The sequence below is a fragment of the Taudactylus pleione genome, unplaced genomic scaffold (genome assembly GCF_031769625.1).
Source record: "Taudactylus pleione unplaced genomic scaffold, aTauple2 ptg001594l, whole genome shotgun sequence".
NCBI classification, from domain to species: Eukaryota; Metazoa; Chordata; class Amphibia; order Anura; family Myobatrachidae; genus Taudactylus; species Taudactylus pleione.
Genome location: NW_028285991.1, coordinates 3,198 through 147,376, shown reverse-complemented (window position 1 = coordinate 147,376; position 144,179 = coordinate 3,198). Strand labels below are relative to the sequence as shown.

Here is a 144,179-nt window from a genome sequence, read left to right as displayed (position 1 = left end):
GCTGGAGAACCTTGCACAACACGGAAATCATTCTCCACTGCGCTTGAGTCAGGTGCATACCCCCTCCTTTGCCTATGTCATAGGTGGATGTATAGGCTTGTATGGCCTTTTGCTGCTCCTCCATCCTCTGAAGCATATAGAGGGTTGAGTTCCACCGCGTCACAACCTCTTGCTTCAGGTGATGGCGGGGCAGGTTCAAGAGTGTTTGCTGGCGCTCCAGTCTTCGGCACGCAGTCGCTGAATGGCGAAAGTGGCCAGAAATTTTTCGGGCCACCCAAAGCGTCTCCTGCACGCCCCTGTCGCTTTTCAGAAAATTCTGCACCACCAAGTTTATTGTGTGAGCAAAACATGGGACGTGCTGGAATTTGCCCAGATGTAATGCCCGCACAATATTGGTGGCGTTGTCAGATATCACAAATCCCCAGGAGAGTCTAAGTGGGGTAAGCCACTGGGCGATGATTTCCCTCAGTTTCTCTAAGAGGTTGTCGGCGGTGTGCCTCTTACTGAAACCGGTGATACACAGCGTAGCCTGCCTTGTAACGAGCTGGCATTTCTGAGATGCTGCTACTGGTGACGCTGCTGCTGTTGCTGCGTAAGGTGATACATCTACCCAGTGGGCTGTCACAGTCATATAGTCCTTAGTCTGCCCTGTTCCACTTGTCCACATGTCCGTGGTTAAGTGGACATTGTGTACAACGGCATTTTTCAGGACACTGAGGACACTTTTTCTGACGTTTCTGTACAGTCTCGGTATCGCCTGCCTAGTGAAGTGGAATCTAGACGGGATTTGGAACCGGGGACACACTACCTCCATCAATTGTCTAAATCCCACTGCACTAATGGCGGATACCGGACGCACGTCTAACACCAACATAGCAGTCAAGGCCTCAGTTATACGTTTTGCTTCAGGATGACTGCTGTCGTACTTCATCCTCCTCGCTAAGGACTGTTGGAGGGTCAAGTTGTTTAGTAAAAGTAGTGGTGTTCCTACTTCCTCTCTGGGATGATGAACGACTCCCAGCAGCAGCAACAGCAGCAGCGGCAGCAGTAGGCGTAGCAATGCAGGATCCTCCAGAGGAATCCCGGATAGGAGAGTCAGTCATGCCAGTGACATGGCCTGCAGGACTACTTCCGATCCTGACTAAGGATGAAATTGACGAGGAGGGAGTTGACGGTGTGGTTTGCAGGCGCTTGGATACAACAGGACAACGGGATTTAGGTGTCCCTGGACTGCTTACGGTCTTAGCCAAAGTTTCTGAACTTGACAGTAACTTTTTATGAACGCGCTGCAGGTGCCGTATAAGGGAGGATGTTCCTAGGTGGTTGACGTCCCTACCCCTACTTATTTCACCTTTACATATGGTACATATGGCAAGACAGTTGTTGTCTGGATTTGGATAGAAATATTGCCAGACCAAAGAGGTGGAATGTTTGGTCTTCTGCCCAGGCATGACCGTGATGGGCTTTTTCATCCCACGGACAACAACTGTCTCCCCCGGAGCCTGATTTAAACAAACCACATCACCATCAGAATCCTCCTCGCCAACTTCCTCCTCAGCGCCAGCTACACCAGTATCCTCATCCTGTTGTACTTCAACAGTGACATCTTCAATTTGCATATCAGCAAGTGGACTGTGGGTGCTCCTTTCAGCACTTGCAGGGGGCGTGCAAATGGTGGAAAGAGCCACCTCTTCCCGTCCAGTGCTGGGAAGGTCAGGCATCGCAACCACCACCACACTTGGACTCTCCTTGGGGATTTGTGATATCTTCTTAGAAAGCACAGTTCTTCGCTGTGCTTTTGCCAGCTTAACTCTTTTGATTTTTTTAGTGGGAGGAGGGCTTCCATCGTCATGTGAAGCTGAACCACTAGTCATCAACATACTAGGGATCGACCTTAGCCGTTCCTTGCCACTCCGTGTCGTAAATGGCATATTGGCAAGTTTACGTTTCTCTTCAGCTGATTTAAATGTCTTTTTCAAGGTCATTTTCCTGAACTTTGCCATTTGGGATTGTATGTGCCCTCTACTATGACATTGGGCATCGGCCTTGGCAGACGACGTTGATGGCATGTTATCGTCTATGTCATGACTAGTGGCAGCAGCTTCAGCACTAGGAGGAAGTGGTTCTTGATCTTTCTCTATTTTATTTTTATCGGAGAAAGTTTGGTCCTCCATTTATGTTATATCGATTTGATATATACGTGCGGCTAAACACAGAAAATAATTTTTTTTTTGGTTTGGACTGGAGTGTACTTTCGGGGGTTACAGCACCCTTTAACGGTCAAGCCAGCCGGCCCTTTACTTATGACACAGGCGCATGCTTGGCACTACTTTGTTGATGCACGTGCGGCTACTGCGCACACAATTCACAAACACAGAAAATAATTTTTTTTTTGGTTTGGACTGGAGTGTACTTTGGGGGTTACAGCACCCTTTAACGGTCAAGCCAGCCGGCCCTTTACTTATGACACAGGCGCACGCTTGGCACTACTTTGTTGATGCACGTGCGGCTACTGCGCACACAATTCACAAACACAGAAAATTATTTTTTTTTTGGTTTGGACTGGAGTGTACTTTCGGGGGTTACAGCACCCTTAACGGTCAAGCCAGCCGGCCCTTTACTTATGACACAGGTGCACGCTTGGCACTACTTTGTTGATGCACGTGCGGCTACTGCGCACACAATTCACAAACACAGAAAATAATTTTTTTTTGGTTTGGACTGGAGTGTACTTTCGGGGGTTACAGCACCCTTTAACGGTCAAGCCAGCCGGCCCTTTACTTATGACACAGGCGCACGCTTGGCACTACTTTGTTGATGCACGTGCGGCTACTGCGCACACAATTCACAAACACAGAAAATAATTTTTTTTTTGGTTTGGACTGGAGTGTACTTTGGGGGTTACAGCACCCTTTAACGGTCAAGCCAGCCGGCCCTTTACTTATGACACAGGCGCACGCTTGGCACTACTTTGTTGATGCACGTGCGGCTACTGCGCACACAATTCACAAACACAGAAAATAATTTTTTTTTTGGTTTGGACTGGAGTGTACTTTCGGGGGTTACAGCACCCTTAACGGTCAAGCCAGCCGGCCCTTTACTTATGACACAGGTGCACGCTTGGCACTTCTTTGTTGATGCATGTGCGGCTACTGCGCACACAATTCACAAACACAGAAAATAATTTTTTTTTTGGTTTGGACTGGAGTGTACTTTCGGGGGTTACAGCACCCTTAACGGTCAAGCCAGCCGGCCCTTTACTTATGACACAGGCGCACGCTTGGCACTACTTTGTTGATGCACGTGCGGCTACTGCGCACACAATTCACAAACACAGAAAATAATTTTTTTTTTGGTTTGGACTGGAGTGTACTTTCGGGGGTTACAGCACCCTTAACGGTCAAGCCAGCCGGCCCTTTACTTATGACACAGGCGCACGCTTGGCACTACTTTGTTGATGCACGTGCGGCTACTGCGCACACAATTCACAAACACAGAAAATAATTTTTTTTTGGTTTGGACTGGAGTGTACTTTCAGGGGTTACAGCACCCTTTAACGGTCAAGCCAGCCGGCCCTTTACTTATGACACAGGCGCACGCTTGGCACTACTTTGTTGATGCACGTGCGGCTACTGCGCACACAATTCACAAACACAGAAAATATATTATTTTTTTAGCACTTGGGGGGAGCACCCCTGATGGACAGAGCACCCCCTGGACAACACTACAGCACTCCTTTAGGACTGGGACACTGCACAGGACTTTGGAGTGGACACAGCCCCTATGGAGAACTGACTGCACAACACAGTCCAGCCAGCCCCTATGGACTTTGAAGTAGTGGACACAGCCCCTATTAACAACAGCAGCACAGCACAACACAGCCAGCCCCTATGGACTTTGAAGTAGTGGACAACAGCAGCACTACACTACACTACACTACACAGCCCTAACTCCCACCCTCCCTCTTCACTGTCCACAGCCAAGTGAGAAAATGGCGCCGACGCGGGTACCTTATATAGGATCCAAAACCCGCGAGACTCGGAAGGCGGGATGATGACGTTTTGCCTCGATTTCAGATCCGAGTCAGGCGGGAAAAGTCGAGCCTGACTCGGATCGGACTCGGATCGGGGGGGCTCGGGGGGGTTCGGATTTCAGAAATCCGAACCCGCTCACCCCTAGTATACGGTGTCCTACTTTAAAACATATCAAGATACCCTCTTGCCACTGTTATTACAGGCATGTAATGCTGTATCAGAGCATAGCCCCTTTTCTGATCAGTCGCTTGGGGCACACATCACAGTAATTCCCAAAGAGGGCAAGGATCCATCCCTGCCAGCGAGCTATCGCTCGATCTCTCTCCTTAATGTAGATGTCAAGCTATACGCCAAGCTTATAGCCAATCACCTCAAACCATTTCTCCCGACTGTCATTCACTCTGACCAGGTGGGCTTTGTCCCAGGTAGAGAGGCTAAGGACAACACCACCAAAGTCATTGATTTGATACACCATGCACTAGCCTCTGATCTCCCCATGATACTCCTCTCCAACGATGCTGAAAAAGCTTTTGATCGGGTGGATTGGAGTTTCATGACATCAATACTAAGGCGGTTAGGCCTGGGCGTTAATTTTCTATCAAAAATCTTGGCCTTATATAGAGCCCCTTCAGCCCAGATATGTGTAAACAGGACTTTATCAGATCCAGTGCATATAGCCAATGGTTCTTGCCAGGGCTGCCCTCTCTCTCCACTGGTTTTTGGTCTATGCATGGAGGCCCTGGCGAGGGCAATCAGGGCCAATCCGAACATTACAGGTCTCATGGTGGGTTCGCGGGATTATCGCCTTGCCCTCTTTGCGGATGATCTATTAGCAATAGTCACTAACCCTCTCTTTCCAACTTAATGAAAGAATTTCAGCGATTTGGCAATTTCTCGAACTTTAAAATTAATTACAGTAAATCTGTGGCATTTAAATGTCACCGCTTCAGTTGAGACTATATCTGCCCTTGGAGCTTCTTTCCCATTTAAATTCCAGACTTCCTATCTTAAATACTTAGGTATACTCATACCTAGACGTTTACAGGATTTGTTTACTCTTAATCATGCACCTTTGTTAAGTTCCATTCGTAAGGAATTAGATGAGTGGCTCTTAAAAAAGTTCTCATGGTTGGGTCATCTAAATATTGTTAAGATGAATATCCTTCCACGTCTTCTATATCTATTACAGACAACTCCAATAGGTCTCCCTCCAGGCTTTTGTCTGAAACACATAATCTAATACGAAACTTTATTTGGGGGGGGCAGAAAACCCAGATTTAAACATGATGTGTTATTTAGACAGAAGTGTCGGGGAGGGCAGCAATTGCCCATGATATCCACTTATTATCAAGCCATAGTGCTTAGTAGAGTCTTGGATTGGACCCGGGGTAGCTTGGGTAAGCAGTGGGTTGAATTAGAGTTGGATTCATCCAGACTCCATTTGCGCACACTGCCGTGGTGCTCCAAAATTGCCTGCTCTTCACATCCAACAGTGGGCCCTACTTTGGAGACATGGAAACGACTGCGTACTAAACCTGGGATATCTTCTGTGATATCTCCCCTCACCCCTATCCTACATAATCCCCTTTTTCCCCCTGGGACTTCAGGACCTTTCATTTCTAAATGGTCGAGGGCTGGGATTGTTAGAATGAGTCACCTGCTGGCCGATGGTAAATTTATGTAATTTCCAAACCTATGTGCTAATACCTCCCTTACTGAGGAATGTTCTTGGGCCAACATTCAGGTACAATACTTTGCTTCATCTCTTGGGGGCCCTTCAGTATTTGCCAGAGATATGACGCCCTTTGAATCTATGTGTTCCCATCGTATTCCTCCCACACATATTATCTCAGGTATTTATAAGATCTTGTTACACGACATGTTTACTTCTGATCCTCTTTTTGTTGAGGCCTGGAATAGGGATTTTACATATAAGGGTATTCAAATTAATTGGGATAAAGTCTTCCAAATCACCAAGGTGTGCTCAGATAGTCTGGAGGTCCAGGAAACACAATACAAAGTGTTGACAAGATGGTATCGCTGTCCTCCTACATAGATGCTTCCCATTGGTGTCCCCTCTCTGCTGGAGATGTCTTCAGGAAACAAGTACAATGATACATATTTGGTGGGACTGTACATTAATTTCTCCCTTTTGGTGTAAGATAATAGCCTTGGCTTCTGAGATATTAGGATTTACTGTACCAACTGGACCTGATTTTTGGTTGCTATCTCATACGTCTTTCTCTGTCTCTATATATAAAAAATCATTACTTAGACATATCAACAACGCCGCAAGGGCAGTGCTCCCAGTTTGCTAGCACTCTCAGGTTCCCCCCTCGGTGTGGCAATGGTGTCAACGTCTTGATTTCTACATGACCATGGATGATATTCTTTACTCAGCCCCTGAAAAACACTCGGAGTTTATGACTCTGTGGTGTAATTGGATTGAATTTAAATCATCCGCTTCTTACGCAGCCCTCATCCCACGACCCTAGTTTATCTACTGATTTTACTGATGCCTGGTCTCGGAAGGTGTATGCTTAGCATTGGTTGTCTGCCTCTCCTCCTTCCCCCTCCTCTCCCCCTCTTTCCAAAAATTATTATTTAATTATTATTTATTTATATATATATATTTTTTTTTTTCCTTTTCCTCTTTCTCTCTTTTTCCTTCTTTTTTATTTTTCCGGTCTAATTTGTTGTATTTGTGTTTTACTTGAGAAATTGTGGGTTTTTGCTGTCCATACAGTTATCTGCAGAAGATTTAATTGTTTGGATACAGTTCTCTTATCTTTCCTTGCTGATATTCAATGTTTGTTTTATTGTTCCTGATTTTTATCTGCAAGGTTTATATACACTAATGTTGAGAAAAAAGGAAAACGTATAGATTTTGTACAACTGTTACTTGATATAACAAGATGTTTTCTCTGAAAATAAAGAATTTATAAAAAAATAAAGTAAAAACAAGAAAAAATAGTAAAAATAAAAACGCTTATCTTTGACAAAGGTATAGCAGATAGTAGTCCACTTTTTAAAAGGTATAAGAGAACCAGTCCCAATGCGTTTTGTCCTTCAGGACTACCTCAGGGGTTGAATGGACATGAAGCCTACCTGTGGAAACAGGAAGTTGGAGTCTGCTACAAGCTTTTTCATGTTACACAAACATTTAATTGTAGCTTTTCTGTAGTGACCTGTAAAATAAAATAAGTTTAACACCTGAAAAGGCATCAACATATTATGTGACTTCAACTTGGCCTTATTAGAAGATACTTTAGCAATAGTTCCTTACTGATAGCATGGGCCATAACGACAGTCTCTCAACTTATGAATTTGGAACTGCTGTCACTATCATAATTTTTGATGCTTTTCATATTTGTGGTTTTTAAATCATGCAAAGTCTCTTTGTCTATCTTGAATATCCATTCACACCAACCAGACTTTAGTTTTGGCTTTTGGATATCTTAAGAATTACTGAATGCAAGGTTTGTGAATTCCTCATCATACCTCTTAGTTGGTTTTCCGATATTTGATCTTGTGGAAGACCTTCTCTGGGGTTGAACTTCCATGCTGATAGTCTTTGACTCTGTATATCAACTTCTAGCCTTTCTTTAATTTGTGTTGTTTCTTTAAAGATAACACACCTGAACTTAACAAGCTTTCTGGTATTTGGATTAGACAATCTGTAACCTTTGTTCTCGTGGCAATAGCCAAGCATGATAATTTACTGATTTTGAATCCAGCTTTTGTCTTTTCTACATTGGTATATGCACATAGGCTGTACTTCCAAAGGTTCTGGGATGTCTTACACTTGGTTTTCTTTTTGACCATGATTCAACAGGTGTTATATCATTTAGGGCAACTGTAACAGAAAGGTTCATGTGGACATGGCTACTGGACATGTGGACATGACTACTGCCCCAAACTGCTTGTCTAGGCTGCGTCCTCTTACATGTATCTTTCTCTATATACTAGTGTAGGGTTTGCTCCTTCAATAATATTGTTTTGCTCAGGAGTATAAGCAGTGGTCAATTAATGCTCTTTTTCTTAAGAATTGTTGTGCCTCTCTGTTGAGATATTCTCCACCACTATCAGATCTTATGACCTTGATTGTGTAACCTGTTTGTTTTTTTATAAGTCTCTTTTATTTTGAAATATTTTTTGCCACTTCAGATCTCTCTCTGATGAAGTACACGTGTCATCCTTGGGAAGTAATTTATAAATGTCACAAAGTATCTGTATACACTCACAGACTTTACTTACATTGGACTACACACATCAGAATGTACTATTTCAAGTGATTATGTAGCTCAGTTTGTTTATTTTGGAAACGGCTGGTGACTATTTCTTCACAGTATACAGGTTTCTCTGCATTATCCCACTCTGTAGATTCTGAACACTGTCATAACCAAGGTGACCAAATCTTCTATGCTACAGTTCTAGTGATTATGACTCATCATGGCATAACAGTGCTGTGTATCAAGGATGTACAATTGAGGTATGCGTTAAGGGTTTACATTTTCACAGCATTTTGAGGGAATATTTGTGATTTATTTTTACTTTCACTTGCAGCATTAAGAGGTTTCAGATTTCCTACAACATTTCCCACTATTTAATCACCCAGGGACTCATTGATTATTGAAGGTATTACACTATTTTTTGTCTCTTTTTCTATTTCCTTGTATGACTGATCAGACGACAAAACAAGAAGCAGAATTTTCTGTTTGGACATTGACTATCTATTGAGACTCTGTTAAACATTCTTTAGAGCAAGCAAGCCTTATGTACCCTATGTGTCTGTGAATGACATAATTCACAGACATATTGAGTGTACACCGATGCACTCTTTATATATCGTTCGTTGATCAAATGAAAGATATATCCACAAGTGTGAACCCAGCATAATTATCACCTTCAATGTAGTAGTATGTTAGTAGTTCCAGATTGTATGTAACACTTCTTTGTATTGTTGATGTTAAACCATATTGACACTTTAGTATTTAAAGATCTTTACAAGCAAACATATTAGGATACCAATTCACTATCTTGCCACTTGTGTGCTGGACAGCAGTGAACCTGCTATTATGTGATGATCATTAGATTAAATCAGCATACTAGACTTACAGTACCATCACTGTATTAATAATATTGCATGTATCTGTTTGTATTGGATGAAAACAAGTCTATTAACACCATACTCTTTGAGTTGGTTGCACCAGCCTGTCTAAACCACTATGTGTCTACTATGTTACAGCTGTATTGCTGCTATTCATACCGTTTATACAGAGGACATCCAACCTTGCGGTCTGCAGGATAATCACAAGACAATGGGGTAGATGTATTATAGCAGCACTTAACGTGCCGCTATAATGCTTCCCGCTTCGCCTCTTAACCAAGGCAAAGCAGAAAACTCTACCGATGAGATGTATGAACATCTCATCGGCCGGAGAGGGGGAGCGTTAATACCCCCTCCGGCACTACCCGTTAGAGATAGCAGCGCGTCAGCCTAGTGCTGATGTGCTGTCTCTGTCCCGGCTGGCTCCACTGAGCATGCGCGGGATCTCGCAAGTATCGCGAGATCCCCGCTTGGAGCCCTGGAGCCGGCAGCCGCCGCAGCAGGGACAGCACTGTCCCTACTGTGGGGACAGGCTAGCGCCAGGCTGAAGCTGTTGATAACAACAGCTACAGCTGGCTGAACGGTCAGACGATCTGACCGTTCATACATAGCCCAGGCTATCGGCGCTGCTATCTTGTAGATAGCAGCGCCGATAATGACAGGGGCGCATAGCCGCTTCTGGGCTTCGTACATCTCCCCCAATGTATCCTTGCACATACTGTATGTGTCTGAGCTGCATTTTGAGTTGCACAAATATTAAGATACTGGATAGCGGAATGTACAGTATATTAATCCTTGTTTGCAAAATAAATACATACAAGAGTGTATTGCACATAAAAAGCAGGTTTGCCCAGGCTGTAGAACAACTGTATAAAGAACATAGCTAGTGACTGGTTGTATAATTCTGTTAATGGTGTTACCAGCACCACTTAAAGCTCTTTTAGTATCCTTGGATGTATCCCATCTGGCCCCACTGACTTCTACAATTTCAGTTAGGACTTTCTCCTCTGTAAATGTACTTTCATCTACCTGATTTTTATGTATGTCCTTGCAACTAAACTGTGGCCCTCTCTCCTTTTGTAGTGAATACTGAGCAAAAATAATCCTTTAGATGATCTGCTATTGCCTTGTCCCCCTCCACCAGACTCTCATACACTGTCTTAAATTGTATTATTCCCCCATTTGATTTTCTCCTTTCACTTATATACTTACAAAGAGTGTTGCCCTCTTTGCCTACTGATTGGGCCATTTTCTCTCCAGCTTGTGCCTTTTCCCATCTGATTACCTTCTTAGCCTCCTTCTAAATGCCATCTTTTTTGCTTTCACACTAGTTGATACTTCTTTTGTGAACCATACTGGCTTCCTTTTCTATGTGCTTTTCCTAACCCTTTTGTTTCCAATGTCTGTTTTTTCTAGAATTGCACTTTTTAATTTTCCCACCTTTCCTGCACCGCTTCCTCCAATCTGCCAATAAATCGCTTACACTCTCACCATCTCTGCAAAGTCACCCTTCCTAATATCTAACACCTTTGTTGTGGCATGAGTCGGACCCTGTCTTTATACTAAACCATACTGCTTGATGATCACTGGATCCTAGGTTCTCTTTTACATTTACATCTGGGATTCTGTCACCATTCGTGAGTATTATGCCTAATATAGCATCTTTGTGAGTGGGCATTTAGCAAGTTCCACTTCTAGTTTACATCATGTAGATTAAAGTATCCCATAATTATTACCTCTCCTTTTAAAGTAATTTTAGTGATGTCCTGCAATAGGTTCCTGTCCAGTTCCTTCCCCAGGCCTGGTGCTCTATAGATCACCCTAGTGCGAAGAATGTCCTCCCCCCTGTTTCTATGGTCACCCAAAGGGTATCAGTTATTTCTTAAATATTTTGTATTGAAGTAGTATTTGTTTTGTTTCTCACATACATTGCTACCCCTCCACCAATTTTTCCCATTCTGTCCTTTCTAAATAAAGTATAGTCTGAGTAACTATGTCCTAGTCATGATTTTTATTGCACCATAACTCCGTAATTGCCACAATATCAAGATCATCCCTTGTTATTATTGCTATTAGTTCTAGAACTTTGGCCCTCATTCAGAGCCGCTCGCTAGCGGCCATACGCTCGTTCCGAGCGATGTTCGCACATCTGCGCATGCGTACGGTTTTTAGTACGCATGCGCGAACCAGTCAGTGCGGCCGAAAATCGTTTGTACGCTATATAGCGAGTGCCTGCTATTTTGAGTGACAGAATGAGGCGTATGTGGGTGGTAACAGGGGAAGATGCTTGAAAACCGGGGAGTGGAATTCGAACGCAGGCGTGCTTAAAGGTCAAAACGGGCGTTTTAAGGGAGTGCATAATTAATACAGCAGCGTCATTGACCACGTCACTTGTTTTTTTTTAACTCAGAACTGCTCGCAAAATAGCGGTTGAAAAAACCAACCACAAGAATAGCGAGCAGTTCATACGCTGTACGATGTACTCGATTAATCTAATAAATAGCGGACATGACGTATGGTGCGAGCGGCCAGGGGGCGTTTTTATCAAATAAACGAGCATATGTTTTGCTCGCTCGTTCAGACTTAGAGGTGTGAACAGACTGCAATTTGCGAATGGATCATTTGAATAGCCAACCCTTGTTTTTGAACGAACGACCGCAAATAGCGAACGGCTCTGAATGAGGGCCTTTATCTACTAAGCTCCTAGCATACAGTATATAGCTCTAAGGCCCTAATTCAGACCCACTCGCAAGTGGCTGTCCGCTCGCAAGTGGGTCGATGGTCTGCACTGAGCATGCGCACGACGGAGGGAGTTCTTTCGCTCGTTGTGTCTGATCAAAGGGGGCGTGCTGTCATTGTTGATTGACAGCACGCCCCCTTTGGTGGGCGTGCCGGGGGCGTGCCACCCTGCCGGGGGCGTTCCCACGGGAACGCCTCCCGTCAGAAGCCGGCCCACTGACATCACTAGTGATGTCAGTGGGAGTGATTTTGGCTCTGATAGAGCCAAAATCACTCCGGGGCTTGCGGTTGAAAACCTCAACCGCAGGCTCCGGCTCGCAGTTTCGATGGTCGCGATGGTCACGACCATCGTGGCCATCAAACTGCACGCTCGTATAGGCTGTGGGTGGTGACCCACAGCTATACGAGCGTCCAGGAGGACGCTCCATTTTTATGGAGGGCGGCCCTCATTCAGAGCGTGCGCTCTGCTCAGAGTGTACGGCTCTGAATGAGGGCCTAAGAGTTTTGTTTGTGCCTGTCTTATTCCTAGCCATGTTCAGACAGTACATTTGCAAATCAATGTTTTTTTTTATTTTAACTACTTGTAGATGTTGTTTAATGTTGTTATTTTAACTGTTTCGTAAATTACACCTTGTGGTATAAACACTTAGGCCCTCATTCAGAGGCAGTCGCAAGAAGCGATCGCTCTCTCTGAATGAGGGCAGCTGCTTCTTATTTTTAGTGCGGCCACCTGGTCACTAGCTAAGCTGTGGGTTACCACCCACAGCTTAGCGACCGACCAGGGTGATGGTCGCGATGGTCAAGACCATCGCGACCATCAGGGCTTGCGACGGGACCCTAAGGTTGGGTCTCGGCAAGCGCAAGCCCCAGGGAGCTTTCTGCTCTGATCGAGCAGGAAGCTCCCCACTGACATCATTGCTGATGTCAGTGGGGCCGCTCCCAAACGGCAAGCGTTCCATCAGGAACGCCTCCGTTTGGCCGGCCTCCCCCCTGTCCGCCTCCCAAATGGGGTGAGCTGACAATCGCCATCGACAGCTCGCCCCCTTTGGTGCGAGACCCGTGTGCTAGCCGAGTCTCACGCATGCGCACATCGGAGCCGGCTACGATGTGCGCATGCCCAGTGGGCAAACATCAACCCAGTTGCGGGCGCTCAGCGCTTGCGACCGGGTCTGAATAAGGCCCTTAGTGCATTTAAACACAGCTGCGCCCCTCGGCCAAGTCTGCCCCTTAACTGCAGGATTAGATTTATTATAAACATGAAGTATTTGTACCGGGATTGTAAGTGTTTTATATTGAGTTAACCTAAACAAACAAATTTCATACAATAACATGAAACAGAAAGTAATGTTGAACCCGACCAATGAACATACAATCTAGAGATTGTGGGTAACAGGAAGGAAATATCTGTACTTAGGATTCCGCTTTCCTCACCTTCTGGGCCTAATTCAGACCCGCTCGTGAGCGCTGAGCACTCGCAAGCGGGTCGATGTTGCCCAAGTGCGCATGCGCACGATGGAGGCGGCTCCGTCGTGCGCATGCGCGAGACCCGAATAATGACTGCCAAGCCGTCGTTATGGGTCTCGCACCAAAGAGGGCGTGCTGTCGATGGTGATTGACAGCACGCCCCCTTTGGTGGGCGTGCCGGGGGCATGGCTGCCCAGACGGAGGCGTTCCCATGGAAACGCCTACCGTCTGGGCCCGGCCCCACTGACATCACTAGTGATGTCAGTGGGAGTGCTTTTGGCCAAAAGCACTCCAGGGCTTGCAGCAGCAAGGGTCTCGTCAAAAGCCCGATGGTCGCGATGGTCTTGACCATCGCGACCATCATTTTGGCCGCTCACTATAGCTGTGGGTGGTCACCCACAGCTATGCGAGGGGCCAGGAGGCCGCTCCAAACAGTAAGAGGGACGGCCCTGATTCAGAGCGAGCGCTCTGTCAGAGCGTCCGGCTCTGAATCAGGGCCTCTGTGTGGTGACCAATAAACAGCTGATGAGCTGCTCAGCAAGGGCATATCTATAATGGGTGAAGGGAATACTGAGCACACGGGCCCCTGGGTCCAAGGAGCTCACACCACACACCCTGCACCCAGGCTATGGCTCCCCATCTTCCAGTACAGAAATGTGCCTGGGGACTGGGAATGGCAGCACCCACTATGTGTTTAGTGTTTGTCCTGGATACTGTATGCCTTTGGGGCTGGGGGCCAGAGCAGGTGATTCATGTCCCTTTGGCTTAGGGGGTAAGTAGTGTATGTTCCAGAGGTAGGTGGGATAGTGTGGTTAGTGTATATCCCCAGACCGCGGGGTGTACTATATGCCTTGGAGTCTGGGGGAAGGATTTATGTCACTGGGAGCATGTCCCCTGAGCTGTGGGTAGGGCGGGCAGTGTATGTCCCTGGGGCCAGGGGAAGGGGAGTAAAGTGAAAAAGGGTTTATGCAACACCTCCCTTTTGCCCTATAAAATGAATAACAAAGAGTACTAGGTTATTAATATCATCTTGCCTTTGACCCCATAACATGGATAGTGGATAGTGTATGTCCCTGGGTTGGTAGGATTGGTCTGGGATTTTATGTCTCTGGGGCTGGGGAAGTAATGTAAAGTATGTCCTTGAGGTCAGGGTGGTGGGGGTGATAGAGTGCATAGTGTATGTCCCTGGGTTTGGGGGGTAGGGTGGGGAGAGTATGTCTCTGGGGCTGGGGGCTGGTGGGATCAGTGTGGGGTTTGATGGGCAGTGTATGTCCCTGGGGCTGGGGGGTGGTGGACAATGTATGTCCGTCAATTTGGGGGGGTGTTGTGGGGAGTGCATGTTGCTGGGCCAAGGGTATATTCCAGATGCCAGAGGGTGATGGCTAGGGTGGATACTGTACCTATCGACTCTCACTGGAGCCAGTGCCTGGAGCATTCACTGACTCCACCAATGCTATGCCGCTGTTCCCGATGAATGACACCCCAAAGTGCCCGCTAGCCAGTGCAGATGATAGTTTCTGGGGGAATGCAAATGAACAAAGTGTGGTGGCTGGCAGCAGGAAACCACGGTGCTACCGTCGCATTAATTGCAAAACCTGTAGATACAGGTAATTCCTTTGTACATCTCCATTCTGGGAAATGATTTCTCATCCAACATGTACTAACCTGCTCCAGCAGATATGTGGAGTACTTCATCCGATGTCCCTGCAGCCTACTGTACATACTGTAGTTAAAACTACAAGTCAATTTAAAGAAAGGATGGCTCTACATCAGTCTACCATTAGGATGGGCTCCCTTTAGCAAAGACCAGGATCAACCAGTAGCATGGCATTTTTAAAAATTCTGTCATGGGTTTGCAGCACTGCAGTACAAGGTTATTGACTGTTTGTCACCATCTGCCAAAGACAGGGATAGAGTGAAATCTTTCCTTTGCCTGGAGGCACAATGGATCCACAGGCTGAACACCATGGTCCCATTTGGCGTGAATGAGTTACTATCTCTCAATTGTTGCTTATAGTATTTGTTTATGCTGCTGATATGTCTGGCACCCTTTCATTCATATGATATGCATTTAAGGTCCTAGTCTGCAGTGGTGATGTCTAATGGTGCGTACACACGGGACAATTAAAATGCTCGATATGAACGATAATGATATTGATCATATCATTATCGTTCATATCATACATTTATTGGCCCCTAAAAACCCACCAATGACCTCCGATGCGTGGGCACGTATGGACGATAACGATATAGTCCATCACTCGTGCATGCAGGTCAACTTGGTCGATACCAACCAGGTTACTACAGGGACCCGCGATCGTTGGCCGTCGTTGATGGGTTGGTGGTGTGCTGGATGATCGATATCGATCATCCAGCACACCCAGGATATCGTTCAATGATATCATTATCGTTGATGATCGTCCCGTGTGTATGCACCATAATACTGTACAGTCAGGTAGGCACGGGATGCCAAGTCCTTATTTCTCACATAAGATTACTTTATTCTTGATGGAGATGTGATATTGTGCCATTGGGCCTGATTCAGACCTGCTCGCTAGCAAGTGGCCGCTCATTGCAGACGATGTTCGCTAATGTGCGCATGCGTGTAGTTTGCAGTGTGCATGGGCAAACTAGTACGAGCGATCAGAATGTGCTCGCTCGCCCTGCAAAGACAGCCCAGTGGAACCAGTGACAGGAGAGGCCGTTTGTGGGTGGTAACAGTGACAGGCCAGTAGTAACGGGGGAGTGGAATTGCGGATGCAGGCATGCCAGAGTGTTTTCCCACCGTTTCTGGGGCGTGCATAATTGACAGGCAGCATCATAGTACACGTCACCTCTTTGAATTATACACTGAAGTGCTTGCAGTAGGGTACAGTCAACTGCAAGCGCTGTGGTCAGATCCGGTGGAACCTGATGTACCGATGGTTGTATATACTGCCTGGAGATGACGTACACTAGTGGGCGGCTAAAGACAGGCTGGTGGGCATCTGTAAAAACAAAGTGATCGCTAGCCAAGACATAGTGGGCGTGCTTATGTCTTGCCGTGTAAGCGTCTGCCTTGACGTCACTTAGCTGAATTTCCATACACTGGGAGCGAGCTGCCGCATCTAGCGAGTGGCTCTAAATAAGGCCTATAGTCTTACAATATATCTTTATTTATTTACATACAGAATTTTCAATGCCACTCCCACTCTCTTTATTTCCCTTTATCTTCTATCCCCACAGTTTGCTTTGGTACACTATCCTTGCTTGATGTTTTGATTTCTCTGTACATTTATATTTTTTTCATATCATGCTTTGTGTCAATATCCTTTTTCTGTGTGTTTATTTTCTTGCTTATTGTTTATTTTTCTCAAAGTATTCACGCTTAATGTTCCAGCATTATTTCATTCATTTTTATTGTATGTGTATTTATATGTGTTTCTCAGCCTCATGTTGTCATTTGATGTTAGTATTCATGCACTGGTTACCTTGGCGGTGACCTAACCCCCTGGATGCAATTGGCAGGGGCTGCTGTGTGTCTGAGAGCACAGAGACATTGTATTTTCTACTGGGGAACTGTGCACCTCCGGGGTGATGGAGCCGTACCACGTGATATCATAGAGAGGCACTGTCCCCCACAGCTTGGAGCTTGCCTGTTTGAGTGCACTTTGGATATAGTGGAGGGTATATAACATAGGATTTGCTCATTTATATTTTTGGATTCCTGAAGGTTAATAAAACCAAACGTTGGATTGATATCTTATAGGACTTATGGAGCATACACACGGTCAGATTTGTCAGACTTGTCAGATTTGTCAGATGAACGATTGAACGATTAAACGATTTGAACGATTTGAACGATTTTACCAAAGTTTTGAACGATTTGAACGATTTGAACGATTGAACGATTTTTGACTGCATTAAAATGAATGGAATCGTCCAAGTCTGACTCCAAACCCATCAGATGTCAGATATCGTTATCTGACAAACGGGAACGCGCATCGTTGATCGTCCATCGTTCAGGCATGTCAGATATGAACGATTTTTCATCAGATATGAACGACTGAACGATTTTTAAATCGTTATCGTCCATATCTGAAGAAAAAATCTGATCGTGTGTATGCACCATTAGTCTTGTTATTATATGCTGCTGAACAGTCCCCGAGTGCCACCTGCTGCTGTTTCTCTATCAAATTTGCTTTAAGGGAGGCACCGGGCTTTGGACAAAGCATGTAGGGTGGCCTCCCACGTGTTTGATCAAATTGCTTCCAGTTTGGAGTCACAGTGATAAAGACCCATATCTTCCTAGGAACAGTGCTGCTCTGAGCTGTGGGCATGATTCAGAGATTGTCGGAATTGCAGAGCCGCACAGAAGCTGTGCACTTCCGTCCATTTAAAACCCCTCCTTGCTGCATCTGCGTGATCCCAGCGCTGTGACTGAGGTCGCAGCCTGGGATCACCATGGGAACAATCACGACCATCAGTCACGACTGTTGTCCCTCCGGCCAGGCTGCGGTAGATGAAGCTTACCACAGCCTGACCAGGTCCTGGCAGCTTGCGAGGCTAGGAAGTTTGCATGCTGCAGACCCTGGCCTCGTCCCTTCCGGAAAATGAGGATGACGCGCCCCGTTTCCGGGAACACTGCCCAGGAACGCCCCCGCTCCACCTCCCAAACTCCGCAGCCTGTCAATCAGGCTGCATCTGGGAGGCTTTGCGAGCAAACTTGCAGACAGGGGGCTGCGCATGAGAAGTACACACCCTATGCATACGCAGTCCTCCCACCATTGGAGATGTGCGCTAACCACCGGGTTAGCGTACATCTCTGAATCAGGCCCTGTGTTTTCAGGAACCCTGAATCCTATGTTTGCGATAAGCCTGTTACACTTCACTTCTATGTGAGCACATTTTAATTGTGTTAAAAAATAAATTGATTTCGGTTTTAGGCTACGGAAGTCTCTTAAGTTTACTTACAGCAATACCAGATCCTCTATCAAAGGTGTTTAGAGATCGCTGGGTTTGAGATAAGCTTTTTTACATTTACTGTATTACACAGTATGGGTTAATTTGGCTCTGATTTATTCTTTAATCTATTGTGGCTAATTTAATATACTATGGGCTCTCCCTTTTGTTTATTTATCATATATATATATATATATATATATATATATATATTCCCCCAAAAAATAGCAGTGAACAGGTGCAAACATTTTATTCGTAACAACTACAGTTTAATGATAAATGTTGACATTTTGGTCTGATAACAGACCTTCGTCTAGACTCTCAACATCCACACAGGACAACACCAACATGAAGTGGACACATAAATAAACACTATAAGTAGCCACCCCACTTATTGTATGTAAAGCACATGAGGTCTCCACCGGAACTGACATGGATACAATGTAAACAAAACTAAAGCAGTGGTCCTAACACAAGTTAAATGAGGTGTACTAGAAACTCAACCAAACAGAACAACCATCACTCTAATGAACTCAATCTACTCCCATGGGTAACTATTTCATGCTGATATTTTAGAGGACACCCTTCTGGTTTTGGAGTGGAACACACAAGCCAGAAGTAATGTATGCACTTGGTGATCCTCTGATGAAACCACATTAATGTGGGGAAACGCATTAGGAGTTGTGGTTTCATGCCTCTAATAACAGCTCCAGTGCTGCATCAAATTGGGTAAACCACACCAGCGGTGATTGTCATCTTGCTATAATAGATTGGAGGTACACGGGCTCCTTGAAAATTAGCTGCCTGTCAAGTGCAAGGCAAGCAGCAGCTACTCCTTACCTGGAGTGGATCTCAGGGGTGTAGGTAATACATTGGATTTGCATGTGACCTAGAAGCCTGCCGATAAATTCGGAGCTGCTGCTGGATTCATCCTGGAAGCAGCACTGTGGCTCTAACTTGGAACAGGTCTGTACCAGCGCAAGTGACCTGGGAGCCTGCCTGGCAATTTTCAAGCCCCTGCTAGATTCATATTAAAAGTGGCACAGTGGCTCCAGTCTGCATCAGGTCTACATAAGTGGCCTGGGAGCCTGCCTGACAATGTATGAGCTCCAATTTTTAGCTAATTTATACTAATGAATAATAATAACTCCTTGCTCTATTAGGTCATATTAGATACTTGCAGTTTTAAATCACTCTGATGAGATAAGTACTTTTGGATTTGTTAGTTCCTGCTTACAAACAAATATTATTGTGTGGATAGATATTTGATACATTTATAACATATGGTTGTTACACTATTGCAGGATTCATGTTTTTGTTACATTAATGTAATGCGCCAACTGAAACAAGTTAAACATAATTACCTAGGCTTTCTGGGCCTGATTGAGTGCCGCTCGTAAGCGGCCGCTCGTTCGCTCCGAGCGATGTTCGCACATCTGCGCATGCGTTGTAATGCGCATGCGCCAACCAGTCAGTGCGGTCGGAAATCGTGTGCTCACAAAATAGCGAATGCCTGCTAATTTGAGTGATAGGATGAGGCATTTGTGGGTGGTACAGGGGAAGGTGCTTGAAAACGGGGAGTGGAGATCCGAACGCAGGCGTTCCAAACGGTCAAAACGGGCGTTTAATGGGAGCGCATAATTAAAAAAACAGCGTCATCGACCACATCACTTGGTTGTCTTTTAGCCTGAACTGTTCGCATGATTGCGGTAGGAAAATCCAACCACAAGCACTGCGAGCAGTTCAGACGCCTTTCGATGTACTCGATTAATCTAATAAATAGCGGAGATGACGTATGATGTGAACGGCCAGGGGGCGTCTTTACAAAATAGCGAGCGCTTATTTCATTCACTCGCTCAGACATAGAGACGTCAACAGACCGCAAAGAGCGAGCGCTATATTTAAATATCCGGCCCCTTTTTCTGAACGAGCGAGCGCAAATAGCGTCCGGCTCTGAATCAGGCCCTCTGTTCTAAAGAGGATTCCTATTTTTACAAGGACTTATTTTAGAATGAACACATAATGTGATGTTAGAATTTAATTTATCTATGTCTTATTATTTTTTCTTACCTGCAAGCACAAATGACAGCCGTGAGATCATGAGGCCCATTTATCATTGATCGCTTTTGCAACATGATCAGGGCATGTCAGTAACGCCCCTGATCACATTGCAAAAAGCGATCTCTTCAGCCAGATGTATAATCCGGGACATGCAGGGACACGGGCTCCGAAAGGAGCCTGTCCCTGAGCTGTCTCCGGAGGGCGGCTGGCACTACAGGGGGTGGAGCGCATGTGTAGTCCCGTGGACTGCACATGCACATCGAATAGCCAGGGTGGGTTCCGGAAGATCCCTCTGCCGGCTAATAGTGTGTGGTGTAGCCCATAGGCTACAGCGGCTAACGCCAAGTTCAGATGGCATTAGCTGTGGGGGCCAATATCTGGAATGCATTGCATTCCAGATATTGGTACATTTTGCAGCATCACTTTCTCCATAGAAACCTATGCGGGAGGCAGCTGCCAGGGGTGTATCTAGGGATCCAAGCAGCCCTGGCAATGTAATGGACTGGCACCCCCCCCTTAGCAAGTGTCCTCTGGCGGCTGTGTGTTTGTAAACTGTGTAGGGCAGACCACTCTCACTGTAGTCTGCCCTACACTTGTGGGGCCAGGGGACTAATGGGGGTAGTCCACCCCTTGGCTGCTTGTGGCACTGCGGGAAGGCGCCCCCCTTTGGTTGGCACCCCTGGCGAGTGCCATCCTGGCCAATGGGTAGATACGCCGCTGGCAGCTGCCAGCAGTAATGGAGGGATAGCAGCCGGTATCGGAGATTCCTGCTGTGGTCCCTCCTTAATATATCTGGGTACTTAGTATTTGAGGAAAATGGGTGTTTTCAGTGATTTTACCTCAAACACATTTTGATAAATGGGCCCCCATATCTTGCACCAGATTATGCAAACATCTACATGGATGGGATGTAGTTATGAGACCTGCGGCCGTCGGTCTCAATACCAAAAGAGGAATCCCGACAAGATAGGCATTGAAATACTGATGCCTATCTTAATCCCGACGCCAGAACGCCGGAGCACGCCAGCCCGAATGAGGTAAGTCCGGGGCGCCCTTAGCGTTAGCTGTGAGGGGAAGGGTTAGGTTTAGGGAGTGTAGCAGGGTTAGGTTTTTTGGGGGGATATTCGGGTTAGGCACTCCTAGGAGGGAGGGTTAGACACCACTGGGGGGGGGGTAAGGGTTAGGCACTAAGGGGGTAGACTTAGGTTTAGGCACTAACAGGGAGGGTTAGGGTTAGGCTACAAAAAGGGAGAGTTAGGGGGGGAAGTGGGGAGTGTAAGTATACTTAGCCAACCCCTGTCGGGATACCAACCATCGGGATGCTGCTGTTGGTATTCTGACAGGAGGCACCCCGCCATTACATACCCATTCCACATTGATAACTATGAGAGGGAGTACATATTGAACCACTGCCATGAGAGTATCGTCTGCTATGAGGGGATTATTGAAAATGTCTTTATTATCTGAAACAGTAGTGAGGCTTTCAATCAAATGATCCTCTCCTTCAGTTCGTTTGTCAGTTCTTTGTAAATTACAGCACCTATCAATGATCATCAATTGAATTTTCATGATGTGTCAGTTTTCAAGAAGGGCTCAGGTCTGGCTAATACTCTATACCACAAACTCACTGACTGCAACACTCTTCTGCAGAGCTTCCCACACTCCACCATTACAGTTCAGATAGTTAAATAAAATTCACTGAGGTGCTAAATAAGTCACCTGTGCTCAAGCATGGATATCTATCTGTTAACCACCACTAGCCACACCTAGAAGCTCTTAAATTCAATTTACCACTGTTGCAGTTTTTGAGGGTAGGCCACCACAAATCAGACCCCGATCTGCCTGAAAGCCAATTGCTGGATACTAAGGAGTATTTCCTTAGTCAAGGTTACAGGCACTGTATCATCAACAGATGTCTCACCAGGGCACATTCGCTACATGCTAAAGGTCGAGTAGCTAGACAGAATGCAACACAGGAGTGACCAGCCAGTTATCAGGCACTTTGTAGAACCCTATAAAGAAATATATATGAGGTGAATCAGAACACTTCACCTCTGGGAGCACTTGCATAGACTTCAGGATCAGATTCATACAATAACTCAATTTATTTAAATCATGCATACAGAAAACTTGTAAAGAATAACATATAAATAAGCAACTATATAGCTATACTTTTGTATCCCACACAGATTGTTTATATATTATATGTGAAAGTTCAAGAAGCAATTCACTTAATTGAATAATTAGAATGACTCCTTGGGTTGATTGTTGTTATCCTGAAAGTAGGATTTATTGCCTCTCACTCCTTCAGTAATTAATGATAATAAAAAGTCATAATAGCTCCTTATCACATGCAGACGTATTCGGATATCCAATCCAGTAGACCTCTCAAGCCAGACTACAATAGCCAGTCAAATAATATTGCAATTGCTTAGTCCCGGTATAATTACCCAGCTCTCCTTATGCTGGAATCTGTAGGAGAGATGCCGGTCTGGAAACAGTGCTGGTCACACTCGTAGAGTAGCACCCCTGTGTGTTTGCATACTCCAGGGGAATCTGTGTTCTGTGTAGTCTCACTACACGCTGCAGGAGCTCTTTACTATAGCCGGAGGTTAGGTGTGCAATGAAGGCAGTAGTGCGATCTGGATATAGGCAATCAAATTTCCCTCTACAAAGAAGTCAGTGGTGCAGTCTGGTTTCCCTTTTTATTTATTTATTACCAGTTATTTATATAGTGCACACATATTCCGCAGCACTGTACAGAGAATATTCGTACATTCGCATCTTCTCCGTCACGTGACAGGGCCAGTCATTAAGGATTCTAGTGGTCAGACCGGTTGGTATAGGTAAGTATGTGTGAGTGGGTAGGTGTATGCAATAAAGCTTTACTAGGCATGTTGTGTGTGTTTTGTCTTTATTTAACTATTTATTTTACAGTGGGTGTACAGGTGCTGCCCATCTGTTGGCACTTGTAGTTCCACAAGTGCCAAAGGGCAGGCATGCTGGCACCTGTAGTCCCACTGTAAAATACAATAGTTTACTTGTATTTCCCACTTTATTATCCCCGTATCCAAGGCAGCAGGGGTGCGGGGAAGAGCCCTGGGCTTCAGTCCAAGCCTGGGGTTAAGGAAGAGGGGGGACCCCTTCTTGGGGGCGTCCCCACTTCCCATGAGATTCCGGCTTGTCCTGAGCAGCTTGGGATAATAATAGCTATGGCCACAGAGCCTGGGTAATAGGGTCTCCAGGCTGTGGCATTACAGTCCAGCCGTTTTGGGTCCGGTGCTGGTTTTAAATATAGGGGATACCCTACACATTTTTTTTCCCCTTATATTTAAAACCAGGACTGGCCCTGCAGCCTAGGTGTTGGTTTGCAAATTACGATGGAACCCTACACATTTTGTTCCCCATAATTTTAGAAACCAGGACTGGCTGGCAAGTCCGGTGCTGGTTAGGCTTTGGGGGGGCCCTATTAACCCACTTTTAACCCATTTTTGACAGGCTAGAACACAAGCAGCCTTCACATAGCTCACTGATATGTGCGGACTGCTTGCTTGGGAGAGTTTTGCAGATAGAAGACAATGAAATCTCGGGTGAGTAATCTCCTGCAAAACCTGCTACTCGGGGGAGAAATCTCGTCCTGCTTCACCATCGGACATCTCACTCTCAGCTAAACTCACTTCTTGGTAAATTTGATAGTTTCAGGAGCCTCAAATCTCCTGAGTTTCGGCATAGCTAATCAAATTTAAAAAAAGCAAACTCTCACAGACTCGATTCTTAGTAAATGTATCCCTAGATATGCACTTTCTATAATAGATGTTAGCTATGTCATTGTTCAGCATCATATTTATGGTGGTGACGGAGTATCATTTTGTGTTTTGCATTGCCAAGGACACCAGGGTGGGGAGTGCTTCCGCTGTTACCAGAACCGTTACCTGCCGTGAGACCCTGGGATGCAATGCAACATTCACTCTGGGTGTATTTCATGTAAGATAATGTGATGTGTGTGCTTACTTGGAAGTCTCATGAGTGCAACTGTTTGCTGTACACCTTATGGCCATGTCAGTGAGCACTAGGACCAGTTATCTTTACATCTATTTACTATATATATATACTGTGTGTATATGTGTGTGTGTGTGTGTGTATATATATATATATATATATATATATAGCTAAATACAAAGTCACATTTTCAGCAACATGCAATATCATTTATTTATGAGGTAGGCAAAAAATGACATGCAGGAAATGAAGGAAAAAACAGGAAAGTCTGGACTGATAGCATCTTGGATAATATTGTTACAGTAGAATCTTATCAGAGTCTGTAATATATATCTGGTTGTTTTTTTAACATTTTTGTATTGCAAAACTGTTTTAACATGCATTACATAAAGCAATACAGTGTATGCATGCAACTGCTTAACTGATCATTTTAACAATCATACAGTACTTGGTAGTAGTCATCTTTTTGCTGGAAGACAAAATAGGAAAACCTTAGGTTACACATTAATTGACACTGTTCCCCAAATATTGCAGCTCTATATGTAATGAGAACTGATTATGGTTGGTATAGCATTACTGCCAGCTTACTTCAGGAAATTGCGTAAAAGGACATCAAATTATGGGGTGGAGATCTATTAACAGTTTAACAGCCATTGCTATAGTTACCGATCAATTTACCCACATTTTATTATATTTGTCAGTCATTAGTTACATTAGTTTGCCGGAATCGAATAGTGTGTTGTACCTGTAGTTGTAATGCCACTGGTTTGCAGTCGTGCCCACTGTCTTTTTTTCAATGAAAACATAACATATGGCAGAATAGGTGGTAAATACAGTGGTGCTTGAACGTTTGTGAACCCATCAGAATTTTCTATATTTCTGCTTAAATTTGGACTAAAACTACCTCAGATTTTCACAAGTCATAAAGGTAGATAAAGACAACCAAATCTAACAAATGAGACCAAAAAATTAGACATGGTCATTTTTTTATTGAGGAAAATGATCCAATATCACATGTGAGTGACAAAAGTATGTGAACCTTTGCTTTCAGTATCTGGTATGACCCCCTTGTGCAGCAATAACTGCTTCTCAACGTTTCAGGTAATTCTTGATTAGTCCTGAACATCAGCTTGGAGGAATTTTACCCCATTCATTTGTACAAAACAGCTTCAACTCTGTTATGTTGGTGGGTTTCCTCCTATTGAAAAAGAGTTCCTTGCACAGGCAAGTCAAGAAGACTCCTTTTTGGGGCACTCTTGTGTACTGTGTTATATATGACGTATGAAAAATATGTGGAAAAATTTGTTCTTTCTAAGACATACATTTTATTAGCATACTCATTAAAATAAAGGCTCAAAAACAATTTTTATAAAATATATATGATCAAATATGATATATAATCTCAATTCTGTTTGAAAATTTTAAATTAACCCTCTATGCCAGAACTCATTGGGCAAAAGTATTTGTTAGGTAATCCTTTTGTGTTTAAAACGTTTTTTCAAAAGGATAATATTAAGCAATCACAGGCAGATAATAACTACTGAGTTTGTTGAATATAATCAACATTGGTGTGGAATTCAACAAGAAAATTGTAGGCTTGTTATGGAATATCAGCACATAATATGCCAGACAGATTCAGTGCATAGCCTCCTTATTGAGGCAATTCACATCAATCACAAGCTAAAAACTCAGCAACCAATAAATTGGAACAAAACCCCTAACTCATATGGTATCAGTCCTATTTGTATTACTTTCATCTTTCATTTTTCCCAATTTATTGGTTGCTCAGTTTTTAGCTTGTGATTGATTTGAATTGCCTCAATAAGGAGGCTATGCACTGAATCTATCTGGTATATTAAGAGCTGATATTCCATGACAAACCTGCAATTTTAGTAGTAGTTATTATCTGCCTGTGATTGCTTAATATTATCCTTTTAAAAAAACCTTTTAAACACAAAAGGATTACCTAACAAATACTTTCACCCAATGAGTTCTGGTATAGAGGGTTAATTTAAACTTTCTCAAACAGAACTGATATTATTATATATCATATGTGATCATACATATTGTTATAAATATTGCTTTTGTGCCTTTTATTTTAATGAGTATGCTAATAAAATTTGTTTTAGAAAGAACAAATTTTTCCACATATTTTTCTTACGTCATATATAACACAGTACACAAGAGTGCCCCAAAAAGGAGTCTTCTTGACTTGCATGTGCAAGGAACTCTTTTTCTATTGGACTATTTGGACTCCAGGGAGCACCACCAACATTTTTAAACCTAGAGGGGAGGGTCCACTCCCTATAACATTCACTTACAGTTGGTATGTAGAAATATACTAGTTTTTTCTTGTGCAGAATCTTTCCCATGTACCCTTTTTCCCCATTTTTCTTGGGTTTCCTCCTATTAATTGCTCGCCTCAGGTCCTTCCACAACATTTCGATTGGATTAAGGTCAGGACTTTGACTTGGCCATTCCAAAACTTTACATTTATTCTTCTTTAACCATTCTTTGATTGAATGACTTGTATGCTTTGGGTCGTGGTCTTGCTGCATGACCCACATTCTCTTGAGATGCAGCTCATGGACAGATGTCCTGACATTTTCCTATAGAATATTCTGGCATAATTCAGAATTCATTGTCCCATCAATGACGGAAAGTCGTCCTGGGCCAGATGGAGCAAAACAGGCCCAAACCATGATACTACCACCACTGCTCTATTTTGGACTCATCTGTCCACAAAACCTTGTTCCAATAGTCTTCTGGTTTATCCAGGTGATCTATAGCAAACTGCAGATGGATAGCAATGTTCTTTTTGGAGAGCAGTGGCTTTCTCCTTGCAATCCTGCCATGCACACCATTGTTCAGTGTCCTCCTGATGGTGGACTCATGAACATTAACATTAGCTAATGTGAGAAAGTCCTTCAGTTGCTTAGAGATTACCTTGGGTACCTTTTTTGATCTTGCAAACTATTAGATGCCTTACTCTTTGCGTTATCTTTGTTGGTCGACCACTCATGGGGAGGGTATTAATGGTCTAGAATTTCCTCCATTTGTACACAATCTGTCTGACTGTTGATTGGTGGAGTCCAAACTCTTTATAGATGGTTTTGTAATCTTTTACAACCTGATGAGCATCAACAACTCTTCTTATGAGGTCCTCAGAAATCTTCTTTGTTCGAGGCATGATACACTTCCACAAACATGTGTTGTGAATATCAGACTCTGATAGATCCCTTTTCTTTTAAAAAGACAGACCTGATTGTCATCCCATAGACTGAAAATACAGGACTCTAATGTTGTCTACAAAATATCTGCTAAGCCTAAAGGTTCACATACTTTTGTCACTCATTGAAATGTAATATTGGATAATTTTCTTCAAAAAAAAAACCGAGCACATCTATATATTGTCTCATTTGTTTGATTTGGCTCTCTTTATCTACTTTTAGGACTTGTGTGAAAATCTGAGGTAGTTTTAGGCCAAATTTCAGCAGAAATATAGAAAATTCTAAAGGGTTCACAAACTTTCAAGAACCACTGTAAAGGGTTTTAAGTGACGTTATTGATGGGCAGAGTTTGTGGGCACCATTATTCAGGGACAATTGCTGCTAGTAAAGTTTGCATTTCATAGGTCCTAATTTTTTTTCATTACCTAGTCCCCCAGGTGGAGGTAGAAAATAGTGCTATTTATAGAGGGTTATCCATAAATAGTATATAACTAATCCATGAAATAAGAGCCCAGCTAAATTTGTGAACATTATCCAATAATTTCACATAACTAATCAAAGATTAGAAGACCTAGGATAATTGGATGCAATAAGACTTGTTGCATTAAATCTAGCAGCTAAATCACCGAAATCTACTAGCTGCCGGCAACTGGAAGGACATTATATTTACCACTAATACCCCTTTCAGATCTAAACCCCGCTTTAACCCAGCTCTGACCATGGGTTGAAGCCAGGGTTATTTTGTACTTATTTCGTTCACATCTGGGTGAGGACCCAGGTTATTCCCAGGTAATTACCCTTTACACTAGTCCCGGGTCTTCCAGTGACCCGTGTCTTCCATCTCTCAGTGGGCAGATGGAGATGATGTCATCTCCAAGCATCCACTGTATCCTCTAATTTAGTCACTTTTAGGCATGAACCAGGGTCATCAAGACCCGGGTTATACCTTTCAGACATGAACTGTGACACTGACCTGGGAAACAAGTCCTGGGAAAAACCCTGGTCAGTGGAAGGGTTGCGGTTCAAGCCCAGGTTATTTCTTTCAGACACAAGCAGGACACGGGTTGATGGGCATGCACAGAAAAAAAAATGGGTTTTTGGCTTATGTCTGAAAGGAGTATAACAGTTTTTAGAATTCTATACACAAATTTGGAAGACAATAAAAGTATTAGTGAATATGGAGGGCTGGTTAACATACTAATCAACATACTTAAGAGGGACACTTATAAGGGTTTTCAAAAACAGGGAACACTTATATTACTGTCATACAAAAGGTCACTATGAGAATAATATTAAACCCAATACCCATATATCACGTTTACGCTACATTGCTTTAGACTCGTATTGTTCTCACCTGTCTAGAAACATTTCGGATACTTCAGAACTCCTTTAAAGCATTTGCTTCTTAACATTTTTGGATCTGGTATTTTATATCCAGGCATACAAGTGAACTCGATGTAATTATCATGTACAACATAGCACTTTTTAGCAAGTTGTTTATGCAACTCATTTCTGGTACAGAGCTTAAAGTTTCCTTTCCATCTCAGCATAACATGGTTTTCATTCATGTAGTTCTCGTTGGTTGTGCATGGCTCTGAGATACAAACACAATCTTTTTAGAATTTTAATTTCTACTAAATATTCGGCATACAATTAGAGAGCTAACATAGCAATATAAGTAAATAATGTACATTAATATACAGACCATTATGTTTACTCCATCAGGGATGTATGATGCTATAGTTTGGTGTTACCTTAGCTAACTCTAGAATGAAAAAATATAGACTCTGTGAACTTCTTGATGTACTTTGGCAGAGACATTGTGCTCATTATCACTAACAAGATTTAGGGCCTGATTAATCATGGATTGCAAATGCAACAGCATACACTAATGGGTCGATGGTTCGTACTGCGCATGCGTTTGCATCGGTGCGTGTGCGTGAGTTAGCATTGTGATTGCTCTGCGATGACTTATGCTGGGCATACACTATGCAATTATCTGTCAGATATCTGTCCAATCTGGCTGGTTGAAATGAAAACCTGGTAATGTATGGGAGCAAATAACATTAGAAATTTGCTCCCAAACACTAGAAAACAGACCAGATTTTCCAAACGCAGCTTGAATACTTACTGCATGCGACGAGAATAGCAATTTCTGAATAAGGTCAGATCTGCTGTAAATGTGCGTGAGAGGCCGATGTCACTCGATGTTACCGATGTATATGCAGGACTGCAAGGTATTACAGATATGAGATAGTGGTAGTGGACGTCTCTATGCTGGTTGTGCGACGGCTTTGCGATTGTGTTTATTAGCATATTTTCGCTACAGACCTGCGTGCGTAATCTCAGCTGCGATTGCAATAGTGGCCCATAGTGAATCAGGCCCTTAGGTCTTTATTTTGCAGTTGCACTTACATTTTCTTCCTTTTTATATTTGCATCCATCATAGGGCCAGGTTGCCAGCTAGGTGACCTAAATAAATCTCTTGCCATGCCCACTAGTACTGTAAAGAGTTGCAGTTGAGTCCAGCCCTTTGAAAACTCTAAAGCCCAAAAGTGACATCCCAGTGAAGCTTCATTTTACTTCTAGAGATGACCACCTGTAACCTAATCTAAAGATTATCTGCCAACACAGTAGCTATTCTGGGCCTGATTCAGAGTTGCATGTAAGTCCGTCTATGGTCGCGATTTTTAACAACTGTGCATATGTCACAACTTTTAGCAATTACAGGTGGTTCATATCTCAGCAGCTTCTCCACTTGTGGTTGAGTGGGTGTATCTGGGCTGCAACTTGGCATTTGCACACAGTATAAGTGTACTGTGGACATGTAATGGGCATGGAGGTGGCATTGCGGACTATTCAGAGTCATGTGTATGCAGAGATACGTCTGATTTCAGACTGGTCTCTTGCACCAGAGCCTGGGGTAATGCAGATGCGTGCTGATGGTGATAATGGCTACTTTCTGAAATGGATGGGTGGGGGCAGTGGCTATGGTGTCGCTATGGGGGTGCAGGCCGCACCGTGTATCACCCTTGGAGGGAGTGACATAAAAATGCCAGCTCCTCCTCAGTGAAAGAGCCGGGTGCTGCAGTGTGGCATTCTCCTGCAGCACTCAGCTCCTGTCACAGAGGAGGAGCCGACAGTGTAGACACTATCCTCCGGGGCAGCCCAGCTTCACCAGGGACACTGGGCATGTCCCCAGAGGCATTTCTTGCAAGGACACACCCCCTTTATGTTAGACCACACCCCCTTTTTAGATGCGCACGGCTCCGCGAGGGGGATATGGAGTGCGCTCTGGGTGTCAACAGACCCGGTGATGACTATGGACAGTGGGTCGCGTAGAGGCAGCCAACTCTGATTATGGATGGAAGTCTGAATTTATTTGTGGGCATGGAAAGTGGCCACAGTTGTGGCCTCTTTACCTGTATGGTATCTCTAAAATTGGATGTTTGTGTATAAACTGCATGGAGATAATTGCCAATGTGAATGATAAACATGCATGACATGTCCCTGTGCATATGCCTAGTGTGTCTTCTGTCACAACAATCACAAATTAATGGAGATTATCAAAACTTTAGAGAGCACAGAGAAATAGATATTTAGCAAAAAGTCCAAAAATAGTTTGAAATATACCACTTGTTTTCGCAGCATAGCTCCCAAACTATTTTCACCCTATTTAATTGAAAGATGATGCCATGAGTCAGTACAGACCTACACTAGTGGGACATCCAGGTAGACCTATTATTTCTGCCAGAGAATTACTACTTCAGCCTTTGGCCTTTTATGTTGATAGCTTTTTGTAATGGGTGGTATGAAAGAGTGGCAGTTATATTCATGATACAGGGGATTTTCTATCACAGCCCAGGGAGATTGGTACTCTACCAGATGGAGGCTTTCTTGACACATTGGATATATGTTCACTATATACAGTTATTCCACATGATGAAGGCCTGGAAAATCTGATAACAGTTCTAGCCTGTATCCCAGGCAATGGCCCACTAGTTGAATACACAGTGGGCCATTGCAGAAATAGTTTTATGGAATAACCATTTTGTATATAGAGATATGTATTACATGCAGAGAGGTAAAATTTAGCCCCCTCCTAAGCTTATCTATACATGACTACCTATGAAACTACATATATATTCCCTCTTTATGGTCCAATTATAAAGTTGTACTGGCCAGGGGCAAAACTACGGCAGTGAAGGGGCCTGCCATCCGCAGCTGGCTGCATTATTAGCAGTACTGTGACGAGTCAGACTGACTCATTACAGCATGTCGTGGCTGGCTGGGGGCCCTAACAAGAAGGAGGACACCGCTGCGGTCCGGCCAGAGGTGAGAGGCGGGTAGTGGGCCGTCTGGTTGGAGGAGAGAGGAGGGTAGCGGGTAGCTCCTCCCTTCCCGAAGATGGACTACTGGCATTGCTACGGTGATTTCCTTCCACCCTGCAATCCAGGGAAGCATGTGAGTGTGCTGGCACTGCCTGGGGGGACGTGCCTGTGAGTACTGTGATTGGGGCAATGAGTGCTGCAAGAGGGGGTTAGTGAGCTATGAGGGTAAGCTGTGAAAGGGATCAGTGTGTGGTATTAGGGGGCTATAATCTGTGACAGGGGACTGTGAGCTATGAGGGGTAAGCGAGCTGTGATGGGGTCAGTGTATGCTATTAAGGTGGTTATAAACTGCAAGGAGGGATAACGGGCTATGAGGATTAAGTAAGATATGATGGGGTTAGTGTGTGCTATAAGGGGTTTATAAACTGCATGGGGGGACAGGGGGCTATGAGGGGTAAGTGAACTATGATGGAGTCAGTGTGTGCTATGATTGGGGTCATAAGCTGTGGGGGGCAGAGAGTGCTGCAAGGGGGGGACAGTGAACTAAGGAGGATAGTGAGTGCTGCAAGGGGTAAGTAAGCTGTGAGGGACAGTAAGTGCTGCAAGAGGTTAGTAAGCTGTGAGGGGTGAAGTGTTGTGAAGGTGGGCAGTGAGTTCTGCAAAGGGGCAGTGAGAGCTGCTAGAGGGCAGTGAGCTATGAAGGGGCAGTGAGAGCTGCGATGGGGCAGTGAGCTCAGAGGGAGCAGGGCTGTAACTAGGGTAGTGCGACCAGTGCCATGGCACAGGGCACCGCAGGACAGGGGGCGCTGTTTGGGCCTGTCAATTTTCCTGTTTATTATCATTTTCAATTGTAGCTTCCTCTTCTTTTATCCCCAGCATCTCCTGGCCTCCTCTATCTCTTCCCTGGCCCTTCCCCATGAGGCCATGGCCCTTTTTCAGGTGAACTATCTTATGTCCCTATTTAGAAAATGTGTGTGTGTGTGTGTGGGGGGGAGGGGCGCCAATGTTATCTCTGGCACAGGGTACCAAAAAGTCTAACTACGGCTCTGAGAGGGAGTAAGATTGTACTGCAAGGGGGTCAGTGTGAATTTTGGGGAACTAAAATGGCAGAAAATAATACAGTGCTAATTAAAATATGGATAATTAAAATTTTTAATCTCCTCTGTTCACAGTTTTTCTTTTGCTTGGTGGGGGTGGGAGGCCCAAAGCATATTTTTGCACCTGGGCCCACCACTCTCCTGTTCCGCCACTGGAACTGGCATTTTCTAGATGACATTTTTATGCTCTGGGAAGGACCTAGAGAAAAGTTTGAGGACATTGTGACTAATTTAAATGAAAAGACCCTTAACTTTCTGGTTATTGCCATCACCAATATAGGTGGGAAACTTGAGACCACATTGTTCCATAAGCTAACTGATAGAAATAGGTTTCTGTCACCACCCAAGAACCCTAAAGAACAGCCTGCCCATCTCCCAATTTCTGAGGGTCATGTGCAATAATTCCAATATTAACAATCGGGAACAACAATTGACTGAGATGTGGTTGAGAGATTCCCTGAAAGGAGCTATACAAACAAGGTTCTCAACAGATGTCTCAGAAAAGTGAGGAACAAATTAGAATTAAAAAATTATAATCAGATAACCAAGAAAACCAAAGAGATGGGACACCTGATTTTTACGACAGAGTATGACAACATGTCTCTGGTGACCCAAAAATATCTGCTGTGCAATTGGCTTATTATTTCATCTGATACAATATTGCCATTCTTGGAAACCAGGGCTCCTATGATGGCCTACAATTGGGGACCAATGCTAACACAACTACTGCTTAGGCCTACTATCCATCTGGACAAAAATGATATTAATGTCTGGCTAATGAAACAGAAACCAGGTTGTTATCACTGAAGCGAATGTCAGCTGTTGTGCTATGTTGACAGGAATTACTTTCTCACACCCACATTTGCACAGGACTATCAAGATACAATATAGATTACACTGTACATTAGATCATGCGATCTACATTCTGATATGTCCATGTGGATTGTATTATGTTGGACTTACGAATAGAAACTTCAGGGAACTTAAGGTGAACCATTGAGCATCTATCCTCCTGGCTCTAACAGGAATGACTGATAAGCCTGTTGGCAGGCAATTTTTGGAAAAAGGACACCAAGTGGCTAGCCTAAAATGTACTTTAATAAAATGGTTTCATCTGCCTGCCCTAGGAGGTCATCGAGCCCTACAATTGTGTAGATGTAAAAGTCGGTGGATACGTGACCGGATACCGTCGCCTCCCGAGGACTAAATGAAAACAATCCACTAAATAGGTTTCTTTGAGAATAGATATATTCCATTGTGTTCGGGACTTCTAAATTAATTCCTCTAAGTATAAGTATATTAATACTTCTGCAAGTTTCCTAATTTATATTTCATATTATATTATCTTTTCTTTCTATAATTAGTAGGTGACTGTAAGTAGTAGTATATTTGTGAGTGCTTTGTACCTCACCAGGTCTCTCCATTTATTTATTTACTTATAACCTTTAGAGATTTTATACATAACTTGTACATAGTATGGATTATGGGCATTTTTTATTATTATACATTTTTTTTAGAATGTATGCTCTTAAGGGCAGGGCCCTCTACCCTCTTGTGCTTCTCCCTACTTTAGTTTCATCTACTTCTTACTCACCACTAGGGCACCTAACACTTGGTTGCTTATGCTCTGTTGCTTATCTGGGTGTTATGGTCGCTAATGTAGCAATGTATATGTATATTATCCATGTCCTGGTCCTGTATTATATTGTTCTGTAAGTCGCTTGTCTACAATTTGTTTATGTACTTTGTAAGGCGTTGCAGAACACTTGAGGCACCACATAAATGACGATGATAATAATAATAATGGGAATTGCTGCCGTTTACTTGCATCATTTTTGGTGTGCATTCCAGCCTGACATGCAGGGCACTTGCTGTTAGTGCTCAGGAGATATTCACAGAGCACTTCCGGTTTTATGTGTATAGACAGTGCAGCTGGCTGCGATTGCGGGATATACCTAGAATATATATAATACTGGTAGCTATAGACCCAGCATCCGCTATGTCAACCTCAGCCACTGCCTGCTCTATGGCCAAGCCTTCCCAGCCCGCTCTCCTCCCCTTCTCACTCTCTCTCACTGCCCTTCCTCCATCCCGTTTCTAATACTTACCCTCCTCAATTCCTGATGGTCTTCCTAGTCATCTTAATGTGCACGGAACGCGCAGTCATAGCTAGGGCAATTGCAGTGCACATTAGGTTTGCCACATGCCGCAAATCAGGAACGAAATGAGTTTACCACGTCTGCTTGATGACCTAATTTTGATCAGGGAGTGATATATATGTGTAACACTTGAAGAAAACACTTAGGGAGCTGCAGGGAGGCCCTGCCCCCTCCCCGCAGCTCTCACTGGCTGGTACAGTCACAGTCTCACTTCTAGTGCTGTCTGAGCCTGAAGCCACAGCCACCATCCCTATTGAATCCCTACTCTTGTCCTTCCCCTTGATCATCCTTCCACCGGCAGCCTTCACTGCCCATCCAGAGGCAAGGTTTAGAGAATGAGGGAAATGGGGGAAGGAGGACAGATATGAGACAGAAGAGGGGTGAATGAAAGACAGAGACATGTGTGGCATAAGTCTTGAAAGGCACAGAGAGTGACATAAAATTGGAGAAACAGGGGGTATGAGGCTGGAGAGACACAGGGCATGAGGTGGAGAGACACAGGGGAAAAAAGATTGAGACACCGGTGGTTAGATTGGAGAGACAGGGGGGCATGAGGCTTGAGAGACACAGGGTGATGATGATGGAAAGACACAGGATGGGCTTGAGGCTGCAGAGAAAATTGAGGGATGGGGTAGGTTGAAACCTGGCAAATGACAGGTCAAAAGTGCTAGTTGTGTGCTATATAATTTACTGTTTTCAATATATATATATAAGGTCAATAAAATTAAAAGAATAGTAGGTTACAATAACAACAGTTAAGCAAGAACTAAAAATCAAGTACTGTATGCATATACCATGACAAACAGGTGGATTATTCCAAACTCCATTCCGGCATTTGATACGTTGATGACCTGCCAGTTTATATAACTGTGGACACTGATATTTCACAAATGACCCTGAAGGAAATGCATATGATGTATATGTTGTATTTCTTATGAATTCTCCATACTTTATTGCGGGTGGATGGCCACAATGTTTTCTATCTGAAAAAAAAATACAAATAATTTCATATCAAACAGATTTCATGAATATAGTAATCAACACCTCTCTCAGCTATAAATAAAAACTTGCGGATATGAAGAGGTCACTGAACACTGCATAAGTAATATTAAGGTAGCATTCAATTCTTGGTTGCACATAGCCCATCCAATTGGACATGCAAATTTGTGGTACTGGGAGATAGACAATTGCTATTTTTGTCTTAAATGAGCTACTCAACATTGTGGTAGACAGCTGCTTTAGTTTCTCAATTGTCAGACTAAATGAACTAAGAAACTCTGGCCACCTTTATCACTCACTATACATTATGTATAGCTCTCTATGGGAGAGGAGGAGCTGCACAGACACAGAGGGATCAGACAATATCACTCTCTACTGCTACAAAACTGCAACATCTAACACAAGCTGAACATGGTATTAACAAACTCCAAAACAAAAATGCTTACGGGTCGGGATTCAATATATTCTGAAAATATTGCCATTACTGTGGGTTTATGTGATTCATCTGGGTTGTTTCCAACACAGGAGATATATATTCCATAGACAAAAAAACTTACGGTTTCACATGTCCCATTAAGGCTCCTTAGGCATGATCTGAAATTTCACAAAACCTACTGAATTTCTTACATTCAAGCTTCAAAAAGCAATGAAATTACGATAATTAAGTCTGATGCCTTAATGGACGTGTTCCTTGCGTAATACCTATATGGTATGCCATGACACCATGCAGTAAACTGCAGATTCAGCACTCTCAGATTGCTGTCACTCACAAAAAATTAGGGAGCTCAATGTGTATAATGAATGAGATGGATGTATTGAGTGAGAAGGATGTTGGAACCCAGTGGGGATTATTGTGGTGACTGAATGAGAACATTGTGGGCACTGAATGAGATGTGTGTGCCACATAAGTGCTCACACCTCAGGTGCATAGACTGCATGTGTGTATTCCAATGAGCACACAATTCTGTGAATTAGCAGCTCCACCATTTTGTGAGTGACAGCAATCTCACTCTGTGAAAGTGCTGAATCTGCAGTTAACCAGTAGTGTCATGGCATACCATATCTGTATTACACAAGGAACACATACATTAAGGCTTCAGCCTTAATGATCATAATTTCATTGCTTTTTGAAGTTTGAGTGGCAGAAATTCAATAGGTTTTGTGAAATTTCAGATCATGTCTAAGAAGCCTTAATGGGACATGTGAAACCGTAAGGTGTTTTATCTATGGAATTTCATTGCTTTTTTAAAATTTATAAACTATCAAGGTTTGGAGTTGCAAACCGGGCCACCTGCAGGGGAGAAGGGCAACAAAATGGTACATTAGCACAAGTGGAGGAAGGCCGGAACACAGGAGGTGTTTTGGGGATGCACAGGGAGAGACGGCTGTGGGGCAGGTTGCAGAAGTGCGGGGCAGTGGCAGCAGCAGGGTGCAGACCAGTGGCAGCAGTAGAACAGTGCACAGGGGCATCAGCAGGTGACAGAGGTGCTCACTGGTGCTGGGCATGCATCTGAGAAAATAAGACACAGATGCATGGATGAATCAGTGAGATCCATCTATGAATCTGTGTTAAATTTAAATTTGTGTAAAATAAAGATTGAAAAAGGGACATGCCCCCCCCCAAAAAAAACAACCAGCCTCAGGCTTTCCACTGCCGGTCCTGGTTGTGAAAATATTAAGCACAAAAAGCACCAGGCTAATCAGAACTAGTCCTGGTTGCCAAAATACGGGGTACAAATGATGTAAGGGCGCAATTTGCATGGTGCAATACAATGTGATTTTGTATGCAATTACCCTTGAACTCTCTCCGGCAGCTGAAGTGAATGATGTGCAGCAAAAACTGCATAACTGCAGAATCTATTGTGCATGATCGAATATTCGCATGATCATTAGATCGAGTGCGATATGACATAGATGCATGTAGCATGGACCAGGGAGATCTGTGCTACATGCATCTGTGTCATTGACACAGAAGCACGGACGGGTCAGTGAGACCCATCTGTGCTGCTGTGTATTTCAAGACACAGATGCATGCATGGACCAGGAGATCCATGCTACATGCATCTGTGTCATTGACACAGAGCATGGACGTGATAAGAGAGACCCATCAGTGCTGCTGCGTTAAAATATAAAAAAAAACCTGTGTAAAAAAAGAAAAAATGGCACTCCTCCCAAAAGAGCAACCAGCCCCGGGCTTTTAGTAACCCAGTGCTGGTTGTGATTAAATACAGGGGACAAATGACATAGGGGTCCCCTGTACTTAAGCACAACGAGCACCGGGCTAGTCAGAACCAGTCCTGGTTGCCAAAATATGGGGGACAAATGATGTAGGGGTACCCCGTACTTTTCGCAACCAGCACTGGGCTCTAAACCAGTCCTGGTTCTGGAAATTCAGGGGAAATAAAAAAGTATGGTTCCCCTGTATTTTTCAGAACCAGTACCAGACTTATTCTAGTGGGGGCTAATGCCACAGCCAGGGGAGCCCTTTCACCGGGCCCCCCAGCCAAAACATTAACCCTGGCCACTAGTCAGCCCAGGCCAGGGATCCCTGGGGAGCTGGGGACCCCCCCAAAAAAAGAATCCCCCTCTCCAGGGCACCACAGGCCCAGGCTGATAGCCTGGGACTATCCCTGGTACCCCTGGGCTGTGGGTGCCAGGTTGATTGTCTAATGTGATGCATTTTAAGTAATATTGTCTGTTGCAGGTAAACTATAGGTCCCAGCAAGCCTCTACCGCATACTGGTACTTGGAAAACCACAAGTACCAGCAACCAGGGCATTTAGGGCCCACTGGTACCTGTAGTACACCTGTAAAAGAAATATTAAAATGAACAGACTACACCGATATTTTACATAAAATTTATTTTGTCTGCACCTTCACCTGGTTGGCGGTGGCCTTTAAGCTCTTTTTCATGGATGCCACCACCCCAGGACTTCGTCATCTTCGCCTGACGGGTACCAACCCACCAGGGCTTCGGCAACTTTGCCTGGCGGGCGCCAACCCTCCAGGGCTTTGGTGTCTTCACCTGGTGGGAGCTAACCCACCAGGGCTTAGGCGTCTTCACCTAGTGGGCGGCAACCTGTGTTAGCTCTTTTTCATGGCAGCTGCCCACTAGGACTTCAGGCGTCTTCACCTGGTGGGTGACAACCCGCCAGGGCTTCATCAGCTTTGCCCGGTGGGGGACAACCCGCCAGGGCTTCAACATCTCTGCCTGGTGGGCGCCAACCTAATAGGGCTTCAGCGTCTTCACCTAAATGGCAGCAGCCTGTGAAGCCCCCTAGGACTTCCGGCATCTTCCAGGAGCTCCTCATTGTTCCCTCTTGGCCGTTGGACGGCCATGCCGCATCCTCATGCTGGCTTATAAAAGCAAGCTGAGGGGGGCGGGGTGATGATATCACAAGCCATGATTGGCTCGCTGAAACATCTTTGAATTTCAAAAATGTGGTTGAGGCACCATTTTTTAAAATGGCTCCGCTGCCAAACTCTGCAGAACGGCAGGCAAGGAATGGATCCTCTCAGATTCAAGCCCACCACCAATGCACACACCGCTGCCGCTGGGTCCCGCTGACGCCCTCACCACCACCGCTCACACCTGAATTGCTTTTGCCACTGACACCCACACCGCCATCCGCTGAAGTCAGCACAGCCGCCGCTGATGTCCACACTGCAGCTGGGTCCCTGCTTCTGCTACCGCCTGCTGCCATTGCCAGGCCATTCTAGAGAAATTCCTAGAAAGGCTTTTAAAACTCTATTCAGTCCAATGAAGTGTATGTCTCCCTCTGTTATCAGACTGCTAACAGAGGGAGACATACACTTCATTGGACTGAATAGAGTTTTACCACTTGCTTGGCACTGGGTCTCATTATTTTTACACATTGGGGGTATATGATGCATCTTCAAATTTAAATTGCTATTAAGGAATCTGGTACAATACTGTCCATTATACACAGATTACATTTATTGGTTGAGAAACATCCATCTGATCGTTCCAGTAAAATTGTTATAAGAACTACTTGGCTTTTAAAAGCCTTTCTAGGAATTTCTCCCTATCAAGGGACAGAAAAAAAGTTTATACCACTGAGTGTTCTAACCAGTTCCATATCATCAAGTGTTTGTTCAGACCAGTTCCATTTTTGTGTTTACCCCTGATGAAGTCCCGTAGGTGGACGAAATGCGTAGGGTCATCACTTTGAAAAACCTGCACCTACCACATAAGAAGTCCACCTAAGCTCACACCTGTAAAGGTGTAGGTGGCAGATAACATCTATCCTTCTGCACTGGGGCAGGTTTACTAAAAGTTGTTTTATGCTATTTATGTATTGATTTGTATTGTAAATTGTTTATATTGTTACCTCTGTTGATATACCAAGAATAAAATATTCTGGTATAAGAATTGTGGGCTACCATAGGGCTTTTATTTTATGAACAATATCCAAAACATAAACTTATGGTGATTTGAAGACTAACTAGAAGGTTGTGTTTGACCAACAGCTCATATTGCAATAAATCCCCCTAAGTGGTGGAAAAATTTATTTTATTCAATTAATACTCAAAGTTGTAGTGCACCAAAGGTACCCCTTCTCTTCCATTTCTATTTTTAGGTCCTCTACTAGTAGAGGTCCACCTAATTGGTGCAGCTGAACCAGTGTACGTGTGATATAAGGGTTCATTTTGTGTGTGTGTGTGTGTGTGTATGTATATGTATGTGTGTGTGTGTGTGTATGTATATATTTTATATATATATATATATATATATATTTATTAGGGATGTGCAGGCTCGGATAGGTTCAAGTTTTCATGCCGAGTTCAGATTTTTCCCTCCAAAAATCGGGTCTCAGAAAGAGGCAAAACATCATCTTTCATGGACAAACATCATCTTCCATGGACTTTTGCAAACTGTAGCAGTTTCTTTCATGCGTAGAGTCTCACAATTAGTATATGGATACACAGTGCACAGAAGGAAAAGTAATATGACGTACCCCACTCACTTAAAATTGAGCTGGATAAAGCACATAATGGTATCTTTACATATCAAATAGTTGCATACCCAATTTACATGAAGCGATTGCAGCTTAAACACTTCAAGGTTTTTTTATCCGGCCTTTTCAAAAATATCCAGAATTTTCCAGATTCGATTTTCAGTATTTATTAAATACACATATAACACACCTTATATAAATGAATAAAAATTACAGTCTAAAAAAAGCATGGAGTCCAGGATTGTTGTAGTGGTATATAATCGTCCGGATCAGTCTCTTTAGTCATAAACCCAGTACCTTTAGTAAAGTGCGATGTTATTATAGTCCAAGTTCCTCCTAGTAGTGCAAATAACTCTCCTAACTAACGTGTTTCGATTTCGAATCTTTATCAAGGTATAATGATAGATGCCTCTTACCTTCCTTATATACCAGGAGTATTCTAAGATACCCCGATCACTTGAATAGGACCAGATATGACGTTAGCTCAGCACACACGCAGACACCTCTCTTGCTATCCTTGTTAAATATAGAGACCTGATGGTCACTAATAGAGTGGGGGTCTATCTGATAACATTATCCCAAAAGGTTTGAGAATTAAAAAGTATCTCACTTTTCAAGATTCCAGTGAGAACTTCAAAGCAGAATGGAGAGATATTTTAAGTACATGCTCGTTCTCGCTAATCAATTTGATTTTAAAGAGAGAAGAGAGAAATTAAGATCCATAAATGAAAGAATATTAGTCCTACAGACACTAGTACAACCTTTTGAGAGTCTACCTGAATTCACAATCCTTGAGAAAGAGGTACAAATCCATATAGAATAAAACACCAAAGAGCTCATTGCTAAAAAGCAAAAAAAAAACTAAGAAGAGATCATGATTTCTGTAGGAAAGGTGGACAAGAATTTGAGAAGTTTAACAAAGTAGATAGCAAAAGAAAGAAAAAACTTAGACACAAGAAATCCACAAGACAAACAAGTAGATTTCTGTACCCCACAAAAAACTGAGGAGGATTGTAAAATATGGATGGTAGACAAAAGAGTTCTTTCAAATCAAAAGCCTCCTAGATATTCCATTGAAGATTACCATACTTTCGATAATAATTGGAAACCACATACATACTATCCGAGAAATAGAAACCACAAGAAATCCGAATGGACGTACCCCAGAAGACCATACAGAAGAGACAGTTGGTGGTATGAAAGAGATTCCAGACTTATTTTTTATCAATCTAATTGATTTGATGTAGTAAGAAAGAAATACTATCTATCTAAGTGATACTTTGAATCAATCACCTTTTTAGAAAATAATTTTCAAACAATATATTAGAAGATAATAGATTAAGAAAAAGGGGCACATGGGGCGGGAAGAAAAAGAAGAGAGTAAGAAGAAAAATGAAGAATCCAATATCAAAAGAAAATGAAAAAGAAGGGGAATACCTTATAGAGGAAGATGTCCTCTAAAAGGGACTTAAATTCACCCCTAGTAATAATAGTAATCATTTTGACACCTTTGTGGATATACATAAATTTTCCCAAAAATTAACAGTAAATTTTTTTTTAAAGATGAAGGAAAGTGGAGGCGAAGAATGTAAAGAAATAGAACAAACCCCATTTTAAAAGAAATCCACTTTCAATCCCACCCATGTGAGGGGCAGTATGATAGACTACTTCACTAAATCAGTCTTAAATTATTTAAAACAGCTAAAGAGTATGAAACGTAAGAGAAAACCTGGGAATTTAATGAAGAAGGAAAAACAAGCTTTGAAAAATAATTTTCCTAGACAAAGGAATGATTAGTATGAAATAATTTGATTACCTTAATATCAAAAATCTCAAAACTCCAGGAATCTACACTTGCCAAAAGTACATAAAATCCCACTGCATCCCCTGGATGACCAATCATTGCGGGGACAAGAAGCTTGACCAGCAACATCTTCAACCTCTAGTACAGAAAAGTAGATCTTACTTCAAAGATGCATTAGATACGATCAAGAAATTAGAAGATTTAGAGGTTTTTGAGGAAATGTACCTGGTGACATCACTGTACACCATTAACCATGACAAAGATGGTATAGAAGCTGTGGAATGGTTTACTACAAAAAGAGATGTCTGCAGATAAAATTGATTTTATTTTGGAAGGCATTGATTTTAGTTTTTCTTTGAAGGAGATTACTATCTCCAATGGATTGGAACAGCCATGGGTGCCAAATTCGCATCCACCTATGCTAATATATTCTTGTCCCATTGGGAGCATGATGCAGCATGGGGGATGAGCGTGAGTTTGATTCCTTGGTTTAGATTTATCGATGACATCATGTTTGTGTGGAAGGAGACTGAATCAGATCTTAAATCCTTCTGTTAGAAACTTAATCAGAATGACAAGAACATTCATTTAGATTTTGACATTAGTAAAACTAATTGAATATTTTGGATCTTACTATATATCTAAAAAATAGAAGAATGCACACATAAGGTTATATCAAACCAACCGAATAAAATAGATACATTCCCCAAACCAGCAATCATCATCCTAATTGGCTAAAGGGAATGCAGAAGGGCCAATTTCTGAGGTTAAAAAGGAACTGTAGTGAAGTAGAGCACCTTAGAACACAAATGTCAGCCATGGGTGATAGATTTATTAAGAAAGGATATAGACCAGAATCCATCAAAGACATAGACGATGAAGTATTATCCATGGATAAAAAGAGAATATTAGGAAAAATGGAAAAAAAGAAAGTAATAAACAGAGAAACACAGAATGGGCATTTATCACAGGTTTTACCTTTGATTATAAAAGTATGGAGAAAATTATTAATAAACATTGGGTTATCCTTTTAAAAGATCTGGTCCTGAAAGATACCATTCCATCTAAACCAATGTTTCTTTACTGTAAGGCCCCAAATTTGTGAAGTACCTAATGCTATATGTACAAAAGGTTTCCATAGATGTGGAGACTGTGTGGCATGTAGGACTATCCCCTCATCAGAAACTAAGGTTACAAATTTTATAATAAAAGGAAAAGAATACAAGATAGAGGGGTTCATTACCTTCCACACAACAAACGTAATTTACCTTTTGGAATGCAAATGTGGCTTTATTTATATAGGACGGATGTCAAAGGCACTAAAAACAAGACTTTCAGTGCACCTAAGAAACATTAAAAAAGGTTTAAGTACACATACACCGTCGGACCATTTTAGAACTATCCATAAGTGTTCTAACAAAGATCTTGTGAAATTTATTAGTATACAGAATATCATATCCAACTGGAAAGATAAAGGTTTGGAAGGAAACCTCACAAGAGCAGAGATGAGGTGGATTTTTAAACTCGATACATTAATACCAGAGGGCCTGAATGCCGATATTGAATTTTAATGGTTTTAAGTGAAATTTGAATGTTAGCTTTTATATTTTACAAATTACATTATTTATATTAATTGCACATTGCCTTTTGTATCTACAATATTCTTATTAATTATCTGCATTATTCGTGCCCTTATATTAAGGTTGCGTGTAAAAAACTGCAATTCTCCCATAGAGAATTCCGGAGGGGGGGACATGGTGTTTAAGGGGCTACACCTCAAAAGTTATTGAAGGTACTGAGCTGAAGTTTGGCATGGGCGGGTAGAATTGTCGCTCGGTGTTGCATGCCAAATTTCAGGGCATAAAAATAAACATAAAAAAATGAGGACTTGGGAGTAATCTAAAGTTCCAACTGTCACATTTTTCTGACCTTCTCTATTAGGACCACTTTTCTGCTGTAGTCTATGGGTTTTTTTTGGGAAGGCATAACTAAAGGTAGGGGCCAAATTTAGACTTGGGGTTTGTTTTATTAGGTAGCTATTGTGCCAGGGTACGTGCTTTTGTGAGTGACAGCAATCTCACTCTGTGAGAGTACTGAATCTGCAGTTAACCACATGGTGTCATGGCATTCCATATCTGTATTACGCAAGGAACACGTCCATTAAGGTGTCTGCCTTAATGATCGTAATTTCATTGCTTTTTGGAGTTTGAGTGGCAGAAATTCAATAGGTTTTGCGAATTTTCAGATCATGTCTAAGCAGCCTTAATGGGACATGTGAAACCGTAAGGTTTTTTGTCTATGGAATTTATATATGTTTCAATAGGATGAAATAAATGTGGATTTTTTTATGGTCTATTTTATGTGCCATATATTGCTTTTTATGAAGATATGCCGCTGTACACCTCTTTTAATGCTTTTGATTGTAATTTTGTATGTATTGTGTGAAAAAATATGGGAAGTGTCTGCACCATGATATGGGTTGCTTTTGTACCACTTGTATACACCTGTGATATGGGCGACTTATATGCAACTTGTATCTATAGCATCTGCGATATGGGCATCTTGTGTTACATTTGTATTTAAATCATCTGCAATATGGATGGTTTGTGCTCCATTTGTATTCATAGTAACATCCTGTGTTCCACCCAGGTGTAACGCGGACCGGAACTTCGAGACATTCAGGGGAATCCACGGGTTAGCATCTAGCTACTATTACCAGCAGCTGGCTTTCTTACCTGGAGAGACCCCCACTCTATTAGTGACCATCGGGTCTGTATATTTAACAAGGATAGTCAGAGAGGTGTATGTGTGTGTGCGATGCTGATGTCATATCCGGTCCTATTCACGGCACCGGGCTATCTTAGAATACTCCTGGTATATAAGGCAGGTAAGATGCATCTCTCATTATACCTTGATAAAGATTCAACATCGAAATGCATTGGTTAGGAGAGTTATTTGCACCACTAGGAGAAACACGGACTGTGATTACCGCACTTTACTAAAGGTACTGGGTTTATAACAAAAGAGACTGATCAGGATGATTATATACCACTACAACATCTGTGCCTGGTTTCTGCAGTGTGTTCCTATTCCGGACTCCATGCTTTTTTTAGACTGTGATTTTTATTCATTTATATCCTCTGTATTATATGTGTATTTAATAAATACTGAAAATAGAAACTGGAAAATTCTGGATATTTTTGTAAAGACTGGATAAAGAAACCATGATGTGTTTAAGCTGCAACCGCTTCATGTGTGTTGGGTAGGCAACTATTTGATGTGTAAAGATACCATTAGGTGCTTTATCCCGCTCTATTTTGTGAGTGGGGTACGTTATATTACTTTTTCTTCTGTGCACTGTGTATCCATATACTAATTGTGAGAATCTACGCATGAAAGAAACTGCTAAATTTTTATAACCATACAAACTATAAGTGAGTATGGTACGTCGTCATATTATATAATTTGGGAAAGAAGAACTTATGATGATCTTGTATAGACCTATTGAAAAAGGACTTGAATGTGTGCAATTTTTGAAGCATTTCTACACATATGTGGCTCTCTCCTTCTTTTCCCCTTTTTATATGTCCTTTGGATGAGGACATTTCCAAGAAAGTGACAAGCTGCACAACATTTATCTCTAAGGGGTCTATTTACTAAGCAGTGTTTGGAGACAGAGTGAAAAGTGATAAGAAGTGATAAGGTGCTAACCAATCAGCTCCTAAATGTCATTTTTCAAACACAGCCTGTGAGATAACATTTGGGAGCGGATTGGCTGGCACCTTATCACTTTTCACTCTGTATCCTAACACTGCTTAGTAAATAGACCCCTAAGTATATCTTATGATATAAGCATTAGACAGCGCTCCAGAGACACTATCTTCGTTTATGTTATTTTATTCTTAGCAGTTTAGGATCCAATATCTCATACTCTGGTAAACACTCAAACTCCAATTACTCACCATGCTTTGGAAACCCTCTAGTTGCAGAATTCATTGTTAGTCTCATAAGTTGATTATTATTGTTAACATATGTCTCTGAAATATCAATGAAAACTTGTGTCATATAATTATTAACATAGTACAAACACTATTTATCTGTAAGATACACTGGGTTAAGAAAAATAAGATAATTATAGACAAGTACAAAATATCATCAGACCCTAGTTCTATTTTAATAATGTTGCATTTAGGTGCATGAAAAAAAATCACAATCAGTCAAATGCTTTCATTGTCTATCCTATTCTAAACAATGTCATGTTAGTTTATGAGCTCTTCTTAGTAGATCTGTAATTGACTAGAAAGGCCCCACAATAGTATTTTTCTGTTCAAATTTTATTTGGTGGCTGCTTCTAACCTGGATGACTAGTGTGTCTCATTTAAAAATATGCAAATCCAATGTTAGAGCACATGTATCCTTGAAAATGAAAAATACTCATGCATCCAAGATCGCACATGCTGAGAAGAGCAGAATGTGGACCTTGGAAGGGGGTGGACAATGCTATAGTCCATACACACTGGATGATGTGGATAATTTGTCATTCCGATTCGCCTCTAAACAACAAATTGTCCAATACATCGTCTAGTGTGCACCTAGCTTTAGAAATTCCACTGAAAGCATCTCACATCTGCCGCTAACGCACAAAACTGGAAACATTCAATGCAGATCAGGTGGCCATCAGCCTAGGCTTAGCTGTCGCAGACGTAGCGGGTCTCCAGACATGGAGAGGGTTCTCCTGCTGCAGTGGGTAATTTATGGTCACCCAGAAAACAGTATTTAAATGGTCCGATGTGCCTATGTTTTTCTAACCACCCCCTTTAACTCCTCCAAATGCTGACTACCTGTCACTCATGTTATGATTGACCTCTGTGTGAGCGTAATCGCAATTCGACTTACACGCATACACAATGACTAACAATCGCTAAATCTGAGTAAATATCTGCATTGCATCCGCATCTGAAGCAGTCCCATGGTCAGATGAGCAGTTCAGGGATCTTGAAAAGTGAGAAATAATGATGGCAAGAGTTTTAGTAGCTTTCAAGGTAAGCAAAGGCCTAATTCTGGAAACACTGCAGAGATGGAAATTGAAGGATTGAAAAAGCATGGGGAGAAGGAAAAACAGAGTCAAGGGTGACATCCAGACATTAGACTTGGGGAACAAAAGAGAGAGACGTTATCAATATTAAGGGAGAGGGTGGGAGAGGAATTTGCCTTAGCTGGGGTAAAGATGATGAGTTTCATTTTTGAAATCTTGAATTGCAGAAAGGGCTGTATCACCCGGCAGGAGATGGCTGACAAACTGAAGCGGCCATAGGTAGAAAAATTAGGAGAAGAAGAGAGGTAAGTTTGAATATGCTGAAAATAATTCAGCAGGGTCCCTGGAAAGAAGATGGATCAGCATTGCATATGCTTAGAACAGCAGAGTAGGGGTCTTGGAAGGGATTAGGCCAGAGACCTGTGTGCTAAGAAGAACATAGTGGGGGTCTCAGAAGAAGATGCACCAGCAAGATATATACCTATAAAAGCAGAGTGGGAACCTTGGAAGGATATGGTCTGGCATCACTGGTCCCTTTTACCTCATCACCATCCACCATTCACAAAATGATGCCCAAGAGAAACAGAGAAAAGTTTACAACTAGTCCGGTGTTCTTCTTTACACCACCAATGGACGTCAAATCCTGCTGGTGGCATTTACTGCTACTTTGTGTTTGTTTGTAATCAAATGACTTGAATATAGGGCTCCCTTTGCTCATCAAAACATCTGTCCATATTGGAACAGTTGTGTTCACTATAAAATGAGCTATAATAAGTATGAAATGATACATAAATTATCATTATTATTAGCAGATACTGTATATACATTGGAGTGTATCTTACTTACCCATTCTGACACATATGGGGTAAAGCAAAACTCCTTTAGCACATGTAATTCTTAGCAGTTTGGGATTTGATATTTCATACTCCGGTAAACACTCAAATTCCAATATATCGCCATGCTTTACATACACTTTTCCTTCATATTTCTTTGTTAGTGTTACATTGTTTCTTCCAAGTTGTTCATTATTTATAAAACATGGAGTATCTGTGGAAAATATTGTATTCTATTTATTTGTTTTATAAAGGTTTCAACGATCCCTATGCAGAATAGCACATTCCCATAGTACAATTCTACTAAGCATTTATTGAATAACATAATAGACATAAACACTACTTATCTGCTGCAATATAACTGTTTCTTCCTTCCTCGCAATGTCATGCGCCTATATTAGTGCAAGTAGCTGGTATCATTTGCAGGTGGAGCCAATGTTTGGTCCTTAGGATATGAGAAACTGTCTGGACATGAGAGAATGAGGGCATTCATCAGAGCTCCAGGAATGCAGCTGGCTTTATGCACATGCAAATATAAACATGGGACTTTGGGCCTGATTCAGAGCCACTCGTAAGCGGCCGCTCGTTCGTTCGGAGCGATGTTTTCACATCTGCGCATGCGTACGGTTTTTAATACGCATGCGCGAACCAGTCAGTGCGGCCATAAATCGTTTGTTCGCTATATAGCGAGTGCCTGCTATTTTGAGTGACAGGATGAGGCGTTAGTGGGTGGTAACAGGGGAAAGTGCTTGAAAACGGGGAGTGGAGATCCGAACGCAGGCGTGCTTAAAGGTCAAAACGGGCGTTTTATGGGTGTGCATAATTAAAACAGCAGCGTCATTGACCACGGCACCTGGTTGTTTTATAGTCAAAACTGCCCGCAATATAGTGGTAGGAAAAACCAGCCACAATTATAGCGAGCAGTTCATACGCTGTTCGATGTACTCGATTAATCTATTAAATAGCGGACATGACGTATGATGCGAGCGGCCAGGGGGCGTTTTTTACAAAATAGCGGCCGCAGGTTTTGTTTGCTCGTTCAGACATGGAGGCGTCAACAGACCGCAAAGAGCGAACGGTTCATTTGAATAGCCACCCCCTTTTCCTGAACAAACGTCCGCAAATTGCGAACGGCTCTGAATCAGGCCCTTTGTCTTGTGGGATGAGATATTATCTAGTGAATGTTAAGGGGTGATGAATGTATATTTTAGAGGTATTTTCATTTTAGCAGCTACTCAGCTTCTTTTGAAAATTGTATATTTTTATATAACCCTAGAGGTTGTGATGATGATAATCAATTTTATCTGTTGTTAATTAACTGTGCAATATTATGTGCACAAAAAACAGTAACATATAAATGGAAAAATAGTAGCATTTATCAGAGCCGTAACTAGACTTTTTGGTGCCCTGTGCCAGAAAGAGCATTGGCGCCTCCTTATTTTTCAAAGGGACATAGGACCTCATTCAGAGTCGGTCAAAGCGGCCGCACGGTCGTACGCCACCGATGTTCGCTAAACTGCGCATGCGTTAAGTTCGCAATGTGCGTGCGCAAACTAGCCGCTACGATCAGAAATTTCTCTCTCCTTGAACACAGCCAGGTCGGTAGTTTGAGTGACAGGATGAGGCGTTTGTGGGTGGTAACAGGGGACGGTGCTTGAAAACGGGGTAGTGGAGATCCGAACGCAGGCGTGCCTAATTATGCGAACAGCGTTTTATGGGAGTGCATAATTAACAAAGTAGTGTCATGGCACACGTGACATGGGAGGTTTTTACACTTAGTCATTATGCAAGGATTACATAGGGTTAATGGTAGAGTAGGTTATTAGTTTTATTTACTTTAGTCAGTAACTCGCATATATTCATCAATTTGATTTATCTGTCATTCATTAATTATTTATACTAAGCAATGGTCACATCAGTGGGCTGATAATTTGCTGTATTCAGAACTCTATGACAGGTGTAACGTCAAATCCAGATCATAGGAGGTCCAGGCTGAATCTCTTTATCCTCTTTGATTATTTCGGCCTGGCATAGATGCTTACAGGCCGGATCACATGTCAATCACGTCTCAACGACGTATGAGACGCTACCGCACAGGATATCAGCCCGGGCAGTCCAGAGATTTTCAAACAGTGCTCTCACCTCCGTGAACAAGCCTGGTCAGTGAAACGCGCATTGGACGGGATGGACGGGTGCCTGTGTCTGCGCAGCACAGGACACCCCCCCTACTAGTTTGTATATCTATCTTTACTATCTATCGCATGTCGGTCCGGACGCTATACTGTATAGGCGGACCACTCGGCACTACTGCACACTGTTGTTTGACTAGTGCTTTCATTTACCCTTTTTAGTGGCCCATATATGTTAGCATATATTTACTTACATATCCATTTCTATATGATCCGCTATCATTCCGGACGCTACAATACATAGGCGGACCACTCGGCGCGACAGCACACTGTTGTCTGACAGGTGCTTTCATTTTGTCTAGTGGCCTATATATATCAGCCTACATTTTACAATTAGGTAGCACATTTATCTTTATTTACCCGGTATCATACATATCATATAGAATGTATTACTGACAGGCTTTATGACTTGTGTTCAGTAATTGTCTATAATACCATTACATTCTCTCAATTTTCTACTTGGCTATTTTTTAGACTATAATAACAATCACACTTGCACTTATTTTGTTATAAATGTACCAGCAGATATTTGCCTTTACATATTATTGCAAAAGTATGATTATATCTCTTGTTGTTTTAGTCAAACCATTTAATGTGGATTAATTATTTGAAGATAAACCATTGGATTACCAGTGTAGTCTACCAATTATCTCTAACCACGGACCAGTTGTATTTATACAGCAGGGTTAGATGGATGTTTTGCAACAGCATTCACACTTGCACTTTATCTTGTTATAATATATAACCAGCAAATTGTTCTAATATACTGTTGCAGATGCATGATTATATCTCTTGCTGTTCTAATCAAATTAATTAAACTAGATTGATTATTTGAGAGTGAAGATATCTTTATCCGTAATGACAAACTATTTGGCTCATTAGCATGGGCTAAAATAAACTGCTATAAAATAAGATTGCTATATGAGTATATATTCAGAACTTACTGATACCTGTTGTCTATATATTTTCTATTCACTCTATTAACTGACGACTACCTCAATCAGAGTAACTCTCTCATTAAGGGTCCTATGCTTTATGTAAGACCCATAACAGCAGAAGTGAAATATTGAGTAACGTTGCGGTTACTCTGTTGTTTCTAAGGGGCAACTGCTCCCGAACAATCTCTCACTCCCCATTGATGGCTATATGCTAAGTGAGGAGCAGCAGAATTTAGTGTAACAGTGTCTCTACCCCTGACTTTCCTGATATTCCTAGGTGTTATTTATACCGTTAGGCATTATTGGATATTCGGCCGACACAGTGATATATGTTGTTTATCTTATATGATGTCATTATACAAACTAGTACTAGCTCAATTTAGCTGTTATAGCTGTATATGATAGTTATGAATGATTGTCATATTTCGCCACTATTAGGAGCATATCTTGCTCTTATCTTTATCTGAGATCATTTCTATTATTTCACAGAAGCATATCAAAAAGAGGCACCTGTTTTCTTTACTGTGAGTTATATAGGCATTACTATGCCAATTAAAGCTATGTTTTAAGTAATAATATCTTATGTAAGAGTGCTCACAAAATAGAGTTTCCTTTTTTCTTTATTTTGATAGGTTTTTACACTGACATGATCGTAAAGCTTAAGAGAGGGTATGGTCAACCTTAAGCTCTAAGACCAGTTCCGATGGTGCCCGATGGTCTCGATTAATCCTTATATGCCCGGAGATGACGTGTAATGCGTACGAGAAGGGGGCGTATTTTTTGTCTTATGGCCGCATCCTCCCCTTGGTCGGCCAGCTGCCGATCCGATCATAGGGACGCAACATGCGAGTGCATCATTTGCATATCCGGACCCTTTTCCCAAACGACCGTGCGGCCACTTCGACCGACTCTGAATGAGGTCCATAATGCACCCAAAAAAGGGCCATGCTTCATGGGGAAGGGCCAGGGATGAGATAGGAGAGGTCAGGAGATGCTGGGGATGAAATAAGAGGAAGCTACAAGCAAGAATGATAATAAACAGAAATTTGACAGGCCCAAACAGCGCCCCCTGACCTGTGGTGCCCTGTGCGATGGCACAGGCCGCATTACCCTAGCTACGGCCTTGGTATTTATATTCTTCAATAATCCCAGTGCAGAACTGCACATTCCCATAAACCTATAGTACTAAACATTTACAATAGTGCAACAAAATAGCTGTTTGCTCTATCATAATTCCATGCACCTATATTTGTGCATTTATGTTGGTTTGAATGGATTGGGTACGGGACCATCGCGACCATCGGGCAGAGCCAAAAGCACTCCCACTGACATCACTGGTGATGTCAGTGGGGCCGGCCCCAGACGGTAGGCGTCTGTCTGGGCAGCCAAGCCCCTGGCACGCCCACCAAAGGGGGCATGCTGTCACTCACCATCGGCAGCACGCCCCCTTTGGTGCGAGACCCATAACGACGGCTTGGCCGTCGTTATTCGGGTCTCGCGCATGCGCACGACGGAGCCGCCTCCGTTGTGCGCATGTGCACTTGGGCCACATCGACCCGCTTGCGAGCACTCAGCGCTCGTGAGCGGGTCTGAATCAGGCCCTTGGTCCTCAGGACCCCAAACAGTTTTATAGGTCTCCTCAAAGAATCCTCCTGTGGATCTTTTAAAATGTGTCAGTGAGTAATGAATACTCTTCTGGCTATTTATTAAGGCTAAAACCATGCATAAGTAAGTTTATAAGCGGTAGATAATTAAGTTGTGGCAGTGGATACTTAAATACTTAAATATCGGAGCAGCTGTCCCAACAATCCCTAATACTGCTACTGAAGTAGCAGTATAACTTACCCCTGCTGGGTCTGCACAGTGTGCATGCGTATCTTGGCACATGGTTGTAGGACCTGGCACACAGACCTCCATCCCATAAGAAGGAGCAGAGCTTCAGGACCTGGCACACAGACCTCCATCCCATAAGAAGGAGCAGAGCTTCAGGAATCAACGTTATCTGAAGATGGCATTGGTTCATGCAGGCAAACTCCGAAAACGGAAAGTTTTCAGAATTAGCTGAATAGTAGCGGCTCCATTGAGACCCTAATAATGAACACTCTAGCATTTTCGCATGTGTAACAAGCTCATATCAGATAATGAATAGGCCCCTAAGTCATTTTTAAGTAGAGATGAGCAGGTCCGGTTCTCAGAGAACCGGACCCGCCCGAACATCGATATTCTGAGTCGGATCTGAGTCCAGCTCAGGTTTTCCCTGCCAGTTCTGAAAAAGAGGCAAAACATCATCAATCCCGCATCGGATTCTCGTGGGTTTTGGATTGTATATAAGTCCCTCCTGGGCTGTGCTGTGCTCCGTCCTGGGGTCTGTGTTGTCCAATTCAGGGGTGTGCAGTGCTCCATCCAGGGGGCTGTGTTGTCCAATCCAGGGGTGTGCAGGGGTGTGCTGCGCTCCATCCAGGTCCCTGTGCTGCCCATCCAGGGGTGTGCTGTGCTCTGTCCAGGGGGCTGTGTTGTCCAATCCAAAATTGTGCAGGGGTGTGCTGTGCTCCGTCCAAGTCGCTATGTTGCCCATCCAGGGTTGTGCTGTGCTCCATCCAGGGGGGCTGCGTTGTCCACCCAGGGGTGTGCAGGGATGTACTGTGCTGTCCATCAAGGGGTGTGCTGTCCAGGGGTGTGCTGTCCATCCAATTAAAGTTAAAATAAATAAATAAAACGTTAAAATAAAAGTTAAAAAGTATATTGTTTTTGTGCTGTACCCCAGTGTATCCATATAAGCACTGTGACGCTGCAGGCTGTACCCTCCCAATGTATCCATATAAGCACTGTGATGCTGCAGTCTGTACCCCAGTGTATGCTTTCGTACCCCAGTGTATCCATATAAGCACTGGAAAGCTGCAGTCCGTACCCTAGTGTATGCTTCTGTACCCCAGTGCATCCGTATAAGCCTTGTGACGCTGCAGGCCGTACCCCAGTGTATGCTTCCGTACCCCAATGTATTTATATAAGCACTGTGATGCTGCAGGCCGCACTCCAGTGTAATATCCATACAAGTACTGTGATGCTGCCGGCTGTACGATGCTGTAGATCATACCCCAGTGTAATATTCAATTTCATACAAGTTTTGTGACTCTGTAGGTCATATCGCAGTGTAATATTCATAGGCATACAAGCATTGTGACACTGTAGGTTGTACCGCAGTGTAATATTCATACAAGTATTGTGATGCCTTAGGTTGTACCACAGTGTAATATTCATACAAGTATTGTGACGCTGTAGGTCATACCACAGTGTAATATTCAATTTCAAACAAGTATTGTGACTCTGTAGGTCGTACCTCAGTGTAATATTCATAGGCACAGGGGTGCTGAGAGGGGGGAGGCGGGTACACTTTACCCAAGCCCGGGCTTCCTGAGGGGCCCTGCAGGGGCCCGGGTATGGCTCCGCCCCCCCCTCCCTCACAGCAGGCCAGCACACAGTGTGTGCTGAGCTGCAGTGGGAGACTGCTCGTGGCCACTGAGCAGGGCCATAGCAGTCTCCTATGCCTGTGGGGGGGTGCGATCACACTGATTGTGCCCCCCCCCGACTTTGCGCCGGGCTGAGGGGCTCACAGCACCCCACCACCAGCATGCAGCGCCGCTGCAAATGTGTATTTTTTTTGCACGAGGGCCCGGCAGGGCTCTCTACGCCCCTGCATAGGCATACAAGTATTGTGACTCTGTAGGTCATACCACAGTGTAATATTCATAGGCATACAAGTATTGTGATGCTGTAGGTTGCACCACAGTGTAATATTCATACAAGTATTATAACTAGGGATGTGCGCCGGACCATTTTTGCCGGATTTGGATTTGGTTCTAATTCGTCGTCCGGCTTTGGATTTGGATTTGCCAAACTGCGGTGACTGGCTTTGGATTTGGATTTGGATTTTTTTACAAAAATTGACAAAAAAAGCTAAAATCACATAAATTGGTCTTTTTTTTCTTCCTAGAGTATTATTAAGCTCAATAACATTAATTTCCAGTCAATTTAGACCATATCACAGCTTATAATATTGTTTTCAACATTATTGGCCAAAGGTTGCAGTGAGCTGACTGGTTACTAAGCGACAAAGCAGCGGCACAACGACACAGACACCACAGTATAAAGCACATCTATGACACATTGCCACACAGCAGTGGCAGAAATGAAAAGTAGTGCACCCACCCAGTGGGTACGGCCAGCAGAGTCACAGTACTTGTTTACATAGTGGGCTACGGCCCAAGGAGTCACAGTGCACAATCTTATTCACATTACACCGCACATAGGGCCTGATTCACATTACACCATAAAGTAGTGTCTCTTATTTATGTTACGACACACAGTAGTGCCCCTTTTACACAATGCCCGCAGTAGTGCCCCTTTTACACAATGCCCACAGTAGCGGTGTCCCTTACACAATGCCCCCAGCAGTGGTGCCCCCTATGCAGTCCCCTTAGTAGTAGGGTCCCCTATGCAGTGCCCCCAGTAGAATGCCCCCCAGTAGTATGCCCCCCATTAGCAGGCCCCCCCAGTAGTATGCCCCCCATTAGCATGCCACCCAGTAGTATGCCCCCCATTAGCAGGCCCCCCCAGTAGTATGCCCATTAGCATGCCACCCAGTAGTATGCCCCCCCAGTAGTATGCCCCCCAGTAGTATGGCCCCCCAGTAGTTTGCCCCCCCAGTAGTAGGCTGCCCCAGTAGCAGGCCCCCCCAGTAGTAGGCTGCCCCAGTATTAGCCCTCCCTGTAGTATGGCCCCCCCTGTAGTATGGCCCCCCCCAGTAGTATGCCCCCCCCAGTAGTAGTAAGCCCCCCAGTAGTATGCCCCCCCCAGTATGGCGCCCCCAGTAGTATGGCCCCTCAGTAGTATGGCCCCCCCAGTAGCAGACCCCCCCAGTAGCAGACCACCCCCCAGTAGTAAGCCCCCCCAGTAGTATAGCCGCTCAGTAGTATGGACCCCCAGTAGCAGACCCCCCCTAGTAGCAGACCCCCCCCAGTAGTATAGCCCCCTCCAATAGTATAGCCATCCCAAGTAGCAGACCCCCCCAGTAGTATAGCCCCCCCCCCAGTAGCAGGCCCCCCCAGCAGTATGGACCCCCAGTATCAGACACCCCAGGCCCTTGCACAAGTAAAAAAACAAAAAACAAAAAAAACTTACCTGTATCCTCGCTCCCACGCTGTCCGCTCTGCTGTCACACGCTGAGGAGGGAGCCGGAAGACGGAGCTCATGTGTGAGCTCCAGCCGGCTCCCTCCATGCAGCAGCCAATGAGAGTCTGTGTGACTCTCATTGGCTGCTGTAACAAACACACAGCTGCCGCTGGCGGCTGTGTGTTTGTATCTGTGTAGGGCAGAGCGCTATCACAGCGCTCTGCCCTACACAATAGGAGCCCTGATGTCGGATTCTCTAGTGAGAATCCGACATCAGGCGGCCGCCGTTCGGCCCCGAACGGGGATCCGAGTCAGGCGGGGAACACCCGAACAGGGTTCGGGTGGACTCGGATCCCCAATGTTCGGAGCGGTTCGGATTCCACAGAATCCGAACCGCTCATCTCTAATTATAACGCTGCTGGCTGTACCGCAGTGTAATATTCAAACAAGTATTGTGACTCTGCTGGTCGTACCGTAGTGTAATATTCATACAAGTATTATGACACTGCTGGCTGTACCGCAGTGTAATATTCAATTTCAGGACAGGCTGCAGTCTAATGTGTTCCAGAACTCAGACAGAGAGCATGTCAGACAGGAAACCTACCCAGGATCATAAAACAGGATACACACTGGGAGTTCACAGTCACTAGGAAATTGCACGTCTACTGAAGACATGAAATAGTAGCAGAAAACACTTGGTAAATACCCTTGAAATATGCAGATATGCTAAATGCTGTGGAGAAAAGCTGAGCAAGAGTTCAGGAAAGCACTGGTTGAAATATGCAGGTATGCTGTGGAACAATGCTGAGCAAGAGTTCAGGATAACACTGGAAACAGACATGAAGTGGAAACAGAAATTTTAGGTTTAGGGAAAGGGGTTAGGGTTAGGCTCTAGGGGGAGTGTAAGGGTTAGGTTGTGTGTGGGGGGGGTTAGGTTTAGAGTACGGGGAGGGAGAGTTAGGTTTAGGCACTAGGGGGAGGTTCGGTTTAGGCACCGGGGAGGGAGGGTCAGGGATAAGGGTAGTGTTAGACTAGGAGTACTTACCTTTAGGCGACGGCATTATAACCTGGTTGGGATGCTGGCATTGGGATTCTGACCGCCGGGATACCGAGCGACTGCATCCCGTAGCCATCCCTTCCTATGTTAGGCGTAAACTGCTTGTAAAGGAGTGTGAATATGGCATACTGTAATCACAGATTACCTCATAAGGGACAGGATTGTCCGTGGTATCTGTAATGACACAGCACGCACACAAACTGCTGTGTAGAAAAGAGCTGACACTCAAAACCATCATGAAATTTGTATGTTACATAAACAATACAAAAAGAGTGCACAGGAGTTCAAAAGGTACACTGATGTATACTAGTTCCAGTATCACCGCCAGCAATTACACGTTACATAATCCGACATTCCTAAAAGCATCAGAAATATCCTCATTTAACAAATGCTGTATTACCTATGGTAAACTCAACCAGAATGCAAAGTGGTGCAATAAACATGTATATGTGACACAGTCCAGCAACCAGCCACACAAAGTTAATGCTGTAGAGACCAAGCCAAGTAATAATGTTTTCAGTAGATTTAAGTCTGAAAGTGCTGTTCTGAGGACAGAGAAGGATAAAATATATTCACCACCCTCACAGACAAAGACACGAATAATACTATCAAGACGAAAATCAACACTGGCGCCAAATGCAATGTTATGTTAAGAAACCTCCTCTACCACACCAACGAACATGCAAGCATTGATCACTCTCACACAGTGAATTTAGTTGCCCATTGCAGTCAGGTATCAAGGTCACAGGAGCTGCTATGCGTAACTCTACAATTGCACTACTGTAGTTTCACATAGTGGACAGTGAAGTCAAATCGCTTATAAGATTACCAGACCACGGAACATTTGGTCTCATCACACTGTGCGCTGAGGTACATTTAGTTAAACATGACATTCCAGAGATCAGAGACTTTGCAGAGCTCTATGATCGCAATACCATTGTCAGACTCTTGATCACACAACACGTGTCTGGATGAGTCTATTGCACCAACCATATGTGCTCCCAGACACATTCCCCTAGTAATAGAAGACAAGGTAACAGAATCCAAACACATGACATTGACAGGTGTAATTACTCCTGTAAAAAATACCACCCAATGAGTGTCACCTATGGTGGCTGCAGTAAAAAGGATAATTTTTATACAGTGGTGTGCAAAAGTTTTAGGCAGGTGTGGAAAAAATGCTGCAAATAAAATTGCTTTTAAAAAATAGAAGTGTTTAGTAATAAAAGATATGGTAAGAACTTACCCTCGTTATCTCTATTTCTACGAGGTCCATAGGGTCCACAGGTAACCTTGGGGTATAAGTGATGCAGGGTCATCTGGGCACCATGCAGTTAAATTATTCTCCCAGCATGCATCGGGGGCTTTCCCTATACCCCGCCCCCAGGCCGGGAGCTCCTCAGTTACGTAACAAGCCATAGGCCAGAGGAGGAGAGAGAGGGAAGGAAGTCTGGAACACTCAGGAATTACATTCTCACACAGGAGACGGAAAACCAGAGCGAAGCCCATGTGAATCACAGGTGCGTCAGGGCGGGCGTCCTGTGGACCTCGTAGAAATAGAGATAACGAGGGTAAGTTCTTAACCAAATCTCTTATTTTCTACTTCGGGTTCCATAGGAGGTCCACAGGTAACCTTGGGGATTTCCCAAAGCAGTTATCCACAGGGGTGGGGGACGCTACTATACATAAAGGAGAATACGCTGCCCGAGGGGAGCATCCTGAGTGGCAAACTAGAGGTCTGAATAACAAACCACGTGGCCATCCTACCAAAGAGTATGGCTTAAATGTAGCTTAACTGGCCATTCTCTGATACGATCCCCATAAATCTTGGGGGTACATCTTAAAACAAATGAGTCTGTCACAATAATTTCTGCATTAAAGTGAAAAATTAAAGACTACCTTAGAAAGGAACCCAAGGCAAGTTTACAACACTGCCCTGTCCCTGCGGACAGTAAACCATTTGAAATCCACTAATCCTGTGGTTCAAATGGAGAGCCCTAAAGGGCCCTAATGATCCTGGACACATGAGGTCCACCACTGACCCCACCTGTCCACTAGGAGCTGAAACACTACCAGGAGAAGAGACTATTCACCTGAATGTATTTTCTGATGGCTGAAGAATCCGTCTAACCATTCAGCCTCCTAGTATGAACTCCACCCCAATTTCCTGGTGGATGATCCTATGTCAGAGTGGAAGACACCTCTGCCATTGCTACTTGACTTTGGGTTACTAGCTAACTAAGCTACTGTTGTGGCCTTGTCTGACTATGACTTCACAGACCCTCCGTGAAGTATCAGCCTCTTAAGTCTTTATACAAAGAATATGATGAGGAACCATCTTTATGGAAAGAAAGGGCATTCCCCAGAGAGACTACCACTCTCACCCAGGCATGCATGGTAGCCCTGAGTGAACTGAAAAGGTCGGTCTCCCGCCCTGGGACCCCCCAGGATGAGGCCTGACCCATCAGGCAGAGGGCTTGTCTTCAGGCTTGGGAGCCGGATGCCTGGTACTCCAAGACTGCCTACCAGGCCCGGCCGCCCTTCTGGTATTAGATGGCCTGGGAAAGGTCTGAGGCCTGGCTCTGTCCAAAGTCCAATAGTTTCTAACAGATGGAGTCAAAGTTCCTGAAGTGGTTGGAGCTCAAGGCAAACAAGATGTTGTGGCTGTAGACAAGTTACTGACAATTTTGTCTAACTCGGAGCCAAACAAGAGCTTCCCATCATAAGGTAAACCCACCAATCCCTTCTTGGATTCAGCATCCGTTGTACAAGAAAGGAGCCACAGGGATCGTCGAGCTAATATGGCTGCTGTAGAAACTGTGGCCTGTAGCATACCAATGTCTAAGGCTGCCTTATTTATATATTTAGTGGAATCTCGAAGAGAAGGTAGCATTAGAGGCTAAGGATTCTTCCAGACCATTAGCCCAAACCTCCATGGCTCGAGCCATCCAGAAAATAGCCATAGCTGGTCTGCATGCAGCCCCCGAAAGGGAATAAGCAGATTTAATGCTGCTCTCTATTCTCTTATCTGTAGAATCCTTTAGAGACGACATGGAAGGCATCGGAAGAGAACCGCTCTTTACTAAGTGTGTAATATGCGAATCCACAACCGGTGGAGTTTCCAGTTTGGAGAAATAATTGTCAGCAAATGGGTAAGTTGAGGCCAGATACCTCTGCGGCTGATAATGCTTCCCTGGCGTCTTCCAGGCATTCTCTAAGTGATTCACTAGTTGATCAGACAACGGGAATACATGTTCAACCGTCTTTTCTTCCATATGTCTAGATTTAAGTGCGGGAGGCTCATCCTTCTCAGTAATCAGGACTACTTTAACAGCCTGTATTAGCCCAGTAATATTTAAACTTGACTTGTTCTCCACTTCCTGAAGAGGGAACTCAATGTCGGACTCATCAGGGAGTAGACCCTCATCTGATGTTACATCCTCATATAGATTGGCCTGTGAGGACCACCTTACCCTTTTCCTAGGTCTAGTGCTAGGTGCGTTAACCTGCCACACCTCGGTCGTACCTTGTAATGCCGCAGGAACTGTATTAATCCACTGTGGGTGTTGTACCTGTGTGGGTACATATATCTGCGGCAAGACCTGGGCTGGCAAAAGATGTTCTGCCATCTTTGTCAGTACCCCTGAAACATAGTCCCCTGGCAGCGGCTGTTTTGCTGCAAGAGTCGCAGAGGAAGCTGGTGGGGTATAACATTGTATACATAACTGTTCAGAGGTTATGTCTCCTATTCTTAAAACTGCTGTACATTTCTTGCAATGCAGTCTATTAGTTGTCTGTCCCCCTGAAACATAGTTTCCTGGCTGCCGCTGCTGTGCGTCAGAGGCCACAGACAAAACCGGGGGTGCATAACAACGCAGACATACCTCCTCTGTGAGATTCTGTCTCCTATCTTTAAAACTGCTGCATAGTTCCTGCAAAGCAGTCTAGTAGTTGTTAGTCCCTCATAGTTCTCTGGCTGCGGCTGCTGTGCTTCAGAAGCCACAGACAAGGAATCGGTATGAAATACCACCGGCCACCTAACCCTAAACCTCCTTAGGGGTGCCTAACCCTAACCTCCCCCCAAGTGCCTAACCCTAATCCCCCCTCTAAGTGCCTAACCCTAACCCCCCCCTTCCCCGCTGCCTAAACCTAAGTCCCCCCGGGTGGGTGCCTAACCCTAAGTCTCCCCGGGTGTGTGCCTAACCCTAAGTCCCCCCGGGGGTGCCTAACCCTAACCCTCCCTTCCCCTAACCTAACCCTCCCGGGGAGGTGCGTAACCCTAAGTCCCCCCGGGTGCCCTAAACCTCACCCTCCCCCCCCACGGCTGTCCACTCGCGGCGCCCGGCATCCCTTCGATCGGGATGCTGGGCACCGGTCTCCCGGCATCGGGGAAATGTCAGGCATCTACATCTAGACGCCTGGCATTTCATCCCTCACCGGGATATGACAGTCGGGAAGCCGGCTGCCGGTATTAAGGCAGCTGGCTTCCCGATTGTATACCAAAGACAAAGCTGGAGGGGCATAACGCCGCAGACATAATTTTTTAGAAACTATGGCCCTCATTCAGAGCCGCTCGTTAGCGGCAGTACGCTCGTTCCGAGCGATGTTTGCACATCTGCGCATGCGTACGGTTTTTAGTACGCATGCGCGAACCAGTCAGTGCGGCCGAAAATCGTTTGTACGCTATATAGCGAGTGCCTGCTATTTTGAGTGACAGAATGAGGCGTATGTGGGTGGTAACAGGGGAAGGTGCTTGAAAATGGGGAGTGGAGATCCGAACGCAGGCGTGCTTAAAGGTCAAAACGGGCGTTTTATGGGTGTGTATATTTAAAACAGCAGCGTCATTGTCCACGTCACTGGGTTATTTTATAGCCAGAACTGCTCGCAAATTTGTGGTAGCAAATACCAACCACAAGAATAGCGAGCAGTTCATACGCTGGTCGATGTACTCGATTAATCTAATAAATAGCGGACATGACGTATGGTGTGAGCGGCCAGGGGGCGTTTTTAACAAATAAACGAGCGTATGTTTTGCTCGCTCGTTCAGACTTAGAGGTGTGAACAGACTGCAATGTGCGTACGGATCATTTGAATAGCCACCCCTTGTTTTTAAACGAACGACCGCAAATAGCGAACGGCTCTGAATGAGGGCCTATGTCTCCTTCCTTTAAACTGGCTGTACATTTCCTGCAAAGCAGTCTATTAGTAAGTAGAATTGATATATCACTCTCACTACCAGACATAGTGAATAGGATTACCACTCAATAGCTGTGATTGAAAAAGGGCCACACCCTTGTGATTAACCACACCCGCACAACACCAGTCCTTATAGCTCAAAATAGGACAAAGTACAGGGATAGCAGAAAAATCAATGGCAGTTGAAAGGATAAATTTTAGACAGACAGTGCTAGCATACAGTCACAGGCAAATGCAGAATACATAACAATAGCTGCATTTAAATGGCACTTACTGGTCAACTATAAAGACCTTTTTATGCATCTAATAGGACAAAAGTGCTACATACACTAACCACCCGCAGGAGGAGAGGTACTGTATGTAGGGGGACCCGTGCTACACACTGCCCTCTGAGATCTGCAACACGAGGAGAAGCACTCGTTGGGAGTGGAGCCGGAAGGAGGAAGCTGTCACAGTTTTAGGCAGACCACAATGGAAAGACTTTCTGTACAATGGGGAGAAGCAGCATGTAAGACAGGGAAAGCATCCTCCCCTGGCCAGTGTTTAACCCCCAGGACGCTGGAGTATAACCACAAACTCCAGCCCGCTGTCCCAGGCAGCTTAGTGTGTGCCTGGCCACACTTACTGTCAACCACAGGGAGTCCCCAGCACTGGAGTAAAAAGACTGCGCATCTGCACACACCACCACGGCACGTGTCACTTACCTGCGTCCCCGTTGTCCAGCCGCAGTCTAGGGAAACTCTGAGGTCTCTGCCAGCTAAAACCTCAGAGGCCCGCTGCGAAGCATGGATCAGTACTGGCGACGCAGCACCGCCAGGGTGAAGATGCAGTAGTGCGAACTTCCACTGGACTGTCTGCACTACTGCATATAATGAAGAACTTCAGGGCAGTTTGCACCAAACAGCCCCACTGCATGTTCAGTGACCGACTCTGGTCGGGCACCTAACAAAACTGAGGAGCTCCCAGCCTGGGGGCGGGGTATAGGGGAAGGCCCCGATGCATCCTGGGAGAAGAATTTAACTGCGTGGTGCCCAGATGACCCTGCATCACCTATACCCCAAGGTTACCTGTGGACCTCCCATGGAACCCGAAGTAGAAAGTTTATTTTTTATCAATTGACAAAATGGAAATTGAATGAACAGAAGAGAAATCTAAATCAAATCAATATCTGATTGTTCCAAACATCTTGGAGAACTAACCACAGATCTTCTGTAGATGTAGGCTTGCTCAAATCCTTCTGTCTCTTCATGTAATCCCAGACCCACTTGATGATGTGGAGATCAGGCTCTGTGGGGGCCATATCATCATGTTTATGCTGAAGATAGTTCTTAATGACATTGGCTGTATGTTTGGGGTCGTTGTCCTGCTGCAGAATACATTTGGAGTCAATCAGATGCCTCCCTGATGGTATTGCATGATGGATAAGTACCTGCCTTATTTTCTCAGCATTGAGGACACCAGTGATGTGAAGTGAGGTAAATGGCTGGGGAGGCACTGACTAGTGTAGGAGCCAGATTTACAGATACATATATGAACCCGAGGGTTTATGTGGGTATTATACAAAGGTGCAGCAGTATATAGGGCTGAAAATTTGGTGTGTTTTGATCAGAGATGTGCAGAAAAGGTAGATAGGGGAGGCAGTGCGTCACCTGCCATACACTTTTTACTCCAGAGTTTTGACTCTAAAAATTATTAGAATAATATAAATAACATATTTATAATATTTTCTTTAACTTTTTCTTATTTTTATAGTCAAAACTCTGGAGTATACTCTGCCTCACCTGCCCTGACTGCACGTCACTGGAGGACACCATTTATCCTGACCAATTCATTTGCTGAAATGCAGCCCCAAACTTGCAAGGAACCTCCACCATGCTTCACTGCTGCCTGCAGACATTCATTATTGTACCGCTCTATACAGAAGGTGTCACGACTCTAGGAAAGTTGGCCTCCTGAGATGAATCAGACTCTGTGGGCTGAGACCGTGGTAGCAAGAACTGAGGAAATTTCAGATAGCTTTCCCTCATAGGAGAATTAAGACTTGAATATTAGTAGCTTTTGAAAGAACACAAGGTTTTATTGAACAAACAGCGGAGAATTGGGAATGATGGGTAGAATCAGAACAAAAGTCCAGAACGATAAGAACATGAACCTGTGACAAGAATGCAGCATCGAAGTAGGAGTGGGATGACTGGCATTAGTGCATGAACTCCACAAGCAGGACACTAGTCATATGATGCCGAGTTATCCTCAATAGACGAAGGCAGGAAACCTAAGTCCGAGTCCCGGGGTTCACCCAGTAAGACGAGACTGGAATCCTGGGTCAAAGGTGTAGAGGTAAATCCAGCTAGACTGTGACGTCTTATGCTTGCGATGAGTGTGAGTCTTGTATACACAATGTTGCGTCGAACTCCAGATATAGTGTACTGAGATGTGTCACGGTGATATGGACAAAGTACACAGATATGCATCAATGGGTGCTGCAGATTTTGTACCCAAAGTGGAGTCTTTATGTGCTGTGGGCTTTGTATCCAAAGTGGAGTGTTAGGTGCTGCGTGCTTTGTATCCAAAGTGGCATCTTACGACACGGAGCAGGACACGAGGATAACAGGAAGTCCAAGGTCAAATGATATTAGGAGCTAAATACTAGAACTTGAGAAGACATTGTACAGGCACTGAATGATCATCCAGGAAGTGTTTTTATATGCAGTGCCTGTTGCTGGTTGGTGACTGAGTCCCAGCTGACTTGAGAACCAGGAAACACAGGTAGATTCTGGCTACAACAAGATGGCCACGCCCATGAACTGGAGACTCCATGGGCAATTTTGGAGGAAGACATCATACAGCTCTAGGGATGCTAGTCAGTATGGAGGAGAAGGCCTGCGACCTGCTGCTGTAGTGCTGTTGCGAAGATGAACAGTGGATGACCAGACCCAAGAACCGGAGACTGCAGGTAAGTTATGCTGCTGGCTGGGCTCTGCGTCGGGACCTGGTAAAGGAGTTCCTGACAGAAGGATTGTGGTTAGTTTTCCAAGATGTTTGGAACAACATCCCTGCCTTGTTCCTTCAAAAACGGTGTGCAAGTGTACCTAGAAGAATTGATGCTGTTTTGAAGGCAAAGGGTGGTCACACCAAATATTGATTTGATTTAGATTTCTCTTCTGCTCATTCACTTTGCATTTTGTCAATTGATAAAAATAAACTACTATCACTTCTGTTTTTGAAAGAATTCTTACTTTGCAGCGGTTTTTCCACACCTGCCTAAAACTTTTGCACAGTATTGTATATCATGTCCTTCTGAACAAAGCCCTAATGAGACCACATCACCCATCACAGACTGTGTAATTGCAGATATGCCAAATGCCAGAAATCTTAATCACCCTGGATGCCAAGTGTGGATTCTGCCAAATTCCCCTAGACAAGGAGTCATCTATGCTAACTACCATTATGACATCAGTAGGTCATTATGCCTTCCTGAGAAGGCCATATGGTATTTTCATTGGAAATGAAGTGTTGAACATTTATTTGAGAGGTATCCCTGTAAGATCATTGTGCATGATAACCTTGTATGAGGTCCCACTATGCAAGAACATGATAAATGCCGTCTGAAAGTTGTGACTATCTGTCCAAATTGCTGGCCCTCTACAGTGAACTGACTGCTTCACTCTGATAGCCCTTACATATGGATACTGAATGGTGCTGGACAAAGCATCATGATTCTGCAGTCTCCTGACTGAAATTCACAGTGACAAGTAGCCCTGTGCTCCAGTTTTTTAAAGTACATCTTCCCGTGTTACTTTCTGCAGATGCTTCCCAGCATGGTCTTGGTGCTGTTTGCATGCAATGCAATAAATCTGTTACTTTTGCCTCCAGAACCTCAACTGAAACTAAATCTCAATATGCTCAGATTGAGAAGGAATTACTGGCACTGGTTTAAAAATGCAGGATATTCCATCAATTCATCTATGGCTTAACTGTGAGATCTTCAATCAATCATGACTATCCTGCGAAAGCATCTGCACACTACATCTTTATGCATATATTTCATGCTCAATTTGTAAAGGTATCAGATGTGGTGTACAAGCATGGGAAAGGTCTCCATGTGGCTGATGTACTCTCCAAAACTCATTGACATGAATCTGATGTTGCCGATGATGATATTGGATTGGATGTCATGTAATTTGATGTGGTGTCCTGAAGGCATTTGGTGGAGGTTTGAGAGACCAATAGGATGACAGACTTGGGACAGACTATGACAAATATAGTCTGTCCCAAGTTGTACTCTCCTCCAGAGAGTTGCCATGTAACATTCATTCCTTCTTCGCCTTTTGTGATGAAGGCATGCTCCTGCTTGGTCATTGGTTTATCATTTCTCATTCACTCAATGGCTTCCATGCCCAAAAGATCCATAAAGGACACCCTGGTTGTGAGGCAATGAAAGGCAGGGCTACGGATGCTACAGTATGTATTGTCCCTCCATGTCTAGTGACATTGAACGTGTGGTCTCTGCTTGTATCCCCTGTATTATACAATGGGTTCATCACGCCAAAAAGCCCCTGACTTTTCATGAGATTCTTGACCTTGTCTGGTCTATTGTTGCATCTAATACCTTTGATTGGAGGGAGAAGGAGCACGTAGTGCTGGTTGATCTGTACTCTTTGGTGTTTTGAAATTGATGACTTGCCTAACATGACCAGCTCAGCAATCAATGGGCCTCTTCGATGTGCATGGCATCCCGCAACAACTCCTATGAATAATACCATTCAGTTCAAGAGCTGTGCTGGTTTCATTTATATTCAGTATTGCATGCTTAGAACCAGATTTTGAGTCCAATGCATCCATGGCCACGTTTCTGTTTGGCCGTGGCAGCCTACTTACTGTATTATGCGAATGCGAGAATCGAGCCATGTATGCATGAGACTGCATGTGGAGGCCTAACCCACCCACTATTTTTCCGTTCTCAGCCACAGCCATTATCATTAGTATCTGGGCTTGAGACCACCCCATGCTGGGAGCAATATGTCCAATTGAAGCAGGTGTCCCATCACTGTCTACATGCTATGACCAGGCAAGGAAGTTGGCCTACATGCCCATGACACTCCCATAACAGGGCCATGAGATGGAACAGTTCCATACAATTGCATGGTCGCCTCCCAGTTACCACCCATTCAACAGAAAGTATAGTCCATTGATGGATGGATAAATCTATAGGCAATAGCGATCTCCGTTTGTGTGTGTATGCTTGCTGCAGCTCATACACAGTTGCAGAGTAATATCTTTGGTGCACGTGCAGTTTGCTGAAATCAAGAGACCCATGCTTATGCTTTTCAGCATTTCTTAGGTACTGTGCAACATCTGATATCCAGATAAGCATTCACTAGTTCTTGTAGGTTGTACATATTTATGTATGTATGCAGAGCTGCAGGTACTGAATCTTATAAGATACAGTATGTGTAACACAGCATACTATGGGAAATGTGTGTAGTATAGCACATGTGTGTATCATAGCACATTGTAGTATAGCACATTGGTGTAGGATGTACTGTGCACACAGGCCCCTAAGTCGATGGGAGTGCACACCACATACCACACACTTTGCAACTATAGAATAGACTCACTTTGAGCCCCACTCAGAAGAAATATCTGGGAAAATGGTGCTGGAGTCTTTTTCCAGGAGATATGCACATGTACGATTGAGAAATCACGGGATAAATGGTGCTGTTGCCATTTTCCCAGAGATAAGCACATGCACAGTAGACTCTAGTGCAGGGCCAGAGTCTATACTGCACAAGCATTGGCACGAGGCAGGGGGACCATTCGGAGATTGCATGAAGGCCCCCTCGGTGGGAAAGAAATGAGTCGTCATAAATTTGATGATAACAGTGGCATTTTAATGTGTAAAACAATTAACTATGCAAATAATAAATAAAATTGTGCCACCCATGTTCTACCAGCACTAACACTCATAGCCTTGGTTAATAGTAGCAATATCAGGAGGATAGTCAGCATGCAGAACCCCTGAAAATGTTTCTACCAGAACTACAGCAGGGAAAACTTCAGCTTGCCATGATATCAACCATCCTTAGGGCCAGATTCAATTAGCGGCGACAAATCGTTGCACTTATCCCCCATTTTTGCGTGATATTGTCGCCTATTACGGGAAAGCACGCTCCCATTTTTCACCAAATCCTATTGTAAAACAAGCGAAAACACAAACGTGCCATAATTTTTCATGGTGAAGCAGGCGAAAATATCTCCACATTTAGGGAAATCAGTCTGTACCCTTCAAAAAAGGGCTAACTAACATAGGAAATCAATATAGAAGTGTATTAATGGCTGTAATAAAAGTATTTTGGATTATTAAGTTGGGTCAATTGGCTGTTATCTGCATATTTGCATAAGTGTTGTAAAATTATAAAAAGCAATATTTTTTTGAGAAAATAACTGCTGGACGTAAATTGGGGGTGCATTAAAATGGGTGCAAGTAAATTTTTGTGTCTATAAAATGCACTTTTAAAAAGGAAAAAAATACACCTGCTGCAGCCACCTGCAATGTTTAAAACACCTGCACATCCACACAGCGACCCAAAATACCAGGCCCACTACTTTAAACCCACTTTCCACTCATTTTTTTTTTTTTTTCAACCTAATATTGACATGTAATTTTTGCACAAATTACACAAATTAAACACAACTTTTTGGCTAATTTATCATTAGGGGGTGTCCAAAGGGTTCTGAAACATATCCCCCCATTTTTAGCCACTTGCTATGAGATGGTGAAAACTTATCGCCGGTTTCTATCTATGCAATTATCGCACATATGATAATTGAATTGCACGATCACGGAATTATCGCGAATGCAATAATTTATTACGAAAACTGGGCTTATGGCGTCTAATTGAATCTGCCCCTTAGCTTGTTCAGTACTGAATTCCCTAGGGCAATGGAGCTCATAAGAAGATGCAGGCCGCTAAGGAAAAATCAGCCCTTTGCTAAATTTGCTAAATATTTTAGTCCCAGTAAGCCCCGACTTGCCTCAAGCATTAGTGTATACTTGTGAAGTAGGGAAATGCATATATTATGCATTACTGTACTTGTATTCCTCTCTACATGAACCCTTCAAAGTCAATTAATATTTCATGTTTATGTTCTTGAGAAGCAAGCCGCGCTACCATTCTTCTGATGTGGCTCCCCTGACTTACACTGACTGCCTCCACTGATAGGCACACAGCTGTTCATAGGAGGCTCATCCATTGTTGCAGCAGTCTGCTCCACTCTGGAAGCATGTATGGGCGACGTTATGACGTCACGCCGCAATCAGGAGGTGGAGTTTAACTTGTGACTGAACCTGCAGTCACAAGGAGGATGCAGTCACAGATGCCAAAGCCTACCTACATGATGCAGACAGTCCACAGCAAGGTAAGAGCTGTGGTTTTTTAAAATTTATTTCCATTTTATTTGTTACATGTGGGGGGGGGGGCTGGAGTGGCCCGTGAAGTGGGAGGGAGGGTGGGGGGGGGTGGACTGGAGTGGCCCATTGAGATAGAGGGGGGGCTGGAGTGTCACATGAGGGTCTGCTGTTGTGACACATGAGGGGCTGCTGGAGTGACAAATGGGGGGCTGGAGTGACAAAGGGGCTGTTCAAGTGACACATGGGGGGTTGATGGAGTGACGCATGGAAAGGCTGCTGTTGTGACACATGAGGGTGGAGTGACAAATGGGGGGCTGCTGGAGTGACAAATGGAGTTCTGGAGTGACACATGAGGGGCTGCTGAAGTTGCACATGGAGGGCTGGAGTGACACATTGGGGGGTTGGAGTGACACATGAGGGGAACTAGAATGACACATAGAGGGCTGAAGTGACACATGGGGAGGATGGAGTGACACATGGGGGATCTGGATTGTATTATGTGAATCTGTTTATTTTTCAATGTATTATTTGTGGATGTGGCTTGTTCAGTGTAGTGTTAGAGAAGTCAAAATTGTACTTCTATATCAGGATAAATAGGGCGAAAGTCTTAAAAAGGCAATCCCTATATTTCTAAAAAAGAGAAACAAGGAACATTTTTTCCTTCTGCCTGTGAGTGTTAGCAATTTTTCCTTGTTTCTCTTTGTTTTTACTTCTTCAGACAGGATTTACAGGTATGACTTATTGTTTGTATTTACCATTTGAATTTATCAGAGTGTTTTTGCACCAATATTTTAATGAGTATTAATAATAAAAATTGATGTTTTATAACTACCCAATCATATCTTACACATTTCATACATTAAACTATCTAAGAGTGCCCCAAATAAGAGTCCTATGGGCCTGCATGTGCAGGAAACCTTTTTTTTTTTCTCTTTGACATATCTACAGATATTTTTGGGCTCTTTGCCTCTGACTGGTTGGCCACCCCTGATCTAGTATGTACCCAGCTTAAGTTTCCTTTACAAATATAAACAAACAATTTGCTGCATTAACACACAGTACCAGAAAACCCCCACAGGGATTAGCTCTTTATGCTATAGAGACTTTGCCATGCGTTTATTAATGAGAATTGCTAACAGAAAAAATCTTATATTTAAAACAATTATTGTCTTGCTCATTTGGATTTTGTGCAAAAATAAGCTAAACATTTTTTGTCTTCCCTACATATAGCATCTAGCATCCAACTAATAAGAAACCGCTAACCACTTCACTAGACTACGGAGATGTATCAAACCTCTTATAATTTTATAGAATGCTGATTGGTTGCTATTGCCAACTTCTGCTCTTGTCCACTTCTCTACTCTTTTTAAGGTTTGATACATCTCCCCCTAAGAGTACTAAGATAAAGACCTTTTCATTTATATTAAAAAAGATATATATTACATGCCCAATCTCATCTAACACATATTAAAAAGAGTATAAAAAGACTAATAAAAATATAAATAGTCATTGGTTTTTATATTGATCTGCATTGGTATTGACCACTATTTTAAAAAAATCAGAGTGCTTAGTCCATAGAAATAAAAATAATAATTATTATTATTATCCTTTATTTATATGGTGCCACAAGTGTTCCGCAGCACCTTACATAGTACATAAGCATATAAGTGAACAAGAAACCAGTGACAATACAAGGACAAGGTTTATATACATTGCTGCATTAGTGATCATAACACTCAAATAAGCAACAGGGCGTTAGCAACCAAGTGATAGGTGCCCTAGTGGGGAGTAAGGAGTAGAAGAAAGTATAAGTAAAGAGAAGCACAAGAGGGTAGAGGGCCCTACTCTTGAGAGCTTACAGTACATTCTAATGGGGATAATAATTGCCCATATTGGTTGAGACTACAAACCAGTTTAAAGTAAATGAATGGTTCTACTGTCCCTGTAAATATTTATTTTACAATTTATATACAGTAGAACAGTATGTTTTGACTCTCCATTTTTTATCTGTCCTATGCCTAGTGGCCTCCTCTCTCCACAATATGAGATCAGCCTTTTTATATCCACCCAGAGCAGATAATATTCATAGCCAGCATTGTACAGCCCTTTAAATGTCCAGAATACAGTACACAATTTACACCAATCACTGCAAAGGTTGTCTCAGTGCTGACTTGTCTTTACAAAATTATAGCCACTAAGGGAGCAATTGCCCCTGCTCTCCTTGATAGTCTTTCTTCGGTGGAAAATAATGTTTACTTCTTCCTAAAATAAAATGATCTGTTATATGTTATTTGGGACCGCTAAAACATAAGTTATCTAAATAATATAGATTTGACCATTCCAACAAACTGATTCTAAAATTCAAAATTTCAACAGAATTTTTCAAATTGTAGATCAGTTTAAAATTTTAATTTTTATTTTAATGTTTTGAAAATAAAAAGTTGAGAAAGTTTTAGAGACTTGATGAGGTTTGAACTGGTCCACACATGATTGAGCTGGATTGCACACATTCAAGCAACATTTGTTACAGTTTAATGAATTTGTTGTTAATGTCTAACCTCAGAAAGTAAATTTCAAACGCAATGTTTAAAAATATTCAAATAGTTTTTTTTTATTAATGAACAATAATATTTAAATAATGTTAGAATTATTATACATTAATTTTACACAGAACATGATCATTGCAAATTTGGGATGTATTGGTAATTGAATTTGAACCAGTTTGAAATTTTCATGTGTTTTTCTCTGCTCAGGATAAATAAGACATCCAGGTGGAGCACATATAGCATTCTAAAAACTAGGACTGTAGAGGGGCACAAATATTAGTCACTGGTTGTGGAAATTGTTAAATGAATGTCACCTCACCTTTACAAGTTGGAGGATCAATATTCCATGTTCCATTTGAGGTGCAGAAAATTTCAGATGGCCCATTAAGCTGATTCATTGGATTTTTGCATTGCAAATGTATTACATGACCTACAGAAAATTCATCATCAGACACAGTTGTCAAAACTCTTACGCTGTCATCCATCACTGGGGGACATAGACGAACTGTTATAAAATAAGAAAAATAATATGAATTAAGAGCAAAAGTAATGTTAAAGAAAAATGCATCGGAAGCTCATTTAGTTTAACATAACGTTGCATAAGTGAGATGCAAGTCTGAAGAAATAAACTTTCTGGAGAAAATTATTTAAGTTGTGTTAAGCAAGTGAGGAAAAGTGAGGTGGAAAAGAGACCACTGTAAATGGAGGAGGTGTCTAGTTGGGGTGGTGTTACACCTTTCTTGACCAGGAGGGGATGTACTAAGCCTTGGAAATGATAAACTGGAGAAAGATAAAGTTCCAACTTATCATCTCCTAACTGCCATTTTTCAAACATAGCTTGTAACATGGCAGTTAGAGAGATATAAAGTACCATCCAATCAGCTCCTATCATTTTCCAAGGCTTAGTACATCCCCCCCTAGTGTGAAATGTCACTCAGACAACCCCTCTTATAAATACTTCAAAATAATTGGATACAATAGTATACACTATTTCGAATCATGCACTTTATAAATCATTAGATATCTGCCAAAGTGTCTGGATTTGTGGAGTGAAAGGATTGCATTTGTGGAGGAGCATAAGGTAGCCCCTGGCTGATGGGATGTATTGGGTGGAGTGAGGGTATTTTGCTGACTACAGAAAAGGTGCATAGGTTTGCCTCATTTTGTAGATCAGTGCAACAACAAGATTTTATTTCACAGACTAACATTGTTAAAATGACATAAAGGAGTGGAATGGTTACTTTGCTAAGAGTAAAGCCGCACATCAACTAGCAGACCAAAAAACGGCTGTACGATTACGACATTGTAATCATGCAGTCGTTTCACAGTCTGTGCTGTGCCTACACTGAACAATCAGTCATTCACTGTAGGCACATCAGTCATCCCCTAACATGCTCAACCTGACGTTATCATCAGCTTGGCCAGCATGTTCGAGCGATGATTGATGTTGGAAACGACCAGCAGTAGCGCGCATCACTGGTCGTTTCCGACATTAATGTGCCCAATTCATGCACGAATCATGAGTGATTGAACGATAATGATATCGTTATCGTTCAATCGCTTATATAAATAGGTAAGTGGATGTGCGCCCTAAGATTGCACAGCTATATGCATTCTATAGAAACTCACCAATTCAGGACAGGTAGAATTTAAGTCTTGTCCCTGTATTTATAATGAAACAAATGCTGTACCATAATTTGGAACTCTGGGCCTGATTCAGACCCAGTCGCAATCGCTGAGCGCTCGCAACCGGGTCGATGTTTGCCCACTGGGCATGCGCACGACGGAGCCGGCTCCGTCGTGCGCATGCGCGAGACCTGGGTAGCGACGGGTGCTCCGTCGCTCCGGGTCTCGTACCAAAGGGGGCGAGCTGTAGATGGTGATTGACAGCTCGCCCCATTTGGTAAGCGTGGCCGGGGGGTGGCTTCACAAACTGAGGCGTTCCCAAGCGAACGCCTGCCGTTTGTGGGCGGCCCCACTGACATCACAAGTGATGTCAGTGGGAGAGCTTCTGGCTCTATTAGAGCCAGAAGCTCTCTGGGGCTTGCGGCCACGAGACCCTACCACTAGGGTCTCATCGCAAGCCCGATGGTCGCGATGGTCTTGACCATCGCGACCATCATCCTGGCCGCTCGCATTAGCTGTGGTTGTTCACCCACAGCTATGCGAGCGGCCAGGAGGCCGCACAAAAAGAAAAAACACCCAGATTCAGAGCGAGCGCTCTTTCAGAGCATCCAGCTCTGAATCAGGGCCTCTGTAAGAAGCACATCTCTAAATGTACTTCAAGCAATGTTAAAAAAAATCTTGTTACTCAGAATAGGTCCTTGTGTAATAGGCAGTCAGATATTCCTTCAAGCTCATGATTAAATGAGACCATACATAAGGTAATCCAAGTAGTATTGTAGGAGACAGAAGACAGACAAAATTATTTTATTTACAGAGGTGTCTGTACAGTGGTACAAGATTGGACTTTGATGTGATGGTACCACTTTGCACAGTGTACTTTTGAAGAGTTTTGCTTTTCCCCTCATACTTAGGTACAGTACATTTCCAGTTTGTGTAGGCACATCCAAAAAATAGAAAACAAAATTGCATTGGTATAAACATTTAGGACACTAGTGTAAAATCTAATGCAGGTAAGAAGAATCGCTGTGGAAGCATGTGTTTGCGTATGTGTGTTCTGTTGGTTTGCTTCAGAGTTCTTGTTTTCAGGGCTGTACTGCAATTTTATTATTTGAAATGCTGATTCCTTAGGCTCCTACATTTACTTCCTCTTCCTGTTAACCATTAAACTGACGAATGTTTATTCCAAAAATGTCCCCAATATTTTAATTTTTTTACTGTCAAATTATGTAAATAACAGCTATTTAAACCTGAGACAATATATATTTTTTTAAGAACTAGTTTAAATAGCTATAATTTACATATTGTGACATTTCAATTTTTGTTAGTTTAAAAAATATTTTTTTTTATTGTGTCAGCAGTGAGGATGGGCAGAACATCTATCTATCTATCTATCTATCTATCTATCTATCTATCTATCTATCTATCTATCTATATAAAATCTAAATATAGATGTGTATCTGTATATATACACAAATAAATAATATATCTATCTAGATGTATAGATGCATATTTTTTGTGTTTTAGTTTTAGGTCTAATTTGTCATCTGGTTTTGCCAAAACTGCCATCATGTGTTTTGGTTTTGGATCTGTATTTTTTTTTTAATTTATAAAAACAACTCAAATCATATAATTAGGGCTTGTTTTTGTTCCTACAGTATTATTAACCTCAATAATATTAATTTTCAGTCATGCACAGTCAATTCTGACCACTTCACAGCTCACAATATTATTTTCATCCAGTTTAGGTCAAAAGGTTGCACTGAGCAAGCTGGCTGACTAAGCTAAGCAACAGCAGTGGGTGGCTCAAACACGTGGCAGTTCAACTTCAAACATGGCACATCTAGGAAACAGAGCGGCACTGCAGTGGCAGACAGGATGGCAGTTTAAGCTATATGATGCTATAAAATGTTTTCATTAATTAAGAACTAGATCAGAGGCCCGAAGACAGCACAGGGAAATAGAGGTGGAGTATGTAGTGGAAGAGAGATTGATCGATTAATCATTATTTTATTACTGCTTTAAAAAAACAAACAAAGCAGAGGTGTTGAAAAGGCTTTTAAAAAACAAGCAACCAAAATGGTTGAAAGTGGTGCATTAATTAATTGATTGATTCATTGATTAAGTAAATTGATTAATTTATTTTTTAATTATAATTTATTGATTCAGAAAATTAAATGTAAGACCATAAGAGATCACATTGCCAATAGCCAAGGATTCCTCACAAGGGTTGAAAGATAAGCCAAGAAAATAATAGTTGCACTGCAGAACAGCTAACTACCAATCAGACTATTTTATACACTCATACTACCCACCACCCAAATTGGGTAAGACACCCCTGTAGTACATTTACGAGGTGCATCAGGGAGTCTGAGTATGAGGGATAATAAACACAAAATTTTTTTGATTTTGATAAAAGTACACACTGTACATATATAAAGGCGGTGGCTGTTGGCCAACTGACCATTGGTGTTCTTAAACACTAAAGTATCACACCCAGAATATTTTAGAACACACAAAAAAATTGTGATTTTGATAATAGGAAAGCAAATAAAACAATTAACTGGCCACCAACTGCAACACACCCAGCTCACACTGTGTGGAGACACAGCACTTTTATATGTACAAATGCACTAGGGGACAGAGCACAGACATAGCCATCTTAGACTCTGTCACCTGATGCTCTTCCTTCACTCAGAGCGCTGCTCCCAGACCATCTGATCGTAGCATCCAATCCCTTGGAATCCTCCCCTATAAATTCTATTTCCTGACTGGCCTCTGTTGCCAGTACAACTTCGATTCTGCTGAAGTTCCAGCTATGTGCTGAGGGCCCGATTCAGACCCGCTCTCTAGGCTGTGTTTACACGCAGCCAGACAATTTTTGCAATCTACGCATGCGTACGCATCGCAGTGCGTGTGCGCAAACTAGTCCATGCGATCGGTAAGTGTTTGCTTGCTGCGCATAGAGAGCTCGCTAGCTAGAGTGACAGGACAATTCGTTTGTGGGTGGTGACAGGGGATGGTACATGAAAATGGGGGAGTGGTGGTGCAAACGCAGGCGTGCCTGAGCGTCTTAACGCCATTTCAGAGGCATGCATAATTAAGACGCAGCGGCATAGTACACGTCACATGGTTAAAAATCACAATGAATCACTCGCAGTGCTTGCAGTAGGGTGTGGTCAACCACAAGCGCTGCAATTGCATCCGATGGTACTCGATGTCACCGATGGTTGCATACACTTCCTGGACATGACGTGGGAAAGTGGGCGTCTTAAGACAGACTGGTGGGCGTCTGCATACACAGAGCGATCGCGTGCTAAGACATAGTGGGCGTGCTAATGCCTTGCCGTGTAACCGTTGCTTTTGCCATATTTGCATACGCTGGGTGTGTACGAACGCATCTAGTGAGTGGGTCGGAATCGAGCTCTGAGCTCCCAGGTACTCTTTACCTGAACAGTTGCAGTCCGTGTGATTCCAGTTCCAAGTCTGGTTATAAGTCTCCTTTCCCTCTAACACTCCAGTCTGGTTACATTCCATCTAACACTCCAGTCTGGTTTTACCACAGAGACCTGTTTCTGTTGCCAACATCGGTCCCATTCGATATCTCCAAAAATCGGTCCCATCCAATATCTCCAAATACCGGTTCCATTTGATATACTCAAACATCGGTTTGAAACCGATCAAGTTCTTCAATTCACCAACATCGGTTTCTAACCAATCAAGTTGTGCTATACTTCCAAAAAAAGAAAGACCTACATGGCTACGAGAGAAAATGGTTGGATTTTATACTGCAAAATATATCAGGGGTGAAAAGCTACAAAAAAAAACAAACTTGCAAACCAACCAAAATGTTCCACTCAACTAACAACAAGAAAGAATACAAAATAAGAGAAAAAAAATACGTGTGAACACCAAGGGGTTATATTCCTTTTAGAGTGCCCATGTGGACTGACATACATGAGAAAAACATCCTTTCCAGACCTTTGAAAACAAGGAACGGGGAGCATATGCATATCATAATTAAAAAAGTAGGCACAAATACTTTAGCCGCACATTTCTCCACACATTATAGTAGTGATCCATCAGAATTAAAATTCATAGGTAATAAAGTAGTAGAAACGCATTGGAGGGGTGGAGATAAAATTTGTGAATATTTTAAATTAAGAAGCTAAATGGATTTTCCATTTAGACACTATCAGTTCCATAGGACTAAATATTGACTTTGATCTTGGTCAATTTTATAATAACCAGCTAGATCAGAGGTTCCCAAATTTTTTTGAATCACGGCGCCCTAGAGTATCAGTATTGTTTTCACAGCACTTATAAGCCAAAAGTTTGTTATTCAGAAAAAATGTAGTGAAGAAGTAAAATGAAGTAAATTGTGCTGACCTGTCATCCTTAGGTTCAGTTATGTGGTGGTGGACAGGTTTGTGCTTCTGTTTGCCCACATATTTACATTACATTGACCATAAATAATTTAATTTGGTGCTGGAACACCATCCTGAGGCACCCCAGTAAGTGTCCTGAGGCACCCCAGGGTGCCACGGCGCACAGTTTGGGAACCACTGAGTTAGATAACAAGACATACCAATTCTCATATTCTTAGGGATCAATGTTCTAGATTCGAGTTTGGTCCGAGATTGGCCTAGTCTAAACATGCACAGCACCGCAGGACATGGGAGACTTTTGTCAACTGAAACACTCAAATTTACCAAAAATCGTGTTTTGCTGAATTGTGTTTTTCGATGGTGTATGTGATCGTGTTTCTCCCTGAATTTCCTGTGTCTGACCACAGCCAAACGCTCCTGAACAAGTAGCCTGCACAAATCAGTGAGATACACGCAGGCTGCTTGTGTGTAAAAAATAATAAAATAAAGGGTCATTTAGTTAAGAAAAATTAACGTGTGTGTCCCCCCCAAAGCATAACCAGCCTCAGGCTCCTGAGCCACTCCTGGTTTTAAAAATATGGGGGAGAAATGTCTTGGGGGTCCCAGTATTTTTAAAACCAGCACTGGACTCAAACTAGCCGGGGTGTAATGCCACAGCCAGGAGACTATTTCACCGGGTCACCCCAGCCAAAGCATTGACACCTCAAGTTAGTTAACCCAGGCCGGGGATCTCAGGAGAGGTGGGGACCCCCCCAATAAAGGAGTTCACCCTCTCCTAAGCAACCCAGGCCTAGACTGAAGCCCAGGGCTCTTCCCTGCATCCTGCACCTATTTGTGTTTCAACACGTGTTTTAAAAAGAATTTCATGATTTCTCACCCGAGTTTGCTTTTAGTGAATTTCAGAGTTCTAAAAAATGGGCAAACACACCCTGACCCTCGGGTGCAGGAGTAATAGTGGGATAATAGATGTCTACTGTTGTCTTTTACAGTGGGACTACAGGTGCCAGCGTGCCTGCCTTTTGGCACTTGTGGAACTACATGTCCCAGCAGGCGGCCGGCACTCGTTCCCCATCTGTAAAAAAAATTGTAAAATAATGACAGTACACACACACCGTAGACAGTAAAATGTTATTATATAGTAAGCACACTCACACATACTTACCTTCTCTCCTGTGATCGGTCCCCTTGTCCAGTAGAAATCCCAGAGTATTTCTAAAAAAAATTATATACTCACCTACCTCCTGGTGCAGGTTGGTCCTATTCTCCAGTAGGGTCCCAGCCTTGGCAAAATAACAACCCGAATAGCCCAGACCCCTCGGACACTATAGAGATGTATGTCTTTCCACATACTGCACATCTCTATCTTGGTAAATGACGGTGACTGGGTGGTTTCCATCACTTGCCGAGCCTCCAGCCAATCAGAGCTGCTGATTAGCTGTCACCCACGTGGCTGTTGATTGACAGCCATGCGGCATACAGCCAATCAGTGGCCGCTTACTCTGAAGTAGCCTCTGATTGGCTGGCGGCCCAACAAATTACGGAAACCACGTGGGCTCAGTCATTTACCAGGGTACAGATGTATGTGGTTTTAAAAATACGGTGACACCCACGCCATTTATTTCTACATGTGTTTCCACTAGGGATGTGCAGGCTCGGATAGGTTCGAGTTTGCACGTGGAGTTCGGATTTTTCCCTCCAAAAAAACGGAACTCAGAACGAGGCAAAACGTCATCTTACATGGACGAACATCATCATTCCTGGACTTAAGTCCAGGAATGATGATGTTCGTCCATGTAAGATGACGTTTTGCCTCGTTCTGAGTTCCGTTTTTTTGGAGGGAAAAATCCGAACTCCACGTGCAAACTCGAACCTATCCGAGCCTGCACATCCCTAGTTTCCACCCATTTTTTAAAGAAAGTTTCATGATTTCGCACCCGAGTTTGCTTTTAGTGAATTTCAGAGTTCTAAAAAATGGCCAAACACACCTGTGATATCTCGACCAAACACAGAGCTTAGTAAATTTACCCCTATAGCTAGGTACACACTATACAATTATTGGTCAATTTGATAATAATTGCGTGATCAGCATGATTTACTGTATAGTGTGTGTAAACGATCGTTTTAGCGTTTCACCAATAAAATGGTTAAAAACGTCCACAAACGCATCCTTTCGATTATCTGATCAATTGGCCAAGAATGAAGATCTTGGCCTCAATTTCCCGATATCATGCAGTGTGTGTGTATTTTCGATAATCTGCTGATATTTCCTATGTTTTCCTGTCACTATGTCATCCTCCTTGTGGGTGTACATATGCACAATGAGTGTGGTGTGGTGGAAAATCGGTAGCTTCTAATAAAAATTGCATAATGTGTAGCACAGGTATTGGAGCTGGCAATTTACTGAAAAATCTCCCCGTTTCTCATCCCGGACAAGAAATTCTGACAGTGTGTAGCTAGCTTTAGTCTTGTTTGGAATTGCCTCTATTGCCCCAGTTATTCACTAACCTCTCCTTTCCCCTACAACCTTTTATCTTTTTCATTGAACGATCACAGCCTTAATTGATTAGACACTTAGGGGACTATTCATCAACACTAAAATAACGGTTTTAAGGACATTTTTCCGTAATTACAGTTTTTTAGTATTCATTAACACACTTAACCAGGAGAGAGCAGTGATATCTCATGTGTTAAGTGTGTCTGCGTTAATTTCCACACTACCCATATATTAATATGGGGATGTAGAAATTAGGCTATTCATCAAATTCCAAAAATTATGTATTCAGAATTTGATGGTGCTACTATACGCAACTCTCAGGTGGCGTACAGCGGGATATATTTACCTGCTTTAGTCTGGGTAGGTCCTCCAATATCCACTCTGCTTAACATACTGTTATATCACGTCTGAGCAGTACATACAGCCACTGATGATCTAAAAGGGTGACCTTATTACTACACTACCATCAATTACTTTAGATGACTGTTGCAGTCTACTGGGGGTGAATTGCTTAACCAGAGACTAATGTAGACCTTTTACTGAATAACTTTGGATGCAAACAGCGTTGTGACAGGACTGCAGTGTGATGTCATGGATCGGTTACTCTGTGAATGCTTACTGCAGTCTTGGACTGGCCTAGAGTCTGGGAGTAATATTAGTGACCTGTTAGAAGCTGATGGACAGGTGAGTGCTGTTGGCAACCGTGGGCACTGAGAATGCAGCTGAGGACCTGAAAGAAGTCCAGATGATGCCTAATCACAGATAATGTATGATATGGAGTCGGAACATGGGATTCACCAGAATGGAACTGGAATTCTGGATAGCTGAATACACCGGGATGGAACCGGAATAGCTTGATAGCTGATTATACCGGAATGGAACCTGAAAAGCTTGATAGCGGAGTACACCAGGATGGAACCGAAATAGCTTGATTGCTGAATACACTGGAATGGAACCGGAATAGCTTGATAGCTGAATACACCAGACTGTAAACGATGGTGCAGTATATTGACTGGAACCAATGGTGCAAGATATTAGATTGAAACTGATGGTGCAGGATATCGGAATGGTTACAGAAGCCAGCAGTGCAGCTAGGTGGAGTTTGGCCCTTAGAGGAATGGAGCAAGGTAAACTGCAGGAGCTCACTGGAGAGGTCTAAGCTGGGCTATAGACAACATTGCACTGGCAAGTGCTGTGTGCAGGGAGAGTCCTTATATACCACTGGCTAGTCAGGGATTGGCTGCAGGCATCATATGACTACATACTGATCTCCTGTTGGAGGATGAACAGTCAACTGATTCAGACTGTCATGGCTGCACCCAGAAGCCAGCAACATAGACAAAACTAGGGGTTGGTCGGGGGTGCATCTGACCACCCACTAGCCTCTTCCACTAATTCAACATTTTTAAATGGAATTAATGGGTGCCTGGTCAGATACGCATTACCTTGGAGCCTGACCGGGAAGACCTTCAATAGCTCCACCTCTCCTGCATCGCACCAGTAGGATCAGTCATCTGATCCTGCTAATGCGTAAGTGCATGGTGATGTAATGACGTTGGGCTGTGTGCGTTCACATTCACTCTTGCGGCCACCCACTACTACCTGAGGAGGCTGCCTGGACCCTGCCCTGAGAGCATAGGCTGGCATCAGCAGCATCTTCTGTGTTGTGGCCTGGAGAAGCTAAGCTGAACAGAGCAGCACTGGGGTGGGGTGGGGCCCGGCTGCCTGATGACTCATCGGATATTTAAGCCAGTGATCAGAGGAGTCTGAAGTAAGTTGAACTGTCTGCTTCAGGCTCCTCTGATCACTGACTGAGAGAACCAATGAGTTATCATGAAGCTCCGCCCCCACCCCAGTCAGTGCGATGTTCAGCTTCTCCAGGGACCCTGGCAGTCAGCGTCAAGCGTGACAGTTGCAGCAGGCTCAGATGAGCAGGACTAAGAAGAAGTACAAGAATGAAGATGGCCCTGGACGACTTTCCCTTTCTGGCTAACGTTGTTATAGGTAAGTGTTAGAGGGGGCACAGTGTGGTTGAGATGAGGGAATGGAGGGCACAGTGGGTGTGATGAGGGAAGGGGGGGAGCAGTGTGGGTAAGATGAGGGAAGGGAGGGACTCTGTGTGGGTGACATGGGGAGCACAGTGTGGGATAGGGAAAGGGAAGAAAAATGCAGGATGTGGAGCACAGTGGGATACAGAGAAGGGGAAGCACAATACAAAACATATAGGGGACACAATGCAGAACATATAGGGGGAGGCACATACATACAGATTTATGAAAGGACAAGACAAGGAAAAACAAATGGGAAGCATAAATATAGAAATATACTGTGTGTATATATATATATAATTACACACACACAGTATAATAAATATTCATTCCATAGACAAAAAACCTTACGGTTTCACATAACCCATTGTGATAGGATCACTGGTAAAGTGGTCTGTGGCAGGTACATTTGTCCCAGATTCCTGTCTTATGTGTTTTAAACCCCCAGGAGAAAGTCTGCAGTGTAGCAGGCTTGAGTTTCGGCTTTTTGAAAAGCCGGTTTGGGACCTAGGGGTTGTGGGTGAGAGGAGAGGGAGGGCTCCACCCATGGCCACTCCAGGTTTTGGTTCTCTTAGCCTGGTAACAGGCTTGTTAGGGTTTCCACCTGAGAGTGACCAATATAAGCCTAGTGTGTTGAGGGCTGATTGTCTCACCTGGGAGAGCAGGCAGGGAGTTTGCTCATAGACACTTGAAAACCTAACTGTGAGTGTTGTGCTGTGCCTTTGTCGCTGGTGAGGGCATTAGGCCCTGCCAGGTTCTGGTAGTGAGGGAACCACCTGTGAAGTTAGTACCCCGACAGGGCTAGGATTTATGTTTATGTTTTCTTTATGTTATTTCTGACACTGTACAATAAAGACTGGCGCCGACCAGCTTGTACTCGCATCCAGACTGGTGTGCTGCTTCCCTGCTGCTGTGTGTGTGTGTAAGGAAGGAGACCTCTACCAAGGAGAGGGACCCCTAATCTGACTGTCACAATATGGTGGAGAATGCGGGCACCCACACACACTGAAGTTGCAGCGAGAGGAAAACTTTCCGTTTAAAAATTAAAGGGACAGACACCCAATTTGTGAGTGTGGAAATAACACTGTGTCCTTGGAGTCCCATAGAGGAGGCGTCAGCCAATGCTCAGAGAGGCAAGGTTCAGCTTCCAACCTACACCCCAGGACAAAATGGAGGAAATTGTTAAGGCCTTGCTCCAAGCTACAGCAGCTCAGCAGGAATCTACCAGGGCTCAACAGGAAGCTACAGCAGCTCAGCAGGAATCTACCAGGGCTCAGCAGGAATCCACCAGAGTGCAACTGTTGGCCTTGGAGACAGCCCAGAGGCAACAACAGGTCGCCATCGAGGAAACCCGCCAGGCCTTAGCGGAAAACAGCCAGGCCATAAGAGAGGTGGTACAGCACCTGGTCGCCCGGCCCAGAGATGTTACTACTGGTCCTCCCACCACCACTCACTCCGTACGAGCCAGTCACTTCCTCCAAAAGATGACTTCGGGCGATGATGTGGAGGCCTATCTCACCACGTTTGAAAGAACGGCCGAAAGGGAGAGTTGGCCCAAGGAGCAGTGGGCAAGTCTGGTGGCACCTTTTTTGTCTGGGGAGCCACAAAAGGCCTATTTCGACTTATGCCTGGCTGATACCAAGGACTATAAAAAACTAAAACAGGAGATCCTAACTCGCTTGGGAGTCACCACCTTTGTTCGTGCCCAACGGGTCCACCGCTGGGAGTTCCATAGGGACAAGCCTCCACGTTCACAGATGCATGACCTCGTCCATCTGTCCTCAAAATGGCTACAGCCCAAGACGCTGACGGGACCACAGATCGTGGAAAGGGTCGTTATGGACCGGTACCTGCGATCATTACCTGTGACTCTGCGCAAGTGGGTGAGCCATGCAGACCCTAAGTCCGCGGACCAGTTGGTCGAGCTGGTGGAGAGGTAAGTGGCGGCTGAGGAGCTGATGAGTATGCCCCACCGAGCCCCGATGGCGCACCGGCGAACTCCCACAGACACTGGTAAGACTGTTCCAGGGGAAAAGGGTGCTGGGCGGTGGAATGTACCTAAGACTGAGGGTGTAGAACCTGGAGACAGGCCTGCCAGGCCAGGAAGGTTCTTGCCCCGTAAACGACTATACATTAATATGACTCAGTGTTTCCGATGTGGTGGCTTCGGCCATATTGCCGCTAATTGTTCACTTACAACTGAACCTATGCAATGTGATACTGCTCATGTCTACCGCAGGTGGTCTTTCTTTGCACAGACAGCCTGTACGGCTGACCGGCAGGCTGAGACTGATAAGCACATGTGTGTACTCACTGTAGATGGCAACCGAGTAGAGGCACTGTTAGACTCTGGTAGCTTGGTGACACTTATAAAAGCTGAGCTGGTGAACCCCTTGAGGCGTAAGGGGAAAACTGTTGGTGTGACCTGCATACATGGGGATAATCGATATTATGTTACGGCTGAGGTGAACATCGAGACACCATGTGGCTCTGCTATAGTTTCTGTGGGTTTGGTGCATGGTCTGGTGTACGATGCAATATTGGGGAGAGACTTTGCTCACTTCTGGAAGTTGTGGGAAAGCCGTTTTGTTCCAGAGGTGAACAACCCCGATCCATTTGAGAAGGTTGTCGATGTAGTGGAGGAGGGAGTTTCTTCTGAGTCAGAGTTATTCCCTTTTTCTACTATGGTTGGCGAACTAGAGAATGCGGAGCGTGAAGGTGGCCCTCCAACTGATGTGCCTCCCATTGAGGTGGGAAGTGTTGTTGGGCCAGGTGATGGTCTGCCTGATTTAGAGGTCAGAAGAGAGGTCTTTGCCGTGGAGCAGTTGAATGACCCTACTTTGGTAAAAGCCAGGGAGAATGTAAAAGTAGTTGATGGTAAACCCGTAGACCCTGATAGTCCTTTGTCCTATCCCCACATGGCAAGGTGTCAGGATTTGTTATATCAGGTGACTAAGAAGGGGGAAGATATTGTGGAACAACTAATAGTTCCCAAAGCCTACAGAAGAACAGTGTTGGATCTGGCCCATGGTCATATAACGGCAGGCCATCTAGGGGTAGAGAAAACCACTGAGCGAATAATGCAGAGGTTTTTCTGGCCCGGGCTTCATAAAGAGGTGTCTGACTTTTGCGCATCCTGCCCTGAGTGTCAGTATCATGCTCCCAGGCCACATTTTAAGGGTCCACTAGTTCCATTGCCTATTATAGAGGTGCCGTTTGAAAGAATAGCGATGGATTTGGTTGGACCCTTAATGTAGTCTGCCAAGGGACACCAGTATATTTTGGTCATAATGGATTACGCTACCAGGTACCCGGAAGCGATCCCGTTGCGCAATATGTCAACCAAGACCATTGCCAGAGAGCTAGTTCATGTCTTTAGCAGGCTGGGTATACCCAAGGAGATACTAACTGACCAGGGTACACCGTTTATGTCAAAAGTCATGAAAGAGTTATGCCTCCTGTTCAAAATTGAACTGTTAAGAACTTCGGTTTATCACCCCTAAACCGATGGGCTGGTCGAGAGGTTTAACAAGACGTTAAAACACATGCTTAGGAAAGTGGTCGACAAGGATGGTAGGGATTGGGATTACTTATTGCCGTATTTATTGTTGGCCATAAGAGAGGTTCCCCAGTCCTCCACCGGGTTTTCACCCTTCGACTTGTTGTATGGGAGACACCCAAGTGGGTTACTAGACATTGCCAAAGAGACATGGGAGGGGCAGTCTAGTCCTTACAGTATGAGTATGTTTCTCAAATGCAGGAGAGAATTGCTGCGGTAGTGCCGATAGTGAGAGAGCACCTGGAACAGGCTCAACAGGCACAGCAGAGGGTATACAACCGCAATGCCCGGTTACGCAGCTTTGCTCCTGGGGACAGAGTGTTAGTGTTGGTTCCCACTGTGGAAAATAAACTTTTGGCTAAATGGCAAGGGCCCTTTGAAATCTTAGAAAGAGTGGGACAGGTCAATTACAAAGTTTACCAGCCGGGGAAAAGAAAGCCGGAACAGATATACCATATAAATCTGTTAAAGCCCTGGAAAGATAGAGTGGTACTGTCGGCCGTCCGAGCCCCTCCAGTAAATCCAGGGCTCTTAGTTCCCGAAGTGACAGTGGCAAAAACCCTGTCGGCAATTCAACAACAAGAGGTCAAGGAGTTTCTGATCAGAAATAGGGTGCTGTTCTCTGACGTACCTGGGAAAACCTCGGTCATTAAACACGACATAATCACTGACCCAGGGGTTAAAGTTAATCTAAAGCCCTATAGGTTACCAGAAGCACAAAGAGAGTCGGTGTCGAAAGAAATTAAAAATATGCTAGAGTTAGGGGTTATTGAAGAATCACATAGTGAATGGTCAAGTCCCATTGTGTTGATTCCAAAGCCCGACGGGAGTGTGCGTTTCTGCAATGACTTCCAAAAGTTGAATAGTGTTTCAAAAGGCGATGCCTACCCGATGACAAAAGTGGATGAACTGATTGAGAGACTAGGGATGGCAAGGTATTTAACCACTCTTGACCTAACCAAAGGGTATTGGCAAGTACCGTTAACCGAGAGCGCCAAACAAAAGACAGCTTTTTCAGCGCCAGAGGGCTTGTTTCAGTACAAGATGTTGCCCTTCAGGCTACATGGGGCACCTGCTACCTTCCAAAGAATGATGGACAGGATTCTAAGGCCCCATAGACGGTATGCGGCTGCTTATCTGGATGACGTGGTCATTCATAGTCCTGATTGGCAGTCTCACTTACCCAGGGTACAAGCAGTGTTGGACTCCATCTATAAGGCAGGTTTGACAGCCAACCCAAAAAAGTGTTGTCTAGGCATGGAGGAAGTAAAATATCTGGGATACACCATTGGCAGAGGCCTGATAAAGCCTCAGCTCAATAAGGTTGATGCCATACAAAACTGGCCACGGCCTCTGAATAAGAAGCAGGTGAGAGCCTTCTTGGGAATTACGGGGTACTACAGGAGGTTTATACCCAACTTTGCCACCATGGCAGTCCCACTGACTGACCTGACCAAAGGCAAACAAAAAGTCATGGTAGAATGGAGTCCTGAGGCAGAGAAAGCTTTTCAGGAGTTGAAAGTAGCGTTGTGTTCCCAACCAGTCCTGATGACTCCTAATTTTGAAAGGGAATTCATAGTACAAACCGATGCATCAAAAGTAGGTATAGGAGCGGTCCTGTCCCAGAACAAGGAGGGTGAGGAACACCCTATTTTCTATCTTAGCAGAAAGTTGAATGTACATGAGAGAAACTATGCCACAGTGGAGAAGGAGGCGTTGGCCATAAAGTGGGCGTTAGAGGCTCTCAGGTACTACTTGGTCGGAAGAAAGTTCAAATTGATCAATGACCATGCCCCTCTGAAGTGGATGTCTGAAAATAAGGACAGTAATGCGAGAATTACAAGATGGTTCTTGGCGTTACAAACTTTTAAATTTTCAGTGGAACACAGGCCAGGAAGCCAGCTGGCCAATGCTGACGCGTTGTCACGCATTCATTGTTTGGGGGCTTCAGTTGTTCCGCCCCACAGGTCAAAACAAAGGGGGGGGATATGTGATAGGATCACTGGTAAAGTGGTCTGTGGCAGGTACATTTGTCCCAGATTCCTGTCTTATGTGTTTTAAACCCCCAGGAGAAAGTCTGCAGTGTAGCAGGCTTGAGTTTCGGCTTTTTGAAAAGCCGGTTTGGGACCTGGGGGTTGTGGGTGAGAGGAGAGGGAGGGCTCCACCCACGGCCACTCCAGGTTTTGGTTCTCTTAGCCTGGTAACAGGCTTGTTAGGGTTTCCACCTGAGAGTGGCCAATATAAGCCTAGTGTGTTGAGGGCTGATTGTCTCACCTGGGAGAGCAGGCAGGGAGTTTGCTCAGAGACACTTGAAAACCTAACTGTGAGTGTTGTGCTGTGCCTTTGTCGCTGGTGAGGGCATTAGGCCCTGCCAGGTTTGGTAGTGAGGGAACCACCTGTGAAGTTAGTGCCCCGACAGGGCTAGGATTTATGTTTATGTTTTCTTTATGTTATTTCTGACACTGTACAATAAAGACTGGCGCCGACCAGCTTGTACTCACATCCAGACTGGTGTGCTGCTTCCCTGCTGCTGTGTGTGTGTGTAAGGAAGGAGACCTCTACCCAGGAGAGGGACCCCTAATCTGACTGTGTCACACCATTAAGACTTCTTAGACATGATCTGAAGTTTCACAAAACCTACTGACTTTCTGCCACTTAAACTTAAAAAAGCAATGAAATTCCGCTCATTAAGGCTGAAGCCTTAATGGACATGTTCTTTGCGCAATAAAGATATGGTATGCCATGGTTAACTACAGATTCAGCACTCTCACAGAGCCCCCCAGGGCCTTATCTCCTGGGCATGCAGTCGGGCGGTAGGCTCACGGGTATGGTAAAGAGGTGCTAGGCCTATAGTTAGGCTAGGCCTGGATAGCAGGGCTATGGCAGGGAGCTAATGTGCATACAGAGTCTTCATCTGCGCCCCAAGGTACACACACTCCTGATATTGGGGCGTGGCTGACTGGGAGGGGGCGTGTCCTTGTGACATGTCCCCAATTTGTCACTCTTGAGGTCAGAGAAACTGAGGTGGAGTTACAAGGATTGTTTCTAGGGTTACAAAGATTTTTAATGTTACTCCTATTAGTGTTCACTAATAGGAGTAACATTAGAAATCTTTGCTGCCTAAATAATGATCACAAAACATAGGGCCTGATTCAGAGCCGGTCGCTATTTGCGCTCGCTCGTCCAGAAAATAGGGGTGGCTATTCAAATGAACCGTTCGCTGTTTGCGGTCTGTTCACGCCTCTAGGTCTGAACGAGCAAACAAAACTTGCGGTCGTTTTTTGGGAAACTATGCCCCCTGTCCGCTCGCATCCTACGTCATGTCTGCTATTTATTAGATTAATTGAGTACATCGAACAGGGTATGAGCTGCTCGCTATTCTTGTGGTTGGTTTTTGCTACCACAATTTTGCGAGCAGCTCTGGCTATAAAATAACCCAGTGACGTGGTCAATGACGCTGCTGTTTTAAATATGCACACCCATAAAACGCCCGTTTTGACCTTTAAGCACGCCTGCGATAGGATCTCCACTCCCCGTTTTCAAGCACCTTCCCCTGTTACAACCCACATACGCCTCATCCTGTCACTCAAATTAGCAGGCATTCGCTATTTTGTGAGCACATGAATTTCGGCCGCACTGACTGGTTCGCGCATGCGTATAACGATCCGTACGCTTGCGCAGTTGGGCAAACATCGCTCGGAGCGAACGAGCTGCCACTTACGAGTGGCTCTGAATCAGGCCCATAGTTCTAAACTTCCAAGGTAACATAAGTTCTGGTAATGTCTTGGAACTGGGACCCTGATTCAGACCCGCTCGCGAGTGCTATGCCCTCGCAAGCGGGTCGATGGTGGCCCAGTGCTCATGCGCACGACGGGCAAACCATCGCTCCGGGTCTCGTACCAAAGGGGGCATGCTGTTGATGTTGAGTGACAGCACGCCCCCTTTGGTGGGCAGGCCGGGGACGTGGCTGCCCAGACGGAGGCGTTCCCATGGGAACAAGGGTCTCGTCACAAGCCCGATGGTCGCGATGGTCTTGACCATCATGACCATCTTCCTGGCCGCTCGCTATAGCTGTGGGTGGTCACCCACAGCTATGCGAGCGGCCAGGAGGCCGCTCTAAAAAAACAGAAGGCCGGCCCTGATTCAGAGCGAGCGCTCTGTCAGAGCGTCTGGCTCTGAATTAGGCCCAGGGACCACCCATTACCAAATGTCAGCTCTGGAAAGAATGCTGTATGTGGAAGCCAGAGATACTACAGGAGATGCCACAGCTGGAGGGAGTCTGTCCCAGAGCTGGATCATGGAGCAAGAAACCAGATAAGTAACCGGGTGCCGGCAGTGTGGTTTGTGACATGCACCCTGTTCCGGCCCAGGCCCCTAAACATGTGACATTATGATATCACAACTAAAAGGTAAGGCTGTCATCTTTAGGAAGTAGCACTGGGGAGTCCTAAGGATGCTTTGGGCAGATCCACAGACTGCAGACTGCAGATGTCATCTTTGAGCGTCTATTTGGACACTTTGGGCAACTTTACCGTAGAGCTACTGACTACAGGCTGTCATTCCAGGCACCCTGCAAACTACATGCAGGTGCTGTGGGGTGGCGATGGTGCATCCTGTGTACAGCACTGCTTGCATACCGCTAGTTAATGCCCTGGATACAAATTATAAGTGCCGCTTAGGTTCTTTTTCTACAGATCCCAGGGCATTTATATCCTTTATAACCACAGCACAACCAATTGCCCTATAAGTTAAAAAAAAATTATTATTAAGGGATGGATAAAGGGCCACATGGGTCTGAAAATATTTAAAGGTGTGATGCTCTGAAAGTTTGTACAGTAATGCACCACTAGCAGCAGGTTCAGGTGTGTTCAGTATGCTTTGGCGGCCGATTTCCCTGTAGCTAAGAGAGGATACACTGTGACAGAGAGGCAAGCCTGATATTCCCCTTTTGCAGACACCGTGACCAGTCAAAAAGAACGGTACAACACAATTTTATTATTTGTTAATAAATAACAACAAATGACACCGAAAATATTTAGCATTAACAGGATAACATCTTGCACATTTCCATATCAATATCTCTACTTAATACCCCCCTGTCCTCTACCGGTGACCTCAGCTGGCAAGAGAGTGGGAATTACAAGAACCGGAATAAAATATGGCTAACTGCCCTGTGTCTCTTTAGAACTTTGAGGAAGGACATATGCGGCAAAGTAACATTTCAGAACCAAAGAATAATTTATCTGCAACGTACACTACAATTACAGGTACTTATGCAGTGCATATTAATCTGGAATGGAAAGTACACCACGCCCAATTTGTGAGGTAGTTGCAGTGCATTGCCTATCACAGCAGGAAAACAATCTGTGCAAAGTGAACTAACTCCAAGCAAAATAATGCTCATGCAGGTTGGATAAGTACTTGTAGTGCTCCGGCTGTAACAGCTAACAGTCTATGCAGAATACATAGCTCTAAGCAAAATAATGCCCATTCAGGTTGGGTACTTGTAGTGCTACGGCTGTAACAGCTAACAGTCTATGCAGAATACATAGCTCTAAGCAAAATAATGCCCATTCAGGTTGGGTACTTGTAGTGCTACGGCTGTAACACCTAACAGTCTATTCAGAATACATAGCTCCAAGCAAAGTAATGCCCATTCAGGTTGGGTACTTGTAGTGCTATGGCTGTAACAGCTAATAGTCTAAGGCCCTGATTCAAAGATGGACGCTCCCACAGCTATTGTGAGCAGCCAGGTTGATGGTCGCGATGGTCAAGACCATCGTGACCATCGGGCTTGCGACGAGACCCTTGTGGTAAGGTCTCATGGCCGCAATCCCCAGAGAGCTTCTGGCTCTAATAGAGCAGGAAGCTCTCCCACTGACATCACTGGTGATGTCAGTGGGGCCGCCCCCAAACGGCAGGCGTTTCTTCGGGAATGCCTCGGTTTGGCCAGCCACACCCCCTGCCCGCCTACCAAATGGGGGAGCTGTCAATCACCATCAACCGCTTGCCCCCTTTGGTGCAAGACCTGGAGCGATGGAGCACCCATCGCTAGCCGGGTCTTGCGCATTTAGACGACGGAGCTGGCTCCGTTGTGTGCATGCCCAGTGGGCAAACATCGACCCGGTTGTGAGCGCACAGTGCTTGCGACCGGGTCTGAATCAGGCCCTATATACATACACAATCCACTTATAAAGAGAGTGTTGCCAACTGAGGTCACACAGGGTTAAGAGTTTACCAGCTACCAGGAAGCAATACTAAACAGGTAATGCAATAGTTCAGCAGGTACAGATTTAGAACTAAGGCCCTCATTCAGAGCCGCTCGTTAGCGGCAGTACGCTCGTTCCGAGCGATGTTTGCACATCTGCGCATGCGTACGGTTTTTAGTACGCATGCGCGAACCAGTCAGTGCGGCCGAAAATCGTTGGTACGCAATATAGCGAGTGCCTGCTATTTTGAGTGACAGAATGAGGCGTATGTGGGTGGTAACAGGGGAAGGTGCTTGAAAATGGGGAGTGGAGATCCGAACGCAGGCGTGCTTAAAGGTCAAAACGGGCGTTTTATGGGTGTGCATATTTAAAACAGCAGCGTCAGTGACCACGTCACTGGGTTATTTTATAGCCAGAACTGCTCGCAAATTTGTGGTAGCAAACACCAACCACAAGAATAGCGAGCAGTTCATACGCTGGTCGATGTACTCGATTAATCTAATAAATAGCGGACATGACGTAGGATGCGAGCGGCCAGGGGGCGTTTTTAACAAATAAACGAGCGTATGTTTTGCTCGCTCGTTCAGACTTAGAGGTGTGAACAGACTGCAATGTGCGTACGGATCATTTGAATAGCCACCCCTTGTTTTTAAACGAGCGACCACAAATAGCGAACGGCTCTGAATGAGGGCCTAAATCAGCGAATACATTTGAATAATAAAGTGGGCAGTAAACAGCATTACAGAATAATACAACAGATGAAGGGCCATGGCGGGCCACTATCAACCAATTAATTAACACCAATGGCCAACCATAAACAGAGAAAAATACATAACAATGGCATAACATTTAGTTTAAAGATAAACATAGGAAATATTGTACATCACCCACAATTGCATCAGACATGAGCCGACACAAATGAATCATGTCCCCTCCCAGACATGAGCTGGAGGTTCACAGGAGAGAAATATCCCAAATCAGTAATGGAACTAGACAGAGTAAAGGGGCGTCCTCTGCTTCACACAGCTAGAAAATGCAAACTAATCACAAAACCTAATCCCGAATAAGATCCTCACTTCCTCCCTTTTTGCACAAACCAGCAGACTAGGGACCTATCCTGACCTCCAATATGACTCCCTTGCGTCACCTTTTACTTTATGGACCCTGGGGACATAGAAAGGGCATAGCAGCAGGCTAAGGGATATGAATAGCGGGTGGGTAGGACAGGAGAGGGGGCACAAGTAAGTTTAATAAGAGAGAGAGGTGCACAGTCTCACCACCAACTGTGGCTGTTCAGCCTCCTTGCGACATCCAGCGGAGCCCCAGGATGCAAAGCACTGCACCAGAGCTCCTGTGTGATCCCCAGCAGGCACCTCACGATGATGACAGGCTGGGATGACAAGTTGTATCCAACCCGGTACTCTGTCTGGCTGCATAAGTATTGGTTCCAGGGTCCTTGAAGCTTTCCTATGGGACTGTGCTCTCTTCTGCCCGCGGCTTCCGGATCTCCTCCAGGGGTCGTCCTCAGGGGAGTCTTCCTCTTGGCGGGCGTCCCGATGGTCCACGGCGGTGGTACAGTCGCGGCACCTGCTTCTCTCTGGTCCGGCAGGCAGCTCCTCAGCGTGGGTCCTCTGAATCTTCAGGCTCTTCTCCGGGCAGCCCGTAGTCAGAGGGGGCTTCCAAGGCTGGGTGCTTTGGTCCTCCCATCCGTCCTCAGCGGCAGCAGAGAGGGCGGGCTCCTCTCCTTACAGTGCAGGCTGCAGCAGTGTCCTGGGGCAATCTCCTCTGCAGCCCCTATGGTCCGCAGAGCACTGACATCATGTAGTAGGGGTGACTTTGAAAGGGGGGCTTAATCCTTTTCTCCTCCTCTGTGGGGACAAACTCCGTATGCACAGCTCTCCGGGACTTTGGACACCCCGAGTGATATGCCGGCAGCAGCCCTACTGAGACCGCGGGTCTCTGCTCTGGCAACAGACAGCTGAAAGTGAGGTCTTACTGTCCAGTATAACCTGGCAGAACAGGTAGGTAGCTATACATGGCTGTCACTCCGGGAAGGCTTTTATTTGTAATCCAATAGGGTTTACTTGTTTGGCCAAGCTCAGTGTTTGTAATCCAGGGCAACAAGGGGGTACAGCACCCCTATTTCCCAACAAATCCACGGGTACTCCACTAAAAATCCTCCCAGACTCTTTTACAGAAATTTCTCACAGACTGACTACTGACAGCCCTGGGGATGGTATTTTAAAAGCTCTTCCATACTCTCCTCCCTGTCAGTCTGGCTCCTATGAGTGGACAGGGGACCCACAGCAACAGGCCCCCTACAAGGATCTCTGCCTGGACACCGAGGCTACCAATGAGTGGGGTAGGATTTTCCAGCAAAAATAGGTTACTGTCCAAGAGGCATTTTCTACCTCCCTGTTCGCACATGCTCAGTATGGTCCAGGGGGAACAGGGTCAGTAAAAGTTCACTATATTAGCCTATGGGGCCAATGGTGCTGTATGATCTTATAATAAAAAAACTGACAGGGGCTACAGAACACCTGAGTGTCTCCCTAATTTACTAACGGGTGACCCCATAACTATGGGGTACCACAAGGGTCTATAATGAGAAGTGAAGGAGCTGTGACCGATGCAGTGTGGATGTTGCCAATGCTATGTGGGCATGTAAACCTTTACACTATCGGCTCCAGTATCTCTCTAAGGAGTTTTTTCATGAAGCAGAGAAGACCCTTGTTTAGCTAAAATCAGGGCTCTTCTCTGCTTCGTGCTAGTCATTGAGCAAGTTTACCGATGAGAAGTGTATTACTTATCCAGCGGGACCCCCACTCCATGCCTGCATCGCATTGCATCGATTCATGAAGGAACGGAAAGCTCAGCTTTCCGTTCCTCTCCTGTGGTACAGATTCGCTATCTGAGGATGGCGTTATCTGTACCGCAACCCAAACAGAGCAGGGAAGTAGCATACTTCCCTGCTGTCTGCCCGGTACTCGGCGCTGGCTCAGTCTCCTTTTCCCAGCATTCATTGCAGCAGGTCTGATCTGCTGCTCTCCGACGCCAGGGCATGCACAGTGAGGAGCAGGCATATCGGGTCTGTCTTCTCACTATATATCGCATCAATGTAATGCGATATATAGTGATATCTTTTAGTTTCCACTTCATGTTCTACATGGCATCATTTTGTAAGAAAAAATACAATTTTAATATGTATGATTTATGGCCACCAGTGTGGCCAACTGGTGGCTGCTCATCATCAATATGCTGTCATCATGACGGGCCTATTTTTATGTGGAGGCCTGGAGCTGAAGCTCATCCTCCCCAGACATATTCATTTTTCACTTTTATAAGCAAATGTTATTTTAATTGTTTGCTGAATTCACTATAATGTCACATATTATTTTACTGTTTGTACTAACATAATTGTGAATTTTAGAAATAACAGGTGTTGAGTTGAAATTAAATCAGACAAAGAAACAGAGCTATTTACAATACATGGTTTCCTATACCATACAATTCTCATTATACAAAAAAGCAGAAGCAGATCATTGAATTAGATCAATTCTATACTACCACTTCTATCTACCCAGTGGCATCACAAGGTGGTGCGTGCTGCACCCGGGTGTCACCTGCCGAGGGGTGACACCAAGGTGCAGACTCCCCCTCAGTGACAGGAGCCGGGTGCTGCACTGTATAATAAGTGCACACAGGGCAGTCCGTACCTCTGCCCCCCAGTAAGAACGGGACCATGGGGGTGTGGCCGCAAAGGTCACACCCTCTTCCTGTGTCTCCATGCCCTGCACGCAAGGCCACACCCACTTTTAGGTGGCGTGCGACTGCACGGCGCATATCTTCCCTCCCTGCACCAGGTGACACCGCAGGGAGGGACAGCACTATTCTTATTTCTATTCCACACCCTACTCCGTTTCCCCCTATCTATTCCTTTATTGCATCAGGGGAGACACTACTGTATTTATTAATTTTTGTTTGTACAAGTAAGAGGAACGTGTCTGTTTCACACCTAAGGCATCATACTGGATTCCCTAAAGTATATCATTATAGTATACAGTTATGTTGCGCAGATAATCTACATGATATTTTAAAGCAGACAATTGGTGGCGTTGCCCAGAGCAACAAAACAGATTATGTCTATCATTTCTATATTGCATTCTAGAAAATGATAGATAGATAGATAGATAGATAGATAGATAGATAGATAGATAGATAGATAGATAGATCTGATTGGTTGCTGTGGGAAACACCACCAGTTGTCTGTTTTAGAAACTTTAGTAAATCTACACCCCAATGTGTCATGCTATGTTATAGTGGATCACAGTTACCTTCACAGTGTGGGGCAATGTTTGTCCAACCCGTTGCAATGCATTCTCGCTTTCTATGTTTGCTCGCCATCTGATATCTAGATTAGAAACATAAGTGAATGTAAAGTAAAGATTTGTACTTTATATTTAGCATGTGCTGTATATTAACTAATGACAAAATTAATTTACTAGACAACCAAGTAAAACAATATTACAAGTTGCTATTGTATGTCCTAAGCATAATTAGCAGCAGTGCTTAATTTGACAACAATTAAATGCAAGTAAATAATTTTTCCATGTTTATTAGTTTTAAAATTATTTAAGAGTCTCAAATTAATATTAAGTTGTTCATGTTAAATTATTTAATATAAAAGCCACTATAATTTTATATTTAAATTCAGTAAGATATGGGGCTAAATGTAATAGTTTCCGATCTACAGCCACTGTGGGGATTTCTGAGAGTCTCCCTGTATTTTTAAAGTGGCAATCATTTTAAAAGCTAAACAAAGCTTATTTAGCATTTAAAATGATTGCCTCTTTAAAGATTTGGGGAGACTCACATAAATCCCCGCAGCGGCTGAAGAATCGGAACTTATTACATTTAGCCCATGGTATTTTAATAGAGTCAGTTAGGTAAGAACTGTTGTTCTCATCTGATGAATAGATATTAATCCACACTCTTGTGTGATAGATTCAGAGGGGTATATTTACTTAAGTTCGAAGTCGAGATGTTAACAAAAAAATGGTGTTAGGGACTGCTAGTGACAGTGAAGCCGTGACGTGGCCTAGCAGCTTACCATGTATTTGCAAATGCATGCAACCAATATCTCTGAAGTTCTATTACCATATAGTGTTCATATATTGTTGCAAGTATAATTCAGTGTGCTGATGAATAATAGAGGGTTAAACCCCCTCCCTTTCATCTTTGAAGTGGAGATATTGCCTATAGCAACCAATTAGATTCTAGCTATTATCTTCTACAAGGGGCTAGATAAATGTTAAGAAGAACTAATTGTTTGCTATGGGCAACAACTCCACTTCTAAAAACCCGCACTTTAGTAAATATTCCCCAGAATCTCAAAAGCAATGTAATGTGTAGGAATTTTATGCAAGCATAATTTTGCTGTAAACAGGTTTTATTTTTTGCATTATTTCTGTTTGCCATTCCACACTAGTGATGCTCAGAATTGTTTCAAAGTAGTTCTCAACTAACTGGTTCTAAAGAGACAATTCCAAAAAGATTCTTGAATTTTAGATAGACTAAAAATGTGAACTAATCTTGAGCAATGAGCACAAAGTTCATCAAGCCAGTATGAATAAGTTCAGTGACTACTGTGAATTTTACTGAATTTTTCAATGAAAATGGTGAAAATTAAACTGAACACGGCCTGGATGATTCTGAGTGGGGAACAAAGCCAAAAAATCAAGTAAGGTTGCTTAAACACTGTGCAGATCACTCCAGAGGTGTAAACGGTTGTGGTGACACCTGGTGCAGTACTTACATACGCTCGTCATCCATCACTGTAACTGCAGCACAACTTGGTGACACCAAACTCGCAAAGCAGCCCTGCTATTTTGGTGTCACCTGGTGCGGCCCGCACCCCCCTGTGATGCAACTGGATCACTCACCAGATCAGATAAATCAAGAAAACTTAGTGCATCATATCAAAGACACATCATGCTTACTTCCCTTCGAAATCAGAAGATGTCCAGCAGTGTCATCAGCTCAGAACTGGCAGAAACCAGTGGGGCCCAGGTACACCCTTCTACTGTTTGGAGAAGTCTGGCCAGAAGTGGTCTTCATGGAATAACTGCGGCCAAAAAGCCATACCTTTTGACGTGGAACAAGACTCAACTATGCACAAAAACATAGGAACTGGGGTGCAGAAAAATGGCAGCAGATTCTCTGGACTGATTAGTCAAATATTAAATATTTGAATAAGTGTATGGATAGAGGCAGTGCAGTCGCATATGTACATGGAACTTGATATGCGAGGTATATCCATATTTAGATCCTGATTCAGAGGAGATCGCTATTTGAGAACGCTCGCTCTGAATCAGGGTGGATTTAAAAAAAAAAAAATTTGCCTCCAGGCCACTCGCTTAGCTGTGGGTGACAACCCACAATTTGTGGGGGCGACCTGGCGATGTCTCTCCCGAACTCCAGCTTCCGGCTCTCCCCACGGGCATTATGGGAGAGACATCATGACGTTTCCCCCATAGTTTCGAGGAGCAGCTGGCGGAGCGGACGCCACGCTGGATGCAGGATTCAAGGTAAGTATTTTTTTTTTAATAAGCTGCACTACAGGGGCATTATTATGGGGGCATGGGCATTACCACAGGGGCATTACTATGGGGTCATGGGCAGTAATGGGCATTACTAATGGGGCATGAGTACTACAGGGGCATTACTATTGGGGCATGGGCACTACAGAAGCATTACCACAGGGGCATTACTGTGGGGGCATGAGCACTACAGTGGCATTACTGTAAGGGCACTACAAGGATATTACTATGGGGGCATGGGCACTACAGGGGCATTACTATGAGAGCATGGACACTACAGGGGCATTACTATGAAAGCATGGGCACTACAGGGACATTTCCACAAGGGCATTAATATGGGAGCATGGGCACTACATGGGTATTAACATATGGGCATTACTATGATGGCATTACAATATGGGCACTACTACAGGGGAATTGCTATATGGGCACTATTGTTATGGGGGCATTATCATATGGGCACTACTACAGGGGCATTACTATATGGGCACTACTACATGGGCATTACCTCAAGGGGCATTACTATAGGGGCACTGCTGCAGAGGGAATTACCAGGGGGGCGCCAAATTACTGTCTTGCCCCTGGTGACAAAAATCCTAGTTTCAGCCCTGATATAAGAAAGTTTTTTGTGCGGTACTCACCCAAATTAAACCTTGTTCTTTTCACTTTGCAGAAAATATGCAGTCATAAATTATTATATTTATATATGTACTTAATTATTATGTTTATTAAGGTAATATCAAATATGTCATTGTGACCAAAATGCAATACTAGCCCAAGCTGCAAAACTTACAGTATAATGATATGCTTCCGGTATGGCATTCACAAGGTATAATTAAAACAAACATCTAATGTATGAGGTTTGAGATATTATTACTACTCATCACACTTTTCATCTTTTTTTTCTTACAACATGTATCTATTCTTGACTTACCCTTCATCACAAGAGTATTCCACAACAGCTCCATATACAAATGCATCTTCATTTATTAGCTCAAAGGTGCCAAACAGAACATCACCTGGATGACCACATTGTCTTTCTGTTAAGAGAATACATAAAAAATTCTAACAATGCATGAATATAAAAAATATAAATTTATTCCTTTATTCCTTAACACAAAACATGATGTTTGAGCCGGGAAAGTGGTCTTTATATAAAAACTGCAGAACTACAACTGCTTATAAAAAATACATACTGATGTGCCCAGCTATAACGTGGCATCACAGCGCTATCTCTCACGCCACGCATGGCGCGCCACACACCACGCCATGAGTCGCGCCACAAAGAAAGTTTATTAGTGAAAAAAGTCATTACGTGTAATACAACATTTTGCCCACCAGGTGTCACTTTTCCTAAACTACATAGCGCATGCGTCTGATTTCATTACGTGTAATACAACATTTTGCCCACCAGGTGTCACTTTCCAATGTACCGTACGGTATGTTCTGTATCACCGGCCGATGATTGTTTGACAGAAGCTTAGACATTAGACTTTACAAACTACAGAACTCTAGTAATGGGTGAAGCGTGTGGCCTAGCGGTCTAATGCCTAGTCTCACTGCTTCTCTCTTCTTGTTCCGTGGGTTCGAGACCTTGAAAATACAGTATGTTTTTTTAATTTATTTTTAAAATCTTCACTTAAAATATTCAGTATTCAATACAGTACATGTGGAGCGCATGTCTGTCCAGTGCTTCGGGAGTCAAACAGCGAAACTAGGATTTTTATTATTGTACATACAGTACTGTACCTTAGAACGCAAACTTGCGTCAATGCCGGCGCTGACATGAACGCGGACATTATAGTGATTTATTATGACCATCAAGTGGCAATGGGCCCTGTTAAAGAGACTGGTTTCTGTATATCAAACTGACTGCGCGTTTAAACCGCAAAATTGCGTCAATGTCTGCGCGTGCCCAGTGGTCGGATTTTAATCACAATGGAATGTGTGCCCCATGTCCAGTGGAGCCAAGCCATACATTAAGTAGCGCTATTTTATGGCGCATGCCCAGTTGTCTGTATTGCTAACAGTACTGTTGAATTTTCACACTAGTGCCATTCTGCACTGTCCGAGACTTACAGTACCGCACAGTATACACAATAGTAAATTCATTACTACATAAGGTGCTACAGTAGTGGACTAACAGCAGTTTGTAGGGCAGATGCAGAGCGCAAACTTGCGTCAATGAAAATGCTGTCCTAGACTTGGTAACATTAGTAATTTAATATGTTTAGTAACTGATAGTTGACTGTGTATAAGAGAGGGGTCTCTATAGTACAAACTGACTCGGCGTTTAAACCACAAAATTGCGTCAATGTCTGCACAGTTTGCGTTGTGGTAACTTATAGCCAGTTCTGATGAATTACGGTACAAATAGGATCTCTGGCTTGTGCCCAGTGGCGGGGTTGCAATGCATTGCCAGTGGTGCTGTGCCATAGCCATACCCTTGTAGCGCTATGGCTATGTACTGTACGCCATGGCGTACAGTATGGAATATCATACTGTACAGTACCGGATCATGATTCACACACAGTGAAAGTGTGTTATTATTACACTTACTGTGTAATAATATTAAAAATAAAAAGTGTAACCTTGACTGTCTAATAATAATGAAAAGCTTCATTATTAAGCTTCCTGGTTTCGAACCCGGGTTGTACAGACGTCTGCAATGTAGAAGTTCGATTTCTTACCTCTACGCTACAGACGCCTGAGTACTGTACTTCATCATATGGTACTGTAGATGTCACATAAAGTACTGTAGAGGACTAGGAGAGACTTGTGAGCAAGGGCTTAGGTGATCCGTCTTGCTTACACTTCTCTCCTTATGTTCGAGACCTTTATAATTTAATTTATTTTTTTAATGTTCACTATAGTACTGTAGTTCAGTCTTGTTATCCAACCCTTACAAAAATCAATCTATTGTACTGTAGATGTGCCCAGCTACAGTACTGTAGTTTGTTGCTCCATACGGTACGCCATACAGTATTCCGCATTGCTAGTTGCGCGCTACACTGTGGCGTATTGAGTCTCATAGCACTGCGCATGCCCAGTTGTCTGTATTATACGGTACTTATAACTGTAGTTGTAAGTACAATACGGTAGACATTGTAGTGATTCCCTGACTCTAGGAACTACAGTACAGTAGATGCAGTAGTCTAGGGGGCTAATGCCTAGCCCTACTGCATCTACCATTTTCTTGTCCCGCTGGTTCGAGACCTTTAAAGTACATACTGTATACGGTAATTTTATTTTGTTTTAAATCTTCACTAATACAGTACATTATCCAGAAATTCTGGTATTTCTATGCCACAGTACTTTGACCAAAAAGTCTAACCTTGTTAATAAAAAATAAAAAGTGTAACCTTTCAAGCTTCGAACCCGCAAAAGGGTTGTACAGGCAGCGTAATGTATTGGTTTGATTATTTACCATTACACTACAGCCGCCTGCAATACCAAGTTTGCACCTGGCTTGAGTGTTTCCTACAATACTGTACGTCATCGCCATTTAGCGCTTGTTTTTTTTTTTTTACTAAACTCAGTACATTTTATATATTAGGGGGTAAATGTACTAAGATGGTAGTGCTATTAAGTGATGTTGCCCATAGCAACCAATCTGATTCCAGGTATTACTGTACAGTATCTTCTAGAAGGTGCTACTGTAGATAAATGCTAAGTACAGTAGAATCTGATTGGATGCTATGGACAACATACAGTACAGTAACTTCTTAAATAGAACTCCCATCTTAGTAAATTTACCCCTACAAGTTTCACTTTTCCCCCCCAATTTTTTTTCTTCCGCCCCCCAAAATGAAAGTGAATTTTTAGTGTGTTCTGACTTTTAAAAAAAAAAAGTTATGCAGTTTACAGTACCTTTAGGGGACGTTGAAGGCTTCCTGCAACATTGCACCCCAATTCACCAAATTTTTCCGCCTGCTATTCATACAGTAGGCGAAACTTTTTAACATACTGTCTTACTGTACATTGCATTGATTTCCGCCTACAGTAGGCAGAAAAGCTTTCAAATTGAATACAAATTGAATTGAATGTGCGCCGGACCATTTTTGCTGGTTTTTGGTTTTGTTTTAGCTCTATTTACAAAAAAAGCTAAAATCACATAATTTGGCCCTTTTTTTGTTCCCAGAGTATTATTAACCTCAATAACATTAATTTCCAGTCATTTCCACTCAATTTTGACCACTTCACAGCTCAACTAAGAAAAAGAGCAGCGGCACAAACACACGGCAGTTTTTTCTGTTTAATAACGTTTTGCATATTAGTAGGGATGTGCGCCGACCCCCGTGTTTTGGTTTTTGGATCTGTATCTCCTTCATGTTTTGGATCTGAATTTGTTTTTTGCAAAACCGCACTTGCATGTTTTGGTTTTCAGTTTGGAACTGTAATTTTTAAAAAAATCATAAAAACAGCTAAAATCACATAATTTGGGCCTGTTTTTGTTCCTACAGTATTATCAACCTCAATAACATTAATTTCAAATAGTTTCCAGTTAATTTTGTACACCTCACAGCTCCCAATATTGATTTCATCCAGTTTAGGCCAAAAGGTTGCATCCAACTAGCTGTCTGACTAAGCTAAGTGATAGCAGTGGGCGGCACTAACATGTGGCAGTTCAGATTCCAACATGGCACAGAGTGGTACTGCAGTGGTAGACAGGATGACAGTTTAATAAACTATACAACCCCATAGGAATTTTAAAAATCAAGAATGTTTTCATTAATCAATACTTTTGGATCTGTATTTTTTTCTAAAAAATCATAAAAAAGCTAAAATCACATAATTTGGGCCTGTTTTTGTTCCTACAGTATTATTAACCTCAATAACATTAATTTCCAATCATTTCCAGTCAATTTCAACCACCACTCAGCTCACAATTTTGATTTAATCTTGTTTAGGCCAAAAGGTTGCATCCAATTAGCTGGCTGACTAAGCTAAGCGACAGCAGTGGGTGGCACTAACATGTGGCAGTTCAGCTTCCAACATAGCACAGAGTGGTAATGCGGTGGTAGACAGGATGGCAGTTTAATAAACTATACAACCCCATAAGAAGTTTAAAAACCAAGAATGTTTTCATTAATCAAGAACTAGGTCAGAGGCCCGAGGGAGTTGGAATATGTTAAAGGACTAAAGTCAGGGAAAGGATGGAAGGATTGATTAGTTTTTAATTTATTTATTTTTATATTTTGATTCTTAAAAAAAATTATGAGGGAAGATCAATGTAGGAACAAGTTCTTCAGCTCATGGAAGACATCTTTGATCTGGAGGAGGTTTTTTATACAACTAATAGAAATGTGGTGGCCTTACTTGTGGAGGTGTTGCTAGTACACACTGTAAACAGATGTTTACTTTGTGCTCAGGGAGGTTGTTAAGGATAATGGGACCAAGACTTGCTGTTTACATCAGAGGAAAGCATCCTGTAGCTCTCCAGCTGAACTAGAACTCCCAGCATCCGTGATGTTTACTGGGCGTACTGGAAGTTTTTTGTTAACAACAGGTGGCATGCCTCAGTTTACTTCAGCCTGCTTTATGCACTGTATGTAATTTCTGGACACATTTGGCATTCAGCAACTGCATGTAGAAGATTTCAGCGACTGTGGCAGTTCAACTTCCAACATGGCACGTCAGGAAACAAATGTTTTATTCAAGAGTCCAGGGGGAGTTGAAGTATGTATGTAGTTGAAGGCAGGGAAAGGAAGGATTGATTATTAGTAAATTTAATTTAATTTTGTGATTTAGAAGCAAATTTATGAGGTAGGAAGGGAGGAGGCATTTACAAAAAATATTAAATCATTCACATCAGTCCTTGCCCCAGAAGAATCCTTGAGTGCTACGGTGCTGCTGCTCCTGTGAGTGGATCTTCATCCCAGTAGTAGTTTAAAAAAACAGTTGACTGTTAAACAATCCTTTGCAAGGGGGAACAAGTATGACAGCGGTCACCCAGTTGCACAGCGCATCACTGACGCCATAACATCTATGCTGGTATTAAATGTTGTCCAATATCAGCCAATAATGCAGTGGGTTTTAGTTTTTAACAGTGTGGTGGTGTCAGCAGTGTTCTTAGTGTGGTCAGAATACAGACAGCTGCATTCTGACATTCAGAATCCCAGCCAAACTAGGTAAGTGCTCTAACCCTCCCTCTAATCATAACCCTACTCCCAAAAGTCTAACCCTAACCCTCCTCCCTGTAGCCTAACCCTAACCCTCCCTAGTGCCTAACCCCAAAACCTAGGTCTCCCCCTAACCCTAATACTTATCGTCAGGATGCCGGTGGTTGGGATGCTGGCGGTTGGGATTCTGACTGCTGTCGGGATTCCAGCATAAGTATTCTGAGCACCGGCATCCTGACCACCGGGATCATAACTACATCCATCTATCTGTAATAATATATATAATATCCATTCTACTTCCTGCATAAAAAACACAAAATAGCTGGGATTTGAATAATGGAATTGATTAAAACTTTTGCATAATTTGCGGGGTTCAGTATAAACTTTGAGAAATCAAAGACCCTGTGAATATTTGGATGGGTGAGGTCGTCTTGGTGGGAACACATTTCCATTTCAGTGGGGACAAAATCATATCACGTTTTTGGGGAATAAAATGCTCAACATGCCCTAAACACCTCTAATACCACAATTTTAAACATGTCATTAAACCAATACAAAAAAACTGAAAACATTGCAGAACCTTCCTGTTAATGTTCGGGGCCTGCATTTTAATCAGGAGTCCCTAAAATCCTATATGTTCTTTAAAAGGCCCCACTGTTATTAAAAAAAAGTAGATCTGGAACAATTTAAAAAAGAACACTTATTTTATATGGCATGAAAAAAAAATAGTCATGCAATATCATTTCAATTGATTGGAATAAACTTGCCAGATCTTACGTATTGTAATATAGCATGCTGTATCCAGTTTATGGTGGAATGGTTTAGAACTAGGAACACATACACAGATACCGTACCCCTTTAGGGGCCTTATTCAGCAAGGAACGCAGTTGCTAGTATGCATGCATTCGGTCAATTGTTGTGGTCTGCGCATGCATCGCAGTGCGCGTGCGTGAACTAGCAATTGCTATGGGAACTGCAATTGCAGAGGCTACGCAGACCCAGAGCAGAGTGATTGGCAGGAAGTGCCGTTTGTGGGTGGTGACTGCGTGGCCATAAGCAGCCATAGCACTAATAGCGAGCGTGACTGTCAGCAATTTCTGAGTAAGGTGTGCAAGTGTGCATATGGGTCTGATGTTACTCGATGTTACCGATTGTTTTGCTATGATGCCCTAGTATATAGATGTGAGTAAGTGGGCGACCTTATGTCTGGCTGCGATCACAATGTGAATGCAAACATTTAATTAGCACCGCTGATATTAGCAACTGCGGTGTATGCATATAAGAAGAACTGCAATCCGTAGTGAATCAGGCCCTAGATTTCCAACCCTGCAAACCTCTTGCCTATAGCAATACCCTACATGCATCTTTTGCTACAGTAAACTGAATGAGCTCAACATTAACAATGCAATGTATCGATTGTATTAGATTGTCTGGTACTGTACAACCCTATTCCCATTTCTAGGCAACCTGTACTCCTAGGTACTTGCCTTGGGTGCTCTAGATTCAGAGGGGATGCCTAGGATTACCATCCGTCCGGATTACTCTTGACAGTCTGAAATCCACCAAACTGTTCGGAGTCTGGACAGGTGTAGAGATGTGGGACAGATCTGTAGACTGCGCTGGGACTGTGCAAAATATTCCAGCAATGACAGTAGAACCACTGCAGCTTTTCAAATTTGGCGCCAGGCATGAGCCAATTGGACTTGGCTCATAGACCAGCAGCCAATCAGGACTGGCCATGACAAGCAAATCGCAGCTTGCCATGTCATTACTCTGACCACTTGCTCTAGATTTTATTAGCTGGCATGAAATCAGTATGAAGGCAGATGTTGAGCATAGAATAGTTCCCAAAGCAGAAGTGAACTGATGAGAAGGTCAAAGGAGTAGAAAGAAGACAGGAATAGAAGGCAGAAGACAGAAGGTGCCAGAGCCCTAGCAGCAAGGGGGCGCTTGCAAAAGAGCTTATAATGTCCAATGTTCAGGCGAAGTTTGGCGAGGGTCAGTAGCTGGCAGAGTCAAGTCAGTGCCGAAAGGCAAGAGAAGATCCAGGGTTTGGCCAGCTGAGATGTAACACTGACCCTGCAGAGAAGAGTACCCCTCTGCACCCATCAAGATTTGCAGAGTGAGTAAGGACCTAGTGGGACCCCCTTTCCTCATTACCCCCCTAGATGCCCAGAATGTCAGGTGCTAGGCCCAAGGCAAGCAGTCTGATGGCGGGCCTGCAGGCATAATGGGAAGGAGGGGTGGTGGCTCCTGCTAAAATCCTGCTTAGAGCACCATTTGGTCAGGGCTGGCCAGTTCTAGGAGGGCAACATTAGCCACCACTTTTATAGATGGGCCTATCAAGGGTTTATATGATTAAGAGAACTCTTGATGGTCTCACACACACCTATCTGTCCTATGCAGAGGTGGCAGACAAAGTTACATATTTATCCTAGCACAGAATCTCTTACATGCAGGCAAGTCATTAAATGCAAACAGCTTTGTCACGGGAACCTATGGCTTGAGATCCATTTTGGGACCCTTGGGAACAGCTGAAATAGGAGTGTGGGAGACATAATAAGTTGCCGTCTCATGAAGCAGAATTGGGTAGAATATGAATGCTAGAGTGTCCTTGGATAGTTTGGCAGTACAAGATGGAAACTCAGCCTGGAATCTTAACCAATATATAAAACTGGAATCCCAGCCATGAGGGCCTGGTACTGATCATACAGAACTCATCCCTGTTACCTGGACACAGGTACTCAAGACTGGAACCAACTACTGGGAACTCAGACGGACACTGCTGTAGAGACTCAGAGATGCATAGTAGCAAACCTGAAATCGAGTAACTCAGAACTCAGAACCTCTGTCAGGAATGGGGAACTCAGAGCAAGCAACCATGGAGGCTGGATCACCCTGGAACAGATGCTACAGCGCACAAGCCTGGAACTGGATCAGAACTCAGAACTCAGGGTGGAAAACAAAGGTATAATAGCTCGGATCCCCGACTCAACCAGCCGAGCAAACCTGGACACCGTAACCGCCCTGGAACCAGACCCTTGAAACTCAGGAATAACCCCAGTATAGACACTCAAAACATTAGAAACCAGCCACAGTAATAGCCTAAGGAGAATAGCCAGAAAGTATGAGTAAAAGTCCATATAAACACTAGATGCTGGAGACAAACTCTTGAAGATAACCGCAGTAGATAGAAGACAGCAGGTATTGAGATGTGTGCAGAAGACCTCTGTGTAGGACCAGGACCGGATTAAGGGGCCCCTGGGCAACAAACATGTGCGGGCCCCTATTAAATATGGACGATATATAAGTGCCCCCTGTAGTAATGCCCCCTGTAGCAGTGCCCCCAATAGTCTTGCCCCCAGTAGTAGTGCACCCAGTAGCAATGCTCCAGAAGTAGTGCCCCCTGTAGCAATGCCCCCAGATGTAGAGCCCCCTGTAGTAGTGGCCCCAGTAGCAATGCCTCCAGATGTAGTGCCCCTAGTAGTGAACCTGCTTATACTTAAAAAAGAAAAGAAAAAAAACACTATTAAGCTCCGCTCCTCGGAACTATTCGAGAGACGTCATGATGTCTCTCCCATAGTGCACTGTGGGAGCCAAAGCTCAGGTGTGAGCTCCAGCCTCTGGCTGGTGCTGCGGGGAGGGAGCTGGATGCCCGCTATTAAAATATCTAATGGAGCCTCCCTGCAGTGCCGGGGTTAGGTGGGTCGGAGGTGGCAGAACTGGTTTTGTCTCCCGTTCCGGCCCACTTTAACCCCTGGTTGGTGTGCGGGGCCCTTGATGTGTGGAGGCCAAGGGACAACCACCCCTGCCCTACAGCCCTGTGTAGGACACTGGTGGAGATGGCAGACAGGGGTATAACTTCCTATTGGCCTGGATGGCCCTTGCCAGGGGCGCCACCGACTGAGGGAGGGCGCCCTCGGCGCTGTTTCAGCCCGACATCACTAGCAGATGATCTCCTGTCTCCTCTGCTCTTAGCAGCGTCCCGCATTCAGCTTTAGCAAAGATCCATGGTCTCCTTCTGTCTCCTCTGTTCTTACCACTGTTCTCCATTGGCTGCTAGTATGTATTAGCCTTCTTATATGTCCCTTTATATCAGAAACATTTAAAATTAGGGAGAGTATTTTTTTTTTTTTTACATTTTTATCCCTAATATATCTTTTCCTCCACAATAACCAACACATACCAATCACCACTCACTAATTCCAATATGTCAACTGTGCAGGAAAAGAGTGCAAGCACCACATCAATCACAAGGCTCTATTTGCAAGGTAATTTGCATATATGCAAATTATCTTGCCCACAATGCATCTTGTTTGTTATTGATGCCCTCTTTTCCTGTGTTGTTGACATAAAGAAATTTAAAAAAGTAATTTTCATGTAGTAAGTGTTATAGCTGAAAAAAATATATAAGTAGGACCGGCACTCGTAGAAACAGGATTAATGCAGCCTCCGTGCCTTCCTTGTATTGGAAGTATAGAGTGCAGTAGTAGGCAGCACTGAAGGTCTTTAGTTGCAAAAAGATACATTTTATTCCGACGTTTCAGGGCATATACAGCCCTTTTTTCAAGGATATATATATATATATATATATATATGGAAAACCGTCCACTTGTACATCCGCCAGGGGCTCATCTAGAGACGAGGCCAGCACTCAATAAAGGCATAGATAAATCTTTAAATCCAAGAGAAGGTTTTTATAGCAACACCATAGTGAATGACAAGTACATCTTTACATCTTTGTTCAGCATATCATACATTACAGCAGGTGTGAGCGTCAGTGCATCAGAGCTCCTTTCCCTACTGTCAGATCCCTACAGCTGTTTCGGTGTCAACCGTCATCAGGGGATGTCAAAATAACAATGTACAGTGAAGCAAATAAATACCTGTTCCCATCAGCAAAGAGAACTATCTCACCTGTGTACACAAGTCCGTCATTCCCGCCTGCACAGCCGCGTGCAGCAGCGCCAGCCACCGTCGCCTGCCAGTGACGCAGATCGGGAATTCCGATCCCCGTCACCCGCGACCACGTGACCCCGCCGCCGCACAGTCAGCCAGAAGGACCAGGAGATGCCCACTATCACCTAGGAGACCAGTAAAACAGGGAGAAAATCTTCCAGTTAGTGACAGTTGTTATGGGAAACAAACTTCCCAAGACACAGCTATAATAAGTCCTGGTAACACACAGATATATTGAATCAATAAACTTGTTCAATACTAAGTGACATATCTCAGGTTAAATTTCATACACAAACGAATATAAAAAAGGAGAAAGAAATCCACAAGAAAAAAGGTTAAAGTATAACCCCACAAGTCAATGCATAACTGACAATATACACATAGTCCAATGCAAGCACAGTACAAACGACCATAACATCAATAAAAGATTTATAAAAAAGGCGCAAATGATAACTCCTCATTAAGTCCCAATGGAGCCATGCTGGCTAATTGGTAAATCCAACGACACTCTTGTTTGAGCAATAATTTGCTCCTGTCACCACCGCGTCGCAACGGAGGTATATGATCCAACGGCATAAATCTGAAGTCATTAATAGTATGTCCACAGAGCACAAAGTATCTTGCAACCGGTGGAGTGCTGGCCTCTATTAGTGTTGCAGCCTTCTTTATTGAGGAGCGATGCATCGCTATCCATTCTTTGACCATCCGTATTGTCTTACCTACATATAACTTTGGACACGGACAACAAACAACATAGGTAACAAATTTTGTTTCACAAGTCATCCTGTGTCGCAGTTGGTAAGAAATTCCAGTAGTAGGATGTTTGAAAATTTTTCCTACTTGCATAAACCTGCAATTGACACAATTGCCACATTTAAATGCACCCTTTTGCAAACTGAGCCAACTTATAGCGGAGTTCACTCTTGGACTAATGTCAGAATGCACAATCATATCTCCGATATTGCTGCTGCGTTTAAAGCAGAATAGTGGAGTGCGTTCACAAAATTCACTCATCACAGGATCTGTTTGTATGATATGCCAATGCTTAAGAACCGCTTTTTTAATCACATTTGAGGAGATGGAAAAAGTGCTAGAAAACACCAGTCGATTCTCATTTTTGGGTACTGCTTTATTCTCCAATAAAGCAACTCGGTCCAATCTTATACAACGCTCAATGGCCTGACGAACTTCTGCTGGATCATATCCACGATCTATGAAGTTTAGTCCCATTTTTTCCAGAGCCCCTGACACTTTATCTCTCTCAGATGTAATCCGCATCACACGTATCAGTTGAGAGAAGGGAAGCCCTCTCTTTAATGACCTAAGATGAAAACTTGAGGACATGAGTAGTGTATTTTTATCGGTGGTTTTTTTAAAGATCTCTGTGGTAAATGAGTTATCATTGATGCCCACAAGGACATCCAAAAATTCAATGGTCTCTGTACTATGCTTGCATGTGAACCTGATAGTACCCAGTAAGCTATTCAGTCTATTGACAAAGTTCAGAAGGGTCGATTCACTCCCAGTCCACAGTATGAACAAATCATCGATAAATCGAACATAAAAAGCAACAAAACAAGAAAAATCTGGTTCCGCCATAATATGAACTTTTTCAAAATCATACATAAAAAGGTTGGCATACGATGGGGCCATGTTTGACCCCATCGCTGTGCCAACCAACTGTAAATAAAAAGAATTGTCAAACAAAAAATAATTTTTATGAAGAATAATGTCAATCAAAAGTAGTAAATATTCAACCGGCGGTCCAGCATACTGTGGACTGGTTTCAATCGCCCTACGCACAGACTGTATTCCTTCCTCGTGCCTAATGTTGGTGTATAAACTGGTGACATCAAGCGTCACCAGTATACACCCACTAGGGGGAGTGCCAAAAGTGAACAATTTTTTCAGAAAATCTGAAGTATCTTTAATATAATAGGGTGTGGATTGAACGACAGGCTGCAAAAAAAAAATCCACAAATTGTGACAATGGCTGACCCAGCGAACCCCTGGAGGAGATAATTGGCCTCCCTGGGGGCTGAGTCAGCCGCTTGTGCACCTTGGGTAAGATGTAAAGGAGAGGTATCTTAGGGAAATCTTGTGTCACAAAACGCACCGTATTGTCTTCAAGCCATCCATTGGTCAATCCCATATTTATAACAGAGTCTATCTCCCTCTTGTAATTCTCCGTAGGGTCAATTACGGAGAATTACAAGAGGGAGATAGACTCTGTTATAAATATGGGATTGACCAATGGATGGCTTGAAGACAATAAGGTGCGTTTTGTGACACAAGATTTCCCTAAGATACCGCTCCTTTACATCTTACCCAAGGTGCACAAGTGGCGGACTCAGCCCCCAGGGAGGCCAATTATCTCCTCCAGGGGTTCGCTGGGTCAGCCATTGTCACAATTTGTGGATTTTTTTCTGCAGCCTGTCGTTCAATCCACACCCTATTATATTAAAGATACTTCGGATTTTCTGAAAAAATTGATCACTTTTGGCACTCCCCCTAGTGGGTGTATACTGGTGACGCTTGATGTCACCAGTTTATACACCAACATTAGGCATGAGGAAGGAATACAGTCTGTGTGTAGGGCGATTGAAACCAGTCCACAGTATGCTGGACCGCCGGTTGAATATTTACTACTTTTGATTGACATTATTCTTCATAAAAATAATTTTTTGTTTGACAATTCTTTTTATTTACAGTTGGTTGGCACAGCGATGGGGTCGAACATGGCCCCATCGTATGCCAACCATTTTATGTATGATTTTGAAAAGGTTCATATTATGGCGGATCCAGATTTTTCTTGTTTTGTTGCTTTTTATGTTCGATTTATCGATGATTTGTTCATACTGTGGACTGGGAGTGAATCGACCCTTCTGAACTTTGTCAATAGACTGAATAGCTTACTGGGTACTATCAGGTTCACATGCAAGCATAGTACAGAGACCATTGAATTTTTGGATGTCCTTGTGGGCATCAATGATAACTCATTTACCACAGAGATCTTTAAAAAAACCACCGATAAAAATACACTACTCATGTCCTCAAGTTTTCATCCTAGGCCATTAAAGAGAGGGCTTCCCTTCTCTCAACTGATACGTGTGATGCGGATTACATCTGAGAGAGATAAAGTGTCAGGGGCTCTGGAAAAAATGGGACTAAACTTCATAGATCGTGGATATGATCCAGCAGAAGTTCGTCAGGCCATTGAGCGTTGTATGAGATTGGACCGAGTTGCTTTATTGGAGAATAAAGCAGTACCCAAAAATGAGAATCGACTGGTGTTTTCTAGCACTTTTTCCATCTCCTCAAATGTGATTAAAAAAGCGGTTCTTAAGCATTGGCATATCATACAAACAGATCCTGTGATGAGTGAATTTTGTGAACACACTCCACTATTCTGCTTTAAACGCAGCAGCAACATCGGAGATATGATTGTGCATTCTGACATTAGTCCAAGAGTGAACTCCGCTATAAGTTGGCTCAGTTTGCAAAAGGGTGCATTTAAATGTGGCAATTGTGTCAATTGCAAGTTTATGCAAGTAGGAAAAATTTTCAAACATCCTACTACTGGAATTTCTTACCAACTGTGACACAGGATGACTTGTGAAACAAAATTTGTTACCTATGTTGTTTGTTGTCCGTGTCCAAAGTTATATGTAGGTAAGACAATACGGATGGTCAAAGAACGGATAGAGATGCATCGCTCCTCAATAAAGAAGGCTGCAACACTAATAGAGGCCAGCACTCCACCGGTTGCAAGACACTTTGTGCTCTGTGGACATACTATTAATGACTTCAGATTTATGCCGTTGGATCATATACCTCCGTTGCGACGCGGTGGTGAGAGGAGCAAATTATTGCTCAAACAAGAGTGTCGTTGGATTTACCAATTAGCCAGCATGGCTCCATTGGGACTTAATGAGGAGTTATCATTTGCGCCTTTTTTATAAATCTTTTATTGATGTTATGGTCGTTTGTACTGTGCTTGCATTGGACTATGTGTATATTGTCAGTTATGCATTGACTTGTGGGGTTATACTTTAACCTTTTTTCTTGTGGATTTCTTTCTCCTTTTTTATATTCGTTTGTGTATGAAATTTAACCTGAGATATGTCACTTAGTATTGAACAAGTTTATTGATTCAATATATCTGTGTGTTACCAGGACTTATTATAGCTGTGTCTTGGGAAGTTTGTTTCCCATAACAACTGTCACTAACTGGAAGATTTTCTTCCTGTTTTACTGGTCTCCTAGGTGATAGTGGGCGTCTCCTGGTCCTTCTGGCTGACTGTGTGGCGGCGGGGTCACGTGGTCGCGGGTGACGGGGATCGGAATTCCCGATCTGCGTCACTGGCAGGTGACGGTGGCTGGCGCTGCTGCATGCGGCTGTGCAGGCGGGAATGACGGACTTGTGTACACAGGTGAGGTAGTTCTCTTTGCTGATGGGAACAGGTATTTATTTGCCTCACTGTACATTGTTATTTTGACATCCCCTGATGACAGTTGACACCGAAACAGCTGTAGGGATCTGACAGTAGGGAAAGGAGCTCTGATGCACTGACGCTCACACCTGCTGTAATGTATGATATGCTGAACAAAGATGTAAAGATGTACTTGTCATTCACTATGGTGTTGCTATAAAAACCTTCTCTTGGATTTAAAGATTTATCTATTCCTTTATTGAGTGCTGGCCTCGTCTCTAGTTGAGCCCCTGGCGGATCTACAAGTGGACGGTTTTCCATATTATCGTTTTTTGTGGCCTTGCACCTGTCACTGGATTAATAGGTGTTGTGCGGTTTTTTCAAAAAAAAAAAAAATATATATATATATAGTCTCCCTATTTCTACAGGCATGTAAATTGAACTACCCCCAGTGTAAGTGTTATAAATGTATCTTTTTCTCAGTTTGGGGAACTGGCTATGATTGTTATAGGTTGTGGCTAACCCCGTGTTGGGAATAAGATATGATCCATATGGACTGTCTTCATTCTTATGTGGGATAATATAAAAGATTTATGTGAGTTATCATCCCAGTAAATTAATGGTGGAGTATAGGTATCAGTTGTTAAAAAGCGTAATGCAGTATAGATAGCCCAATTTGAATATATGTAAATTTGGTTACCCATAATGCATTTTGTTTGATTTTGAATCGATGTTTTCAAGCTTTTCCTGTGTTTTTTTGCATAAATAAATGTATTTATAGTGGTTTGCAATAGAGTACGTTCTATAAAAGATATATATATATATATTAAAAAGAGAAATAAAAATTATACTCTCCCTATTTCTTCATGTGTGTGAATTAAACTACCCCCAGTGTATGTTATTTTTTTTTTAGTAGAAGCAGTCATTGGAGGGGGCGCTCGGACCCCTAGATACACCCCTGATGGCAGATGTACCAATACTTGCTGAATCTGAGCACAGGTAAGGCTGGCAGGTTAACCAATGCTTGCAGAGACTGAGCACAGGTAAGGCTGGCACGTGAACTGATACTTGGGGAGGCTGAGTACAGGAAAGGCTGGCAGGTGAACCAATGCTTGCAGAGACTGAACACAGGTAAGGCTGGCAGGTGAACAGATACAGGCGGAGAGTGAGCACAAGTAAAGCTGGCAGGTGAACCGATGCTTGTGGAAACTGAGAACAGGTAATGCTGCAATGTATAAAAGGCCAACACCAGAGTACAGCAATAGGGAAAAGGAGCAGCACAGGAACGACTATCCTGGAAGGAAGGCATTACTCTGGAAATGTTCTGTACTCAGGAGCAGCTGCTGTAGAAGCCCATAGGCTGCAAAAGTCATGTGAGCTTAAGTGCAGTGTAGGGATATGACTAGGAAGTCACACAGGGAGAACCAATATGGCCACACCCAGCAGTTGGCCAGTTTGACTACATTCCATGCTGTGGAGAGCGGAGATTTTGCTGTGGTAGAGTGAGAGTGATGGCTTGAGCATCCTGTGAAGTTTTTCTATCTTGACAAAGGTCTCACATGGGACGGAAACATCGGACATAGACTGTTTATTATGACACTGGTGGTACAGTGCAGCCGGAAAGTATTCACAACTTGTCTACACACAATACCCCTAATGACAATGTGTAAAATGTTTTTTTGAGATTATTGCAAATCTTCATAAAAAAAAAACTAAGAAATCACATGTACATAAGTATTCACAACCTTTTCCACGAAGCTCAAAATTTAGCTCAGGTGCATCCTGTTTCCTCTGATCATCATTGAGATGTTCCCACAGCTTAATTGGAGTCCAACTGTGGCAAATTCAGTTGATTGGGCATGAGTTTGAAAGGTATCCACCTGTCTATATAAGGTCCCACACTTGACAGTGCATGTCAGAACACAAACCAAGTATGAAGTCCAAGGAATTGTCTGTAGACCTCCAAGACAGGATTGTCTTGAGGCACAAATCTGGGGAAGGGTACAGAAAAATATCTGCTGTTTTGAAGGTCCCAATGAGCACAGTGGCCTCCATCATCCGTAAATGGAAGAAGTTCGGACCCACCAGCACTCTTCCTAGAGTTGTCCGGCCGTCTAAACTGAGCGATCGGGGGTGAAGGACCCTAGTCAGGGAGGTGACCAAGAACCCGATGCTCACTCTGTCAGAGCTACAGCATTCCTCTGTGGAGAGAGGAGAACCTTCCTTAGTAAAAAGCACATGGCAGCCCACCTGGAGTTTGCCAAAATGCACCTGAAAGACTCTCAGGCCATGAGAAACAAAATTCTCTGGTCTGATGAGTCAAAGATTGAAAATATAGAAAAAGTGAAGCGCTGTGAATACTTTCCGGATGCACTGTATGTAACAAATAAAGGATTTCTTACTGCTGAGATGGTGAGTGTCCTCCAAGTTTGGATTTTATATGTAGTGTACTTAATAAAAACACACCTTACCTAGGTGGTGGTTTTTTGGCAACAGGGAACTTCTAAAGAAACTGATCCTCCCTGGGGAGACAGTGGATCTCATTCAGACCTGGTCGCAAGCGCTGAGTGCTCGCAACCGGGTCGATGGTTAGGCCCTGCGCACGTGCAGCGGCTGCACTGCGCGTGCGCAAGCCCCAAAGCGAGAGAGAAACTCTCGCTCCGGAGCTCACTACAAAAGGGCTGGCTTTCTATGTTGATCGACAGCTCGGCCCGTTTTGTAGGCAGGGTGGAGGGGTGGTTTCACAAACGGAGGTGTTCCTTAAGGAACGCCTACCGTTTTGTGGGCGGCCGCACTGACATCAGCAGTGATGTAAGTGGGGAGCTTCCTGCTCGATCAGAGCAGGAAGCTCCCTGGGGCTTGCGGCTGCTGAGACCCAATCTTAGGGTCTTTTTGCAAGCCCCGATGGTCATGATGGTCTTGACCATCGCGACCATCACCCTGGTCGGTCGCTAAGCTGTGGGTGGTAACCCACAGTTTAGCTAGCGACCAGGAGGCCGCACTTAAAAATAGAAGCGTACGCCCTCATTCAGAACGAGCACTCTTGCTACTACCACCAAGATCTGCACTCTGCCAGTGTCTTGAGTTGATACTCACTATTAATCACATGGTCTGAAAAATTCCTATTTATGTAGGAATGTAACCAATGTCATCATCATACAACAGAGGTTCAAACAGACTCCTACCCTGTGTCCCCTCCAGCCTCCTGCTCTTTGTCATAGGTGTGGGCAGAAGCCGTCACTAGGGTTGCCACTTTGGTACTTCATCCTCCTCCGCACTTCATCCTCCTCCTGGTCATGGACTTCCCTGTCACCCCTCCCACTGAGAAATACACTACTCACCTGGGTGGCATAGCGCTCGCGAGCGGGTCTGAATCAGGCCCAGAGCTACAAAGAGCACAAGTCTCTGATCCAGTTTGTTATATATAGCTATATATAATAATAATAATTTAGAAAAACAATTATCTTTAGACTCTACCAGCTGTAGACATAGTTATAGCTGGGGATGGTCAACAAAGGCTTCACCATTGAAAGTGAAATTGATGTTTAACACTGATGGCAAGAAACCATTGACAGGAAACAATCAATGGTTTGACTAATCAATGGGCATTCCTGATGTGTGTAACGTGTTGGGCGGTCGGCCAATCAGTTAAGGGGCTGGTGCTGATCAAAGTAACCAGGGGTGTGGTTTTGCACCATTTCCCCTGCATCAGGGAAAGAAAATGAAAACATTGCTGCCTCTCTGTCATTGATAGTGGTGAATCATCGGATTTCCACCATCTATACCAAAACCATTGATCACCGGTGGCAAACCATCAATGGTTGCAAGCCATCGATGGTCAATATATACAACCAGTTATACTGTAGCTAAAGATGCAGTGATATCTAGAATAAGTGGTTAATTTAAGATGTTTCATTTCTCTTGATTATATTTTAGTGCTAATTTATCAGACCTATTTGTTACAGTACCATATGCCTAGAGCCTCAGACATGGATAATGTAAGTGAAATAAGATGTCTTTTTATTATCAATTCTGGTGTAAGACTGTCACAATTTTGAAATTTTACTTTCATATAGAGCTGGATGCAGGTTCCCCATGGAAGATTTACTGAATCTCAGGCTTGTGGGGGACATAAATTGTTTTCTAGGAACATCTGTGCTAACAAAAATGAAATTTAGTTGAAAATTGAAGAGGCATGTTGATGAAGGTGTTATGGTAATTTTAGAAGAAACTGATATATTTAAAGTTAAAGATAAATTTGACATTAGACATGAATTGGACATAGCACATTTATCCACAAATTATATACGTAAATAGACTACCAACATTTAAAATAACTTTGTTACTGTGATCCCTAGGTCATAGCACCATCATCCATTAAAAAGTATTTGTTTCAGATAATTGCTACAGAACAGCTTAATCCACTCACCTCTTCAATTAGTTAAAGATTGGTTTATTTGTAATACTTTTTTTTAAATAGAACCGTAATTCATATTCTATTTTATTTTATCTACATTTTGTTTTAAAATGAATATATAAAATATATATGTCTACAGCAAGGATTTATATGTTTTCTATCTATCTATCTATCTATCTATCTATCTATCTATCTACTGTATCTGCTCTGTGTCTGTCTGTATCTCTATTTGCCATTGAATCACCCATTGTATATTAAATGGCTTATTGGGTCTATTCATTATAAGGGGTAAATTTACTAAAGTGAGAGTTTTTAGAAGTGAGTTTTAAGTGATGTTTGTTTCCCATAGCAAACAATCAGATTCTAGCTATTATCTTCTAGAAGGTGCTAGTTAAATGTTAAGTAGAATCTGATTGGTTGCTATGGACAACATCACTTTTAAAACTCACTTCTAAAAACTCTCACTTTAGTAAATTTACCCCTAAGTCTCATATATTATTATAAAAATGATAATAGTCAAAACAGTAAAATATAAATGTATCTAAGTGATTATGGGGCCTATTAATCATACGATAAATGGCCTGGTAACCATGCGGAAACGCTAGTTTCCGCATATTTAGGTTACCGGGCTATTCATCATCAGGGGTCTGATAGGACCCCCTGATATTCAGCAAACTCTGGAAACTGAAAGTTTACGGAGTTTGCTTCCGAGAACAAACAACATCTTCAGATGGCGCTTGTTCTCAGATCCCCTCTCCTTCCTATTCAAAGGAGTTCTGGGGATGCAAAGTGGGATCAAGAGGATCCCTCCACTGCCTCCTCACTACCTCCCCGGTGGCTTTGCACATGTGTGGCCTGAGGTTCAATACTTCATCATCGGAGGCCATATTGAGTAGGCCCCTGTATGTCATGTACCAGGTATATGAAATCCAGGATTGAACTTTGATGTTAATTTGATCCGTGTTTTTAATATATCATGCCTACATACGGGCCAATTTATATGACTAATTATATTCAAAACAGTTATAAATTATCTAAAAAGGACATATATACTAATACAGTAGTCATATATCAAGAATATAATTTCCTCAAAATACAGAAAAAGTCACAGATTTCCAGTTGGTCTCTAGTGAATTTTGAAAGTACATTTGAAGGACATACTGTAAAGGATTCCTAGGTTAGACCTCGTCAGGTATCATATTTACACTTTCACAGCATTTTCAGGCTCTGAATACAGAGAACAGCTCCCTGTTCCTTCCACCCTTCTGGTAGATGTTCTGAAGGTGATTGGCTCAGATGTCAACATCCAAATTATTATTTATTTTCAAAATGGACTGGCTTGAGACTATACATTATCATTATTATTATTAACAGCACTTTCTCAATGTTAGAGTCAATCTGTGTTAATGCTTCCATTAAATATTAGACTAGCACACTTGTTTTGAATATTCCTCACAATATTCCACCCAATTTTTTAGTTGGCCAACTTTCCATTTTTATGAAAGACAATTTACATTGCCATTTGGTCGCCCAGTTCATATTTTCTGTTCCCATTTACTGCACATCCTCACATTGTTAACTGTCCTCTTCCATTAATGAATCACCATTTCCTCATTAAAACTATGTGATTGGGTATTGTTACATTAATGTATTTAGTAGGTATAAATATCACTGTATGAGAGAGTGTATATTTAAAATCAAAACACATATTACATAAAAACACATTATATTATCAGGTAAAAGAAAATTCATTAAACATAAAAGGTTTAGGACCCCCAATTGTTAGATAAGTCACCTTAACTATACATTTAATTAAGATTCAAACAGTAACATGGCAGAGCACTTATACATTATTAACCTTAGATGTTTCCGCACTATGGACCTGATTCAGACCTGTTCGCTAGCAAGTGGCCGTTCATTGCAGACGATGTTCACTAATGTGCGCATGTGTATAGTTTGCAGTGCACGTGCGCAAACTAGTATGAGCAATCGGAATGTGCTCACTCGCCCTGCCAGAACAACCCAGTAGAATGAGTGACAGGAGAGGCCGTTTGAGGGTGGTAACAGGGGCAGGCCAGCAGTAATGGGGGAGTGGAGTTGCGGACGCAGGCATGTCAGAGTATTTCACCGCCATTTCAGAGGTGTGCATAATTTATAGGCAGCAGTCACAGTACACGTCACCTGGTAGATTTTTACACAGAACTGCTCGCAGTGCTTGCGGTAGGGAACAGTCAACTGCAAGCGCTGCTGTCTGATCCGATGTTTCCCGATGTATCAATGTTTGTATATACTTCCTGGAGATGATGTACGCTAGTGGGAGGCAAAAGACAGGCTGGTGGGTGTCTATAAACACAGACTGATCGCTCGCCAAGACATAGAGGGAGCGCTTTTGTCTTGCTGTGTGAGCGCATGCCTTGACATCACATAGCTGAATTTGCATATGCTGGGAGCGAGCGGCCGCAACTAGCGAATGGGTCTGAACCAGGTCCTATACACAAATTTACCTCACTAACTAGGTCTATCTTTAATCTTTTCCAGACTGGATAGAAATGGTGATCTTACAGAGCCCAATAAAGCTTTCATCATGGAGGTTATACAGTTTTTTTTTCAGCACAATTACTTTTTATTTCAAGAAGTTTGCTACTTACAAACTATGGGCACGGCCATGGACACCAAACTCGCCCCTAGCTACACCAATCTATACATGGGGACTTTCTGTCCCTCCATGTGGAGGAACGCCCCTATGCAGTGAACCTTGTGCTCTACAATCGATACATAGATGACATTCTTTATATGTGATGGTCCTCTAGAAACAGTATTTTCATTTGTGGAATACTTGAATACAAATTCACACAATCTCACTTTAACATATACCTTCAGCACTTCAAGTATAAACTTGCTGGATGTGAACATAATGGATAAAAAAATAGTTACCTTAAATTTTTCTAAATACACTGATGCAAATAACTATCTCCACTTTTTTAGTGGACACTACAAACTGTGGAAAACAAATATAGCTAAAGAACAGTAAGAAGGAAGTAAGAAGCAGTAGTAAGAACTAAAGAAGTAAGAAGCTTAAGAGATAGACAATATCCTGAACCTCTTTAACAGAATGCATTATAAAATATAAAAAACTTAAACCAATCCGAACTCATTTTGATGAGATCTGGAGAAAATATCAAACAAATGTCTCCAAAGGTAGAATCACTTATATTTGTCTCTAAATATAATAAGCATTCAAAGGATATAAAGGACATTATACATAAAAATTATTAAATTCTTAAAAGTTAACCATCTCTCAGTAACTGTGTCCCAGGTTAACCAAGAATAATATATAAAAAGAATACAAATCTAAAAGACTTATTGGAAATTGGTTGGTTAGGATGCGTTTCACGGTGGGGTAAAGTATGGGGATGTGTGGTTGGGAACGTCTGGGGTGGGGGAGGAGGAATAGGGGCTGGTGCTGCAGCATATTAGTAGGGGTACCTTTTTTTGGAGGCACAGTGCTCCTCGGGAATTTGTTGTCTCTGGATAGTTCGTGGGGGCATGCTGCCTGGTGGGGGGGAGCTGGTGCAATCCACATTATGGGGGAAGGGTGGACTCTTTGAGGGGGCTCCTTCACATGTGGTCCTTACTACTGCATGTTCACCTGCTGGTCCTATGGTCTACAATCTTGGGAACTGGGATGCCCTAGTGGTGGTGGTTGGGGGTTGTCCCCAGTGGCAGCGGCCCACACTGTTACGGAGAGGTGGTTGGTACCTACCGGTAGGTGCTCGACTTCTGTCGCAGGGAGAGGCTCTCTCAAAGTCCAGTTGGGGCCAAATGTTCTGTTAGGCTGACATGGGCCATCCACATGCCCGTGTAGATGCGAGGCATTGACACGTGACACAATGGTAGCTGCGGCGTGATGTGTGCCGGCTGTGTGTGTCGAACTCGACCCAGCAGGAGTGTTGGGGAGTTGCACGCACTGATACTGGCATGGCTGTGTGTGGCATGCTGGCGGGGGTGCAGCTGTGGATGAAAGGTGCCATTGTCCATTTGTGTGTGTCACTGCCGCTGCTCGCGGGTGTGTGGGACTCGGACATAGTTCTGGGTGCTGCTGGTGAGGTGCGAGTGGGCAGGTGGTGTGGTTTAAGTGGCTCTCTCAAAGTAGAGTTGGGGCCAAATGTTCTGTTAGGCTGACGTTGGCCATCCACATGCCCATGGGTGCAGGGCAGGAATGACCCACTGGCTGTATGCATTCACCCTTGTGTAGGTGTGAGGCAGTGATGTGTGACACGATGGTAGCTGCGGCATGATATGTGCCAGCTGTGTGTGTCGAACTTGACCCAGCAGGAGTGTTGGGGAGTTGCACGCGCTGATGCTGCGTGTGTGGCATGCTGGTGGGGGTGCAGCCATGGATGAGAGGTACTGGTGTCCATTTGTGTGTGCCGCTGCCACTGCTCGTGGGTGTGTGGGACCCGGACGTAATTCTGGGTGCCGCTGGTGAGGTGCGAACGGGTGGGTGGTGTGGTATGAGAAGTTCAAAAGTCCAAAAGTTAGTTCTTGGTTGGTGCAGGTGTGGAAGTCTCCAACGCATTGCGGCCTGTTGGCCTTTCTCAAGGAGTTACTGAGCTGTAGTGAGGGCTGGCTATTTAACAGCGGAGTCCTGGGCTGTTGATTGGTCAGGAGAATATATTATTCTCTGGGCTAATCAGAAGGCATGTGGGAGTGTTGGATTTGGCTGCATTGATTGATGTGGGCGTGGGTGACAGATATCCAATCAGGAGGTGTGGATATGTGGGTGTGTGCGGGGCTGCTTGAGGACCATGGTTACAAACATTGGTGAGGGTGTGGGTGACAGCTGTCCGATCGGGAAGTGTGGATGTGTGTGTGTGTGTGGGGCTGCTGGGGACCACAGATGGTGTATCCGTGTGCGGGGGTGTAGCTGAGCGATACCATTGAGTGACGTGTCGTGGTAGGGGAAGGTGGCGGTGTGTTTGGTTGCGGGGCTGTAGGTCACTGCAGGTCTGTGGGGATTGTACTGGTGCCGTGACTCGGGTGGCTATAGTGACAGGTATGTAGCGGTGGGTGGAGTGATCGGGGGGCGGCGATTATATTTAACATTTATATATAAATGTTAAATATAAAAGCACACAAATATACATGTATACAGGCTAGTATAAAGCCTGTATACACATGTCAATCACTTTCGGGAGGCTGGAGCTGTACTTACCCCATCGGTGGTCACCGCAAGCAGGGACAGAGACTGTTCCCGAGCGCATGACTGAGCATGCGCAGAGGAACAAACAGAAGGGTTTGTTTTCGGAATCCCAAAAACAATGCCATCTGTGACATCGCAGGGACAGCGTGTAACCGCAATCACTGTCCCTGCTCAAAATATTGCTGTATGATAATATTCTGGGCAACATTATCAGTCTTGCTGAATAGACCCCTATATCTTATATAATTATATTTTACAATTGAAAGAGCCTCTGCTTTCTATAAATGTATTTTTGTAAATAAGATACAACTCAGATAGACAATATATAGTTAGCATTTATTTTTATTTTTATTATTTTCATAATTTTGTGTTATGTAATTTATATCTTAGATCCCCGTATAAAAGTAAACCAGTTTAGTAATATCACAAATATGACAAAGAATTGATGAGATATTCATTAACATGGTATGTATTTTTTATTTTTAGAGTCGGGTGCATTTTGCATTATTAGTTACTTTGACATTCCGCATAAGAAATAAACCTCTGGTCTAGTTACTTAGGTAACTATATAAACAATTATCCACCCCTTGGGAGTCGGGTGACACATACGGCTGAGCCAGATAGAGTACCCATGAACCCAATAGCGATCCATATTAACTGAAGGGACCCAGGCCACATGATGCATATGTCAGAGCCAGCTATATCTTCTGGTAATTTAATAGCGCTTTACTGTATACTTCTATAAGGTACCTGGATCATGTGACGTACACATCATGGCTAGTATTGGCAAACCGGAAGTAATATTAAGGGGTCTATTACTCTATTTACTAAGCAGTGTTAGGAGAAGTGAAAAGTGATAAGGTGCCAGCCAATCAGCTCCCAACTGCCATCTCACAGGCTGTTTTTGAAAAATGAGAGTTGGGAGCTGATTGGCTGGCACCTTATCACTTTTCACTCTTCAATTTTCACTTCTCCTAACACTGCTTAGTAAATAGACCTCTAACACTTTTAGTTATATACTAATGCCACTGCTAAGTCTAAATTGAAGTACGCTAAAGGACCTCTGATGTCACAACCATGTGACCCACGTAAACAGGGGAAGGAGCAAGTTCAGAACATGGGACCCAACTTGTACCTTTGCGGGCTCGCCGCACTTCGGTCAATGTGGCTCGCGTCCCACACCACAGATTGCTATTCCCAATAGATGTTCACATGGAAAGTAAAACTGCTATCCAACCCACCTTGCCCCTTCCCCTGCCATCGTGGGTCACAGGGTTGTGACATCAGAGGTCCTTTAGCCCACTTGGATCTAGCATCAACACTAACGTCACCTCACTGAATTGAGTATAAAACTGTGAGTACCAACTATAAAGATAAAAATGACTCATTTTAGGTGAGGTGCATGTATACTTATATATGTATGCTCTGACCACAACAACGGATCCCACAGTGAATTGCAATTATTACAGTCACTAAGGTGCCTATTCATGATAATTAACATTCTAATTCGCCGCGACCCCAGGAGCAATTCATCATTTGTGACAGTTAAGTGATGATGAATAGGCCCCTATACATCTTAACTACCTATTAGTAGATTTGGACTTATCATCAGTGCTTCTGCACCAAATCATTCTCCGGTCTCACTGAAGTCCTATTTATCTTCAACAGTGAAATACAAGTAGCACCCCAGGAGGGACTGCACAGAGCTGCAGGAGTAAACTTACACCCCTGGGTAATCCTTCTGCATACCTCATTTAGGGGTCTATTTACTAAGCAGTGTTAGGAAACAGAGTGAAAAGTGATAAGGTGTCAGCCAATCAGCTCCCAACTGTCATCTCACAGGCTGCATTTGAAAAATAACAGTTGGGAGCTGATTGGCCGGCACCTTATCACTTTTCACTCTGTCCCCTAACATTGCTTAGTAAACAGACCCCTTGGATTTTTTACAGTGGACACGGTAATTCACAATATCTATCCACCTGCTGGTCAGTAACATTTTTATATTTCAAGTGGCTTTTACCTAAGTTTTATCTTACAGCCAATAATTGTGGGTCCTAAACTTTTAAGGTTAATAAATGTACTTTTACCTGATAATAGTTTGTGGTTTTATGTAATATGTGAATACAAATGTGTTTTGATTTTAAATATACACTCTCTCACACAGTGATATTTATACCTATTGCATATGCTTGTGCTATTTCTTCAATTTTTTGACAAGCTTACTTTCAAAGAATTGTATCAGGCGACTTCCTGACCTTAAATAGCTGCATATATATGTAGGGGTGCACTATATTTTATAACACATAATTTATTTCTTAAATTAGGAGTAATATTACTTTGCCACACTAGTGATGTTACAGTAATAGACATTTTAGAATATTTCTTAAGGGGCACATCCACTAGGCGATATTAATAAGCGATTGCATGATTACGATATTGTAATTGTGCAATCGCTCATTAATTGTGCACAAATCGTGCACTACAATGTCGGCAACGACCAGCGATGCGCTCTCCCGCTGGTCGTTTTCCGACATCATCGCCCGAACATGCTGGTCAATCTGCCGATAACAACAGATTGGCCATGTACGGGGATGATGGAGGGTGCCTACACTGCAGGGTATGGGGAACGACGGTATGATTACGATGTCGTAATCGTACTGTCTATCCCTAGTCAGCATGTGGATGTGCGCTTTTATTAGAGACACTGAAGTGCTAAGCGACAGTGCAGTCCCTTGTTCTTCTTTCTTCGTTTATTTATTTAGGTTTTAATATTGAAGTTCTTGTTTCATAAAACTGCCTTTCTATGACTTTCTTTTTGCCTTTATCCATTGCAATGTACCGCCAATTATTCTGTGGAATATTCTCATTGATGCTGGCATAAGGTGATAACCATACAGTAGGTCATCTTAAGTGATATATGCAATTAGAATATGGAAAGCAAAAATGATAATTGGCTTAGTACAGGAATTTCAAGATCCTGGTGAGTGACTTCACATGTATAATTGAAACTGAATATAAACTAACCAACCAAACCACTGATATGCAGCAATAGTCAATGATTGTTACCACAGGTCTTTAACAAATAAACACTTAGGTCTGAAATGGTACAGTACATAGTCTCTACATCCTTTAGCAAATGAACAATATGCTTACATGTAAGGCACACTTTAGACCATATATTATTATGCTTACTTTTACATTGTCCTGCTCTTAAAAATTCCCATTTTCCTTCTGAACAAACCATTCTAGGTGGACTAACATATCCAGGGTGGCAATAATAAATTGCGACAGTGCCATGGTGGTATGTTTCATTATTCCAGTCATTCAGCAGTCCTGCATTTTGCATTTGTGGTGGTTTTGCGCATAGAGCTAAAATTGAAGAGAGAGTTAGGAAAAGTTTATTATTGGAATTATTTTGCATGTCACATGATGGGTCTGATTCAGAGACGGATGCAATGCTGATATTTACATTGTTGGCTGATGTCTTTTCTACTGAACATGTGTATAAGTCACACAGCACATGTGCATAAGTCACACTGCACATGTGTATAAGTCACACTAACTGCACATGTGTATAAGTCACACTGCACATGTGTATAAGTCACACTGACTGCACATGTGTATAAGTCACACTGACTGCACATGTGTATAAGTCACACTGCACATGTGTATAAGTCACACTAACTGCACATGTGTATAAGTCACACTGACTGCACATGTGTATAAGTCACACTGACTGCACATGTGTATAAGTCACACTGACTGCACATGTGTATAAGTCACACTGACTGCACATGAGTATAAGTCACACTGACTGCACATGAGTATAAGTCACACTGACTGCACATGTGTATAAGTCACACTAACTGCACATGTGTATAAGTCACACTAACTGCACATGTGTATAAGTCCCACTGCACATGTGTATAAGTCCCACTGCACATGTGTATAAGTCACACTGACTGCACGTGTATAAGTCACACTGCACATGTGTATAAGTCACACTGCACATGTGTATAAGTCACACTGCACATGTGTATAAGTCACACTGCACATGTGTATAAGTCACACTGCACATGTGTATAAGTCACACTGGACATGTGTATAAGTCACACTGCACATGTGTATAAGTCACACTGACTGCACGTGTATAAATCACACTGCACATGTGTATAAGTCACACTGCACATGTGTATAAGTCACACTGCACATGTGTATGTCACTGCACATGTGTATAAGTCACACTGCACATGTGCCATAAAACAATATAATAGAAATGTAAAAACAAATAATAAATGACAGCCATTATTGTAAGAAAATGATATTAAATAACCAAATATAATAATCATACAGCACATAAACATGGCCTGGCAAGCCTTTTTTTTAGATCCCCTACCTGCTTCTGTAGATCAAGTCTCAACATAGGAAGACTCTTTCTCCTTATGCAGATTTATATTGCAGGGATCCACATGGCACTGCACACCCTGCATCCACTGTAAAGGGGCCTATCCATTAGCAGATAAAATGAACGATTGAACAATATATTGTTCAATTGTTCATTATATCTGCTAATGGATAGACCCTGAACAATGACAGATGCGCACTCCCGCGGCCGATAAATCGCATCTATCATCTCTCCATGTTGGTCAATTATTGCATATAGCTGTACGATATTAGCAATATCGTGCAGTTTATATGCGGTAAACGACAAACGATGAAAAATATTAGCAGCAGCTACAGAGCGGTACAGAGAAAAAAATCCACTCCCTGAATGATGTCATGTGATATCGTTCATCGTTTACCAAAATCGGTCATGTACAAGGGATATCTTTTGTCTTTCGTCGCTCAGAAATACATCTGCTAATGGATAGGCCCCTTTAATATGCCACTGGCCCAGGGCCTTATTTTGAGAAAATCAAGCTAAAAGGTGGTTATTTGTGCATAGAAAAATGTGGTGTTACAAATTCACGTGACATGCAATAAATCCATATTTCTACCCGTATGCTGAGCTATAGAAATCTCTGCATAGACAGCAAAGGGTAAATTCAGGCTTACCTACCCTCCCGATTTGGCCGGGAGCCTCCCGAATATCGGGTGCTGCACCCGGCCCCCCGGAAAGGCAAGCAAGCCTCCCAGCATCCACCAACCCTCCCGACCTCCCCCTAGAATAAACTAGAAATCCCCGCAGTGGGGGGGCCGGTGACGCGATTCGTGCAGAATCGTGGAATTGTGGCCCCGCCCCTTGATTCACAATGCCGAAAATAACGGTGATGCGATCGCACGCCCCGCCCCCGGCTCCACCCCCAATGTGTCATAACTGTCCGGACACGCCCCCACTGTTAGTCGACAATCAGATCCCTCCCAGAAGGAGGGAGCCGATTGTAAAAGCTTGCTAAAACACACATACAGCACAAATGTGTTATATATGCAAAAAAGAAAGCGCCTATCAGCATAAGTGGTGCATTTGTAATCAGCCTATTACAAGTGGTAGTGCAATTGTGATCATAATTAGTGTATTTGTACATGCCTTTGACCACTCACAAAAATATGGCTTTCGCAAACGTCTATGCCTCTAGCATATAGGGCTAGCATATCGATAAGTCCGGCTCAAAAAATGTGGAGGTCATCATCTTCAACCTGGAAACTTGCACAATGCTATGCCTGCTAAAAGCAATTTACTGACCTTACACTGATCTATCTATCAAGCACAAGTATACAATATACTTAACTCAAAATATGGTCATAAATTATGCACATGCGCAGTGCAACATATTTTACACGTTGCATTTACAAGGTGCAAACATCCAAAATCAGGTACATTGTTTATTGTTTCATGATTGGAAAGGTGATGTGGGCCTGCAATAACAGCATCACATGAACAGACAGTTTACACATTGACACCTTATATGCAGGTACTGTAAAGCAACGGAATATGTTGCGCTACAGTATATAAGAAACTGTTAATAAATAAATAAATAAATAATAAATGTTAACTTTGAAGTAGAAGTGTGAGGGACAGTAGACAATATGTTACTGAGTGGATATGCAGATTTGTGCTGCCTCAATTTACACTGTTCAGATTAAATGCTAGACACAAGGCTGGGAGCTGAATATTTATACCTGCCCTCAAAACACTATGGGGTTCGATAGATTTTGCCCCCATTCTACATAGACACTGGTTTGGTTACTATTTATTATTTATTCACACTTATTTATATAGCGCCAGCATATCACACATTGCAAATCAGACCCAATAAGTTAAAACCATTTTTAACAATTTTTTTTTGTTTTTGCCCAAAATTTGCGCGTTCTTTTTTCGCCAAAGTACGCAACTCACCCAGGAGAATTGTAAATTGCTACATTTTAATTCAGAAAGAAGCATCCCAATTATTTAATTACAACTCAATCCCACACTTTATTTGGTGGGTTCAAATTAGGACTGGGAGTCACTTAATTATGACATCCCACCAAACTAACAAGGGACAGCAGCCTGGCATATCATACATGTCACATTGCTCTTCCAGCACTGAACTGAGTGGTAAACCTTTAAACTTTCTATTGGCTGAGGGGGTATCATGTGTGCAAAGCACATACTGTATATACTGTATATTTAAATGAATTGAATTGTCAGAAACAAACAATCCAACAATGCAGAACAAACTAAGAACAACATGCATTGTAGGCGGATAGTAGACTGCCAGATCGTTCTGTAATAAACTGGTCTCCACATAAGACACCACTTCTTCTGCAGCTCTCTCCACTACGGGCCTCACCTTCTCTCACACCCCCCAGCCCTGGGGTTGCCATGGTGGTGGTGTTGGAGTTCTGCTATCCCCTGGTTGCTACTAACTACTCATACCCTCTAAACCATCCCTTACATTCTCTACATTTGAGGTTCATGCCATATGCCTTCCAACCAGTACACCATTGAGTAACTGTCATTTACCGCCCCCCTGGCTCTCCCTCCAAAGTCTTTGAAAACTTAGCTTCCTGGCTCCCTCACTTTCTCTCCTCAGACCTTCCCTCCATTACCCTAGATGACTTCAATATTCCAAATGATATCCCCACAGAATCCTCTGCCTCTAAACTCCTTACCCTCACTTCTTAATTTGCTCTCTCCATTTGGACCTCCTCACCCTCCCATGTGAATGGTCACTCACTTGATCTGGTCTTTACTCACTGTTGTGATATATCTTATTACTCCAGTTCCCCATTACCCCTCTCTGACCATCACCTTTTCTCTTTTAACTTATCCCACTCTTTTTCCCCTCCTCTACCTCCTAAGGCCACCATTACTAAGCGTAACATCTAAGCTATCGATGCTGTTTTTTCCCTCCCTGCTTGACCCACTTCTCTCCCCTATCCTTGCTCTCTATCACCCTGAACAAGCCACTAGCTTATACAATGCCTCCCTTACTACCGATCTTGACTCTGTTTCTCTGGTGATCATTACTCACCCTCGCAGATCCACACCTCAACTCTTGCATTCCAAATGCACCAGATACCTGCAAAAGTGTTCATGAACCACTGAGCGACAGTGGATAAAATCACGCTCTATGGCAGACTTTCTCCATTTCAACTTTATGCTCTCATCCTACAGTGCTTTCAACTCTCTCCTCTGCCCACACCCTCCTTGCCTCCCTGCCTCACTCTCTGCCCTTGACTTTGCTATCTACTTTACATCTAAAATTGACTCCATATGTCAGGACATCATACCCACCAGACCCCCAGCACCCCACCCCCTCCTTTCCTGGATCACCCCTCCCCATCCATCTTATCAACTCTGACTCCTTCTCTCCTGTATCTGGAGAGAAAGTCATGGCCCTCATCTGGTCCTCCCCCTCTTCCACCTCCCCCCTTGACCCTATTCCTTACTGTCTCCTCCACTTCCTCTCTCCTTGTGCCTGTTCCCAACTTGCCAACCTCCTCAATCTCTCCCTCTCATCTGGCACTTGCCCTTCTGCATTCAAACATGCCCTTGTCTCCCCCATTCTTCCCTCACAAAAGTCAGCAATAACATCTTTGCTGCCAAGTCCAAGGGCCACTACTCTCTGCTCATTCTCCATAACCTCTCTGTTGCTTTTAACAGTGAGGACTACCCTCTCCTCCTGAAAATCCTTCACTCCCTTGGGCTACGCGATACTGCCCTCATCTGACTGTCCTCCTACCTCTCCGACCAATCCGTCTCTGTCTCCTCTCATGACTTCTCCCCCCCCATATACACTTACAGTAGGTGTTCCTCATAGTTCTGTTCTTGGACCTCTCCTATTCTCCCTCTATACCTCCTCTCACAACTATCTCCTCTAGCACCAAAGTGTGCTCTCTTGGAGTTATTCTGGACTCATCCCTCTCATTCAAACCACACATTCAGTAATTCTCTCAGTCCTGTTGTTTTCATCTCAAAAATATTTCCAAGATCAGACCCTTTCTCACCCAGAATGTTACTAAAACCCTCTGGTCATCTCCAGATTGGACTACTGTAACCTCCTCCTATCTGACCTCCCTGATTTCCACCTCTCTCCACTCCAATCTGTCCTTAATGCTGCTGCTTAGCTCATCATCTCCAAACGTTCTTGATTTGCCTCCCCTCTCCTACAAGTACTACACTGCTCTCCTTCCCCTTCAGAACCCATTTCAAGGTTCTAACATACACAGCCCTCACCCATTCCTCTCCAATTTACATCTCTGACATAATCTGCCTTCAAACTCCCATCTGCCCTCTTCATTCAACAAATGCATGCTTCCCAGGGGAGTATCTATAATGGGTGCAGGGTGTCCATGCACATGGCCCCCTGGGTCCAGAGGGGCCCTGCACTGCACACCCTGATCCCATATTATCTAAAACTTACCTCAGAGATCCTGCGTTGGGTGTCTCAGCCCTGCACAAAATGCTGGAAAGTGGGAGCCCCGGATGGGGAATGCACACGGGCCCCCTCCTCTCTTAATATGCGCCTGATGCTGCCTCTCATGCCAACTGATTACTTTGTCCAAATCCTGCCTTCAAGATTTTGTCTGTGCTGATTCCCACCTCTGGAACTTTCTCCCTTTCCCCATCAGACTCTCCACCTCTCTACAGTCCTTCAAATGAGCTCTCAAGACCCACTACTTCACCAAAGCCTTCCAGCTCTCATCCTAACCCACTGCTACATGCTCCTTCCTCCTTGACTGCCCCATCTGTGTCACACCTGTTTGTCTGCCCCTCCCGTTTAGAATGTAAGCTCTCATGAGCAGGGCCCTCTACCCTCTTGTGCTTTTCCTTAATTATACTTTCATCCACTCCTTACCCCTCACTAGGGCACCTAACACTTGGTTGCTTCCACCCTGTTGCTTATTTGAGTATTATGATTGCTAATGTAGCAATTTATATAAACCATGTCTTTAACATGCATTGTATTGTATTGTAAGTCACTGGTTCATTTATTTATTAATGTACTTTGTAAGATGCTACGGAACACTTGTGGCACCATATAAATAAATGATAATAATAATAGTACCCAAGGTACATAATCACAAATCAAGCACACATCAAAGATTTCCACTCTAGCTTGGCTACCCACCAGGGAGGGTGATTATGTTGCCTCATTAGGGAGGTGCAGCCAACAAAGCAGTCAATGAAGGTGAGCACACCAAAATCGTTTTGCACCCAAACCGATGACCTGCCGTTCTTTCCAGTGGCGGCAAGGTTCTGACTACAGAACCAACACACCACCACCATAGAAGAACAACACCAGAAGACAAATAACTCTAAACAGATCCTCGAGAAATAACACCAACCCCTCATCAGCAAATGAACAATTTCTCTCCTAAACAAATTATGCTGCCATCTAGACATAATAACCAACCAATACATTTTCATGGAAGGCCAGACCATTAACACTCTAGCAATATTGTCATCAATGGAGGACCTCAAATCCACGGCCATTCATTTACCCAAATCAGTGCCACACAAATAGATGACCAACAATTCTGGAAGACCAAACTTATCAACTGAATCCAAAAGCATCGCTCAAAAGGAATGCCATATCATACCTCTAAATACACTCCACTTAACTGTCTCAGGAGGCAAGATGTAATAGGGTGTGAGTTTGGAGTAGGTGTGAGTATAGAGTTATACTTGCATGTTTTTACACCCTATTACATAGGGTGAGTTCTGAAAATGTGCTAACTCGCATGTTTCTCACACTACCGCAACTCACAATGGCAAAACACGCATCCAGGTGTTTTGCCATTGTGAGCATAGAACTTGGGCAATGTAATAGAGTGAGAATGTTTCACTCGCACACTATTACTGTCTGAAATCTCGTAAAGAAACAGACCTGCTTTAGGATAGCAAGTCTAGCCTGAGCATGTCTGAGTTACACAGAAACATGCACAGATCCGTGCATGTTTCTGTGCGTAAATAAAAAGTAAACAGTAAAAATACATTTTAAAAAAAAATGACGTGCCCCGTAAAATACCAAAAGCCCAACTAGAATTGGTGTCTAAAGAAATTAAAAATATGTTGATGTTAGATAAAATTGAAGAGTCACATAGTGAGTGTAAGTCTGTTCACCACAGAACCCTCTCAACTTGCTCTATGAAGATGCCTAAACCTATCACCACATTCAAGATGTGGTCTGACTGGCGACTAATACACTGAGATATATATGCTGCTATTAACAGTGGCGTAACTAGGACAGGGCGAGCGGGGCACGTGTCCTGGGCGCCGTGGGACCGGCGGGGTGCGGGGTCGCCGGCCACAGTACCGGCCCGTCCTAGTTAGCCAGTGTAATGCCAACAGCAGAAAGTGCGGTCAGCACTACACATTTACACAGGACCGGCGCTAGGCTTCCCAGCGCCGGTCCTGTGCTGCACAGCTGAGCTCCTTCCCTCCCCCTGAGCGCTTGCCCAATAGCGCCAGGAGAAGGGTGGCAGGCGTGCTCATGTTGTGCATTCTAATACGCATCGCCGCCAGCGCGGCGGCGAAGTGTGTTAATCAGCAGACAATGAGAGTTAGAAAGACTCTCATTGGCTGCTGCTGCTGCACACACATCTCCGCCAGCGCTGGCGGCGATGTGTGTGTTAAACAGCAGCCAATGAGAGTCAGATAGACTCTCATTGACTGCTGCAGCCGCATTGCCCACTGCAAGAGCTGGCTCCCTTCCGGCTCCTGCAGTGGGTAATGGGAGAGATGTCATGACATCTCTCCCATAATGCAGAGTGCGTCAGCCCGGGAGGACTAACGTACGGACGGCGGCGGGAGCCGGGGCATGGATTCAGGTAAGTATTTTTCTTTTAATTATTGTTTAATTTCAGTGTGTATTTATCGGGGGGGGGGGCTATTACTAAGGAGGGGACTACTACTGGGGGCACTGCTTCAGGGGGGACTATTACTAAGGAGGGGACTACTACTGGGGCACTGCTTTAGGGGGGGAACCACTACTGGGGACTACAACAGGGGGCACTGCATCAAGGGGGACTCCTACTGGGGGTACTATATAAAGGGCACTGTATAGGGGGGACTACTACTGGGGGCACTGCATCAAGGGGGACTCCTACTGGGGCACTATATAACGGGCTTACTACAGGGGGCACTGCACAGGGGGGACCACTACAAGTGGCACTGAAAAGGGAGAACCACTACATAGGGGGATAACTACTGGGGGCCTGCATAAGGGGGACAACTCCTGGGGGCACTGTACAAGGAGCACTCGTGGGGGCCTGCATAAGGGGGATCACTCCATTCCTGGGGGCACTGTATAAGGTGCACTGCATATGGGGGATCACTACTGGGGGGCTGCATATGGGGAATCACTACTGGGGGCACTGTATAAGGGGAACTAATGGCGGGCTGCATAAGGGGGACTACTACAGGGGGAACTATGTAAGGGGCACTGCATATGGGGGATCACTACTGGGGGCCTGTATAGGGGAACTAATCGGGGGCTGCATAAGGGGGACCACTACTGGGGGTACTGTATAAGGGGCACTACTGGGGGTCTGCATATGAGGGACCACTGCTGGGTGGTTCCTCTTATGCACATCTGCGACGTGCGCACATATTTGCCCTGGGCTCCAAATACCCTAGTTACGCCACTGGCTATTAACCATCTCGTCTTATTAACCTTTGCAGCAGCTGCCTGGTATAGTGTGCTGCTATTCAGTTTGCTTTATCCACATCAATTTTCCCCAGTTTTATGATTTAATGTCTAAGTAACATAACTTTTAGTATAATCTAGGAGCCTAACCTTACATATATCCATACAATTAAAACAGGGGAAGGGGGATGATCATGGTGCATCAACTGCTTTAGAAAATTGAGTGAATTTGATGCTTACTTTGATCTAAAAAATCTCATCTTATAACAAGATATATAACCTTTGAACTCAGGAATTGTGATAGAGAATTCCCACTGAAACTTCAGTTAGTTATACATTGATATATAAAAATAATTCTGGATGATATGCCACTCATATTATAATCAGGACCATGAATCCACTGCAGGTACTGCAAACAATTCCACAAGCGAGTAGAATATATAGTGCCAAGCACTCAACTCCGCGTATCCACTTTTAAACACAATATAAATTAAATTCAGTGTAAGTTCGACAACCCATGTATGGTACTCCCAGCAGAAATGTACTGACTGAGAAGTATTTTAGAAATGTACCACTCTCTACAAATGTCAAAGAAGTAACTGTTTATCTCTAAATAGGACTTGTTTGTACTAAAGGTTAAAAAAAATAAACAAATTATGGGTAAGAAGACTGCACCCTCTGGGGTGAAGAAAACATGACAGTGCAACAAGATGTGAAAAAACTTTCCAGGCGATTATTCAAACAGCTGCATACCAAAATATCAATCAATAATAGCTTATCTGTCACATGACTTTACAGTATGTCCTTTATAGGTTCCTCACTCCCACAGGGATTAGTGCATCCAGGTTGTGATAGACAATAAAAGAAAAAGTAAGACAGTATATTATCTAAAAAAGAAATGATCACTTTTATAAAGCTCTATGGTATTACCCTAATAGAGATGATTCTTTCTTGTATAGGTAAAGTCGAGTTAAAGTCACGTGACAGATGAGCTATTACTGATTTAGATTGTTGTGCTATTTGAATAATCACCTGGAAAAGTTTTTTCACATCTTGTTGAACTGTTACAGTATGTTTTGTTCATTGGCGGCACTAGCGAGTGGTGGTCCCAGGTGCAAAAATGTGCTTTTGGACCCCTCGCCCACCACCACTACACAAAAGAGAGACTGGAGACACAGGAGATTACTAATTTATTTCTCTTTCATTTATTACACTATATGTGACACATGTTGTATAGTGTAAAAAATGCAATACAAATTCATTTTGTAATCTCCTGAGATGACAATTTGCACAAACCTTCCAGATGTTGGGATAAACAGCATCCCTAAATATACAATATAAAGGGCATATTACTGCTTGCATCAAGACACAATAAGACTACACTATGTAGAAGACTCAGAAGTCGGCCCACATTTATATATAATTAGCTCTGCATTATAATGTGACTAGCTGCATTGTAATGTAAATTGCAGTAACAAACCAAGCAGCATAGAAAAAACTGAACATGCATATATACCTAAATGTAGACACCAGATAGAAGGACCAGTAGTCCACCAAATTACTTAAGGAATGAGGGATGTCTGGGTGACACACAACAGGATAACTTTACTCCTAAGGAAGGAAGAAGGATTCCAATCCAACCCCATACAATAGCAGGAAGATAGAAGAATATCTCTGGCGCTGGAGAAGATTATAACAATAGTCATGATTGTAACCTGATAAAATGTGTCTGTGACACAGTGCTGTGTCCAGTGGTGGCTCTAGAGGTGGGGCTGCAGCGCAGTCCAAAATTCAAATAGGGGAGCCACACCAAAAGTCCTTTCAAACACTGCCAAACATCGCCATCCAGGACTCACTGGCAGTTGGTGTGTCTCCCCTATTTGAATTTTGAACTGCGCTGCAGCCCCACCTCTGCAGCTGCCACTCTAGACTGTCTATTACTCTCCTAAAAGTGGGACTGTCCTGGCTTTACTCAATATTATGATCATACAGTGTGTGTATGTAACTCATTCACACAAATGATTTAATAGCTAAACATACATGCAAGAAATAAATATGCTTTCATCACAACATGAGTAATGCCTTTTCATAAGAAAAATAATTGCAAAACATATGTAACAGCATAAAGCAAATTTTACGAGACCAAAATAAATTAGCTCCAACACAGGCATCTTAACTGAAATGGTTACAGTTTTTGCTGCACAATCAAATCTATAAATCATCTCAGTAACATGGACACACAAGATTGCAAAGAATATTGTGCATAAGAAGTAAATGAGCACAGCTAATTTGTGTTTAAAAATACAATACATGCAAAATGTGTGGATGCTTGCTTCACATGCATAGGCAAACGCAGGGGAGGGGGGGGGTTCCATCTGCCTGGAAACCCCCCTCCCCAGCCCACACCATGACTACAACAGAAATAGTAATATAATAGAATGTTACTAGTGCTGCATTTTATTCTCAGTATCACAAATGAAATAATTAGCACCACTTGTGGATCTTTTAACATGTATCAGCCAGTGATAAATAACCTGTGCACCAACTAGGAGATCTGGAAAACATGTACTGTTAGGGATGCACTGCTATAGAGCCCAATATGTACATATATGTCCAGGGCAGTGCTAGGTCCTTCTGCTACTACTCCAGGCTCCTGAACTTGCTCAATTGCTCTGGAATGGTGCACACATCTAAAATAAATACATTCAGCTCAGGCAGGATGGCCCTACTGCTGCATATAATGGCTTACTGTGATCGCTGGTCCTGTATATGCTGGAATTATCACACACAATACACTATGTATGATGCATATTAAAGCTGTTTAAGAGCTAATTATGCCCTCTTCATGGACTGGCCACACTCGCTCTAAAATTAAGCATTTGGAAACCCCCCTCTAGAAATCCTGCGTTTGCCACTGACATGACATGAATAATGCCTTTTAAATGTAGCTGTAAGTACAGTATCTTTTGATACAAACAATAAGCATCATTATGGCACACACATATATAGCCTACCTTTATCATTGCTTGGTGCAGCGTAACAGCATAAAGTAAATGGTACAATACCAAAAATTAGCTCCAACACAGGCATCGTGACACGATTTTATCTGAGATGGTCACTTTCCCCTGCCTCACTGTCACTTCACACTCAAATCTAAAACCAATGACAAAATCTCACTTTAAATATGTGTTAGAACTTCCCCTTTTCCCACTAATTCTGCAATCCTAGAAAAATAAATGGGATATAAAGAGTTACTTGTTGATTCATGTTGATTAGATGTTCCTGTTTTCTAAAACTAAAAGCTAGGGTTTTTTTTATTTTCTGACATAACGTCTGTGCATAAACAATAAACCTTTTGAACCGTATGTGTTAATGTGGAAAAAATGACTTCCTGTTTTTCAAAAGTTCCCTGTGCTAGAAGAAAATAAAGATTGTTCAATATATTGCAATGACAACCCACTCTTCCCACACTGAAATGATAAGCAGAATTCAGCATGTTACAGTACTTACTGTACAAGAGTACAGTTACAAAATACAGCTATGGACCATGTATAAAAGTATATCTATATAAGTAATGTTTTAGAGCTGATTAAAAATTATTTTACAAGTTTCTAAAGTGTCAACATCTCAATCACTATGGAGTCCCAACTATATTTTTCAAGTAATATATTCATTTTCCTTTGTTACATATTGCAATAAAGAGTCCTTATAGCACTAGCATTTTAAATATTATTGTAATTTATGCCTATATTTTTAAGCCCCAGTATATGTTTGTAACAAAAACTATCTTGACAATGAAGGAAATGAGAGCGGAGAGTAAAAAAGAGGCTGAAAAAAATAATGGAAAACAGATGGGGTAAACATAATAATATACTCATAAACATTGACAACTGTTATTCATTTATAAAAAGCATGATAAGTTGTTTTTGTCATTGAAGCAATTTTGGCAGACCACAATGTATTCAAGGGGCCTATTCATCATACCTAAAGTTTGTCTGGAGGTAATTAGGTTTAGAACTCGCATGGAGTTCTACCCAATTACCGGAGGAATTCATCATTCCTCCTCTCTATAACTATCTATTCCGAAAAGCTGTCATTTTTGCGATAACAGCTTTTCTGGAAATAGATAGTTTTCCCTATCTACACTACCTTACCACAGCTGGAATCCGTGCTGCGCATGCGCTGTTAGATCTGTAAAACAGCGCATGCGCAGCATTGCCTACAGATGCGGTAAGTTTGTGTCCCCCTCCTCCGCTCACCTGACCCCCTCCCCCCCGCTCACCTGCCCCCGTTCAGCACTTACCTGCCCGCGCAGCAGCCTCCGGTTCAATCTGCTATGCTGTCACGTGTTCTCCCAGCAGAGCACAGTACTGTTTAGAAAAAAAAATGTTGTTTTTTTTTCTAAACTTTATTGTGTTCTGCTGAGGAGAACACATGACAGCATAGCAGACGGAGTCAGAGGAGAGACCAGAGCGATGGAGGACGACGCCGGGGGACCTGCCCAGCTGGAAGCAGGTAAGTGTTACCTACTATACGCCACCACACAGTGGCGGATAGTAACACCATCAAATTCCGAAAATACATAATTTTCAGAATTTGATGAATACTATAATTTCCATATCCCCATACTAATGTACGGGGAGTGTGGAAATTAATGCAGGGGGACTTAGGGGCCTATTCATCAACACTAAAATAACGTTTTTAAGGACATTTTCTTTAAATAACGTTATTTTAGTATTCATGAAGCCACTTAGCACAGGAGATATCACTGATATCTCCTTGCTAAGTCCCCCTGTGTTAATTTCCACACTCCCCATACATTAGTATGGGGATATGGAAATTACGGTAGTCATCAAATTCCGAAAATTATGTACTTTCGGAATTTGATGGAGTTACTATTCACCACTGTGAGGTGGCGAATAGCAGGACAGACTTACCCGCTTCCAGCTGTGCAGGTCTCCCGGAGTCTTCCTCCGGCGCTCTGATGCGTCCTCTGGCTCCATCTGCAATGCTGACATTGTGTTCTACCAGCAGAACACAATAAAGTTCAGAAAAAGAAAAAAAATTTTTTTTTTCTAAACTGCAGTGTGTGCTGCTGGGAGACCACATGACAGACCAGCCACCGGTGCAGGTAAGTGCGGGACGGGGGGAGGTGAGCGGAGGGGGGCGCACACAAACTTACCGCAACTGTAAGTAGTGCTGCGCATGCGCTGGGTTTACGATTGTAACAGCGCATGCGCAGCACGGATTCCAGCTGCGGTAAGTTACAGCAGGCAGAGAAAACTATCTATTTCCCGAAAAGCTGTCATCGCAAAAATGACAGCTTTTCGGAATAGTTATAGGGAGGAGGAATGATGAATTCCTCTGGTAATTAGGTAGAACTCCATGCAAGTTCTAAACCTAATTACCTCCCTCAATATTTTAGGTATGATGAATAGGCCCCTTAGCAAGGAGATATCAGTGATATCTCCTGTGCTGAGTGTGTTCATGAATACTAAAATAAAGTTAATTAAGGAAACTGTCCTTAAAATCTTTATTTTAGTGTTGATGAATAGGCCCCCAAGTCTTAATTGATAAGATAAACGTCAATACTTGTATTAGCATTTAAAATTTCTGCCACCCTCATATGTAGCCCTTAGAGTTTTTTCACAGAAATAATAATAATAATAATAATAATAATAATAATAATAATAACAACAATAATTATTATTATTTTCTTTTTTTTATATGGCACCACATAGGAAACACAGCAACTTACAAAGTACTTTTTGTACCAAAGTAACCCTGTGTGTTCTATGCCTATGTACAGCACAATGGAACATTTGTGTCACCATATAAATAAAACATAATAATTTGAGATCTGCACATATGAATTTTCTAATTCCCACAGTCCCAAATTTTGACTGTCTGAGTCTATTATCAAATCGGCACAGAAGTGTGTGCCAAGTTTGGAACCCAAAACAACATAAAATATAATTTTCCAAGAAATCTTGGATCCCATTATAATGCAGCATTTTAACAGTAGCATGCTTGTGCAGAAGATCTATATGGCTGTCTATGGCTGTTGGATGTTAACGTAGTTCACAGCTTGTGTAGAGTTTTTAGGGCTCTATTCATCATGAACAAATTCTCCATTGTGAAAGTTTAGTTTTAAATTCGCTGGTTTTCTTTACAAAAAAAAATATTAGAATCAAGTTATAAAATTATCACTTCCGAAAAGTGGCTTCCTATGTGGAGACAGCTTTTTGGAAAGTTATATACATATCCCCTCTGCAGCAGTTTCACTTACCTCCTGCATATTTGTCCGCAGCATCTGAACAAGGAAGTTGTGTTCAGTCCGAAGATGCTTTCTGCCGGAGGATTCAATCAGCACCCGAAAATTCAAATAATTGTGAAGCTGCAGGCTGAAGGATCTGCCCGGACCAGTGTTCAAACTAGCCCAGACCCAGTATTCTCTCCAGTCACTACTACTGAAAGTCACACACGCCATTCCATCGGGTTATCACACACCGGCGGGTGGGGGGGGGAGGAAATCCGATAGCATGTGGGACAGCACGGTCCATCAGGCAGCCGCAACAGCGTGTGGATGTCAGATACACAGGTCTCCGTTGTTACTGCCCTGTGGAAGCAGGGAACACAGCACTACAGGACACAGCGGTGAGGAATCTGAACAGATCCCGTCGCTGCAGGCAGCCTGTTAGCACATTCGGGGAGCTAAATGCCATCT

The 144,179-nt window shown here is 43.4% G+C and overlaps 1 protein-coding gene across 1 annotated transcript; it reads right to left on the bottom strand.

The window, feature by feature from the left end:
* Positions 1-24,543: 24,543 nt before the first annotated feature.
* Positions 24,544-140,637, bottom strand: LOC148442240 (coagulation factor XIII B chain-like). The gene is made up of 10 exons (XM_088464127.1): positions 140,467-140,637; positions 128,568-128,744; positions 101,176-101,281; positions 97,977-98,053; positions 73,641-73,826; positions 48,829-49,029; positions 46,910-46,984; positions 35,960-36,148; positions 28,933-29,172; positions 24,544-24,817 (listed from the first exon to the last, which is right to left on the bottom strand). The coding sequence occupies exons 1-9, from the start codon at positions 140,540-140,542 to the stop codon at positions 28,937-28,939; spliced, it is 1,323 nt and encodes a 440-aa protein (XP_088320253.1). The 5' UTR covers positions 140,543-140,637; the 3' UTR covers positions 24,544-24,817; positions 28,933-28,936.
* Between the last annotated feature and the right edge of the window lie 3,542 nt (positions 140,638-144,179).

Coding starts and splice junctions, on each gene's coding strand:
- LOC148442240 (XM_088464127.1), bottom strand. CDS start 140,542: ATGCCTGTGTTGGAGCTAATTTTTGGTATTGTACCATTTACTTTATGC. Junction 101,282..128,567: donor AAGAGCAGGACAATGTAAAA/GTAAGCATAATA, acceptor TTCTCTTAACAG/AAAGACAATGTGGTCATCCA. Junction 29,173..35,959: donor TAATCCACCTGTTTGTCATG/GTATATGCATAC, acceptor TTTGTATCTCAG/AGCCATGCACAACCAACGAG.